Raw genomic sequence first — 132,606 nt, 5'->3', positions numbered from 1 at the left:
GCTGGTGACCCTCTTAAACAGGCAAGTTCTGGGTCCCAGTTTCTTGCCTTGGGATTCTGCACAGGGGAGAAGGGCTTGGGGGTTTCTCTTCCTGACAGTCCTTATCCTGCACTTACCCAACCGTCTTTCAGTCCACAGCCCGGGCAGCAGAGGGAGAAATGCTGTTTGCTGTGCACGGAGTCAGCAAGCAATTGGAAGACATGGCAGGTGCATGAGAGAGCCTGAAGGCCAGGCGGGACAGGGAGAGAGCACACTCTGGATGAAGGAGCAGGGTCACCCAGGGTCACCCGGGAAGGAGTGGGGCTCAGGGGAAAGGCCCATGGAAGACACGGGTCCGCGCTGAGCCAACAGGAAAGGGGCAGAGGAGGAAGTGCTGCCCCCGGAGCACAGGCCTGGAGGTGGGAACAGTCCGCCTTGAGGGAGCGCCCCCCTGAGGAGGAAGGCAGTCTAGAGGACAGCCCATTCTCCTTTGGGCACAGGCAAAAACCCAGAGCTGGAAGTAGAGGTGCTCAGAGAGAGTCTCCAATCCAGTGTTCACCCCATTATACATGTTAGGTAAACGGAGGCCTGCAGAGGGAAAGGGACTTGCCCCTGCCACACAGCTAGTTTAGAGTAGGGCCAGACCCCCTGGCTTCCAAACCAAGGCCCCTGTCCTCTGGCCTGCAGAAGCACAGCCTCTCCCGATGCACCAGCTCTGTCCCCGTCTTGCTCCGCCTTCCAAGGTGAAGAGGAGATGGCTGGAGGTTGAGACAACAAAGTGTCCCCACCTCGGGGGGAGGCACAGACACCGCCCCCAACCCCACCCCAAGGAAGTAAGAGTGTCAGCCTAAGACAGATCTCCGTGGCAAGAGGCCAGGAAACCTGAGGGACACAGTGGCAGACACAGTGTTGTCACAGCTCAGGGGGCCCAGCAGGTGGCTGTCATTTGTGGAGTACCAGCTGCTCTGCTATGCGCTCAATGTGTTTCCCTGAAATACACACAGAGGGTCCCTTTCTTATAACCTCTGGTATGAACAGTGACCAGCGGGGCCCTGACCACCTCAGGAGAGGACAGAGGGAACTCCACCCCCACTCAGGGAGACCTACCACCGTCCATCCCCCGGTTAGGAAGCCAGGCGCCAGAGCCACCCCAGTCCCCTCTCTCACGAGCCATGTCGATCAGCTCTGAGCCCTGTGGTGTCTGCTCCAAAGGACTCACTCCCCCACCCAAACTTCCTTCTGTCTCACATGCACTCCCTGCCACACCCAGGTCCCAGTGCCCCTTCCCTGGACACGGCTATAAGCTGGTCCTAACAGATCCCCGCCCTCTTCTCGGCCCCTGGAGCCTTCTCTCCAAACACGCTCAGAGAAGGTTATCTGAAACACACCTCAGAACGTGGAGCTGCCTCCACTGTAGAACTTGCAAAGCTTCTGTCGCTCTTGGGATAAAGACCAGACTTCCTAATTCGGCCTGCGAGGCTCCGCACAGGGTAGTTCTGCCAACCCTCCTGCCTCCACGTTCCTCTAGCCAGCTCCCAGAATGCCTGTTCCTTTGCCTCAGGGCCTTTGCACAGGCTGTTCCCTCACTCTGAAAGCTCTATTCCCCCAGTCAACCCCTGCTCATTTTGGGGACATCCTTCCAGTCATCACTTCCTTTAGCCTGTCCTGTCCCACCAAGTAGGTCACACACCCCCACTGGTGCCCATCTCCATCTCCTTCACAGCGCTGCTCACCGCTGAGTTTCACCTGACTCTCTGTGGCTCACAGCTTAATATCTGCCTCCCCCACTAAACTCTGAGGTCCACAGGGAACAGGGACCTTTGGACTTTTCTCCTTGCTGTATCCCCACTGCCTGTCCTGTGTTTCGCACCTAGTGGGCCCTCAGTCAATATTAGCTTAATTAATAATCAAAGGAAAGGGAGTTGGAGAAGGAACAGCTCACGGGAAATCTGGCGAGTTGTTTCCCAGAATCATCACTCTAGGGGAAAACTTGGGACGCACACACGTTCTGACGCCACCATTAACACGAAGGTCAGCAGGCCATGGGGCTGGGCAGGGATGGGGAGAAGAGGTGCCTTTGTGTCCCCCAAGCCTCGACACGATACTAAAAAAGCAAAAGCAGTCACCTTAACTGCCACTCATTGGCCAGACACTTTATCTATTTACCTCAGTTCTCACAGAAACCTCTCAAGCTGGTCTCCGTACCCCCACTCTCAGGCTCTGTCAGGGCAGGCGACTTGTCCGGTCCTCACAGCCAGGTACCATCAGAGCCATGCTGACCCCATGTCAGATGCTAACCCACAAGTTTCTGGGGGCGCCATGGTGCCTGCGTGAGACCCTTCCACCCTCACCACCGGGAAGTTACCTACTTCGTTGTGTCTTTCCTTGTTATTTTTTAAAAGCTTTTTTTTCCTCCAAAACTATAACACATACAAAAAAGTACTTGTTTTACAAAGGGGTAAACTGAGGCCCAGAGAGCAGAGGTGACCCCCAAGGCCACACAGTGAGATTGCTCAGGGGCAGGATCCTGGCTCCTGGTCCAATGATCTTGGAGCGCCATCTGTCTCGGTTGCTCCTGTGCAAGGACCACAGGCCCCTGGGCCACTCGGCCCTGGTCCCGCCTCAGCCCAGTGAAGGAGGGTTCACATCTCTTCCCCTGCTACCTGAGAGCCACAGTCCCGAGAAGTTGTAGGCCAGTAGTTCTCAAATCAGCGTCCATCAGACCAGCAGAACAAGCATCACTTGTGCGTTTGTTAACTTTGTAAATTCTCAGGCCCCAGGCCGACACAGTCAGAAACTCAGAGGCTGGGACCCCTCGATCTGTGTTTTAAATCCTCCAAGGGATTCTGATACATCTTCACATTGAAGAATCATTGTTCTGAGCAAAGCCTCAAAAATAGGGGCCGAATTAGGACTGAGAACAGACTCACTGAGGACCAGTGACCCGCTCCGAAACAAAGGCTGCCACGCACACCTCCCGCCCGGTCTCCTAAGCCTGGGCTGAAGCTGCATCTGAACTGCTGAGTCTGGGCAGAGCTCCAGGAGCATCAGAAGGAGCAGAGACGATGCCTTGTGGTCCTCCTCCACGTCACCCTCCCCCTCCCCCGCCCCCAGCACTCCCGCTGCACATTTTTTGGCAAGCATCTAATGGCCGTATCCAGGAGACCCACACGGGGTAAGTTAACCACAGTGACTCGTCATGCATTACAGAACAGCTGATACCCCTGAGACCGGCCGAACCGTGACATCAGTCAGAAACAATGCTGTTTGTGCCCTGCGTGTGGGCGTGGCAGGGTTGCGGTGACTGCGCGTTGAAGGGCTCGGAGAGCGGAGGCCCCCTGGCCCTCAGAAGGAGGGCTGCCAGAAAGGCCGGCTGTCCTTCGGGAACTCTGTTTCTGCCATTTCCTCTTCTGAAACTGTACGATTGCAACATCGGCATCCTTCCAGCCAAAGTCCAGCGCAGCCCCTGACGTTGGCCCTTTGGGGTTCAGTAGAGGTGGGCAGAAAGCAGAGACCGCTGCCATCTCCCGGAGCCCCCTGGGCATGGTGAAGGACTCAGAGAGGTTTGTCAGGGACCCACTTCTCACAGGCCTTCCTCCTCATCCTGGAGTCCTCTTGGGGGCCGTGGGTTCTTCCTGAGGAGGAAGAGGGGCCTGGCCTCCATTCTTTCCCCTCCTCTAGGTCAGTTGAGTGACATGTGACAAAAAATAAATAAGCATGGCTTAATGTATTAACCCACATCATATGGAATACTGAAGCAGGCCTGTTCCGGCCCGGTTACCGGGACAGCCCAACAGAGCTGCCCAGCACCCCAGGCCCTTTCTGTGTCCACGCTGCCATGTTTGGTGGTCAGTCTGGTCCTCAGGCATGTCCCCTCTTAGTCACAGAATGGCTGCATTAACTCCAGGCAACACATGTTCACCAGATGCGACTGTGACCAGAGGCGATGGGAGAGGGAGTTCTTTCTCGTCCTCTCGTTTTGGAAGTCTTATGCCAATTTTCAGACACACACAAAGAAGACAGAACAGCATGAAGACCCCCGACTCACCCGACCAGCTTCAATCACTGTCAGCACATGGCCGGTCTCGTTCCCTTCACTGCCCTCCCCCCGCCCAGCTATAGCCTGTTATTTTAAAGCATGTCACAGGCATCATTTCTCATTTACTAGATGATCGATAAAGACTGTCTTCTGTAAAACGGCACAATGTCAACAACAAACACTCTAATTCTTTGTCATAGCTAACAAAATGAACCATGATCTGTAAAATCATATTTAACCATTGCTCAAATTTCCCTGTCACAAAAAGGTTTGTTTCATGTAGTTTGTTTGTTTGTTTAATTCTCACTGGAAGATATGTTTTAGATTTATTTTATTTTTTAAAATATTTTATTTATTTATCTTTAGAGAGGAAGGGAAGGAGAGAAGGAGAGAAATATCAATGTATGGTCGCCTCTCATGAGTCCCCTGCTGGGAACTGGCCTGCAACCTAGTCATCTGCCCTGACTGGGAATCGAACCGCAATCCTGTGGTTCGCGGGCCCGTGCTCAATCCACTGAGCTACACCAGCCAGGGCCCTGTTTTAAATTGATTTTAGAGAGAGGGAGCAACATCAATCGTTTGCTTCCCACACATGCCCTGACTAGGGCTTGAACCCACAGCCCAGACCAGGAATCGGATCCAAAACCTTTTGGTCTATGGGATGATGCTCCACCAACTTGAGCCACCCAGCCAGGGCTGTTGAGTTTTGTTTCAGGGCTTAGTTTGTTCAAATCAGAGTCCAAACAAAATCTACACACTGCATTTGGCTGGCGTGTCTCCGAAGAATCTCCATCTAAAGCCCGGGCAGGCAAACTACGCCCGAGGCCAAGTCCAGCCCACAGCCGCTCCGTCTATGCACCCAGCCACCTCCTGTTTACGTGATCTTTGCTTCATGTTGGGCTACACGGGCAGAATGGAGTCGTTTCTACATACAGAGCCAGTAGGGCCACAAAGTCTAAAGTCTTTATTATTTGGTTTGTACAGAAAAGTTTTGCTGGCCCCAGATATAAACAGTTTCCACCCCTTTTTTTTTCCTCTTCTCCATTTTCTTGGTTGAGAAACCAGGACATTTGTCCTATAGAATTCTGCATTTTCTTGTTCCTCTTTTGAAGAACCAGGTGGAGGTTTTCACCTGGGTTCTTCCGAGGCCCAGCCCGTGAAACGGTTTGCCTTCAAGCGTGAGTGTCCAGAATCGCCCTCGGCCCCTCAGCCTGTCCGAGACAAGGGCAGAGGCCCTCCCCGGAAGCACGTGGCCCCTCATAAGAGGTTGAACCAAATCTCGTTTCTACCACAAGGAGGCAGGGGAGTGAATGTCACTAGGGGAAACCAAGGATGATCCAACCTTCCAAATGAATCAACTCAGCGAAATGCTGGAAGCAGTCACATGTCCCTCTGCTGGTATGACCAGTCAGACGCCCCTCACACCCGGGACACAGATTCTCCCTGCTCTGTCTTCCAACTACAGGTCAACACCCAGCAAAGCCTTGGCACACCCCCTCTCCCAGCCCTGCGCTGGACACTGGGGGTCCAGAGGTGATGGTTCTGAGCTCACCTTCTAGTGAGGGTCCCAGATAAGGGGTTGGGCATCCCAGGGTGGGGGTGACCTGCGGGGATGGGCGTGGGTGCTTTCACAAGCCCCAGCTTCAAAGACTCTTAGGAACTTGTCATCTGTGTGTCCTCCAAAAGAGAGTGGTCCCCCCACCAGCAGCCGTGGAGAAGGCCGAGAACATCTGCTGAGCACCAGCTATGGACCCGGCCCTGCGGGGAGCCACATACAGAGCCCAGCCAGCGTCGGCCCTCCAGCTCTGCTCTCCGTTTACAAACTTGGAACTAAATTCAGATGACCTGAAGCGATGCCTGCTTGTGATCCAAGGGGTGAAGACGATGGTCGGTATGACGTCTGGTATTTGCCCAGCAAGAAAAAAAATATCTCAGCTGGGAAGTTAGGAGGCCAGGGTTCCTGTCAAAACTCTGCTGCCACCTGGCTTGGTAGCTCTGGGCAGTCCCTTCCTCACTCTGTGCGGTGAGTGGGCGGATGATGTCACCTCTGCGGTGCCTCCGGGCCGACTCTCCATGACTCAGCCTGTTTTCTCAGCCTGGCTGTCTTTCCCCACGCCTCCACCTGGCAAGCGATCACCCTTCCTTCACATCCTTTTTCAGCGGTTACCTTCTCCATGAAGCACAGAACTACCCCCATTCTCCCACCAGCCCGTCATTCAAGGACTCCCTCTTTTGCCCCACACCCACAGCTTGGAAGAAAGTCTGCAGGACCACCTGTCGAGCACGCAGCCCGGAACATGGCAGATGCTTTGAAAATGTTTGCTGAACCAATGAAAACAGGCATGAGTTAGTCATTTGTGTCTCTTCCGTCTGATGCAGTTAGGAGATCTCTATTATGGTCTGGAGAAAGACGCGTGCTTCTTTTTGAAACACTTCTTATGAATATCCTACGGGCAGGGGCCGTTCTTTGCTCAGGCTTTGTCTCACCGGGGTCTGGCACCCAGTAGGCGCTCAATGAAAGCGAGTTGCATTGAACTACATTGAGGCCCCCTCCCTGCAGCCCTCCACACTGGGTGAACAGCTTTCCCCGGGGCACTAAATGATGCCTCTGAGACTAAACCCATCACCGTGAAGGCCATAGATTTGGGATTTGATTGATCGGGATAGACCACATCTATGTACCAGTGCAGGGGCTGCAGGCCAGGCTCTAGGCCACAGGGCGGTGCCTACAAAAAAAGCCCCACGGGTTCCAAGAGCATGCCAAAGAGGACCACCACCTCCATGGTTCGTGGACCTAGTCTTTGAGAGCACCACCCCTAGCAACATAGTAACGGTAACCATGACATGTGTGCGGAGCAACGTGTGGGAACTGCAGGCTGCGGTCAAGGGCTGGTCTTGGTCAGCAGAGCTTTCAGCCAGGGGGTCTTCTGGACATTCTGAGTGTGACCTGCCAGGGACAACTTCTTCTTCCCTGAGGACCTAAGGTCAGCCTAAAATTGATTTTATTGTCTTTATTCATGCAACCCTTACAGGTTAGGTATTGTCCCCATTTACAGAAGAGCCTTCGACTGAGGTCCGAAGAAGTTAAGTCACCAGCCCGAGGTCACAGGGGCAGAGTCTCTTCAGGCCCCAACATCCATGTTCTCCGTGCTTCTGCCAGGCCTGCAGGCGCATCGGCTCTCACCAGGCTGTTAGCTTGGAGTGGTTCCTCATCAGGCACGGCTCCCCGGAGCACCCAGACCTGGGCTCACAGCCAGCTCTCCTGAGGACACCACTGAGGAAGCCCCGTGCCCTGTGCTCTGGGTAGATCTGGCCAGGGGGAGAAAGGATACAAGGGGAGAAAGGATATCGGCCTGCAGGGATAGGCAGGTCTTGGGAACTGAACGAGGCTGGATACACATCACCTCACCCAACAGCTGGCGGCTACGCCCGCCGGGTCACCACCAGTCACCCATCTGCCACAGGCCTCAGGGCCCTAGAGCCGCCCCACATTTAAGCTCCACAGGCCTCCAAGATGTACTTTTTGGCAAGGCCTCCAGGTCAGTTAGCCAAGTCAGTGCTAGGAAGTCGGGAGGTTTGTGGCGTGGGAACAGCATCAGAAATCTCTCCCAGGGCCCCTGACTCAGTCACCGGATGGCTACTCAGGGCCTGTGGAGCTGAGCCTTGGGCAGAGGTGTACAGGGAACCGCAGGAATGCAAGGTCACCAAGAGAGCAAAGCACACGGAGAATTAAAGTACAGTGTAAAGTCCTAGATCCGGACTGAACTAAAAAAGGACTCTAGATTGCACGTTGTGAGCTGCAAGACCAGGGTTCCTGCACTGCGTGCTTCCCCAAATCCACTCCAGCTGGCCAAGGAGGCGTCTCTCCCTCGGAAGTGACTGACCTCCACCAAGTGTTCAAAATAGGCCCATGTCCCTCCCTCTGCAGCTCCAAGGCGCCAAGAGATGAGCCCTGTGAGGCAGCCACACCCAATGGCCGGCCTGCCTGCCTGAGGTGTGGGCACCGGGGGAGGCAGGAAGGCAGAGCCCTCCATCAGTCCGGGGTCCTGGCTTACGGAACACGCACTCCTGTTGAAGTGCAAATGCTAGAAAGCCAAACACAGAAGAGACTGGTGTGCAGGGCCACGTGGGTGGAGGAGCCATCTGAAGAAATGTCAGTGGCTGGGGTCCACCCTGAGCTTTGGGGTTCAAGCAGCCCTCTGGCAGCCTGGGCTTAGACTGGCTCCACCCAGAGCTGCCTCTCAGCTCTGGGGACTCCTCAGCCCTTCCCCCTCTTGGCAACAGGAACGACAACCAGAGTGACAAAAAGCAGTGTGGTTCCCTCCTTTCTCCAGCCCCACAGCATCGCTAACAGGAAGGAGAATGAGGGACCCTTGCTCCCCAGCCCTCCCGCACTGCTTGGGTGGGAGCATTCGTTACCCACCCCTGGGGTTTCTTACATCCCCACCATGGCCCCCATCGGGTTCTTTTTCCTTCACCTTCCAGAAAGTCGTAACGCCATCAGCACTCGTCCTTGTCACAAAACTGTAAATTGCTTTGAAGGGTCTGCAATGTCACCTTACTTGGAGACTAATCCAGTCTCGTGGCAGAAGACGCGAAGCTTCTGGGTTAGAGACCGAGAACAGCACTGCTCCTGGCACAGCAGGAAGCGGGCCTTCCATGGGGCCAGCTTTGAGGCCGGCCGGGCAGCTGCTGTGCCCACGGTGGGTTTGTGTCTCAGCCGAGGGGCCCTGAGTTTAGGAAATTCCAGTCTTGTAAGGGGGTTGCTAGCAAACCACCTGCTTATTGCCCTGGGGGGGAACAGCAAACAAATCTACCCCCTGCCCTGGAGAGAGACAAAGGTCCTTTATCTTCCAGGGCCAGTTTGCTATGCAAAATCCTCAAACCCATAGTTCAGAAGAAAAGCTGTAAAGAGACATATAGAAAGTGTCTTTCAGTAGATGCCATGGGAGCTGAGGGGGAGAGGCCACCTGTCTTCATAAGGGTGAGCAGGGAGCCGCATCCTTTTCTTCCTCTGGTTGAGCCCTGATTTGCTCAGGCTTGCATCAAGCAGCTGGAAGCAGAAGGCCAGAGGGTGCAGATGAGCACTGGCTGGGAAGCCAGGCCCCTCGGTTCCAGGAGAGGGAGGGAGGCCAGGAAGGATTGGGCACTTCTGGAACCACAAGTGTCAGTCGTTACTCTGACTGCCCCCAGTATTACTGCTCTAGATGAGGAGTACAGAATACTCAGACATCCGTGTCTGGAGACTTTGGTGGATTCTGCGCTCTGGAGAAGGGAAGTTGAGAAGTAATCTAATGATAATGTGGGTGGCTATAAAAGCCCTTTGTAAACCATACAAAGCTGTGCGGGTGAGAAGGGTGATGCTGACCGTGATTAAATGGCCACAAATATGCTCCTATAAAAAGGGCCTGGAAGCAGAGCTTGTAAATAGAGCTGCTGCAAAGTAAGGACATGGTGACCATCTGCTGGGCTCAGCTTTCTAAGCTCCTCCCACCAGAGTGAGAACAGGGTGAAGGTGACCGTAATGCCAGCAGCCACCTGTCAAAGGTCCCTACTAGGTCCTCTCACATTCACAATGAGCCTCTGTGATGTGCTCAGCGCATGGGTATTAATTCTCCTGCTTGTAGATGTGGAAACAGAAGCAGAGGCCCTGGCTTGTGGTCTCAGAGCCAAAACTGGAACCCATTCAGCAGAGCTCCCGAGGTCCCAGAGATGTAGGGGCCACAGTGGGGCCAGAGCCAGGTAGATCTGCAGCATCTATAGGGCCTCTGTCCTCCCTCTCACAGGTCAGATTAAGCATTAGTTAGGTACATGACTAGGGTGACCAACTCACTCTGGTTTGCCCAGGACGTTCCCAGTTTCAGCATTAAAACTCCTGGGCAAACTGGGAGGGTTGGTCATGCACCATGACCAAGACCCACTGCTGGCAGAATGGGACCTATTTCCTTCCGGAGGGCCCCAGAGGGCCCTCGGCCGAGCCAGCCTCAGCTCCTACTCTTTACCCCACACTAGCCCCACTGTTGCCAGAGGACCTGCATGGTGGCTGAGTCCACAGTGGTATGTGGAGAGGCGGAGCGGAGAGAAGGAGGGGAGATGCCACTGAGACCTGTCTCGTGCGCTCCCTGTTCAGGCTTGGCACCACACCTGCGCTGCACCTCTGCACCTCTGTGGCCACACACACTCCTCCCCAACACCCGCCTCCACCCCTGCCCACCCACCACAGTCCCCAGATACAGCCAAGCTCCGAGTGAGAGCACAGGGGCTGGTTCGTACATGGCTAGCAGCTGGCAGCGGAGGGCATGGATGTGACCAGCCTCCTGGCCTGGGGCTCCTTCCCAATGGGCACCCAGCTTCCTTCAGCCCGACAGCACCTACATCCTCTGCCACAACACCCTGCAACAGGGTGCCCTCCGCGCCTGCCCCTGTGCTCACTGACTGGCTCTCTCCGGGCTCGAGCTGCCAGCATTATCCCATCCTTCATCCTTCTTCATAAAACAGCCACCATTCTGATCTCGGCCCCCTCAGATTAGTTTTCCCTGTTTTGAACTTCATGTGCAGACTCATACAGTTTGTATTTTCTTGTGTCTGCTTTTCTTCACACAAGATTTTACATGTGAGACCCACCCATAATGTTTCATGTATTGGCTGTGTAGAATTCCGTTGCATGAATATAGCACCATTTATTCACTCATCTATTGTTAGTGGACAGTTGGGTTATACTCAGCGGGGAGAACAGGCAGGGTTTTCTTGGCCAGGATTCATGACTCTAGGGCTCCCCCTTCTGTTGTACTGAAAAATATCTTTCAAGCACGGCATAGGGAAGTTGAGAACTGCTTCTCCAGTTTCCCTCCCCAACATTTAGCTCAATCTTCTCTTGGCTCCTCACTATCTCATTCAGTTCAGATTCTACTCTCAGCCATTTCTCCCTTGGGGCTTGGTTCTAGTAGGGATATTTGGCTGATAAGTTGTAACATTTCATGGGGAAATTTTATGTGCTATTTCATGTGCTATTAATTTATACCACAATTGTAAAGCACTTCCCAAGGTGCCTGGTGACTTAAATATGGAATGGAATGCTTCTAGTAATTATGATTATTAATACCTATCTATCTGTACTCTGTATCCTAGTCCTACCCATAAACACAAGCTATTTCCTCGATGTGGGTCCCTCGTTCTTGCCTCCACATCTTTGCTCCTGCTGTTCTTCTCCCTGAAAACCTCTGCACAGTCTCTACCACCGACCAATCCTTCCAGAACATCCTACTCTGGCGACACCAGTGGGCTAGCCAAACCGGAACCCACCACCCTGGACTGCTGTAACCCCTCATTCCTAAGCCATACATCCCAAACCTCCTTTAAGATTGTATGCCAGAAAACTAACTTTTATTTAGATCTTTTACTCTGTGTCACATGCCTCATATACATTACCTCATTTAATCTCCACGTCAGTTCTGTGAGTTACAGAAGTATTTGGGTAGATACATTTATTAGCCTTATTCTATAGATGAAAACCCTGAGGCTTAAAGAGATTGTGAGCTGTGCCCTGGCTGGTGTAGCTCAGTGGATTGAGCTCAGGCCTGCAAACCAAACAACTGTAGTTCAATTCCCAGTCAGGGCACATGCCTGGGTTGCTGGCCTATTCCAAGCAGGGGACGCAAGAGAGGCAACTATACATTGATATTTCTCTCCCTCTCTACCCTTTCCCTCTAAAAATAAATAAATCAATCTTTTTTTTAAAAAAAGAGAGAGATTGTGATCTGTGAAAGAGCCAGGGTTTGGACCAGGTGGCCTGGCTTTAAAGACCATGAGCTTAGCCACGCTGCTAAAACATCTCTGGATTGCAGTCTCTTTAAGGGTAGAATCCTGTCTCATGTGTTTTTGTAACTCTCTCTGGAATCATCAATACCTGGTAGCGCCTGGCGCCCAACAGGTGTTCAGTGAAGGCCTCCTTGGTGAGCGACACCGTGGATGGGTGTGCACAGTGCACTGTGCCAGGCACACGCCTGGGGCGGTGTAGTGTCGGGACAAATTTCTCTACGTGGAAGGAAATGGTCAAGGTCTCAGACACTGCTCAGTTTCCTCCAGAGAGTCATCAACCAGACTCTTACTCAGACTTCTTTTTCTTTCCATTCAGGTTTGGGCTCAGTGAGACTTTGACGTTTTCTCAAGTCTGTGGCCACTACTAACCCATCACAAAAATGCCCAGATATTACCATGCATGGCCCTCGGGACGTTTGCAAAACGTACACCAACGTTTAAACTCTATAATCTGAGGCCATGACTCTCACAGAGAAATTTCACACCTACAATTCTTTAGAAATATCAGGGAATTGGGAGCTCACTGATGAGTCAGAGATACAATTTTTCCTGATGTTGGAGTTTCACTTGGATGCAGATTCACGAGGCAGCTATAGGTGAGCTGGGCTCCTGAGGAAATGCTGGCCCGGAGCCAGGAAACCCGGGACTGCCCCCTGCTCTACCACTCGTCGTTAGCCATGTAATTTTGGGGAAGTACTTCTTGCCAGGTCTCCTCTTTTTTTCATTAAAAAATAATTTTTTAACATATTCTGTTTTGTCACAACATTGTTAGGCATAGATGAAATCATGTATGTGAGGGTCTTTGTAAACAGTAATGTCTATACTATAAAATACCAAGAGGGTGAACCCTGGGAGTTCGTTGGGAATGCTGGGCTCACACTTTTCAGCCACCATGAGGGGACCATTGAAACGGATGAGTGAACCAAGAAGGCAGCTGGTGAAAGTGAAGAACAGAGCAGAGAAAGAAGAGGAGAGGAAAGGCCACGAAGCTGGGAAGAGAAATACAGGACAGGGGAGCGTGAGGAGCCCGACGTCCTTCCGGTTCCTGTAAGTACCAGAATTCCGGTAGATTCCCACAGTAAGTTATCCTGATAGCAACCCTCATTATTTAAAAAAATGAATATTGATTGATCACTTATTTTAGACAGAGTAAGAAAGAAACATCGATTTTGTTGGTCCACTTACTTATGCATCCATTGGTTGATTCTTTTTTTTACAATGTGATTGGTTCTTATTTATTTATTTATAATCGATTTTAGAGAGAGAGAAATGATTTGCTGTTCCATTTATTTATGCACTCATTGGTCGTTTCCTGTAGGTGCCCTGAACAGGGATTAAACCTGCATCCTTGGCGTATAAAGATGATGCTCTAACCAACAGAGTTACCTGGCCAGGGCAACCCTCAATATTTTAGATGATAAAAAAAGTGAGAGATTCTGCTGCTACTACTAATTTCCATGATATACACATTAGCAACCTGGCTTGTTAATCAATAGAGATTCCTGGCAGGGCTGTCAAACTCATTTTCATCAGGGGCGCCATCAGCCTCGTGGTTGCCTTCAAAGGGCCGAATGTATTTTAGGACTGTATAAATGTAACTACTCCTTAACCAGGGGCAAGGAGCTCGGTGCTGCTGCCAGGTAGAAACAAGGTGGAAGCCGGATTAGGCCTGCGGGCCTTGTGTTTGCCGCCTGTGCCGTAGGGGGTGAAGCTCACCTCAAGCATATTTCAATATCCTCTTAACACTAATTCAGTTGGGTGAATCTCATACACAAATATTGTCAGGATGGATTCGTGACCAGCACAAATCTGCTCACCACCATCATCACCACAGACTTAGATCTCTTTGATAGAGTGGACCATTTTCCTTCCTCTGACTGTGTGTGAATTAACTGGTGATTGCTGTTCTTATGAAGTTTTGTCTGTCTTTTGAAGTTTTGGAATAGAATAGAGTTTTGTATGTCTTTTGAAGTTTTTGGAATAAAATAGAAAGAAAGAATTGGACAGACTAGTCTGGTATGTGGTAGGCAATGAATAAATATTTATTTTAACATTTATAATAAATATAAATAGTTATAAATATTGAATGAAACATTTGATTAAATATTTATTGAATAATATTTGTGAGATCAAATATTATAGAATAATTACCCTTAAAATCTCCCCTATAGCAAAATACCTAGAAAGCCTACATTAACTATAATAGCGTGTATCAGGAAGCATAGATAAAATTGAAAATAAGCATGAAATATCTCAAGGAGCCAAAAACCAAAGAAGTAAGAAGTAGAGGGAAAAGCAGGCCAGCCAGCCTTGGATGCCCTGAGGGCCGGGGCCCCTAGAGCCCGAGTTCATAACCACAGCAGTAAAAGGCAGTGATGTCTCAGGGTTGAGGGTGAGGTAGAGGAACTGAGGCTGAGCTCATCCCTAAAATACATCCTCAGAGCGCTAATAATATCAATGAAAGGGCAGACCAGAAAAGGACCTGTTTATTGGGAAAGGGAGACAAGAAAGACACTCGTTTGTCTCAGTCCCAGATCCGAATGGCAGGACGGAGTATCCCCTAAAACATCACAACCACAGAGCTGCCTTCCCTGCATCTGAGGTTCAGAGACACACCACTTATATGGGTCAGAATGCGCCAGGCCGGAATATAAACATGAATAGATGGTTGGGTGAAACTGGGCAGTGCCTCACAAAAGCAAATGCACGCCCACTTTGGAGGAATATTCTCGACCCAGGCTTCACGGTATTTCCACATACAAAGCGCCACGAGCCTGGGCTCACAACTTAAACTTAAAAGGGGAGTGTGCACAGATATAACACACCAAGGGGGGAACTCAGCTGATACAACAAGGTAAAGAATTAGATGCACCAAAGCCTTCAGATACTGGCTAGATGGAAAACTATAAATGAGTCTGTTTAAATATTTTTAATTTTTCAATGAATAGAAAACATAATTGTGAAATTTGAAACACAATGAAACAGAGAGTATATAAGTAAAAAGCAACTCATTAAAAGTGAAAATTAACAAAAATCAGGAAGACCACACACTCCGTAGGTAAGACTAGGGGGAAGTAGGCCCATTCATGGACTCATGGTAACAGTGAAAACTCATGCCAGCCCCAAAGATGGTACTCGTTTATAGTGTGTATGTATGCCTACATGCCACATGTGTGTAATGTGTGTATGTATGTATATATGTAATTTATAACAAAAGCGAAGATGCATAAAGTTCTGACTCAACAAAAGAGTTAATGGCAACACTGTTTGTGAGAGCAAAAGACAATAAATAACTCACATGTCCATCAGTAAGGGGCTGGACAAATTATATTCTCCCATATATTGAAATATTAGGCAACCAAGTTGAAAAAAAAAGAGTGAGGAAACTCCCTATTTGCTGATATGGAAAGATCTTCAAACTATATTATTTAATAACAAAGTCAAAATATAAAGCAAGGTGTATAATATGCTTCCTTTTGCGTGAATGAAGGAGGAAACAAACCAACATGTGTGCTACTATGTGCTTATATTCGTGCAAAAAAAACCTTCTGAGAGGACCCAAAGAACCCAAAACAGAAAGAGAAAAACAGGGGCAACTGTGGAGGTAAGTTGGACGGGGCAAATGGGGCAAGGGGCAGGAGCAAGATTATTCACTACATTCCTCTTTATATTGTTCTGATTTTTGTATCTTGGTAAATATATTACCTAAATGAAAAACTCAGTGAGCGGATCAAACAGCAGACTACAAACAGCAAAAGCAAGAATCAGCGCATTACAACAAAGAACTGGAGAAAATAACAGGAACACAGCACAGAGAGACACAAAGTAGAAAATACTCCTAACTGGCCTTCCAAGAGGCAAAAATAGAGAGAACGAGGGAGACAGAATTGACGACAGGGTAGGAAGGGCCAGGATGTTTTCCAGAATGAGGAAAGATGTGAATACTCAGATCCGGGAAGAACAGATCCCAGGCAGGATGAATTAAAAGCAATTCACACCTCTGGAGACATCTGGAGACCCCCAGGGGTGTCCCAAGTCTCATGTCGAAAGTCATTGCACTGAGCGAAGAGGACCAGCACAGTGGCCCAGACATTTTAGGGAACCCAGAAATGCCGACACTCTAACTCCAGCCCGACCCTACCTCTCAAGTAAACTTTTCTTCCTCTGGTTTTTATAAGTGTGCAAATCATTTTTCCTAGCTGTATCTTAAAATAAGTATTTACTATAAGTTATGACATAAAGTTACATAATTATAAAGTTTTAGGACAAACCATAGCCAAAAATTCATCACTGCAGCAGAGCCAGGTCACAAAATCTGGGAACAGTCTCTGGGAAAACAGCCCTGGGAGTTCAAGGAGGCAGCTCCTTGGGAATGGAGGAAACCACCACGACTGTGTGGATGATTGACAGCTTCGGGGGGAGGGGCCTCACCTTCAACCCGCACTGTGGAGGTTAACAAGCGCTGCATGGCTGGGGAATTACTGCTCCATGGGACAATTGACACTGAAATACTTCACTTAGGTCATTTCGTTTCAGTTGTGGTCGAATCTATCATAGTTTTTACCAAATACGTAAATAAAAAGTGAAAAAGGCAGATCATATTTAGATACATAGTTTGCAGTAAATTTTCAGGAAATCAGAAATGAAAAGACTGTAATAACAGTTCCTCTTCTCAAAAGAAGACACATCCTCTATAAAGGAACGGCAATCACACAACAGCAATAAAGGAAGCTAGAACCAGCAAGCGAACTTCAAAGTCATTTTAAGAGGTGCCAACAGCAACAGCTTCAGAGTGCCAATCAGCTAAAATCATGATTCAGAAACAAAGGTGAAATAAAGACGTTTCAGGCAAACAGAAACTGAGAGTGTACGCTGCTACCAGAGACACCCATGGAAATTATGGGTCTCTAATGTGTGTGCTTTAAGAAAAAAAGAAAATTATTCCTGAAAGAAACTCAGAAGTGAAAGAATAATGAGCAAAAAAATTGGAAAACCTGTGGCTAAATATAAACAAATATTGACTGATTTAAGTAATAGCACCAATGACTAATTTTGTAGAGGAAAAGTAAGCTAGAGCTAAAATACTGGACGAGAGTAACCCTAAAATGAGAAAGGTGACATCAGTTAATGGCATTCAAAGTGTCCCTGGAAAGGAGGACAGTAGTAAACAACTTTCAACCTTGCTAAGAAGGAATGTTGGCATCTTTATGGGTACTCACTAAAGAACCAGGAAGACGTTAAAATCTAAACCACTAGAGAGAAAAAAATGTATTTTTTAAAAGTTCAGTAAATCTAAAAGAAGAACAGAGTAGGGAAAATACAGAAAAAGCAAGAAAATGGAAAAAAAAACACATGCTAGTAGAAATAAGCTCTAATAGTTCAGTAATCACAATAAATGTGAATGGATTTAATACCCAAGTTATTATAATAACACCGACAACACACCACAGCGAGTGTCAAAGGAAGACAGGCGATCTCGGGGGAGTGCTCATCAGAAGAACATCGGTACACTTAAAAATTAAGACGGCAAATTTTATGCTGTGTGTATTTTACCACAGTTAAAAACAATAACAAAAAAGAGAAAGGATAGCTCTATTAACATGAGACAAAAATTGCATTATTTGGGGTTAAAAGGGTTAGTACATGAAGAGTTTAATTCACCAGGGAGACAAAACCATGTTGAACTTGTTTAATAAAACAGCCTCAAAACATCAAGCAAAAGTTGACAGAACTCTAGCTGTAGGAAAAAATTTATAGCTCTTGAACAATCTATTCTCACAATGAGAGACTTTAATGTGATTCTCTCAGTAATTAATCTACCAGAAGACCATGGATTTTGCTTTTAATCCTCCCCCAAGGGGATGTATGTTGATTGTAGAGAGAGAGGAAGGGAGAGAGACAGGCAGACAGACATGGATGAGAGAGACACTGATTGGTGGCCTCCGGCACCTGCCCAAAACCGAGAACTTTCGGTGTACCTGATGATGTCCCCATCCACTGAGCCGCCCCGCCCCGCCCTGGGGCAAAAGACCATAGATTTGTGCATAGAACCCTGCACCCAAAATTTACCAAATTATAAAACAAAAAATATGTTAAATTATAGAATACAATTATTCTTCTCTGGTATACAGGAGCATTTACAAAACTGAACATTTAGTAGACCGTAGAGAAAATGTCAACATACATCAAAGAATGGTTATCACACAGATGAGTTCTGACCGCAGTGTGCCCATGTTCGAAATTAATAGCTGACAGTATTTAAAGTTCCATTTTCTTAAAATGTAAAAAGCATACTTAAAAAAATAATTCAGAAGCCAAAGAAGAGTCATAAGGAAATTCAGAAGATATTAAGAAACAGCAGTAATGAAAATACTTCATACCAAAAATTTATAGATGCAGTTAAAAAGATTCTTAGAGAACTGTAGTCCTAAATGCTTACATTAAAAAAAGAAGAAAGATCGATCCAGCAGCTTCACTTCTGGGTATTTGGACCAAAGAAAATGAAACCACGAACTTGAAAAAACATGTGCACCCCCACGTTAATTGCAATATTATTTATAATAACCACAATATGAAAACAACGTAAGTGTCCCTCAGAGGATGAACAGAGAGAATGTGACATACATATGTGTTACATGTACACACAGACCCCTATACATACACACACACACAATGGAGGGTTATTCAGCCATTAAGAAAAAGAAAATCTTGCCATTTATGAAAACACAAGAGGACCCTGAAGACACTGTGTTATGTGAAATAAGTCAAAGACAAGCGCTTACATGTGGACTCTCACAAAGAAAGCAGACAAGGCCGTGATGTAAAAAGCAAACTGGTGGCTGCCAGAGGCAGGGGTCGGGGGGGCCAGTGAAATGGGGGAAGGGGGTCAGATGGTACAAACTTCCAGCTATAAAAATAATAAAGCGTAAGAATGCAGTGTGCGGCGTGGTCTCCACAGTTAATTATATTATATTGTATAGTCGAAAGTTCTAAGTAGATCTTAAAAGCTCCTAACAAGAAAAACATTTTGTGGCTATGTGTGGTGACGGATGTTAACTAGACTTATGGTGGTCACTTGATAATATAAACAAATATCGAATTATGATGTTGTACACACGCCAATGTTCTATGTCAGTCACGCCACAATCTCAAAGAAAACAAAATTAACGAGCTAAAGATGCAACTCAAGAAGTTAGAAAAAGAACAACTGAGGGAGCTGAAAGGATATAGGAAAAAGGAGAAAATAAAAAGCTAAGAATGAAATTAAGAAAATAGAAAACATGAGAACTGCGTGTGGTTCCAGGCGGGCACTAGACTTACAGGGCCTCACTTTGTACGTCATATAGATGTCTAACCACTAAGTGTACACCTGAAACTAATCAATATTGAATGTCAACCGTAACAGAAATTTTTTAAATAAAAAATACGTAAATAAAATGGAAAATAACGATGTAATAGGATCAATAAAGCCAAGAGCATGTTTTCTTTTTATAAATTTTTTCATGTGGTTCATAGCTTTTTTTTAAATTTATTTATCTTTAGAGGAGAAGGGAAGGAGAGAGGGAGAGAAACATCAACGTGTGGTTGCCTTTTGTGTGTCCCCTACTGGGAACCGGCCTGCAACCCAGGCATGTGTCCTGACTGGGAATCGAACTGCGATTGTCTGGTTCACAGGCCCGCGCTCAATCCACTGAGCTGCACCAGCCAGGGCCAAGAGCATGTTCTTTAAGAAAACCAACAAAATATACAAAAATCTTTAGTAAGATTGGTTGAGACAAAAGAGAAAAAATAATAATTTTAAATACCTGTAATTAAAACTGAGACAGCACTACTGACTCACGAAGATTTTTTTTAAGAGAGCAACTGTGGTAAATAACATCATACCACATGTGTGAAATTTCAGACAAGCTAAAAGAGTTCCTAGAAAAATGTAATTTGTCAAAAACTGATACCAGAAAAAAACCCAGAAAGCTGAATAGAGTTATAACTACTGAAGACATGAACTCAGCAGTTAAAAATCTACTCAGCTACAAAAACTGAGTCTCAAACTTCTAAAAACTCTGCCGCAAAATGGAAAAAGGAAAAAAAAACTCTTCTGCTGGACTGAAGGTCAAAGCTTGAGCATAACCCTGGGTAAGTCACCTGGAGGGTGAGGAGGAAGCAGCCAGAGGGAATGAAGAGGGACTGCAGGGTTCGGACCCCCAGACACGCACAGTGATCACACTGCGAACGCTGGTTTTGTGGAAGGGCCTTTCTGATGACAGTTCATGTCGTTATTTCTGAAATAGATACGGAGCGTGTGAGTAGCCGCGGTCCCAATCAGTGTCTCCCTGTGCATTCCATGCAGGTGTCCACGGACCTTTTCCGTGAAGAGTAAATATTTTGTAACCTTAAGAGTGAGTGTGTGTGTGTGTGTGTGTGTGTGTGTGTGTGTGTGAGTGTAAAATATTCAAATGAAAAATAATTAGGTTAGACTCCTTTCAAGACACAAAAATAAACTTCAAGTGGCCCATGGACCTAAATGTAGGAACTAAAACTATAAGACTCTGAAGAAATTACAGAAGTAAATCTTCGTGACCTTGGGTTAAATAAGAACTTCTTGGATATGACATTAAAAGTAAAAGCAACAGAAGAAAAAATAGATTAACTGGATTTTATCAAAATTAAAAACCTTTGTGCTTCAAAGGATCCCATCAAGAGAGTGAAAAGAACTCACAGAATAGGAGAAAATATTTGTAACTATATATCTGATAGGGGTCTAGAACGTAAAACATACAAAGAACTATTATAAATGAACAAATAAAAGACAACCCAATTCCCAATGGGCAAAGGACTTGAACAGACATTTCTCCAAAGAATACATACCAACGACTAGCCAACAATAGGACAGATGCTCCACATCAGTAGCCACTGGGGAAGTTCAAATCAAAGCCACAGCGAAATACAACTTCACACACACAAGAATGTCAATAATCAGAACGTCAGGTGGTATCAAGGTCGTGGGGGAAGCGTAACCTCGCACACTGCTGGTAGGGGTGTAAAGTGGCCGGCCACGCGGTACAGCAGTCCCTTAAAAAGTGACCATCTGACCCAGCAGTTCCGCTCCCTGCATCTGCCTATGAGAAATGAAAACCTGTGTCCACACAAAACTGTACACAATCTTCATGGCAACATCGCTCTTAATAGCCAGAAAGTGAAAACAGCTAGAACATCCGCACGCTGATAAATGGATAAACAGAGAGGTACATTCATACAATTGCTTGTCAACGAGTCATGAAAAGGAATAAAGTACTGACAGATGCTGTAACCGGATAAACCTTAAAAATATTATGTTATGTCGAATAAGCCAGACACAAAAATCCACATCTTACGTACTCCAGTGAGCACACGGTGTCCGGAGTAGGGACCCGCAGAGAGAAAGCGGGTCAGCGTGCGGAGATGAGGCGGGACGCCAGTGAGCACAGGGTTTCCTCGGTGAGAGGCGGGTGTGATCTAAACCGGGCTGCGGTGCTGGGTGCGCGGTTCTGTGCATACAGGAAAAACCACCGAGCGTACAGTACTTGTGAGTTACAGCTCAGTGAAGTTGTTAATAAGCCATATAGATGGGATCTGGCCATTGAAACTGCCCTCTCCGAGGAAAAGCTGTGCTGGGAGCGCCGTTCAGTGCCCGGCCTCCGCACTGCGGTGCGGCGGAGAGCCAGGCTGTCCCTCGGTGCCACGCCTGCCCTCCAACGGGCCGCCCACCAGCGTGTGGGCATAAGCTGCTCCACACACATGCAAAACCTGCTGAACACACTCCCCAGCATTTAGAATCTGAGGATTCTTAGAAACCCTAAGGTCCTCCCTTTGATTTCATAGATGAGGAAACTGCCTTGGAAGAGGTTAGAACTCTAACACCAAGTTCCCTGGAACCTGTTCCCTCCGCCTCACCTCTCTCTTTTTACAGATATTTTGCAGAGTCTCCACGCGCCTCAGACTGGTCTTCCGAGCAATCAGAACGGCACTTCTCACAGCGCTGGGATCTGAGTCAGGCCCTGGGTGGAAACTAGAAGGGGGTCAGGAGGCCGCAGTTTCTGGGAGAGGGCGGGGGACCCTGGGGTGGGGGAGATGGGTCAGGGCCGAGGAGGCAGTGCAAGTCCCTCTTCCCGTAAGAGCAGGGAACACAAGGGGGACGTGAACTCAAGGTGTGAACCACCTCAGGGCGTCACATATTGTCTGGGGTCTGTGGCTATTGTTCCCATCACTGGCACAGTTGGAAGGTGAAGCTGTGACAACAGTTCCCCACTTTACCAGCTGTCTCCACCTCAGAGCAGTGTGATTTTGCCCCCCAGAGGTTGTCCTGTGAGTCAGTCAACCCTCGGAAACGTCGTTACCCACCATGACCTCAATGAAGACAACCCGGCAGGGTCCCGTAGATGTCCACCCACTCACCCTGCGGCCGAAACCGCAGGCCGAGGCTGGGGAGTGGGCTGGGACCAGTGTGGCCACGGGTTCTGCTCACAAGATAGGGCCAGGAGACCCTGTGCTGGGGTTGGTGTTTGGGGCTCAGAACCTTGGCGGGGCGGGGGTGTAGGCATGGGCAGGAAGTGGGCAAGGAGGCCTGAACAATGTTTATTCCCCAGACACGTACACGCTGCTCAGGAAGGAGGGAATGGTCGCATGTGGCAACGCCGGCTGCGGGCTGCGCTCTGTTCTGAGCACTTCACACGTAGTGACCCCTTAATCTTCACGGCCTGTGGGGTTTACACGATTGTTATTCTTATTCTGAGCTGAGGGAACTGAGGCGCTGGAGGCTAACGTCTTGCCGGCCACACGGCCAGTACACAGCCAAGCTGGCCCAAACCTGGCCCGGGGCTGAGCCCGCGCTCCAAGTTTCTTCCCTGTACTGCCTCTTAGGACTCACCCCCACCAGGCTGCAGGTCAGAGGCAGGGAACCCACCCCTGCCGGCCTGTCAGTCAACACCAGAGTTGTACACGGGAGTCTGCAGGCCCCTGTGTTCACTCCACGCGCGGCCTCACTGTTTGCCCCAGACTCCTGCGTCCCAGGCTGCTCTACATGGAGAACAAGCCTCTGGCCTTCACAGTTCCCTTCCTGAGGGCTGTCAGCAGGGCCGGATGAGAAGGCGAGGACAGGGTGGGTGCTGGTGGGAGGGCGGAGAGTGAGAGGGACCTGTGACCACAGCTGGGGGCAGGGCAGGAAGTGGAGGTGATAGGAACAGTGGCCTGGTGATGAGCAGTGCGGTGAGCCTGCCTGGGGGGCTGACGCCGCCACTTCAGGAGCCTCCCGTGCAGAGAGGCAGTGTCTGTGTGGAGCGGCTCAACACCGGACCCCAGGTACGGGGGAAGCAGAGGGCCAGGGAGGCTGGGGGTCCCGGGGAGGGGACAGAGGGGCCTGGAAGCAGGCTGCTCCGCAGGAGGAAGAGCCCCGTGGAGCAGGAAGTGCTGTCACACAGGAGACTTGGGTCCAGACGGCGCTCGGGCGCTCGTCACTGTACTCACTGGGTGGCCTCATGCTGACTCTGGGCCTCAGTTTGCTCATATATAAAATTAGGAAGTTAGGATATAGAGCTCTAAGACCCCTTAAACTCTTGACAGTTCTAAGAAAGCTGGAAATAGGCTTCCTGGGAGATAAAAGGATGAGGGCTAAGATGGGAACTGAGTTCCTCAGCTTGAGGGTAGGAATGGTGCTGGCCTCCTGAACGGGATAATCCGAGGGCCTTTGAAAGACTCCCTTTATAGCCCACTTTCTGCCCTGGGACTGCCACGCTAGTCACCAGTCAAGTCACTCTTTTGGGTGCAGCACAGAAGGCCAGCTAGAACACGGGAAGTTCCTGCCTCCCTGCAGTGCCCGCATCTCAGAGAAGCTGCTGGCCTGGGCGGGCAGGTGCCAGAGGGGGACGGCCTCCCAGGAGCTCAGTGTGCACAGAGGTAGAGAGAGGAGATTCCAGATCATAAGCAGGCCCAGGTGAGATTCCAGGGCCACTTCAAAATGAGAGAGAACCTTCTAACTAATCGTTGTGCGAGAGTGAGTACAAGACAGCTGGTAGCCACGCCGCAGTTCCACAGAGCGAGGCAGGGGAGGCCAGCGAGGAGACGTGCCCATCAGGAGGCCTGGAGAGCAAACCTAAAGGCCCCTCCCCACACGGGATCTAAGGGCATAGCCGATGGACAGCTTTTATTCTAGACTTTAGTCTGATGATCTTCCGCGAGGCTCAGGGAGGGGCCCCAAAGGGGAAATGGGAGAACAACAGTGATGCGCAACCTCATTTCTTTTCCATTTACGTTAACGACTTAGTGGGAAGCAGAGGGAATGAAGGAGGTAGAATGTGGAAAGCATGGCTTGTTCTGGGGCCCGGAATGGCACTTCCTCAGAATCCAGTCTTCTCCAGAGTCCCCAGGTCCATTCCAAAATCTGCCACAGCTGCTCTCTCTTCCCCTCCTGTGCACACAGAGCCCCTCCCCGCCAGCAGCCACCGTGGAGACAGAGCCATCAATCCGGATTCCCAATAAGCCTTAAATAGTAAAATCCCAGCAAGGGGCTCCTTCTAGCTATGTGACCTCCTCTCTAGGCCCGTTTGTACACTGTGGGAGGCGACCGGGTTTGCAAAGGCCACTCCAGCTCTGGCATTCAGTGACTTAAGAGCTACCTCGTTCCTTCCCCATTGTATGTGCCCTGATCTCCCGCAGTGGCAAGGAAGGGTCAGCCACTCTGCATGCCTCTGCGCCCCCAGCTTCCTGGAGCCCAAACTCCTGCTGTCTCCACAGCTCCATGGCCACCAGTGTGTTCCCCTTGGGCATCCTGCTCCTGCTGCTGCCCACGCCTGCCCCTGCCCCCTGCTATACTGCCGCACGTTCCGAGTGCCAGCGTAATAGGCAGTTCGTGCCTGGCTCGTGGCTGGCAGGGGAGGGTGTGGATGTGACCAGCCTCCGCCGCTCAGGCTCCTTCCTGGTGGACACACAGCACTTCCTACGGCCCGATGGCACCTGCACTCTCTGCCGCAACAGCCTGCAACAGAACGCCCTCCAGCGCCTGCCCCTGGCGCTCACTCACTGGCGCACCTACAGCTCGGCCTGCCGGCGCCATGTGGCCAAGGCCCAGACCAGCTCCATAGAGGATGTGGCCAGGGATGCGGCTGCCAGCATCCGCAATGACTGGCGAGCAGGACTGGAAGTGAATCCCAACCCCGGCTCCAGTGCTCGTGTAGCAGTGGCCGGCTCACATTCCAAGGAGGCCAATTTTGCAGCCCAGAAAAGCCAACAGGACAAGTACAGCTTCAGCACCGACTCAGTGGAGTGTCGCCTCTACAGGTCAGTGCATGGGGATGGTGGCAGAGGGGGCTCGAAAAAGTTGTGGGAAATTCTGGGTGGCCTGGGAGCCCTGGAATGGCAGAGTGGGGACTCGAGGCTGCTTCCGGGAGGAAACCACAGCCCAGGTTCTCACACACCAGGGGCCCAGTGCCCGGTGGCCCGGGTCGGGAAGAGCCCAGGGAGCAAACAGGTGGGGAGGGGGCAAGGCTGTGCTGAGAGCCCCAGCGTGGTGTCTTCGGGCCCACTGAGCACCGACCCCTCTTTCCTGGGCACTGCCAGCCTTCAGTGGGCAGGAGACCTGGCTGGACCCCTCCCATCGCCGGGCCTCCTTCCATCCAGTCACGCCTACTGGCCGAGCTCTGTGCTGGCAACTGGGACGACAGTGTTGAGCAAGAGCAGTCACGGCGCAGCCCTCGAGGGCCGAGGCCCCGCGCCTGAGAAATGCATGGTCTCCAAAGGCAGCCCCGAGTCGCCCGCCCTGACTTCTCACACTGGGAGGCCACGGGTCCCCCACAGTGAGACATGGGACCTCCTGTCTGCCTGGCCAGGGACATCAGGAGCCCAGGCCTACGGGGCCCATCGAGGGGACAAACAAAGGCCACCAGACTGGGTCCAAAGCTAAAGGGTTACCATCAGTGCAGTGCCATTGCTTTTATCATTAGAAAACAAAAAGGAAAGACAAATCTTTATTTATTTTGAAAGGGAAAAGCAAAAATGGCTCAACAAAGTAGCTAGGTCACTGAAGTGCTATAGACAGAGGGGGTTTCCTGGGTCCAGGTCCTAGTTCTGCCACTTACAGGTGACCTTGGCAACCTTGAGGGACTCAAGCGCAGTGGCAGAGACTCCCCGCTGCTGGGCCCACCTGACGTTTGTCTCTCCCCTCCCCGCAGTTCTCACCTGGTGCACGCTCCACCGCTCCACCCTGATTTCAAGAGGGCCCTCAGGGACCTGCCGCCACACTTCAGTGACTCCACCCAGCCCGACTACCTCAGACTCATCTCCAACTACGGCACCCACTTCATCCGCTCCATGGATCTGGGTGGCAGGATCTCTGCCATCACCGCCCTGCACACCTGCGAGCTGGCCCTGGACGGGCTCACAGCTGACGAGGTGGGGGACTGCCTGTCCGTTGAGGCCGAGGTCAGCATAGGCGGCCGTGCCAGCTCCTCGGCGGAGTTCAAGGACTGTGAGGAGAAGAAGAAGCAGAGCAAGATGACAACCTCCTTCCACCAGTCCTACCGGGAGCGCAGGCTGGAGGTTAAAGGCGGCCACCACACCTCCATGCCCGACCTACTGTTTGGGAACCACGTTGGGCCCGAGCAGTTCACAGCCTGGGTGACCTCACTGCAGGACAACCCCGGCCTGGTGGACTTCACCCTGGAGCCCCTGCACGTGCTCCTGGGGAAACAGGACCCACGGCGGGAGGCGCTGCGGCAGGCCATCAGCCAGTACGTGACACACAGGGCCCGCTGGCGGGACTGCAGCCGGCCCTGCCCCCCGGGGCAGCAGAAGAGCCACCATGACCCCTGCCAGTGCGTGTGCCATGGCTCCGAGGTCACCAGCCAGGGCTGCTGTCCCCGGCACAGGGGCCTGGCCCAGCTAGAGGTTAAGAACTTCCAGGCAACAGGTCTGTGGGGAGACACATTTACTGCCACGGACGCCTACGTGAAGGTTTTCTTTGGAGGCCAGGAGCTGCGGACGGGCACTGTGTGGAACAATAACAACCCCCAGTGGACGACACGGCTGGACTTCGGGGACGTGCTCCTGGCCACAGGGGGGCCCCTGAGGGTGCAGGTCTGGGACGCGGACAATGGCTGGGACGATGATCTTCTGGGCACCTGCGACCAGACCCCACGGGCTGGCTCTCAGAAGGTGGAGTGCAGCCTGAGTCACGGCCGGCTGAAGTTCTTCTACGATGCCAGATGCCTGCCTCACCTGACGGGGGGAACCTGCCTAGATTACGCTCCCCACCCACTTCTGGGGGAGTCTCCCGGAAACCGGAGTGGAGCTGTATGGTGACAACAGGGGTCCTTGAGGGGGCCTGTGTGCCTGGACTGGAGGGGCCCTCACCCAGGGAGCCAGGGCCCCTCTTCCTACCCCCACTAGACAGATGGAACACGGAGGCCGTTTCTCTTCAGTGAGGCAGCTGAATTCACAGGCCAGCCCTGGGTCTCCCTGTCCAAATGGCCTTTGCTCTCCACTGTCCTCGAGCCCAGGAAAGGAGCAGGGGCTGGGCCACGCGGGCTTGGGTCAGGTGCTGCGCAGAGGCCAGGAGGCCGTCCCCTCCAGGCTGCTTGGTGTCACTGAAGAGCTTCCTCGCAGTTCTTTATAACACGGTGAGCCGCTCCTCCTGGTAGACCTAACCCCTCCATCCCAGCGGCCCTGTTCGCCGTCGTCTTGCCCACCTCCTTCGCCTCTCAGGCGACCCAAGGGCTATTGTGACCTGTCCCATTGTGCACACAACCTGCCAGAGTACCAATAAACCTGACATGATGACAACTATGGTGGTGGTGGTTGTGGCAGGGGACGGCGTGGGGACCCGACACAGCCCCGGAGATAACTTCTGCTCTAGCAACCCCATACAGCGGACAGGGTCCCCGCTCCAGCGGCACTTTTGTTGAAAATGTGGGGACCCAAAATATTTTACTTTCCCTGTAGCTCTCCAATTTGAGAAACAGCAGCATAGACTTGGTGATAAATGGCAATGGACGTTCGGCTCCCTGCTGGGAGACAATAGGGGGCGGTGAGGACTGTGGTGAACTGCAGGGCACGTGTGGCATCTAGGGTGCTGTCTTTTACAGGCCATAACGTATCTGGGGCAGTTTGGAAACTCTGACTTGCACAGAGCCCATTTGACAGGCTGAACGAAGAAGGTGGTGTCAGAGGTTTTCCTGGCCTTGGTGTGCAGTAAACGCCAGAGTCTCGGGGTCCGGTATCAAGTGAGCGGGTCTTCATTTCCTGTGCCTGGGACACAGGCCTCAGAACAGGGCGGTGGATTCTGCACAACCTCCTAGACGTGCTGGTTTGGGGCCGTGCGCGGCTGAGGTCAGAGGGGCTCAGGGCGGCAGCGCAGCCCTGCCGCCTCCCTTTGAAACTACCTATAAATTGAGCCCCTTGAGGTTTATGTGGACCCTTCAGGTCCAAAGTCCCAAAGTGACACCGGCCCTGAGCCCTGCAGTGGAGTAGGAGGGACGGACGAGCTCTGAAAGCCAGTTTAAAACCATCACTCTTAAGGTGTTTCTGCTCACAGCCACACACACACACACACACAAGGGCAGAAGAGAACTCGTGAAAATTCATGCCAGCTGCAGCCACAACTGGAAATAAACATGGGTGGGAACTGTCACCGCGCTCTCTCCTGCCATCGTGGGGACAGCAGGGGCGGGGCAGACCTGGCTCAGGGACGTTCCCATGGGGTCAGTGACCCCACCAGGTCCCTCTGCTCCCTGAGCCTTGGTTTCCCCAAAAGGACAGTCTTTGTTTTACTCTCTTCTCAGGGCACCAGGGGCTTTGCTAGAAGGCCGGTGCTATAAAAGGGTCCTGAGAGGTCGTCTGGCCAACTGCTGTGGTTACAGAGTCAGCGGCAGAGCCAGGCCCCCTCAAATCCTGGGCTCCACCCCAAGTGCAGCTTTGGAAAGGACCAGAGGACGCAGAAAGGCCGGCTCTTGGGGGAACCGGTGAGAAATGACCAAGGACAAGGAAGGGCCAGCTCCTGTTGAGGGGCCACCTGGAGCCCTCAGCCCTGACATCTTTGCTTCCACCTCACACTGAGATACCTTGTCACACCTGAGGCGCCTCATTTGCTGGGAAATTCCCACTTTACCAGATCCCTCCCATTTACCCTCCGGGTCTTGTCTGTGCCCTGCTCTGGCCCCGGGGCTGCCCTGTCTGACTCTGTCACTGGGCAAGATATGGGGGAACTGAGGGGGAAGATGTCAGGCACATACTCCCCTCAGTGTCCCTCAGCGAGGTGGCCTTGTGTCCCTCTTCCTTTCCAGGGGTCTCTGGCTCTTTCTCACTGGATTCCAGCCACTGCCCCTCCCCCCATGCTTCAGACCTCGGGTGGGAACGGCTCCACAGCTGTGAATCCCGAGTCCCCCCGCACTGTCCCGCGTGCCTCACCACGACCCCTAAACCTTTGTAAATAGACCCTTTATGAGCAACGCCCCCACATTATTATCATTTGACTATCCCACGGGCCTCTGCCGCAGTCCGGATGTGCCCCCTCAGTGGCGTCCCAGGTGGCGCCATCGGGAGGAGAGTACGTGGAATCCCTGCCCTTACAAAGGAGGCCCCAGCGAGACCCTCTCCCCTTCGCACCATGTGAGGGTGCAGCAAGAAGGCACCGTCTGCGAACAGGGCGTGGGCCCGCTGAGTCTGCTGGCACCCCGGTCCTGGTCTTCCAGCCTCCAGAACTGAGAGAAATAAATGTCTGTTGTGGAAAAGCCACCTAGTCTGTGGGACTTTGTTACAGCAGCTCGAACGGATGGAGACAGCTTCCCATAGGGACCCTGCTGATACCATCTAGGAGTCCTGGTGGGACCAGAGCACGCACCCCTCCCACCCAGGAGCTGAGAATGCCTGGTTCTTGCTCCCCCAACCTCTCCTGTAATGGCTGGGTCTGCTGGTTAGAGGCACCTGCCCAGGTGTGGGTCTCTTCAAAGGAGCCAGGATCGGAGTGCAGCCATTTGCGTGGGAGGCAGTCCCAGGAAGCCCCAGTAGGGGGAGGGGGAGGAGCCAGAGAAGGGCAGGGCCCTAAAATGTGCATCAGCAGGCAAGCCTCTGCTGCGGGCAACCAGAGCCAGTGAGGGACTCGGACCTCAGAGTCACCGCAGCTGGGGATGGAGGGAACTGGGCACCCACACCCCACACCCCACCTCCCTCCCGTCACTGGTTTCTCTTCTACTCATTTCATCCAGCCTGGGTTCTAGTGCTGGCAACTACAAACCCTGGTTGGTGACACCGTCCCATCCTCTTCCGCCTCCCTGCTGCAACACCCCATCCCCTTTTCCAACCACACCCCACCCACCCCTGAGGCCCTTGTTTGTAGAATCATCGATCGACCATCCCCGGAACCTCCCTCTGCCTCCCTCCCTAGGACATGAAGTGGCATCCTAGGGGGGGACCATTCCTGGTTCCACCATTCAGCTGAGGACCTGCTGTGAGCTGGCCCGGGGGCCAGTGAACAAGCCGCACAGAGCATCTGTGCTCGTGGGGCCAGATGGGACACAGATGTGGGCACAATGAGAGATACAAGGAGCAGGGGGACATTCAGGGTAGGGGCTTGGCTGGCTTGCTCTTTTCTCATTTCTCATTCCTACACACACACACACACACACACACACACACACACACACACGGCCCTAGTGATCTCTTCTAAGACAGGGAGTGGCACTGGCGGCAGCCAGTTTGTGTTTTTAGTGGTTGCCACAGCACCTTCATCTCCCTTCACACATGCTCCACAGTCCTGGGCTGTGGCCCCTGGCTGTGCCGGGGCCTGTGCTGGTGTCTCAGACGCATGTAAGCAGAGGGGAGTGTGCGGGAGGAGCAGCAATGCACGGATGAGGGAGCGCTTCGGGGAGGTGCCTCTGAGGGGCTTTGAGTCCGCGAGCGCTCTTCACTCCCCACATCTGTCACCAAGACCAGCCTGCTCTGCACCCTGACATCGTCCCCTTCTGCCCATAACCACAGCTCCCCCAGCCCGGGCTACTACCATCCATTGCTTGGCTAAGCCTTGCTGTTGCCTCCTCACTGACATCCAGGCTCCTGTCTGCCCCTCCCTGCCCCTCCACCTCATAACCACAGCTGCGCCAACACCCTGCCCCCGTCCCTGTCCCCGGGGGCCCCACGCTGAGCCAGCCCCTGCATCTCTGCCCGAAGGCCCACACCGCAGCCCACTCTGCCTGCCCCATCAGAAGGCCACAGTGCCGGGGAAGTGTCCATGCCCCACCCAGCCCAGAGCAGTCTTCAGTGGCCAATAGAGGTGCTCTATAAATACCCTGGGGCCCTTCCCTTGCGGGCAGCAACCCTGAAGGAAATTCTGTGCTGCCTCCCAGAGCTCTCCGGCTGAGGTGGCTCAGAGGTGGCTCTTGACCACATACACTCTCTTGGCCAAGAGACACGCTCCCTCCCCGTCTCAACTCCCCACTCTCCTGCTAGTATTTTCTGAAATCACCTTCCACGTAAACTAGCTGCCCACAAACCCCTGTCTCAAGGTCTGCCTCTGGGAAAACCAGCAGAAACACCCTCAGCACATCAGTGCCTCGCTGAAAGCCCTTCACCGGTTCCTTGCGGCTTCTGGGATGAAAGCTCAGACCCCGTAATGCAACACACATGCGGACCCCACTCTCAGCTCTGCCCCTCACCGAGCCCCGCCTCACTGAGTTATCGCCGGCTCCCCTGGGGCTGCGCTCTCTCCAGCCCCTCACACAGGCTGCCTCCCCTGTCTGAAGTCCTCCTCATCCTTCAGGATTCAGCTTCAAACGTGGCTTCCTCCGAGAAGCCTCTCTGACGGCCAGGCCTTGGCCATGGCCCCCACTACTCTGTCCCTATGGTTCCCATTATTTCCCAAGGGCCAAAGGCCATTTCCATCTTATTCATAGTTAATTAGTCCAGCACCTGGCATGAGTCTGATGCTTGTAAAATATTGGATGGATGATTAGATAGGTGAATGAATGAATGAATGAATGAAAGAAATCCACCGAGGAGCCTTCCAGCCTCTGAGAGCGCCCTCGTTGCCCCCGGAGGCAGCCGTTCTACACGTGGAAGAGCATGAGCCATCCCGTTTCACCGCCTCCTCCTGCCACCCAGCCCTGGTCATGGCTCAGGGATTCCGTGGGTCTCGGTCTCGGGCCCCACCTCGGACTGGGCTGGGCGGAAGAACCAGGGGGCTGATTCCAGTCCAGATGGCCACCGCCCCTCACTGCTCTGGCGCAGAAGCCACAGGGAGGACACACTGCCGGGGTAGAGGTGGATGTTGGCCAGGCCAGCCCCCTCCTCTCCATTGGTGACCACAGAAACGAGAACCTCTCATGGAGGTGACGGATGCCTCTGGACTATCACCCACGAAGGCCTCTCGCTTCTCAATGGACCCCATCACCCACTGAGACAGCCCCAGCTTGGGCAGTGCTTTCTCTGGGCAGAGCTAGTGCCGTGCTCACTTGGCCTAGGAAGGTTGTGACCCCAGAAGGCCCAGGCCGACCACCTTAACCTGCCCATGGGATTCCTCTCCCCTCCCCTCCTCTGCTGCCTGCTGAGGCCCTTTGCAGCCAAGACTTGCACAGCCCAGGTGGCCACACACACCGGCAGGGGCAGGCTGAGCTCCTGCCTGGCTTTCTGCTGTCTGGGATGTGGGGGAGGGGCAGGTCTGGCACAGCTGAGCCCAGGGGTGCAGGGTGTTTAGGGTTACTGCACAGAAAGAGATCAACCCCTCATACTCAGGACTCGAAAGAGCAACCAAAGACCAAAACCCCACCCACAAATGGAATGATTCTACCCATACATTCACCGCAAACTAGCCATAGAGAACTACCATGTGACCCTCAACTTTGACCTGAGACTAAGCCCCAACCTCAATCAAGTCTCTTAGAATATTGCAATCACATAAAACTCCGCCTATCGACCCAAGAGTGCCCCACCGTAACACAAGGGGCTAGAGCCCTGGCTGGTGTGGCTCAGTGGATTGGGTGCTGGCCTGTGAACCAAAGGGTCACCAGTTCGATTCCTAGTCAGGGCACATGCCTGGGTTGCAGGCCAGGTCCTCAGTAGGGGCGCATGAGAGGCAACCACACATTGATGTTTCTCTCCCACTCTTTCTCTTTCCCTTCCCCTCTCTCTAAAAATAAATAAATAAAATCTTTTAAAAAATAGAACAAGAGGCTAGAACAATGATTTCTGCACCGCTGTCCAGCTCAGAGGGGCTCGCCCCTGATTCTATACACATCTCGTGCCTGACCCTCAGCAGAGGTGACCGAATGAACCCAACAGCCCAATCACCCCACAGTTGCTTGGCAGGTACACCCAGGAGCAAACACCCAGGAGCAAACACCGCGTTCGTGATGCTTGAATGAGCCCTGCCCCGTCTGCCTTTCTCCTCTCGGGGGCCTGGACACACAGCCCCGGCCGGCCAGACCAGCACAGCTGTCGTAGAGTCAGAATTTGTTTACCTCGAGGCTCCCAGTGCTCCGCTGGGCCCACAGTTAATCTCCACGACAGCTGCTTCCTGGCTGCCTCTTAAAAAGGCAGTGGCATCAGTGTGCAGGCAGGACACCGGCCCTCCCCCTGGGAAACCCGCATTCCGTGACACTCAGCGGCCACGCAGGGCAGCTGCCTCCAGGGAGACACCAAGGTCTCCTGTCCCTCTTTGTTCCCAGGAAGCTTCACCCTCAGGACTGGGAGCTCAGCCCACTGACCTCCACCCCAGGGAAGTGGTCACTAGGGAAGGACATCGTCACCACCGGGCCTCTCCCTCTCCAGAGTCATGCGGGACTTCACGCGGCTGCATTCTGTGGAGCACTTTCCACATGGGGGTAATGGAGAGAGGCCTCGCTCCCTTGCCTTGCCTCTCCACTTCCATTACTCTCCTCCCACTAACAGCACAAGTGAAATCCAAGGACTAACCCCCTGCGTGCTTCCAACAGCGTTCTGAGTTCTGCACACGCCTCAGTGCATTTAACCTTCCCGCCGGCCCGGTGAGTGGAGGCGCTCACGCCCTCTGCAGAAAATGGGATGTCGCCTTTGTTCTGAACCTTCTCCGCCAGCCCTGCAGTCTGACTCCTGAATGTCCAGAGTGTGCTGGGTGCTGCCGCTCCTCCGGAGTCCTCCCAACGCCGTGCCTTCAGGGGGCCGACGGGGACGGCGTCAGGGGATGCTCTCAGGAGCTGCGATCTGCCCGTGCTGCCACGCCACTCGATTTTTCAAATGCGGTAAAATATGCATAGCATAATATTTTCTGTCGTCACCACCTGTGGAGTGTGCAGCTCATTAACTATGTTCACAGTGTTGCGGAAGTGCCACCCCTGTCTCCACCCGACACCTTTTCATCGTCTCCAGAAAAACCTCTGCACCCATGAAACAGTACCCGCTGCCCCAGCCTCTGGCCAGCTCTATTCTGATTCCCATACTTATGAATTTGCCTATTATAGGCGCCTCCTATGTGTGGGGTCAGACAGTACAGGGCGCGGCAAAAGTAGGATTCGAGTTAGTTGCTCGTGTGGAAAATAATACAAGAATAAGCTGGGTACTCACAGCTTTAAACCTGTATTTGTCTTCTGGGGCTGACTTCTCTCACTTAGCGTCGTGTTCTCGAGTCCCCCCCCCCACCCCGTGCTGTGGCAGGAGGTGGGCTTCATCCCTCCCAGGGGTGCGTGAGGCTCCATCGTGTGCAGATCATTCTGCTCATCCACTCATCCACTGATGGACACTTGGCTGTTTTCCCCTTGGGGCTATTGTAAATAACGTTGCTATGAATATTGGGGTACAAGGGGCTGAGCCCCTGCTCTCACTCCTTTTAGACGGCTGCCTAGCAGTGGGCCTGCTGGGTCATATGGCAGGTCCTTCCCTCCTGTCAAGTCAGGACTTGAACATGAATCCAGCTCAGCTCTCCAGCACCAGGGAGACCATCCTCACAGTCATGGCTGACCATGGTGACTCCAAGCCCTCCAGGCGCCAAAGATCGGCCCTGCCCACCATTCTGCCCATCTAGGGACTCCCCCCTAGAGCAGTGGTCACTGGCCAGTGGGGGTTAGGAGCAGGAAGGAAGCCCAATGAGCAGGCACCTGTTACTGGGCCTTGGCGTCCTCTGGCCTGGTAGACTCTCTCTCATTCTGTCTTATCCATCACTGTCTCCACCGACCCTAGCACGGGCCAGGCCTGGCAAGTGCTCAGTAAACATTGTTGAATGCATGAACGAATGAACGTTAACCTGTATTCACCTCCCCCGCCCCCTTCCCCCACACAGAGGCCCATGAGCTCACTGCGGGTAGGAGCCATGGCCTGTTTATCTCGGTCTTCTCACCAAGCAGTCTGAAAGGGGAAAGCACAAACAAGACACCGTTCATTGGACCAAAGTGATTGACGTGACTAAGAACGAGAACAGATTGTTCAACCTGGGGTGGGTGGGAGTTGGGGGGCATAATGGGACTAGGGAGGGAGAGGGAGGGGATGGCTGGGCTGGAGGGAAGGCTCCCGGCTTCACTTTCCTCACCTCCCCCTTGTCCAGGAGCAGCCCCCCACTACCCTGCTCCCACCTAGAAGGGCCAACTGCACCCCAACTGTTCCCCCTTCTACCCTGAAACAATCTGAGCACCACAGCGTGGGGCACCCGTGTGTCCGGAGGAAGGGACTTCCGATCAGAGGCAGCCAGGTGCCCCTGCCCTCAGGCACGTGTGCAAAAGGGGCACCAACTGGTAAAATGTCAGAGTGGGAGTGAGACTGCAGCGTTTCCGGTTTGTTTTTACCTTCACCCTTTCTCGAGTGCCTGCTAAGGGATATGCCCTCCATAAATGTGCAACGTTCCATTTAATTGTCCTAAGAGCCCAGTTTACAGATGAGGAACCTGAAGCAAGGAAGGCTGGATCACTTACCCAAAGTCTCCCAGGTGCCTAGTGCTGGGAAAGGTGAGATCCGAACCAGGTGTTCTGCTGCCAGTGGCCCCACGTGTGTGTCCTGCTGCTGCTCCCAGTCCGCACTCCGCCCTGTTCTGTCTTCCCTTGGCCTCCACCTGAGGTGGTGCCCAGGTGTCCTAGGTCACTTCTCTCCTCCCAGCCAAGGCAGAGGGCTCTCACTGGGGCCCTCCCTTTTCCCTGGCTCCCCACTCCGTCCACTCTCGTCCATCTTGCACCGTAGGTTCTTAGCCGATAGAGCGTCCCCATCTGTTCTCCTCAGCATTTGGAAATGCCTCCCACAAGTTGCAGGTAGCCCTCCAGGGGCTAGAATGAGGGGCACACTGGGTTCCCCTCCCTGGGGCACTGGCTGAGCCACCCTCCAGCTCCCATGCCCACCCTCTGGACCAGCAGAGGATGGGGAAGGCTGGATCGGGCAGTCCAGGGAGCTTCCAGGAAAAGTAGGGGCATGCATTCATGGAGCAGCAGCCTATATCAGGCACCGGGCTGGGCACGCTGACCCTCCTCCGTCACTAACACTCTCAGCTGGCAGGTGATGACCCCACGGGCAGGACAGGACTGGTGCTTTCTCAAGGTCATGCAGACTGGCCCCACTCCCTTCTTTTCCCAAGGGCCCACCCTCTCCCAGGAGGCCCACTGCGGAGGGAGCAGCCAGATGCTGGAGGCAGCTCAGGGGAGGGCCCCTCCGCACCCCCTCAACAGCAAGCTGGGCAGGGGAGGAACGAAAGGGCTGTGTTTCAGCTACAGCCACAGTCTAAACATGAGCATCTGTTTATGGTCTCAGAAGCAAAACAAAAACATGGTTTTTTTGTTTTGCTTTGTTTTGTTTTGTTTTGCTCATGCCCCATGAGCCAGTTCATGGGGCAATGAGATGGCAGGGGATTCTCTGGCTGCATTAAGAAACCAAGCTGCTTTCAGGTCCTTTGCAAACCATTTAAACCGTGCAAATGTGCTTGTTAAGCAAACCCTGCAAATTAGCTTGTAAACCGTAAGTAATCCCTCAGGGCGCTTATCGGCTGCTTTCAGCAGGTGCTGCAGGGACCCCGGCCGGGTTGTGCAGTAGCCTATTCTTGACTATCATCCGTAGTGTATATGAAAATAATTCTAGGGCTTTCCTTGAAAAGGTTCAGTGATTTAGATGTTCTGGTCATTTCTTCCCTAATCATGTCCTCAGTTATCTCCAAAAAGCATTTGTTTGTTTATTGTCTTTGTTGCATCAACAAAACTGGACAAAAGAGCCCTTATTGGTATGCTCTGGAGTACACAGTATTTCCAAGGCTACCCAGACCAGATGTGTGTGGTGGGCTACGCCCTTACTTGCTAAGTGACCCTGACCTTGAATAAGCGGTTTCCCCTCTGAGCCCCCAGTTCCTCCTGTGTTGCCCAGACACACCCGCAGCGGAGTCAGGGGTTCAGGTCGGCGGCGCCCTGTGTGGGAGAGGATCAGTGTGGGAACGTCTACCAACAGGTCGGCTCAGCGGCGCCGAGGGGGCCCTGCTCCTGGGCGGACACCCCTCCTGCCTCAGACCCACAGTCAGCTGGGGAATCCTGCTCGTGCTCGAGAGGGCGTCCGGGTCCAGGGAGCACCATAAACTCCACTTTAAGGGGAAGCTGAGCCCTGACCGGTACATTTCAGTAGGTCGGGTGCCGTCCTGCAGAGCGAAAGGTCACCGGTTCGGTTCCTGGTCAGGGAGCACCCCTGGGACTGAAGTTTCTCCTTCACATCGATGCTTCTCTCCCCCTCTCGTCCCCCCTTTTCTCTCTCTAAAAATGAATAAATAAAATCTTTTTTTAAAAAAAGAAGAAGAAACTGAGGCTGAGACAGTGGCAGCAATCTGTCAGGCACATATTAGATGCTCGATAGTACCTGTCCACCCGATAAACACTGGTGGAGACTGTGCTGCGTGTGGAGTGGAGGGACAGAAGGACACCCCCACCCACGGCCTGCTGCCCGGGCTTCTGCTCTCACCTCCCCACCAAGGTCCCGCCGGGGCCGACCTTCCTCCTCAGCAAACCTTTCCTGGAAAATGTCTGTATGAAGCCACGATCCTGCCTGTCCTCGGCCAAGGAGAGAGGGGGCCCAGCCAGTGTGCCGCCGGGGGGTCCGAGACAGGAGGGACAAGGGCCTGTCCGAATGCACCGGCCTGGTGCAGAAGGGGGGGTCGGAGGGACCCAGGCAACCGGGGAGTGGGGTCATCTCACGTGGCCACAGCCCCCACCACCCAATGCTTTCATGACCCCATGGCCACGCTCTAGGGGGGCTTCCACAGCAGCCCCCACCCACCACACACCCAGGGCTTTTCTTCCAGTGGGGGAGGAGGCAGCAGGTTGCTTTGACCACTCAGAACCTACATTCTTCGGATTCTGTCCCAAAGCCCTTGGGAGAAAATTGTCCCAATGGACAAAGACACCGCCTCCCCTCACGAAACACCTGAGTTCATCCCCACCTCCAAACCCAGGAAACCACTTCGGCACCTGCCCAGGCGAAAACACCACCCAGAGGTCCGACAAAACCACACCCGCCAGGCCGCAGGCGCCCGTGGGGCGGACGCTGAGGCTTCCGAGACACGAGCTCCAAGCCGCTGCTCCCCCAGGCTCAGCAAAGACCGTCGACGTCGGGGCTCCCCCGACACTGTCGTGGGCGGCAAAGTGAGCAAAACAAGGCCAAGTGTGGCCACTTCGCCTGATTCCAAGGCCTGTCATTCCCCACCTCGGTCCTCCATTCGGAGGGGTTAAAGTGTCTTTTCATGAGACGATGCTGTTGCGGGGATGGTGGATTTCTTTTTAAGGGCTCACTTTGGAAAAATCTGCATCCTGGTATGCTTTTTAAAAATTCTGTCTCTCTCTACAATCAAAAAGTTAGGGAGCCACTGGAGAGAGCACCAAAGGGAGACCCCCCACCCACTCTTGGGGGTCAGTCAGGGTTTTGTATATGCTTTCAGGGCCTCATGTAAACTCTGGATCTTCTCCCAAGGAAAGTGTATAAACGCAGTTTCACAAGCAACTCCAAGCCTCTGACGCCATGGACCCTCGGGGAGGAAGGAAAAGGAAGTCTCTGTCAGCACGTTTCTGAGAGGCACCCACAAACCCAGGAAGGAGGTTTGCCTGGGTGTCCAGGCTCTGGATGAGTGAGCGGTACCGATCCAGAGGCCCAGGTGGGTGTGGAGAGGAAGGGAAAGAGCGCTGAGCAGGGAGTCAGCGTGCTGGCTCTGCCCTTGGCTTCCTGCATGACCTTGGCCCTTGAGATTCCTCACTTATTTAGGGAGACCAGCTGAGGTAAAGTGTAAGCTCCTGTCAGGGGTCGTATTCTAGTAGTGACTGAATTTCCAGCAGTGAATGCCACCTTCAGTAGTGAAATCTAAGAAAATACAGGCCCTGGCTGGTGCAGCTCAGTGGATTGAGTGCGGGCCTTGGAACCAGAGGATCGAGGTTCGATTCCCAGTCAGGGCACACACCTGGGTTGCAGGACAGTTCCAAGCAGGGGACGCACGAGAGGCAACCACACATTGATATTTCTCTCCCTCTCTCCTTCCCTTCCCCTCTAAAGATAAACAAATAAAATCTTTAAAAATAAATAAATATTCAGAAGAATAGTACGTATGACTTTACATTAATGGGTTTGAAAATCTTGACAGAAGTTTTTCTGCCCAAGTGTTGTTCAGAAAAAGTGTTGACATTATACCAAAATTGGCCTCAGAAAAAGTAAAAATCCAGAAATGACTAATATAATTTAGAAGAAACTAGAAAGTTTGTGCAAAATTCATCCCTAAAAGATACCAGCCCAGTTTTAAGAGTTCAGTGAAACCTTCAAGGAACAGATAATCCATAAGATGTATGAACTGTTCCAAAAGGTTGAAAGAGACAGAAAATTACCTAACACATTTATAAGGCTCTCACAACTTACACAACAGCATAAAAAGGATAATACAAGAAAAAGAAAAGCACATAAACACAGATGCAAACATCCTTAAAAGAACATTAGAAATTCAAATTGAGAACAAAACATCATGGCCAAGTAACATTTACTTAGATGTACAAGGGCCAGTTAACACTGAAGATCTATTCACATGCCTGTCAATATCGACATGTTTTTTAAAAATCTGACTATCTCGCCCTGGATGGTGTAGGTCAGTGGATTGAGCTCGGGCCTGCAAACCAGAGGATCGAGGTTTGATTCCCAGTCAGGGCACATGCCTGGGTTGCAGGCCAGTTCCCCACAGGGGACCCACGAGAGGCAACCATACACTGATATTTTCTCCCTCTCTCCTTCCCTTTCCTTCTAAAGGTAAATAAAATCTTTTTTAAAAAAGAAATGTTTCTTTAAAAAAAATCTGAGTATCTTAATAGGTACTGAGAAAACATTATTAAAACTTAAAATCCATTCAAGACTTTTTAAAATGAGCGAGCCATGAATAAAAAGAAATTTTTCAACATGATAAAGTGTCTCTATTTGGAACCTAGATCAGGAATTACATTTTGTGGTGAAATATTAGAAATATTCCCAACAAGTTCAGAAAGGAGTAAAGATATCACTCTTCCAAACATTGTACAGGAGGATCTCATTGCACAAGACGAGAAAAAGAAAACATGAAAGAAATGAAGCAGTTATTATTTTCAGATAATATAATCATCTCTCTACAAAATCCAAAAAAATTTAAAAACTCTTACAGATATTACATGAGTTCAGAAATGTGGCCAAATTCAAGCTAAAATAAACCCTATTTTTTCTATAGCAGCAATAATCAATTAAAAACTAATAGAAAAATTCATAATTATAAAAAAACATTAAAAACCACCAATAAACTTAATGAGAAATGGGTAGGATTTGTAAGAAAGCCTTAATATCTTTTACTGAAAGACAGAAGCAACTTATTCCTTAACAAGAAGACCCAGTTCTGCATGAGTCCATTCTCTCTGTGAGCCAATAAGTTAAATGTAATCCCAATAAAAAACACCAATGCAATTTTAAAATAAGACTTGACATGTTGACTATAAAATGAACTGGGAGAGTTCTGGCCAAGATGGAGGCAAAGGTGGAAACACTTCAGTTCCTCACACAATCAAAAGGGGGAAAACAACCAATCTGAAATCAGCAAACAAACAGAAGTGTCAGAATATCAAACTGCATAGAACTCCAACAACCAAGGAATTAAAGAAAAAAGTCAACCAGAACAACCAGACCGGTAAGAACCCGAAGGGCTGGCGGAAAGGGAAACTGAGACTCGGGCTGACTGTGGACTGCGGCGGCTGCCGTGGTGGGAGAAACTCCCAGTCTCACAGAGTCCATTGGAATGTGCACTGGAGATGAGCAGACCAGGGGCACTGTTCTCTCTCTAGCCCCTCCCCCACAGCGCAGCAAGGAGGGGTGCCCTGCCCTGGTGAATACCTAAGTCCCGGCCCCCTTACAACTTATCAGGTGTGCCAAGACAAAGAAATACGGCCCAAATGAAAGAACACAGCAAAACCTCAGAAAGACAACTAAGCAATGAGGAGATTGCCAACCTAGCTGATAGAGAATTTAAAGCCCTGGTAGTCAAAATGCTCACAGAACTGATTGAGCTTGGTCAAAAAATGAAAAAACAAATAAAAATACCCAAAATGAAATACAGCAAAATATTCAGGGAACCAACAGTGACAGGAAGGACACCAGGGCTCAAAGAAATGGTTTGGAACAAAAGGAAGAAATAAACATCCAGCCAGAACAGAATAAATAAGAATTCAAAATAGTAAAGAGAGACTTAGGAGTCTCTGGGACAACCTGAAACATTCTGATATCCAAATTATAGGGTGCCAGAAAGAGAAGAACAAGAGCAAGAAATTGAGAACTTATTTGAACAAATAATGAAGGAAAACCTCCCCAATCTGGCAAAGGAAATAGACTTCCAGGCAGCCCAGGAAGCTTAGAAAGTCCCAAAGAAGTTAGGCCCAAAGAGGAACACTCTAAGGCACATCACAATTACATTGCCCAAGGCTAAAGACAGGAGAGAGTCTTAAAAGCAACAAGCGGAAAGGAGAGAGTTACCTACAAGGAGTGCCCATAAGGCTGCCAGCTGATTTCTCAAAAGAAACCTTGCAGGCAAGAAGGAGCTGGAAAGAAGTATTCCAAGTCATGAAAGGCAAGGACCTACATCCAAGGTCATTCTATCCAGAAAAGCTTTCATTCAGAATGGAAGGGCAGATAAAGTACTTCCCAGATAAGGTCAAGTACAGGAGTTCATCATCACCAAGCGCTTATTATATGAAATGTTAAAGGGACTTATCTAAGAAAAAGAAGATAAAAAATATGAGCAGTAAAATAACAACAAACTAACAACTATCAATAAATGAACCTAAAAGAAAAGAAAAACTTAAGCAAACAGCTAGAACAGGAACAGAATCAGAGAAATGGGCATCACCCTGAACATCACAGAGGGAGTTCAGTGGGGAGGGGGAAGGGAGGACTAGGGAGGAAAAGGTACAGAGAAGAAGAAGCATAATTAGTAGGCATAAAATAGATGGGGAAAGATAAAAGAATGGTATAGAAAACAGAGGACTCAAAGAACTTATATGCACAACCCGTGGACATGAACTAAGGCCGGGGGAATGCTGGAGGACTCGGAGGTGCAGGGCAGAGAGGGGATAAAGGGAAAAAATTGGGAAAACTGTAATGGCATAATCAATAAAATATACTTAAAAATAATAGTAGAATTCACTTGGAAATAAAAGTAGGAAATGAAAGAAGGAAGGAAGGAAATAAGAGAGAACTTGGAAAAACAAAGAAATCAATGCAAGAGAATAAAGAACACAGACATAGACTAAGATGCCTGTGCACTGAGGAAAAGCACCACCCAACTCATGTACAGAGAGAAACAGCTTTCTAATGAAAAGTTCTTGAGGGCTAGGGGTGCCTGGCTATAGGCGTGAAGTAATGCAGACACTCAAAGTCCACATCTATCAGCTCAGTTTCATTGGCCTCCACGCGTTGGTTTCATTCTGATTGGTCTTCTCATGGCTGTGTGACATTTATAACCATCGCAGCCTCTCCCTTTAAGTGCAACAAGAGTAGTTAAGACTTCCGGTCACTCGGGCAAGGGCTCAGGGGAAGCCCTGTTGGCTTAATCGGCCAGCTGAGTCGAGTGTTCTCCCCGTTCTTCCTGATGATGGAAAGTCAGATACAGTTACTGGAAGATGAATGGATGCCAGGGGCAACAACAACCACGCGTCTGCTCTGTGGATCCACGTATACGTGGGGATCTAATGTATGATGAAGGCTGTAGTTCAAGGAGTTCAATCAGTAATGTGGGGCTGCCCTGGCTGGTGTGGCTCAGTGGACTGAGCCCCAGCCTATGAACCAAAGTGTCGCTGGTTTGATTCCCAGGCAGGGTACATGTCTGGGTTGCGGGCCAGGCCCCCAGTAGGGGCATGTGAGAAGCAACCACACATTGATGTTTCCCTCCCTCCCTCCCTCCTTTCCCCTCTCTAAAAGTAAATAAATAAAATCTTTAAAAAATAATGTGGGGCCAACTAGATACCCATTTGGAAAAAATTATATTCTTTACTGCATGTCATTCACAAAATTATGTTCCCAGGTGAATTAAAGCACTAAACATAAGAGACAACACGCTACACGTACTCAAAGAAAACACAGGAGATAGTGATGGAAGCCTTGGGTAGGGAAGGTCTGCTTACGCAAGACATAAGTGACAAGATGCATAAATTTGACCACATCATAATTTATAACTTCTCTATGACAAAGTACACTCTAAAAAAAAAGTTACAAGACAAACTGGGAGAAAGAATTGGATGTACATCTACCAATATCTATAAATGAAACAAATCATATTAAAAATGTATGCCTGTTAATTTAAAATGTCAACCCGATAGAAAAATAAGCAAATACATAAGAGAAAACCCAACTGGCCAATAAAAATATGAAAAGATGTTCTATCTCATTAGTAATTTGGAAAGTCACACTAAGATAGAAATACAAGATGATTTTTTTTTCTGTATCAGGTTGGCAAAAATTAGAAAGACTGGTGACCCCAAATGTTGGGGTGAGAATGGGGAGATGGGGATTTTCATAAACTGCTGGTGTTTCATTCCGCCCAGAATGTGGCCTCATCTAGTTCAAAGAAAGAACGAAGATTACTCTCGGACATTGTAGACACTGTCACAGAGGGTGTGTCAACGAGCGAGGTGGGCGGATGGTAGGAAAGAATAAGCTAAGAGGAAGAGCAGAACGAACCTTAAAAGGCCCGCGTCACAGATCACCTCCCGGGGTGACTCAGGAAACAAGCGTTTCTTGTGGGTGTTGGGGGAAACCTCTTGAAAGAACACAGGGTCTGAGCAACGTCGAGTCCGAGAACCACAAGACCTTGAGGGAGGGTTTTCAGAGTCATCATGCCTTCCCCACACCGCCGCCCCGGTCCGCCCAGCTAGGGCGCTCCTCCGGAAGGGCCGCCATTGCTCTCCCCCACCACGGGAAACGTCACGGAGCATCCTGGCACCCAGCGCTGCCTCCAAGGCCCCCTGCACTGAGCAACAACGTGGAATCGGACATCGCTGGGCCTCCGTAGCCCCACCTGTAAATGAGGATCATAATACTTACCTTGTGGTATTGCTGGAATTTTGAATGGGATGATGACTCTAAATATATTGTCTGACGAAGTAAGCACTCTAATAAAGAACATAATGAAATAAGCAAAAGCTATTGATTTGCAGCAGAGGGCGCAGGGGACTGGAGAGGACAGGTTCTGAGGGACCACGTGTGTCCGATGCTCTCTCGAAGCTAACAATTATGCAACCTATGGGAGAAACCAAGTGTTACAGGCTGGACAAGTCAAAAGACAAACACCCCAAAGAAAAAGGGCAAAAGACACAGACGATCTATAAGAGAAAAATTAAAATGGCCAATAAACATGGAAAAGAGTTCAGCCTCCCTATTAACTTAAAAGAAATATAAAATGTAAAAAGTATGAGACTCTACCGAAACCACAAAACTCGCAAGACCTTTTTCAGAAATGTAAGAAGCAGGGCTGGCAGGAGCTGAAACAGCAACGTGTCAGCAACTGCTGTTTGAGACGGCAAAACAGGACATTTCAGGAGGACAGACAAAGGGCATCTCCAAAACCTTTCCAAGACACCCCCTTATTTAGGAAATAATCAGGTCTGCACTGACATACTTGGATTTGGGGGTACCAACCCAACTCACCACAACCCCCTCGGTCCTCTCTTCCCCACCCTTCCACCCACAGGGAAGGTTGAGCAACAATTTTCTGCCCCTCTGGTCACAGCCCACAGGATCAGCGGCCTTGAACTTGAGGTGGAGGACAGGGCAAGAGGGAGAAAGACAACTGTGTGGACAGAACTATAACATACGAAGTTGCAAACCAGGGTGGTCGTTTTCCCCAAGCAGTGACAGAGAAGGTTGACCTTGAAAGGACAGAAAGGACACAGCCCCTGCCCAGAGAGGCCAAAGCAAGAGTGAAGGCGTGTGGCTCAGGTGCTCAGCGCAGCAGACAGCAAGAGGAAATTAGATGTGGCGGAGATTTGCTTGGGGAACTTTCTGTGAAGGCAGACAGGTCCTTCGACCCATGATGCAGGTCTGATACCCGTGAAAGGAAGAAAGAGTCGGCAGCTCTTGGGAACTCCGGGCAGACCGACAGGAGCTGCTGCAGGGAGGAGCGCAGGGATGGGCAGAAACTGCTGAGCTTGGTCCTGCCTGGGAAGCAAGGACTGAGGGCAGACAGGGCTGGAGGGGAGCGCGGCCTTGCTTACGTTAGATCCGAAGGTCAACCACTCTTCGTGGAAGGCTCCCCTAGGATGGGAGTGGGCAGGGTGGGTGGGAAGCAGAGCGGTGCCCACTCACTGATGCTGCAGAGGGCTTCCAGGCCAGTTCCCAGTTCTGGTGGTCCCCAGGCCCTACTGCAACCCCACCAGGTCTGTCCTAAGAGCTCCTCTCACTGAACAAGCCCTTTCCTTCCTTAAGGTGGCTGGGCTGTGTTCAGTGATATGCAGCCCAAGCTCCAGCCATTACCTACACCAAGATTTGTGTTTGACGATGTAGTTTGAGGTCTCCCTTATAAATGTTCACATTACAAATAGTCCTCATGTAAGACTGCATATCTTGACAGCGGTTCAGGTCACACAGGTATATGCATTTGTTAAGATCTGTGCATTTGGGGGCATGTAGGTAGTAAGTGGGCGGCCAGTCCTGAGCAAGGGCTTGGAAAGAGACCTTGAAAAGTTGGTTGAAACTAGTTATGTGCTTGCTGGGTGCCAGGTGCTGTTTCAATTTGACACATATTCACTCGTGTGTCAGAGGCTTCAGATGCCATTGACTAGAGGAGGCACTGAAACACAGGCCAGTCCTGTCCGCGGCAGGCCGGTGCCTTCCACAGGCTGGAGCAGGCCCGGGGAGCCTGGGGGGCACATCTGCAAACACGGCACCTACTCGGTGTACCTCTGCGCACAGCCCCTCCTCCCAGGCAGAGAAGTGAGAACCAGCACACACACGGTCACCCTGTACACACGCCTGTATCTCATGCTCAGGAACCACACGGAGCCTCCCAGGAAATAAGGCTTCCTGCTTGAGCTAGGAAATGACCCCAGGAGGCCTCCCCTCCCAGCCTGGAGAGATGCCAACCATACTTCAGTGGGGGCCCTGCGTTCCATCCCGTCCACCTGCAACTGACCTCAGAACTACCTCCCATAGGGCCTTGCTTCCCAAATCCTGGAAGAGTTTGAGAAGCCAGGTTCAGTGTTGTCTCTGTCTCACTCTTCCCACTGCTTCTTTACATACTGGTCTCTCAACATAAGCATGTTCAAGCATGGAGGGCCCAAAGAGGATGAGCTGAGCCTGGGGAGGGGGGCGGAAATGAAGGCTGCGGTCCACCCTCCTTCACGGCCCCTGAAATTCCACTTTGTTTCACTTCCCTAGATATAGCAGTCTTTCACACTTTAGTGCAAATTAGCCTGGTATAATGCTTTCTTCAAAGAGGGGTTTAGCGGGACAGCCCTTAGCATTCTGAGTGAAATGGTAAGGCACAACTAGAAAAGTGAAAGAAGAGGGATGTCTGGTAAACCCTGCCTTTTCTGAGAGTAGGGAGCACTAAAGGTAGATACTCTCGATTCACCCTGCCCACTGATGGAGCAGGGACCCCAGCTTGCATTGGTTCTATAACGCTTGCTCCACACTAAAGACAAACTAGCAGCCCAGCGCACTTCACATTTAGCTGTTTTTAATGCTCAAAAGCTCTGTACAAAAAAATCACAAATGAATCCTCACAACACCCCTGTGAGGTAGGTAGGAAGTATTATTCTCCCATTTTGCAGATGGGGATACTGAGGCAGAGCAGTGACCGGCCAGTGATCCCAGCACAGGAAAGTCAGGGCCAACCACAAGGACGCAAAGACCCCCTCCCAGTTCAGCCCTGATCTCTGACCCCTCACCCAGACCCTGTCTGCAAAGAAAGTAAAAATTTTTAATACATGCAAAATAATTAAAAAATACATCTGGAAAGATAGTGAACAGACATACAGTAGTTCTGCAAAAAGATATCAGCCAAGATGGTCAAATATTTTCCAATACTAGGTAGATATGAACAACTTCAGCCTCTTGTCCCCTTTTCAAATGTCATGACTAGGGACACAACCACTGTTCTTCTCCATAAGTTCAGGGGCTGAACCAAAGAGGCCCCCTGGCCCCAACAAGCCAGGCCAGGTGGACGGCCTCCCCACCATTCAGCCCCTGGTGTTCAGCAGATCCCGGCCCCCAGAGCAAGAGCAGCAAGGCTCTACCCAACACCGCCTGCCCCTCCTGCCTCTTCTGAGAGGCTTTCCCACCGCACAGACACAGCAGATCCTGGAGGTCTGGAGGTCAGCGTGCTGGCCCCTTCCGCTCCTACTGGGGGCAGCTCAGTGGGCCTCGGTGAGAATGGACTGGTATCTGGGTGACCCCCAGGCTGCCACTGGCCTACTCTCACACACCCCACCACTCACTCAGGTGCGGCATCCCTGAGAGCTTCTGCTGCAGCAGGTGGGGGCAAAGGGCCATCTTGGGCTGCGGGGACGGGGCGGAGGGATGGAGGGACCCGAGGCTGCGTGCCTTTGCTTCCTCAGCACCTCCCACCCGGGCTCCCAGGCAAATGGAGCTGGCTTCTTTCACAGGGTTCATCCACCTTCCAGACGCTCTTTCTTCCTCTGAGAAGGGCTCCCTGATGTTTCCAGCTCCTTGGGAAACTTCACAAGCTCCTTGGGAAACTCTGGGGTCCTGCCAGCCCCATGGGAGGGAAGAGGGGAAAGAAAGGAGAGGCAGAGGCCTCTGCTGGACCCACCAAGCCATGTGGCTGTGCTTCTGGGAGTCTCCAGGTTGGAGACGGGGCACAAGAGGCAAGAACACTAGGTAAAGCTGCCTTTAAAGGAACAAAGCCACCCAGGGTGCTGTCCACCCCCAGGGAGCAGAGGCCCCCAGTGCAGTGCTCAGGCAGCTAAAGGGGAGAAGCCGAGAGGGAGAGCAGGGAATGAATGCGAGAGAAGGAACCCAGCACTGGCGCGCTGCTCCGCCCTGGGGCTGTCGGTCCTCCGAGAGGGGAGAAGGAGGAGGGTGGCTGTGGAGTGGCAAGCAGCTTTGTTCAGCAACCTGAGGAGCGAACTCCTCGGAGGGCCGGTGCCAGCCCGTCTGCAGGACATACCCACCAGGCTCTCCTGAAGGCTGCTCTCACGCCTGTCACTTGCAAGGTATGACTATGTGCTTACTGTCCTATAAAAAGCTTTTTCAAAACAAGGGTCCCAACCCAGCCTCTCTGGGAAGCTGGGGAACTGTTAAGTCAGGGCCACTTCAGTGAAGAGCACCTCAGACACCCCAAGCCTTCGTGTGGCTCTGCTGGAGGGGATGGGGCTAGGGACACAGTCTACGGGAAGTCCCCAGCAGCGACAGGTGCAAGGCTGTGGTTCTGCTCCTGCCACCGGCAGCGCAGCCTTGAGAAGGGCTGGTCCTCCATGCTCTCGAGCTCGGGGAAGCCCAGCTGATTGAGGATCTCATAGACTCCAGCCTTCGACGCCACCTGGAAAGGACAGAGATGGGGCTGCATCCCGAGGACGGTGCCATTCGGGGTCACCCCGCCCCACGCCACGCCTTCCTTCCCTTGCTGGGCTCAGAAGTGCACAGCTGAGCCTGGGGCCCAGGGCCGCCTCCTACCAGCTCAGCGAACAGTTTGCGTTTTGACCACTACGAACTGCTCTGAGCATAATTTCCTCAAAACAGGGACAACAGCCTCTACCTGGCGGATGGTCGTGCAGGGCTGCGTCAGCCCCAGAAGCACTCCGCAGGTGAGAGCCCTGCCGAAGACCCGCTGGCTCTGAGCCCGTGTGGCCCAGTCCCCCACAGGGACAGCTATGAGCACAGACTCTGGGCCTGACAGCCAGGCCACGGGGAGGGAGGGAGGGCAGGGGGTGGTGGTGGTGGCATGAACTTGGGAGCCAGCAGGTGCCCCTGGCTGTGCGTTCTGGCTGTGAGCCTCCGTGCAGGCAGGCTACCTGGGCTGCCCTGGACACCCTCCACGCAGCTCTGTTGCCCATGGCCCGGGCCCTGACACCAGGCCCAAGCCGTCCGGCAAGCAGCCCCCTTCCCACCCCGCCATCCTGGGGGTGCGGAAGGGCAGGGCCCACCAGAACAAAGGCCCCCAAGCAGCCCTCACTCCTTCTTGCCACTCACACCCAGGAGCCTAGCCGGGGGCTGTAACCCCACACTCCTAAGTGGGCCCCACTCCCCTCCTCCCTTGACCCCCACACTCACCACCCAGGTTCGGCCGGTGAGAGGTTCAGCTCCTTCCCAGCCCTCAGTCACCCTGATTCCACTCTCCAAGCAAAACCCGAGTGGAAGTGTCCTAGGTCCCCCACCCCACCTCCACCCAGGGGCCCCCAGGAAGCTGAGCCACAGCCTCCTCAAGAGCAGGGCCCCAACTTGGCCTTGGTGTGACCCACCCCCGTCAGGCGTCCTAACTCAACACTCACCCACCCCAAGGCCTCGCACAAAGCTTTTCCTTCAGCAAGACAGCCCGGCAGCCACTGTCCCTGGCACGGTGCACCGCGGTGGCCGCCCTGCCTCCGTCCTCACAGCTCTGGCCCCACCCGCACCCCTGCCTAGGCCCCTGTCCTCCCTCACCCACTCTCTGGGGCCCCAGCTTCCTGCCCTCCCACCTGCCTGCCCCACGGGAGCTAATGCAGCTTGACCCACATTAGAATCACCAGCACAGGTGGCACAGTCAGGAGGGGCCAGCATCCTGGCGGAGGGGTAATTACAGGACACTTTGCCAGGGACAGAAGGAGGCCACCTGCTGACCTAGAGGGAACGAAGCGCCAGCTCTGCCGCTCGAACCGGCTGAGACAGAGGCAGAACCGGGAGGAGGGTGGTGTCCCTGGCCGACGTCGCGGGCTCTGCCCACCAGCTGGCTCTAATGCTGGTCGTGAGCAAGGTACTTGACCTCTCCGCGCTGGTCCCCTCCTCCTCTGGAGAACGGGAGTGTCCAGCCTCCGTGCAGGCAGAGCTGCCTAGCGCAGTGTCCAGCAGGGGGAGCCCTGTGTCGCACGGACGCCACCACAGCCCTCCGAGGTGGTGCGGACGGTATCGACATTGCGTCCATTCTAACACTGCGGGCAGCGGGACAGTTACCTAACTCGTATGAGGTCGTACGGAAGGTGGAGGGGGACTGGGCCACCATGCCGTCTCGCCCCTCGCATAGCAGGCGAGGGCTGAACACACGGCGGGACGTGAAGAGGCCAGCGATGTTGGCCCCGGGGACACACAGAGCGGGGGCCCAGCCTGACACACCGCCCTGTCCTGTTCCCCACGTGCCTCGTCTCCGTCCTCCTCATTCATTCGTTCGTTCACTCACTCATTCGCTCACCGAGCTTCTGCTGCCTGCCAGGCGCAGACGCTGTGCTGGGGACCCGAAGCCAACAGGACAAAATCCCAGCCAGACAGAAGAGTGACAGGTGGGCCTGCTTCCCGCCCAGCGGGGCCCATCCAGGCAGCCTGGGCCCCCCGCCTCTCACCTCCCGCATCCAGGTGCTGAAAGGCCTCTGCCAGGCGCCCGCCTTCTCCAGGTGCAGGTAAGCGTTGAAGAGCACCAGGTACACGTAGCGCTCCAGGTACTGCAGGCTCCGCAGCCGCAGCCTCCGGGCCTCCTGCTCCGCCTTGGCGGCCTTCACCTGCAGGATGGCGCAGGGCGGGCATCAGCACAGGGGTTCATCCCCACCCAACACACATGGACACATCGCACACATACATCGCACACGAACCACGCATACTCACACCCCACACACTTACAACATACACCCCACACATAGCTATCACGCCCACTCACACCGTACACACTCAGACACACGCTCACCCCCTCACACTCATCCTCGACTGCCCTCAGCACCGGGGTGGGGGGGGGGACGGGAGGAAGGGACTCAGACGGCAAGGCCAAGGGCGTCCAAAGTCCACTTCCTACCGGGACGCATGGACACGCCGCCTGGCCTCCCTCAATCCCTACTTCCTCTTTGGGAAAGGCGACCCCGCCCTGTTCTGAGGGGTGAGCAGACGAGGGCAGGCTGCCCTGGGAGAGCCCCGTTCAGGCACCCTCCGTCCTGCCTGAGGCGTGGGCAGGCCCTCCCAGAGGCAGGCCCCGGGGGCCCGAGACCGATGCCCAGCTCTGACCACTAGGAAGGACCCTTTCCGCCAGCTCCTGTCAGCCCCGAGTGGGGACATCTCCTCTCCAACCCCCAGCCCTCTCCAGACTGGAGGGAAGACTCTTGGCTCCTCTCTCCCCCCGAGCCCTTAGGCCTCCCTCAGGGAGGGGCGGGTGGGTGTGAGTTCTCTGATCAGTGGCCTGGGAAGGGGCCAGGCCAGCAGTCAGCACGGCTCCGCACTCGGGGATCTGCCTGGGTGACGCAGTGTGGACCCTGCCCTCACCCAGCCTGGGCTCCGAGGCCTCCAGCCGCTCACAAGAGCGAGTTCATCCCGGCCTGGGAAGAGGGAGAGACTGACTCAGCCTCAGTCCCACAAACCAGGAGCCACCGTGGGCCTGCTCTGGGGGCCTGTGGCCCCCCACCTCCCACTTCTGCCTCCAGTAATTCAGCCCCCGGGGCCTCTGCCGTCTTTGCTCCCAGGCTGTGTGAGTGGACAGTGATTACACGCCCAGCTCACCCCACCATCCATAAGGAGCTCTGCAGCCGTGGGGATGGGGCAAGGGTGGAAAGTGAACAAGGAGACAGGAGCCAGGTTCTGGGCCTGCTTCTGCCGTTTACACTCTCAGCCCCCACGGCCATTTCTGGAGGTGGGGCCGCTCAGGACAGTGAGGTGTGAGGAAGCACCTGGGAACCAGGAAGAGCTGCACAGGTCCATTCATTTGGGGGACAGGACGGAGGGCTGGGACACACGCACAGGCCCTGCCCACAGAGATGCTGGGTGGGGGCGGGGAGGTGGGGGCAGTTGAAGACAGACAGGAAGCACCCAGAGGGGTCAGACCCTGAGATCGATTCGAAGAAGGCAAGTAGCTGGACTGGGGAGGGCACCGGAGAGGAGGCGATGTTTACGGTGGGTTAGGAGGAGGGGCCGAAAAGTGCCCTGAGAAGGGCAGAAAAGGGGCTAAAGAGAGAGGTGCGTCCGGGCAGACAGAGGGGGAGGAGCGTAGGGCAGCAGTGCAGGGTGACGACGAGGCGGCGCCCAGAGGCCCGGCCAGGGCCAGGCCCCTCAGACCAAGGGGCCAGGGACGGCTCCTGGTGGATCGGCCCTGGGGAATGGCCGCCTGGTTGCTGCTGGGGGTGTGGAGTGGGGTCAGGAAGACCGCCCATGGGTTTTAACGATCAACCAATTTTTGTTCAGAATTAGGCAGTGGACCAAGAAACAAGGTTTTCCCTAAATACAAACTGTGGCCAGTGCCATGCAGCTCTGGTAGCTTGACGAGGGGTTCGCCACCCTGCACCGCGAGGGGATCCGCCATCCATGCCTAATGCTGCTCCCTCGCTCCAGCCACAGGCCCAGAGCCCGTCCAGGACTCTTTTCTTAGAAAGAAGGAAGGAAATCAGCAGTGTCCTTCCAGACAAAAGCCTCAAAAGCCAACTGCTTCCGATGGGCCTGCTCAGAAGAAACGTCCAGAGGGCGTGCAAAGCCCGCAGCTCTGGGCCTGGTGCCCGGCACAGCCGCGCCAGCCCTGCACTCTCTCGGGGCCCCACCCCCGCCCCCGGACACCAGCAGGGATGGGCCTGAGCCACACTGAGGGTGGAGAGGCCAAGAGGTGCCTTCTGAGCCCTACTGGCAAGGTAGGGTGGAATTATCTCTAAATGCAGACCACTGGGTGAGGGTGACGCCTGCCACTCCCCAGAAGGTTCTGAGGGCACATCCTGCCCCACCCAAGTCTGTGACTGAGGAATGACCCATCTTCCTATCCAGGCCCTTGTTTCCTTAACATTACCCGTCACGGCGCAGTCTGGGGAGGAGGACGGGCAGCCACCTCCTGCTGACAAAAATAGCGCAGCTGTTTTTAAATGGCCTGGCAGGCCAGGCAGTCATTAGCTGCGGTGCCGTGGGCAAGGCCTTCTGTCCTCCGGGACTGAGCCCTAAAATAGAAAGGGCACGAAAAAGGTGGCCAGGGCGCTGGGCACTTCAGGCCTCTCAAGCCTGCAGTCGGCCCGGCACCAACTCTGCCCGGGTGCCGGCAGGGGCTCTGCTGACGCTCTGCTTCCTGCTGGTACGGAGGAGGGGCCGGCAAGCCTCTGCAGGCGTGACCAGGGCCCGCCGCACACCGAGTGCTGGGGGAGCATGTTCCACCCAGATCTGACGCTTAGACTCTACTCCCTGGGCAATAACTCCATGCAGGAGGAGCAACACCCCGCGGCGCAGGTGAGAACCTGCAAGGTTAGGTAACCACCCAGGGGCACAGAGCTCCAAGCCGGGACACAAACTCCAATGGCCAAGCTCTCCGATCACCCTCTCCCTTCTTCACAGTCGAGCTCAGCCACTCCCTGCCTTCCCATCACCGTGGCACTCTTACCCCCCCCCCCTCCTGCGGCCTGGAATGCCCTCCCACCTCCCACGCTGATCCAGGCCCAGGACAAGCCCCTCTCCTGACGCCGGTGGTGTGAGCTCCGGCCCCACAGAGCTTGCTTCTTGGCTTCCTCTGCTCCCCAAGGCACGACCAGCCTCTACCACGTGAACCAGGGGACAAGCACCAGATCATAAACCGGCCCATCTCTCTGTCCCCCCCGCCGCCCTGAGAGCTGGGCAGGGCCCGCACACAGCAAGTGCCCGGTTGGTTGCCAAGCACTGACCGCAGGGCGCCTCCCACCCGTCTCATGCTTCCACTGTCACCTAGAATCCAGGTCCCAGACAGGACACTGGGGACTCCCACCTGTGCACCTGGGACTCCAGACCTGGACGTGCAACGGCCCACGCAGCGCTTCTCAGAGGCACCGGCTGTGTCCCAGACGGACCTGCCGAGCTCTCCCCACAGCGGCCCACCCACGGTTGGCCCATCCCAGTAGCAGTTCTGTCCTTCCCGAGGCTCGGGTCCAAACCTGGCACCCCTCCTTGACTTCGCCCTCCCTCAGCCCTGCACCCAACCAGTCAGGGAATGTGGTCCACTCTACTCCAAACGCTCCCGGAAGCCGCCCACCTCGCACAGCCCTGGTTCGGGCCACCTCACCGCCGTGATGGTGCCCGACTAGCCCCCACTCCCACTGCCTACCATCAACACTGCACCATGGCGGCTCTGCTAGAACATCCAGTCAGCCCCTCTGCTCGACGCCCTGCACCGGCCCCCAGCAGCCCTCCGTGTGGAAGCCGAAGTCCCTGTGACCCCACACAAGGCCCTGTTCAGTCTGTCCTTCCTGCCCCGTCACCTCTGACCTCCTGTCCTGTCCGTCCCTGCTCCTCAAACAAACCACACAGCTCCAACCTCAGGGCCTTTGCACTGACCACATTCTCTGCCTGGATTTCAGCACGGCTGCCTCCCTCCCCTCCTTCAGGTTTGTTTGCAAATACTGCCTTCTCATCGAGCCCCACCCTGCCCCAGACCCTGTGTAAAACACCCCACCAGTTTGCTTGTATATTGTTTCCTGTGCGTCTGCCTGCCTCACTGGACTGCGGGTTCCGGGCGCCGTCACGTCCTGTCACGAGGCCTCTCTGGCCCCCACACAGCGCCTGGCGTTCAGGAGGTGCTTGATAAATGTTTGTCAGGTCCATAAATGACCACTGCCGGCAGTTTCACTCAGCCCTGCCTCAGACTGCCTGGGACGACCCAGAGCCACCCGTTTGTGTCCCAGAAAGGGAGACTGCAGTGACAGAGGGGAGCTGGCCTGCCGGGTCGAGTGCAGAGGCGGGAGCAGCACAGGCTCCAGGAAACAGCCCCAGAGGAGAAACGAGGAGAGGCTCAGGGCCTGTGTTAACCAAGCCAGGCAGCACCCCACTCCTGGAGAGTCCGGCCGCCCTCGCCCCAGCCCCCTGAACAGAACAGCATGGCCCGGTGACCACTGCAGCCCTCAAAGATGTCTCTAAGGGAGGGATCCCAGCTCAGACCCCATCCTTCTTCTCAAGGTTCAAGGCCACCCCTCTCCTGGGCAGACGCTGGCCCCCCAGCAGTCAGCAACAGCTGCTTCCCGGGGCTGTCCCCTCAGGCTTGTGCGGCCATGGGGCCTGGAGTACGATAAAGCCCTCAGCCCATTGGCAGGCAACTAGATTTTCAAAGATGTCATGTTTTGTTCAGCGCTTTCAAAGTGCAAAGGGGCAAAACCTGGGACAGTACACTTCTCTGCACGCCGTTCATTCAACAAATGTTCTGCACGCACCCCAGGCCAGGCTCTGGGATTCAGCACCTATAAGACGCGGTCACAGCCCTCAGGAGCCCGCCGTCCCTGCACACAGCCCAGTGAGTCAGCCTGGTGTCCCAGCCCCCCTACCACTCCCCAACCCTGCACCCTACATACCCAGGATGGTGCTCGCCACCATCCTTCAAGGCAGATGGGGCAGCGGCAGTGACCCCGGGCAGCAGATGGAAAAGCAGAGGCCCAGACAGACCAGCGCGACTGGCCGGAGGCTGCAGGGGGAGCTGCTGGCAAAGCCGGGCCAGCACTGGGGTTTCCCGTCCCTGACCCAGGGCTCTCTCAGTTGCTGGAAAAGAGCACCCTCTCTTGGAAGACCGATAATGTGGACAAAGAACCAAAGGATATAAAGGAGGTCAGGGTCAGGGTTCCTATCCATCCTTCCACCCACCCACCCAGGCAGACCCGTGTGGTGCCCACCCTGCCTGCACCAGGTGAGGCCGGGAGGCGGGGATCTGAGAAGAACCCTTGCATGGCAGGACCTAGACGAGTAGCAGAAAGCGGCACCTCTGGTGACCCCACAATGCTGACAGTGACGGCAACGAGTACAGAGGCTGGGCCAGTCAGTCGGGGGTGTGCTGGGGGGAGGCTCAGGCTGAGACTGAAGCCCTTCCCAAGCCTCTGAGAATCCTCAGCCCAACGCCCCTCAGGAACCAATGTAAAGCCTACAGTGTGTGCGGGGGGCCTGCTGTTGAAACACCGGGAAAGCCCCTGAGTGGAGGGTCCCGGCTTGGCCACACAGTGAGAAGGGAGGAGAAGCTAAAGAGGCCTCAGCTCCTGAGAACGAGCGCCCTCTCACACACACATGCACACGCGCACACACACACATGTGCCCCAGCTCCATCCTGGGAGCCCCTGACCGACCCACTGGTTCTATTTCCAGCCGGGTGTGAAAGAGCCTTGGGAAGCAGCCCCTTCCTTTTGTCACACTGCATGTGACAGCTCGCGGCATTCCAGAGCTGCCCTAACTGCACGGCCGGCGCCCCGAGACACGTCACCGGCTGGGATGAGGTCTCCGGGGAGCACTGTGGTTGACAGAGGGAGCCTGCACCTGGGGCGCCGGGCCAGGGCTGTCTCGCGGCCTGTTTGTCTTAAGATAATCGCCTTAGTCCCTGGGAACTGAGCTGGATCTAACTTCTTGGCAGCCCTGCATGGACCCAGGGCAGCGCACGCGGCAGGCCCTTCTGTGCGGCCTGGGAGTGCACGGGGCCACCGGGGACTGTCTGGCCAAAAACGGAGCTTCCCCTGACGAGGCCCTGCCCGTTCCGTTACAGGGGCCTTGACACAGACCGGGCCGCACCTGGGCGTCGTCAGGGGCCCCAGAGGCTGCACGGCCAGCGAGACAGCGCAGTGGTCTCGGCCCACTTGCTTCCAGGGAAGAAGGCAGAGCGGCTCCAGACTCAACACCACCGAGGGCCGCTCGGACCTGATGTGGCCTGTGGGCCCTTCCCGGTCCCGATCCAAACGCAGGAAGACCGTGCGACCAGTGAGAACTCGCAGATGCTGACGGACGCTGGCAGCGGGTCGAGGGCGGCGTGGTCAGGGGAGCGGCTCTGGGCTGGGAGTGAGAATCTTTGCTCCTGACACCTCCTCCGCCATCAGCTCACACGGGACCTGGGAAACCTGATCTCCCACTCCTCTGTCAAGGGAGGGGTCGTGTGCGCTCTAAACCCTTTAGCACTAAAATCTCTGGGTCTCTGGGGGGTTTTGAAGCTCAGAGAAAGGCCTTGGGACACCATGGCCCTCCAATGACCTTAGGAGCACCCCCGTGTGTTGGGCACCCATGAGCGCCCGCCCAGCCCTGCGCTTCCCGTTGTCCCTCGTGTCCTTCCCACACGAACCCTGCCAGGAAGGCAGCATTAGTCCAGCCCGGCCGGTGGGGACCCAGCGGTCAGAGGAGGTGGAGGCAACCCTGTAGGAACCCAGCTCCCTCCGACGCCCACACCCATGTTCCTTCTGCCCGTCAGCCTGGAACAATCTAAATGGTTTCCCTCCCATCTACACAGGGACTGATGCTGGGCCCTGTCAACCGTAATCAAGTCACTTACACGGCACACACACCCTCACATGCACATACACGCCAAGCTGCCAGATGCCCCTTCTAATCTGGACGCAGCCGGGACAGCTGAGCTTCCCTGACCTCAGGCAGGACATGGGCTCTGGGTCCAGCCAGGCAGCGGGGACATTCCACCTTCCTGATTAAAGGAGATGGCGGCCGAGCACCAACGGTTGTGATTCCCGAACCCAGGTCCACAGCCAGTGTCCGGGTCCACGGGAATCTCAAGACGCAATCTTTTCGAGGACTGTCCTCTAGTCGGAGCTCACACCTACTCTACTTTTCTGGGACTGAAATATCTCTTCTTTTATGAAACGCCAACCACATTAGATAGTAGGTGGATTTTTAAAGTTTTTGCTTCTTTTTTGCCTTCCTTCCTTTCTTTAAAATGAACACATTTAACAACATTACACATTGCAACCCTAGAACAGTCCTTCCCTTTTGGAAACCAGTCTGTGAAATCCCCTGGGATTCAGGTCTCTTTCAGTTCTTCGCTGTGTAATAGCACCTCCAGGGGCCCATGATTGGATGACCTCTAAGATTAGCACCCTTATAGGGAGAGATACCAGAGACCGCCCCTGTCCCCCCTGCCCACCCACCCTCACACTCGAGGACAGGCCATGGGAGGGCACAGTGAGAAGGCAGCTGTCTGCAAGCCACAGTGAGCCCTTGCTAGACACTGAATCAGTCAGAACCTTGATCCTGGACTCTTCAGCCTCCAGAAATGTGGGAAAGCAAATTTCTGTTGTTGAAGCCACGCAGTCTAAGCCCAAAATGACTAATATACTTGTGATAACCTCTCATCCTCCCCATGCTTCTGTCTCCCCATCTGTAAAAGCAAGAGGGTACCATTGAGAGGCCAATATCACCCTAATACCAACTGAAGACATTATTTAAGAAAAACACCACAGAAAAATATCTCATATGAGTCTGATGCAAAAAATCTTCAACAACCAAATGTAGAAATATATAAAGATCACCTGCCATCACCAAGTAGGCTTTAGTCCAGGAATGCTAGGTTAGTTTCAAATCCCAAAGTCAATTACCACAATAAACTATACCAACAAAACAAAGGGCAAGAACCAGTCATCTCAACAGACATAGGAAAAGCATTTAAAAATATTTAACATCTAATTATGAAAACAACTACTCAAACTAGGAATGGACGGGAACTTCCCCCGCCACGGCGGACACCCGAAGGCTCCCCCGAAGGTCAGGCATGGGAGGGAGACATCTGATCTTCCCGCTGCTACTCAGCACTGCAGTGAGAGATCTTGCCACAGCACTTAGACAAAAAAATTAAATAAAAGGCACCCAGACTGGAGAGGAAGTAATAAAACTGTCTCTGTTTGTAGGTGACATGATTGTGTATATAGAAAAGTCTAAGGAATTCGCTAAAACAAACAAGTTTTAGGACTAACAAACAAGTTTAGCAAGGTCGCAAGATAGAAGGTCAGTACACAAACAGCGGATGTATTTCTTTACCATAACCACAAACATGCTAAAAGGTGAAATGAGAAAGTCGATTCTATTTCTAGTAGTATATGTGTAGTAAAATGGGAATAAAGTTAACAAAAGAAGCACAAAACTTACACTCTGGGAACGGTAATATCAAACATCCCGTAAGAAATTAAAAAAGACCTACATAAATGGAAAACACCTCATGTTCCAGAATCAGAAAGGTGAGGGTTGCTAGGATGGCAGTTCTCCCCAAACTGACTGACATGTTCGAGGCACCCCTGATCAAAATCTGAGCTGGCCGCCCTGCCCAGACTGACCAGGGCAGCATCTGACCAGGAGCCTGCTAGAGGTCCATCCCTCCAGGATCAAAGTCTCGAGGGCAGGGCCCAGCGACAGGCATTTTAATGAGCTTCCAGGAGTCCCTGATGCTGACTCAGGTAGGGGCCCTGCTTAGAGGATATGGTGTTCTCAACCTTGACTGCACGTTGGCATCGCCGAGGGAATTTCTTTTTAAAGATCCATGCTCTGGCCCCGCAGCAGACCAAGTAAATCAGACTCTAGGGATGGAGCTCAGGCACGAGTATTTTTAAAGCTCCCAGGTGAACTGATTATGCAGCCAGGATGAGAAGGACTGCATTAGAAGGGTTCTCAGGTCCCTCTGTTTTTCAGCCTCCTGTGAGTTTGGCCCAAATTCAGCTCACTGGGGCCACCTGGTGGTCACACTGAGAAATAACTACATTTTGCTTTGGCACCACCACCCTGCGGAAGCCACTACCACCACCATTGGCTCTTCACTGGCTCCGGTTCCTCCTTCCTCATTACAACACCCCACCACCCCAAAGACAGCAAGGGCATCCACTGCTGAACACAGCCCTGACCACACCACCCTTCCCTCCACAAGGCCAACAGAGTTAGAGACAATGTACACATCCAACCTCATCTGTGACAGGGTCCGACACAACTGTGTTGGGAGGCACCAGCACCTTCACTGCCTCTAAACTTACTCTGCACCCTTGAAGTGCCTTCCCCAGCTCTCATTATATTGGGATTGTTAAAGGTCAACTCTGTGAAATGGCTCCTCTCTCTCCTTAGTGCTTCTGCTCCACCCTCTGGGGGCAGCAGAGCTCAGAGAGAGGAGGGCCTAGCAGCTGTGGGGGTGGGGGTGGGGGGGCACCTAGAATGCCTAAAGGTACTTAGTAACTAACAGGGCCCTGGCTGGTATAACTCAGTGGATTGAGCACGGGCCTGTAAAGCAAAGGGTCTCTGGTTCGATTCCCAGTCAGAGCACATGCCTGGGTTGCAGGCCAGGTCCCCATTAGGGGACACATGAGAGGCAACCACTCATTGATGTTTCTCTCCCACTCTTTCTCCTTCCCTTCCCCTCTCTCTAAAAATAAATAAATAAAATATTTTTTATAAAAGAACTAGCAGGGCTGGAAAGGAGATGGGGCGGGTGTCTGACAGAGTGTGGCCAGTGCAGCTCGGGGGACCTCGGACGCCCTGAAGCAGGGCTGAAGATCCCTTTCAACCACCGCAGCGTCCAGCTGCAGAGGGAACTGGAAGCTTCAGTTCTCCGCCCTCTCAGTCTCCTCTGAAAGCCAGAGGAGCTGGGGCTCTTAGCTCATGGCTGCCACCTGGTGGCAGCCTGCCATACCTCAGCAATGACCCAAAAGAAATAGAAGTACAACCTAGCTGGGGCCTTGGGGAAAAGTTAGTCTATCTTCCAAAGTTCAGCAAAGTCCATTTTCCGAAACTCCTTAACCACCATTCCCACCCCACATTTGGCAGCTCTTCCAACTGACCTCTGATCTTGAGCAGAGCCTGACCCCAGGCACCCTGCCTCCAGCCAAGCAACCCCAGTCACAGTCTGGGCCATGACCCCTGGGCAAAGGTTGGCCTGGATCAGCCATTTCACCAAGGTGTGCGGGGTGCAAGCTGAGCAGGGCCACTGGCAGACGCCGTCCTCGGAACTGCTGGGCAGCAGCAGACAACACAGGGTGGCCGCACCATGGGGACACCCACTCACTTCAGGCACAGTCTTCGTGAAATTCGCAACCCCCCACAGCTGCCCCATCCCGCTCCAGGGTCCGCCTCTGCCCCGGCCGCCCTCCACGTCTCCTGGGCCAGCGAAGAACAGAATCCGGCAGGTCAGCACGCCCCCACACACAGCCCAGAGGCCACAAGGCCCAATGCCCAGCGCTGCCCGGCAGGTTACATGACTGGGCCGGAGGCCATGTGTGACAAAGTGCTGGGGGCCGGGGCCGACAGGGGGACACAGTTTTTCTACATAGGCCTAAAATCTGAGTTTTCCAATGAAATCTGGACTTTTATAGGAATCTCCAATACCGGAGCAGTATCGGCCATTAACTGCTATCCTGCCGGCTACCAAACAGCCCTCTCCAGGACTGTGGAGGGCCCGTCCACCACTGACTCCCGCCAGGCCCCCAGTCCTCATGCCAGGAGCCGGAGGGCTGGCGCCTGGCAGCCCAGGGAACCAGGACACCCTGGACGGGCCCCGGGGCCACGACGGCTGCGGGGACCTCTGAGCTGCGCCCCTACACGCTCCCCACCGGATGCTCCGGAGTCAGGCTGCGGGCATTGGGTCCGGGCACGATTCCCTTCAGGGGTCGCCTCCACTTCCAGAAGGTGAAGGAGTGACCGAGAGCCCAGGAGGTCCCAAGGGAGCCCTGGCCACCCCGCACCCACAGCGGCCACACCCTGGGCTGCGCACTCGGCTAAGGGGGGGCTCACCTGGCGGTAGGTGCAGATGATGATTTCCCGCAGGTGGTAGTGCATGGGCGTCATGGTCTCACTGACCGTGTCCAGCGCCGCGTCCACCTCCTTCTTCACACGGTGCCCGTCGGGCAGCAGCTGCACCACCTTCATCACCACCTGGGGCCAGAGGAGGGGGCTGAGCAGAGAGAAAACCAAAGTGGGCAGGTGGGGCCTCCCGCCCCGACCACAGGCTCTCCCCGCGCCAGGGGCCACCCTGGCCTCGAGGCCCAGGCCCTGACCACGGAGCCCCGCCTGCCCCCAGTTCTCAGCGGGACTGGGGACAAGGGGGTTCCTGGTGTCTCTGAGGCCAGGGCTCCCAAGGCGCTTGCTGCTCTAAGCAGTAGAGCCCTTGCTTCAAACAAAACCATATCCAGACTCTAACTCACAAAAGGGGCTTTACCTTGTGACGTGCCGGTGGGTGGGGCGGGGCACAGGATGAGCCTACACTGGGGCCCAGCTGGCTCTGCTTTCGCCCCACCGCAGCCACCAGGCCCTGCGGGGACACCTGGCTATGGGGAACGCTGCGTGGACACCCCTCATCTGATGTAACCCCCCCCGTTACTCGTAGGAAGGCCGATCTGTAGGGCACGCTCTTCCCCCAGTCGTCCCTCCCAGCCACTCCCCTGTGGATCCCCCCCCATAAATCTGTCAGCCGGTACTGTCCATCCCCCACCCCCTCTCATCCCTCGGTGGCAGCCCCGCCTCCTCCCTGAGCCAAAAAGGGCTTATGAGACCAGAAATGGGAGCCTGTCCCACCTGTGGACTCCTCAGCTTCAATCTGTCCATGGCTTCCTCCCTCTCGGCATAAAACGAGATTCCCCAGGCCCGCAAGGCCCCTGGCCTGCCTGCCTCCCACCTCACCTGTCCCAGCGCCAGCCTCTCAAAAAGGACAGGCCCAGGGCTGGCAGGTCCAGGGGTGCAGTTACCGCCAGGACTGGGAGGGGAGGACCCACTGCCTGGGAGGACTCTGCTCGCCTGGCCCGGCTGCAGGGAGAGGCTGCCATCCAGCCCCTACCTGGTCCCGGGCTGCGGGTCGTCAACACACGGTTGAGGAGTGCACAGCACGGACAGGCCCTCCGGGGCGCAGGTCGGGAGTGGGTCCCACACGGAGCTCCCCCGGCAGAAACTCTGCATGGACTCCTAGCCTCGCTCCCCATGAATTCTCCACCTCCTTGGCTGTCACCACCACCAGACAGAAAGCCAAGGTCATCCTGGGTGCTTCTTTGCCTCCTGAAGAGAACTAGTTTCTCCTGCTTGTCTCAAAGCCCCTCCTCAGTCAGGCCATGCTCCTCCCTCCTCTCCACTGCCTCCTCCACGCAACCGGCCCCTCAGGATGGGTCTGATCATGACTTCTCTGCCTCTCTGCTAGCCTCAAGGGCAAGGTCAAACACATAATGGGGCCCTCCAGCGTCCTCACAATCAAGGTTCCCCCCACTTCAGCCCCAGTTCCTTTCGTTCTTGCTAATCACAGCCTTATACAGCTCCTGGCCCTTCTAGACTCCCTCTTTTGCACATTTGATCTCCTACCCACACTAATCCTCTCACCCAGCAAACTCGATCAACTTTCTAAAACACACTCTAATGTAACCTCCTCCATGAAGTCCTCCTGGGCTCCCCCTGCTGCACCCTCAGCCCTCAGAACCAGTGTTTATCCCAGCCCTCTTCACATTCTATTAGAATCACCCCACCGGACTGCGGACAAACTAATTGCAAAGGAAACTGGTCTAGACAGGAGACTGTCTTGGGATGGGTGAGGACGGGGTAGAAGGGCATCTCAAGGTCAAATGATGTAATTTTGGAACACAGGCCGTGAGGTCCACTACATGGCTTGTACCCCGGCCCCATCCTCTCTCATCTGGCTCTAGGGTGACAAGCCTAGCTCCCTGAGCCTCGGTTTTCTCAGCTGTCAACTGGGAGTAGCCAGGGCACCTACCGTAATTCTTGGGGGCTGTGGAGGGTGAAGAAGCGAGTGCCCACAGAGCCCCTAGCAAACTGCCCGGGGTGAGCAAAGAGACTTAAGTATTACGTCTGAGGGATGTATGAAGACTAAGGATTCGACTTGAAAATAAGCCCTGCCCGTATGGTCAAATGCTTTTTCTTATCCTCACCCAAGGATATATTTATTAATTTTAGAGAGATAGAAAGGCGGGGAGAGAGAGAAACATCGATGTGAGAGAGAAGCATCCACTGACTGGCTGCTTCTTATGGGCCCCCCGACCGGGGATCCAACCCGCAACTTTTTGGTGTGTGGACGACACTCCAGCCAGCTGAGCCACCTGGCCAGGGCTGGGCAAACGATTTCTGACAAGGATGCAAGACCACTCAAGGGGAAAGGACATTCATTTCAATAAACAGTGCTGAGAAAACTGGATGTCACATGCAAAAGAATGAACTTGAACCCTTACTTTCACCATATACAAAAATTAACTCAAAATGGCTCAAAGACCTAAGTGTAAGAGCTAAAACTATAAATTCTTAGCTAAAACTATAAATTCTTAGAAGAAAACACAGAGGAAAACCTTCACGACACTGCATTTGACAATAACTTCTCAGATATGACACATAAGGATAGGCAAAAAAAAAGTGGACAAATTGAACATTAAAATTTAAAGCTTTTGCAAAAAAAAAGAACACCATCAACAGTGTAGAAAGGCAACCAGCGCTCATCTGCCAGGGCCCCAGAGCCAAGCTGCCCCGGGCCTTGCTCTGCCCATCCATGAAATGGGAGCAGAGAGGCACCAGTGTGATGAGGTGGGGGAGGCGACGGCATTAAGAGCGCTGAACACCACCCCAAGCCCTGCCAGCAACACTCACCCTGTCCCCTCCCCCAGGGACCCTACGGGACATGCTCACCTCAAACTCCCCCTTGGTGAACTTGGCGTCAGGCACACTCACGAGTTCCTCCTCGACCACGTCGGGGAAGCCCTGAGGGAGGACAGGAGCTGGGACGAGGGAACTCCTACCCCACCTGCACCTCTGCCTCATGCCAGGAGCCCCTTCCCCGGGGTCTGCCGGGCACCACCTCCACCCCCACACCCTCCTGGCAGAGCCAGTGTCCCTCGGGACCAAGTGCCCCCAACCAGGGCAGGCCGCCCCCCACACGAGGGGCCTCCCTCCCTTACTTGGATGTGCCAGAAGACGAGCACAGCCACCACCATGGCGGTTGTGGTCCGGCCCTGGCCGCTGAGGCAGCTGAACACGAAGCCGGTACCCGGGTCCTTGGCCAGGGCCGTCCGCAGGACCTCCAGCAGCCGGTCGAAATCCTGAGCGGGGAGACAAGTCCGTCCCGAGGTGGTTCATCCCCCAAAGGGAGTGCTCACCCCATGCCCGGCTCTGTCAGGCTCACAGTCTGCACACACACACTCGACTCGCTGCAGTGCACAAGAGACCAGGCACGTGAAACCAGCCCCTGGTACTGCACAATCTCCGCCCCAGGACAGGGCCGGACACTTGAACTGATACACGCACGGCCCTGGGGGTCCTGGCGCCCACCGTCTGCCAGGCAGGACATGCACGTGTGCACACACTCCGATGTGCTGTGCCCCCAGGCCTTGCACGGACCCTCTGCTCTACTGCCCACCTAAGGTGGACCCAACTGAAGCCTTGGCCTAAGGGCAGAGTCTAGACTCAACGGCTCACTGCAGTGCATGGCCACCAGGGGGCAACAAACCACAGACAGTCAGAGCTCAGAGCACAGAGCACAGGGTGACGGGAATTCCAAGCCCATCACCATCTGTCGTAGGGAGCCTGTCACAGGCCCTGCGTGCACTGCACCGACCTTCACAAACGCCATACCAAATGACTGCTGTGTCACACGGGCACACAGACCCTCACACGACACACTCCAGGCACACACCACAGATGCATGCGCTCCAACACCCTGTGCCACACGCAGCATCCCACACACCTTCCCCCAAGCCCCGCACACTCCTCACGGCACAGCTTTCTGAAAGACACCGTGCACACCTGTGCCCGACAAAGACGAGATATCCAACACAGATGCCACTAAAGTGCACGCCCCATATGAACACTCCCGACAGCACCCACGCCACTGCAGACAGTCCCCAACAGACACACACACCAGAGAGCAGGAACACACCCCGACACACCTACAACATGTAATGGACATGCGTGCACACACGCAGGCAAATACCGAGCTTGAAAGGGACGCAAATAAACCCGCCTGGGCCAAACATAAAACCTCACGGACCGAGGGCCTCCCAGCCCTCAGCAGAGCCGTGCCCACAGCCAAGGCCCAGGCCGGACGGGAGGCTGCTCTCCCTCCCCAGAGGCTTTGCCTCCCTGGCCCCTCACCTCCTCTCGGGGCGCACAGAAGTCTGGCACGGGGATGCGGTGGTAGGTGAGGCCGGGGCAGGCCCCGCAGTGCTGGCTGAAGACCTCCCGCGTGGTGAGGCACGTCTGGAACCTGTGGGGCCGTGGGCCCTCTGCGCCGGGGGGAGGCACACTCAGGTGGGCCTTCAGCTGGGTCTCCAGGTCCTAGGGGAAGGTGGGCGGAGGGCACACCGGCCACTGAAGCAGCCCTCGAAGACCAGAGCCCGCCACGGCCAGGACCAGCCCTGGCTCCCGGACCCATGCCTGCCCCTTCCTGAGCCTCACAGGTCATAAACTAGACCCAGCGCCGGGCAGGGGGCCGTGGCAGGTGTCCCGAGTCATCCACCCCTCACACTGCTCCTCCTGGGGGCCTCAGTTTACCCATCTGTACACCAGGAGCACAGGACCTCCTAAAGACCCCCCAGGCCAAGTCCCCAGGCCCTCGAGGGTGTGCAGGGGTGTGCAGAAGGCAGAGAGCCTCACCTCCAGTCGGTCAGCGGTCACGGGAGGCGCAGGACCCCGCAGGCTGTGGGTGCGCCCGTCACACTCCAGCACAGCCTCCTCCCTCAGGTTGACCCAAACGACCTGCTGCAGCTTCCTCTTGGCGTCAGTCAGGTAGGCCAGGACGCTCCCCAGGGCCTGGCGGGACAGCAGGAGGTCAGCAGAGCACTCAACCCTCCCTTCCCTCTGCCCCTCAAGGGGGCCCCTGACTGCTGGGGTGGTCACCTTGGCACTCGGCTGGGCCGTGCCATAGATGGGCATCCGGGACACCCGCCGGAAGTTGGCCACGTCCATCTCTCTGATGGTGCTGAGTGCGTCCAGGGAAATGAGATCGTCCGCGCCCTATGGGGAGAGCAGCAGCCCCTGAGAGGTCAGGACCAGCCCCAGAGGGCAGCGAAAGGGCAACCGGCAGGTTGCACTCAGATCTCCATCACAGCCCCGGTGAGGGGACGGCCAATGGTGCCCACTCTCAGGTAAGAAAGCTGAGGCTCCAAGATGAGAAGCCAGCAGCAAAGACTCCAGAACCAGGCTCCTGACTCCCTGCCCAGAGCACTTCGCTGTGAGACTTGGGAGAGGGGACTAGACCAGTGGTCAAAGCTGCACCCGCTTCTTCGCCCTGAAAGTGACCCCATTATTGCTCACAAGAAGATTCCACCAGCCCACAGGCTGTCTCCCCTCTGCCCCTGTGAGGCACTGCCTAAGTGACCCCACAGGAGTTAAGGGCCGGCCCCCACACGTCGGGCTCCCCAGACAGCCAGCCACACTCACCAGGCAGCCCTTGGCGATGAGGTCCGCGGGGGCCGTGGGCCCCACTGAGCCCAGGGTCACAGGCAGGCGGTACAGCTCAGGGTGGGTACAGAGCCAGCGGCTGAAACTGAGGGCAAAGGCCAGCGGGTACTGCAGCCCGAGGCAGAGAGAGACGGGAGCTCAGGGGCGCAGGACCACCCTGCTCTCTCCCTGCCTGCCTCGGGTGGGGGAGCCCCAGGAGGCATCCATGATGGCCCAGGGCGGGGATGAGAGGGTGGGGAGCAAGGATGAGGATGTCCAAAGCAAGATCTTTCAGGGTCCCGACATCCTAGCTAAGGGTACAGAGATGGGGCAGGGGCCAGAGGAGAGAGGTGGGACCTCCCTTTGCCTGACCTACTCAGGGACCCCCACCCACCCCACATCTGGGTCTCTCCTTCCTCTGAAACCAACACAGGTGTCCCACTCTGCTCCCCAGTTCCACAGGGGTCCTTGTTGACCCCATGCCTGTCACTGTGGTGGGGAGGCTGGAGGGGCCCCAGGGGAAGGGGCATGAGTCCACTCACCCCCAGGCCCCACCTGCTCATGCAGATAGTAGTTAAAGAGGATCAGGTAGAAGTATCGCTCCAGGCTCCGCAGCGCCCTCTGCCGGACGCTGTGCTGGCTGCTGCTTCCCTGAGAGGAGCGGGCCGGGAGGTAAAGACAGGGCGGTTCTGGCCACACAGTCCCCACCCACCCCAGGAAGGGCAGAAGTTAAGCCTCAGAAATCCCTAGAAGACCATCTACCTCTCCCTTCTTAACACAGTTCTGCCCATTTGCAGCTGGTAACCCATGGCATAGCAACCGCTATGGTGATTTCAGCAGGCTCTACAGTTCTCGGTGCAGGGCCGGCCTTGCCCACCGTCACTTCAGAGAAATGACGTGGCCTGCTCAAAGTCACACAGCAGGGTCCCCAAACACGTGTCCCAACCCCAGCCCAGCTCCTCTGGCTGAGGGTTTTTCAGGGAGGGTATTGGATTGGTCCCCAGCGTCCCGCTCTCAGCCTTCAGATTTCGGGGTCCTGCTGGGTCAGTGAACCCTGTGCAGGACAAGAGAGGTGGGTGCAGGCCCCCCAAAAAGGTCATGTCCTTTGATGAAGTTTAATTCCATCTCTGGGAATCTAGGCCAGAGGTTGGTAAACTTTCATTTCTATAAAAGGTCAAACAGTGAGTCCTCTAGGTGTGCGGGCCACACAGCGTCTGTTTCAACTCCGCCACTGCAGCGTGAGACAGCCCGGGATGGCGCGTGATAAACAGGCAACACCACGTCCCGATAGAGCTGGCTGACCCACAGAAGTAGGGTGTGGCTGGGCCAGGCCCTAATCTAGACCGGGAGAAAAATTCCTAAATTCATGAAAGCCTCATTTTCACAAAGCCGCCTGACGCAGAAGTGTTCACGCTGAGATGGAACTGCAAGTGACAACTGTCCGACAAGAGGGGCCTGGGAGTGAGCCATGGCAGGTGCCAGGAGCGTCGGGCCCCCTCCGGGTGCTCTGTGGATCCCATCTGGCCTTCTCTCCACAACAACCCCTCGGGGTCGCTGTCATCGGTGGCCCCGGCCGCAGGTGGGGACACCGGGGGCACAGAGCAGCTCCCCAGGCCACCCACACCCACCGCCTGCCTGTGGCAGGGCCAGGGCCGGAACCTGGGCCGTCGCGCTCTGAACCCGTCAGGCCAACGGTGGCTGAACCAGGCCGTGACCTTACATCATGGGGAAAATCCTCTGTGACGACAGCCAGGTATGGACGGGGGGGAAAAAACAAACTAAGTAAGCAGGACGCACACAAGCTGGGGCGGCCGACACAAGAACATCCCAGACAGGAAAAGGGAAGGAGGCTGGTCCAAAACGCCCGCGGCAGCTACGCTAGGATTAGGGGGAACTGCTTCCTTCTCCTACTTCTCATTTCCCACCATATAATACTGGCTTTAAAAGATGGTTTTAAAGTGTTAAAAAATAAAAAGGCTCCGCAGGCTTTACATCCTTTCCACAGACTGTTTGCAAACACCGCCGAGCCCACCTCCTCCCAGGGCGTGGGGACGGCCCACTGAGTCAGCCCAGAGCCCGACAGGCTCCCGGAGGTGGCGGGCTGGCCCGAACCCATCCTTCCCGAAGGAACGCCACGGCAGGCACGGGGGCACTGTGAGCGGTCTGGGAAGTATCTGGATCCGGAGGCCCCCAGCACCCCACCGCCTTCCTCCATCCTGTTTACCCTGCAGCCAGGCGGCCTGGTCAGGGAAAGTAAACTTCCCCTCTTCCTCGGCCGTCTTGCCTGCACCCGCAGCTCCCCAACCTCCCCTTCCTCTGAAAGCCGCTCTTCTAACGGGAGGAGAAGCCACCAGGAAAGTCGGTCTGAAAGAGGCCAGGCAACAGGCCTAAAGAAACAAGGCTACAGGCTCCTGCAAAGCAGGTGCTCTCGGGGCCTCACCTGGGCTGGGCTCCCGGGCCGGACACGCGCCAGCTTCCTCTGGTTTTCCAAGACCACCTCCTTGAGGTCGTGCAACTCGGCACAGGCAGTGATGGCTCTGTCCACCTGGTGTTAGGGACCAGGGACACGGGGGCAGGGAGCAGCAGAGCCAAGGGAAGGTGGTGGGAGATGGAAGGGAAGGGGGTGAAGAGAATGACTGGCTGAGAATGAGAAAAGGGCTTGTCGGGAGGCAGGGACGCCACCCCAAGGGGAGGGGACACCCAGCGCCTTGCCCAGCCGCCGGCTCACCTCCTCCACCATCCTCCTCCCCTGGGGCACCACGTGGAGAAAGCTCTGGACCACCTGGAGCTGCTCCATGGGCAGCGGCTTGGTCTTCGCAGGGACCGCCCTGGCAAGGAAGGGGGCGGGAGCATAATCAGCGCTCTGGGTGGCCCTGCTCTTGACATTCTCCCACTTATCCGGACACTGACAGGCACCCGACTACAGGCTCCAGGTCTGCCTTTCAAATCAGGCGGGGGAGCAAGGGGCACTTTTCCCCAGAAAGGTCAAGTGACTTTCTCCAGGTCACCCTGCAAGTCTATGGTAAACCGGAAACGAGCCCCCAGATGCCCTATTTCCAGCTCTGGCTCTGAGCACCCGCCATGTCCCTGGCACACTGGGGCAGTCCCCCGGGGCGCTGGGCCCACAGCACTCACTCTGGCCCGGAGGCAGTCCCGCTGTGGTGAAAGAGGACAAGGGTGCCCAGGACCATGCCCAGGTTGGTCCTGCCCACACCTGTCTGGCAGCTGAAGAGGAGAGCAGGGGGTGACCCGTGGGCGTCTCGAAGTGGCAGCAGGCTGGGGGTCTCCTGGGGAAGGACCACGAGTATCAGGTGGCAATGTAACCCAGAAACCCCTCAGCTGAGGAGCCAGTGAGGTGGGGGGTCAGGACACAGGCCCGCCCCTGGCCCGCAGTCTGCAGCAAAATGGGGCCAGACCGGCAGCTCAGCCTCTTTTGCCAAACCCCACAGCCCGATCTGCTCCACCTGCCCCAGGGAGCCCAGGCCCAGCCCCTCCCCAGGCCCCGGGGAGACCAAGGCACTGGCTCTGGAAGTAAGAACTACTCAGAGGGGACCAGGCCACATCTAACGCCCCTGTGAGATTCGGCTTAAATGAGATGACCTCCTGAAGGGGCTGAGCGAGCGCCACCACCAGGACTCAGGAAGTAACAGCAGACGAGTCCAGAGGCCAAAATTTTAGTCCCAGGAAAGAAATGAGGCACTGGAGGTCTGGAGAGGTCAGATGTGCCCGAGGTCACACAGCAGGTCAGCAGCCCAGGCCCCCGGAGTCCGGCTCTCCAGACGGCCAGCGAGGGGCTGTCACCCGGGCGTGTAGACACACCCCACACGCACACACACAACCCCTCACACACAGGCGCACATCCCCAACACACCCCACACGACACAGAACGAGGACTCTTTCTGAGGAAACCCAGAGACCAAGCCCACCCTGAGCATCTCCACGGAGTCAGGGCCTGCACACAGACCCACCCTCCAGGCCCTTGCTCCCCTCCCCCCGCCACTTACCCGGATGATACTGACAAAGGCATCAAACTGGGTTTCCAGGGGCGCCCCCTGCTCTGGCAGGGGCAGGCGGTGGTACCTGCCCGGTGAGGGGGAGCAGCCCATCAGCCAGGCCACGTACCCGGCCTGGGCACCCTCCACCCCTGGGCCCCACCTGCAGCTGGGGAGACCGAGGCCACAGCTGGAGAGCAGGCCCAGAGACCACCACGCCCCGCCCCCCGGGGTGCTGCACGGGACGGGCCCTCGGTACCTGTAGGTGGGCTGCAGGAACAGGGGCCGCTTGTACACCCCCTCAGTCACGTGCACATCGTCCTCGCCCCGGACGGCCACAGCGTGGGGCTCCCCCTGCAGGTCCTCGGTGTTGTGGTACACGTGGTACGTGTTCCCGCTCAGCTGGGCGAAGTCGTGGATCTGCACGGAGGTGTGGGGGCCAGAGGGCCATGGCGGGCGATCAGGTCCCTCCTGGCCTTCCCGGCTGAGTGACAGGCCACACGGAGGCGAGGGACAAGTTGCTTTTCCCCCAGGGGGAACTACATGGCCAGGGGTGCTGTCTGTGACCTAGGTGTCCTAAAGGCGGCCACCTGTGCCCTGGGGTCGGGTTGGAAGGCTCCGCCCAGGAGCAGGGCAGCAGGAGGCAGCTAAGCCGCCAGACTGAAGGATGGGGCGAGACTCCGTCAGCTGGGAGCCAGAGAGGAGGCCAGGAAGGGAGGTGGGGAGACGACCGGGGGCCAGCACAGCCTCGGTTCCTGTCCGTGGAAGTCCCGGGGGGCACTGTGACCCCACTATTTACACACCTTTGTGGTGTGCCAACAGCCTCAGAGACCTTGACAAACTGTGTACAGGGGAAGCACAGAGGAACCTCAGAAACCAGCGAGGCCACGAGGGCCGTGACTCCCCCGGGCCTCGCAGCTCACGGGGACTGGACTTCACTCCTAGACTCTTAGCCTAGTGTCCTTGTCACCCACCAGACCTCCTTGCACACAGGGCGCTGCGTGTGGAGGACAGAGGCAGCGTGGGAAAGGGGCAGAGGCAAGCAGAGCTGGGCACAGGCAGCCAGCCCCTCCTCTGGCTGCCCGTGAGCTGGCCCCGTCACCAGCCACTGGCCCACACAGGGCAGGAAGGTGGGTGCGCAGGGGCCAGTGAGAGCAAAGCTGAGCTGCGGGCGGGGGCCTCAACTCAGCCGCCCCAGGCCCACCAGGGAGGAGGCCCCCCACCCACCCCAGGGGCCCTCACCTCTTTTCGGATGGCCAGCTCTAAGCTCTCCGCCTGGACCCCGGGCCCGAGGCCCTGCAGGTTCTCGTGAAGGCTCTGCTTGTCTCGAGGCGTGTACGACACGAAGTCCTCACCGGCTCGCAGAAACAGCACGGGCTCCTCCCGCACGCAGAAGACGGCGCACTCCTGCCGGGGCCCGGGGAGGGAGGGCAGCGTCACCACCACCCGGCGTGGACGCCCAACCGCTGCCCCCGCCGGGCTCTTAAGCTCACTGTTCCCTCTCCTCAAGGGTCATCACCACCCCGTCCCTGAGACCCCGATCCGGCCCCAGAATCAAAGCGCAGACCAAACGCCACCTGCTCCGGACACCCTCCCGCAGGGCCAACGGTCCTTCATCTGAACTTGACGATCCCCACTCCGTAGCAACACTGTCCGCGAGCACATCTTTGCTCTGCTAATGGATTACAGGTTCCTCGCAGGGGAACCATCTCCTGCGTATTTTCATGTCTCTGCTACCCCTAGCAGAGCCCCGGATAAATCAAGCACTTGGCAACACTCATTAGAAATGAAAGCCCATGACCACAACGCGATCAGTCTTCACTGTGCATCGCACAGAAAGGGGGAGACGTGCGGGCAGGCCCCGCCCGGGAGGAACCGGCAGTCACACCCCACTCTGGTCACTCAGAGACTCTCCTTCTCAACCCCAGGCCAGTGTCTGATTTGTCTGCCTCGGGGAGCCCATGGTGAGCCTGCAATCACAGTGGGCCCTCGGCCTCCGTCCTGCAGACAGAACCCACCTCGACGGCGGGCAGGGGAGAAGGGGCAGTAAAAGCCGGCACTCAGAATGCAGATGTCCGAGTTTGGGTCCTGGGACACCACTCACGAGCTATGTTGCATACCCTCTCTGGATCTCGGTTTCCTCCCCCGTAAAAAGGAGGAAACTGCCCCCCCTTACACGGCTGAGGTCAGCCTGAACGCGTCAGCTATGATCATCCCCCAGTGGCTCTCTCGTTATGGTACCTCTTCTCGTCCTCACTTCCTGTGCGGTTCCTGGAGTGGGGCATATGAGGGACTTCTAACCTCGACACTGCCGTGTCCACACAGGAGAATGCAATAACATTGGCCCAGAATTTCTAATCATGCTGACCACAAAGACCACCGTGGTATTCAAGGCCTGGCAGGGCCGAGGTCACCAGCCACGCTCCCGATCATGTGGCCAAGGACCCTCCGAAGGCTGTGAAGTTGCCTCTTCCAAGGGCCCCCTTCCCCACATCTGAGGCTAGCCCCAGCCTGAGAAGTGGCTGTGCTTACCTTGTGTCCGTCCTTCTGGAGTTTCTGAAGGGCCTGCCTGAACCCCGAGAGGCTGGGCTGTCCCATGCCAAATACGGCCAGCCCGCCTCGCACTTGCCGGAAGTTGGGGGCCCCACAGCTCCGCAGAGTACCCAGCAGGTCCGTCTTCTCAGCAACATCCCGCACCAAGAAGTAGCGTCCCTGGCAGTGGGAGAGCCACGGGGGCCACTGAGATGACTCAGGGACATCTTCCACAGGCAGTGCTGTCCCAGGCCCCAGGAGATGGGGACCAGGGAACTAGGGTAGGGGGGACATGGTCCTCAACTGGTCTGCAGGCTCACAGAAACAGACAAAACCCGTGACCATCCATGATCCCAGGAAGGGGAGCACAGAGTGAGAGGAGAGAAAGACGGCCCCTTCTGCATGGGAACCCGGGAATGCTCCACGGAGGTGTTGGCGTCTGAGCCAGGCCTTGACGAAGGGGAGTGGGGAGAGGGCAGGAAACCAAAGCTGGCTCTGGGTGGGCCTGCCGCTGGCTGCGGGGAAGGGTGTGGAGAAGGGCCAGGGCACGGGGGGGGTCACCGCTGGGGCAGCAGGAGTCAACCAGGGGAGTCTGTACCAGCCCCCTCCTAGGGTCCTGCAGTTTGGAGGACGGGTGGGTCTCTCCCCTCCCCAACTGGGGTGAGGATGCCATGACTATAGAGAAAAGAGGGAAATGGTACTAGGGGACCAGGGGCGAGTAGGGAGCACCAGAAGAATTCACTCCTGGGCCCAAAGGAGCCCTGTGGTCGTCCCATCTACCTCCCTGAGCACCCACACTGCTGACAGGGAAGTGGGACCACCTCTTCTAGGTGCCAGAAACTCTCAGCTCCTTTCAGTAAGTACAGTTTGTCATCATCATTCACTGTCATTCGTTCACTGGCTGTTCACTGAGAACTCACAACACACCCATGCACAGTCCTGAGGGACGTGGCTATAGCGAACAAGAGAGAGAAAAATCATGTGTCCTTGTGGACTTTACTTTCTAGGGGGTACTCAAGGCCACACACACACACACACACACACACCCAAGCCAGAGAAGTTCTGAAACTTCGAAAGAGAAGGGGAGGGAGGCCCCCAGCCTGGGGAAGCAGTATGGGACCTGGGAGCCTTCCGTCCTCATTTACATTCTCCCTGGGGCTCTGAGAGATGGGGTATCAGCATGCTGGGGTCAGGCAGGGGAAGGATGGAGAGAAGACAGGGGCTCCCCTGGGCAGGAGGAATGGGCCCCAGAAAACCAGGAGGTGAGAGGAAGTGGGATTGGGACCAGAGCGGGGGATGAGGCAGTGAACACAGAGAAGGGGGTTGGGGGAAAGAAGAAGAGATTAGGGAGGAAACCTGTAAGAAGGGAGGGCAGGAAGAGCGAAGAGAGGCAGGAAGGGGGAGGGAAGGGCGGGGCCCAACCTCACCTGCACCAGGTAGTGCTCAGGGGTGGCGTCCGAGAGCCGGCCCAGCGTGTAATGGGCCTTGGGCAACTCATCATGGATCTGGAACTCCTCCTTGCAGTTGTACCTGCCAGGGCAGACAAGACGGAGACCAAGTCAGGCAACCTCCATGGCCAGGGTCCACTCCGTCCTCACCAGACCTCACAGCAGGCCCACCCCACCCCCACCCAAGCGGTCGAACCCCTTTGTAGCAGAGACAGCCCATTATACCACAATATCCACTCTCCCCCTGGTCAAAAACAGAACCCTAAAATCGGAACTGGGCCATCCATACGAAGACTACATTCCCCAGCCTTCCTTGTAACTAGTGTGGTCATGTGATTAAATGTTGGCCAATGGATGTGAGGAGCAGTGATTTGTACAACTTCTGGGCCATTCTCTCAAAGGGAAGGTGTGGATCTTCCACTTTGCTCTCCTCTTCCTAGACCAGCATCTGGAAGTGATGGTAGGGCGCCCCTGTTGATGACAGCAGAGCAGCAAGCGAGGAGAAGCCTGGCTTATCCCAGAGCCCCACGCATCTCCAGGACTTCCACCTGAGAGCCGCTCCCGTCTCAAAGAAGGCCTTCTGTTCCGGAGCTACTTTGGTCCTGGACGGTCCCCTCTGTCAAACTGTAACTGGGAACAACCTCCACGCCGACCATCCCACAGCACAGTGAGGTGGTTCAGGACACAGGCTTTGGGGCTGTGCGCCCTGAGCATTAATCCGCCTCCGCTGCTTCATGACTCCACGACTTTGAAGTTACTCCCTCTCTGTAGCTCCACTTCCGTGACCCCCACCTCCTCCGGCTACTCTGAGAAATCAACACATTCCTGAATGACACTGCTGAGCCCAGTGCCTCGGGTACAGCCAGCACTTACTGATAAAATTGTTATTACTAGTGGTGGTTCTACCTCCACAGAGGGCCACTTCAAAAATCCCCAAGGTACAAAGCCAGGTTTCCACAGACACCACAGGAGGTCTGTGCCCTTGAGTCACAAAAAGCATCTGTGCTGATCGCAATGATGAGGAAAACACAGCCTCCCAAGGTGGGGGTAGGGAGCACCGGGAGAGGAGTCCAGCAACGCGGGTTCCTGCTGCCAGTTCTGCCCCTCGCTCACCACAGTGCCTGTGGGAGGCAACTCTCTCTGCCTCTTGAACTGCGTGCCTAAGTCAGTTTTCACATCTGATCTGAAAGGTATACTGGATCAGGAGTTGGCAAACCTTTTATGTCAGGACCGGAAGGCAAGTATTTTACGTTCTGTGGGCCCTGCAAAGCCGCTGTGGCACTGCTCGCCGCTGTGGCTGAAGTGCTAAGCACCCGCAGGTCACACGCAAATGCGTGACTAGGCAGGGTTCCCGTGAAACTTTATCATAAAAACATGCTGGGCTAGACTTGGCCTGTAAGCCACGTTAGGAGTTCGCCAACCCTGCGTTACGTGGTCTCCAAGGCCCCTCCCACCTGAAACGCCTACAGCCCGGGGGATGCCGTGCGTGTGGCCGGCTCCAGGATCACGCACAGCCCCATACGGTGGGTATTTACGGCAGGCTGGCACCGGCTGAGCCACACCCCTGGGTTAAACACTGTGACCATCACCTCCACATGTCCCGATAAGGACACCGAGGTCCAGGAAGGAACAGGACTGCCCCAGGTCATGGAGCAAGACCTGGACGTGCGTCTCCAACACGCCCCTCAAGGCCCGGACAGACCGGTGTTGGCGTCCCTAGGACAGAGACTGTGTGTCCAGGGCTTTTCATGGAACATCTCTGTCCTCTCCTCACCTCGAACCCCATGATGTACCATGGTAATGACTTTCCTGTCAGGCCCCAAAGCCAGCAGGCCGAATTTACCATTTCCACCCTCAGGTTTCCTTACACGGAAGGCCCATCTGCTAGGTCCCTGCCAAACTTCCATGTGTGGAATACATTTGATGCTTAGCTCGCCGTGTCCTACTTCCTGCGTCCTGGAGGGGCCCAGAGGCGGGGGAGCGCAGTGGGCAGATTCAGGGTCAGACAAGGCTCTCTGCCTCCCCAAGAGACGGATCTGGTGCCCCATCCATCTTCCCGGCCTCGGGGCTCCCCAGCACCCACCCCTTCATTGTGCCCCGAGGGGCAGACAGGGTTTCAGGGCCCCTTCCTGCCCCACTTCCTCTGGACACCCAAGTCTCTCTCAAAATGTGGTATCAGAGCAAACCCGCGGTCTGCTGCAGGAATGTCCCTGAAGAACCTAACTAGGACTGTCGGCCAACAGCTTCCAGCTTCTCCAGCCCACGGCCCTTCAATGGCCTGGTGTTCACCTCAGTTTCCAACCATAATTGTGGGCTGTGGGGGGAAAAAGTCTAAATTTTATGCATCTAAGTATATGCATATCCTTTGAAAACATTCAGCCAAAAATCATTTTCTCAAGAGCATCCCCCCAGCCTGTCCTCCCTCTATGCTCCCTGGCCCGGCGGGCACAGCAGCTCACGTAAGCTGGAGACCTACCACGGGGTCTCTGCCACCTGCTTGTCTCGTGGCTCCGGGTGGACTGCCTACCTCTCGGGCCTCCGTGTCTTCATCTAGGTGTTAAGTCCGACAGGCCACCACCCGCCAGGCCGCCTCCACGGCCGTGCCTCCCAGGGATGCCGTCAGCTCCCCTGCCACTCACGTGATCACGACGGGGGCCACCTTGTTGGGGATGACAGACTTGGCCTTGCTGCTGTGCAGGCCCGCGGTCTGGAAGGGGTGGGCGCCGAGTGTGTGCCGCCCATCCACGGTGCCGCAGCTCTGCAGGCCCTCGGGGGGCGTGCTGGCAGAGACCGTCTGCTGGGCCGTGCTGGCCGTCGTGCCCATCGTCAGCCGGCGATCTCAGAGCCGAGGCCTGTGGGGGGAGAGGGTGCACAGTCAAGGGGTGGGCAGAAGAAGCCGGGCGGGAAGAGACCTCGCCCACCCCTCACCTCCACCCCCATGCAGGTGAACGTCTGCGGCCCAGAGAGCGGGGGACTGCCCACCGCAAGGACACAGAGGGCCTCCCGGGTGCCCAGCCCACTGCCGGTGCTGCGGGTACTACGGACGTAGAGAGACATAAAGACGGAGACGTGACCCATTAGAGTTTGCACTCCTCTGGGGAAAATAAGAGGGAAGGGTTAACCTGCCACACCAGGTGTAGACTGAGGGCTCTCGGTGCCTGGATCAGGCCACATGGATGCCAGGCTGTAGGGAGGGCTGACCAGGGTGCAGACATGGGAGACAGAACTCGCTTAGAGCCCAGCGGTGGCCAGTCCCCCACACTAACAGTCCAGAGTCAGAAAGAGGAGGGGCCCACCTGCCCTGCCCCCCCATCCCCACGGGCACCCTGACCTGGGCCGACCCTGCAGAAGCACAGGGTCAACAGAGTCCTCAGAACACGATGACCCTCCTCGCCGCCTCCGGCTGGGCACCAGCTGCTCCGACCACCCCCACGCCCTGCCACGCCCCAGCCCCCCCAAAACCTGCAGCAGCACCTCAAGAAGTGGACGCTGGACCAGGTGTGCAGCAGCTCTGTCTGAAGGCCGGGCTCCTGTGCCCGCTCTTCCCCAGGCCCTGAGTCAGGGGCTGCCCAGGCCTCCCCACGGCCCTGCACTGAGGCCCCTGCCCCAGAGACACCCAGACAGAATGACTAGCCTCGGGCTGTCCCTCCCGGAACCCTCCCGAACCGCCACCCGACTTGCCCCTCTCCGGCGTGGGAAGGGCTCCCTGCCCAGCCCTGTCGTCTGTGAAAAGTCCCAGAAGCTGCCTGACAGCTGTGTTAACACGCACACCTGTGTTTACAAGAGCCCATTGTGACTCCACACCCGGTCCAATTTCTGTCTTTTGGGGGCGGGGGGGAGGCAAACGTGGAGGGAATGAGTCTCTGTTCCCAAACCGAAAGGCACGCGGCTCAGAGTGCAGAGCTCCCCAGTGAACCCCGAGGGCCTACAGCCGAGCCCGAAACCTCGCTCCAGCCCTCTCCACTCTGCCCGCGTGGCAGGCTCCCGGCAGAGGTCACCCAACTTTCTCAGACCCCTCTCGGCAGTCGGGGCCCCGCAGGCATGGGTGGGAACAGCCTCTTCCAAGAACACAGGTGGCTGTCCTAAAGAAGGCATGACAAACAAAGGCAACTGCTGGCAACGGTGGCCAGGCCAAGGCCGAGCCCTGCTCCCATAGGTCTGGGCTTGGCGTGACACCTCCGTCCCTCCTCCCCTGGCCGCCCCCAGAGCTCCAGATGCAGACACCTGCTCTCCCACCGGCTCCACAGGCCCCGGCAGTGCCCACAAGGGCAGCCAGGAGACAAGACAGATGTGCACAGCTGCAGTCGCAAGGGTGGGAGAAGAACCGTGTGCTCTGAAAGTTGACCTGCCTCCAACATGCCTACAGGAGGGTTGAAACCCTGGGATCCCCAGGCTTCACACTGGGCAGCTCTCTCCCTGAAACCTCACTCAGCGGGCCGGAGTGTGTCCCCAGCACAGGGCCTTCATCCCGCTGGCCACAGGCCGTGGGGCCTTGGGTGACCTCCTTCTGCTCCCTGGGCCTCAGTGAGGGACAGCACAGTCCGAAAGGCCCTTTCAGTTCCAGACAGATCTGGCTCTTCAGACAGGCAGTCCCAGGGGTCACACGACTGCCATCCACCACCGGGACAGTGGTCAGCAAGGGTGGGAGTGTTGGGATCTCTAGCACTCCAGCCTCTGACAGGGGGAGTGGGAAGGGTGGATTTGGATGTGACCAGGCTAAGGGGTCTCAGGAGACTGGATGGTATGTGAACAATTCTGCCTTTACTTCCCTACCTTCTAACTAAAAGCAAGCATTTCCTTCAATCACAGTGAAGGCAGCCCAACCACATGACAGATTTCGGGGCGTGGTCACGCCAGAATCCGCAGACATTTCACATCACTCCTCAGCTGTGCAGGCATCTGGAAGGTGGCTTGCCCTCATCACTCCTTTCAAACCACGGTAATGATCAGACCTAGGCCCCGCCCACAGATGGGGCGGCGGGGGAGAGGGAAGGTACAAAACTGGCAATGTGGTCTGGCCACTTCACCCCCACAGACCTTGACCTTCTCCAGCCTATCGGCGCCTTTTCTTTCCTAATCCAGTCACTGATGGGATTATACTGAGAACAGCATCAGTCTGCCTGACTCCCCAAAAGCAAGACAGTGTCTGACTTGTCCATACGTGACCCCAGATTCGGAACAGCACCTGGGGCCCAGCAGATGCTCAGGGAATGTGAGAGGGACAGATGGCCAACTGCAGGGCACCTGTGGCTTTCAGGACTCACAGGGGCAAGTGAGTGCCCTGACCGACGAGCAGGTCTCAGCCCTCCACAAGGCAGGGTGGGGGAGCTGCTCCCGCCCCACACCTCTCTCACCTGGCCTGCCTTCCTTCCTAGCCCTCCCACATTCTACCCACTCTTGGAGGTTAGAGCCCAGCTCCTCCAGGAAGCCCTCCCTGATTACACACCCACCCTCACTTTCCAGCTCCCAGAGCCCACCGTCAGCATCACAAAAGGGGACATTCCTTCCACTGCATGACGTTCCTGGCAGGGGCCATCCTATGTCCTTCCTGGCTGTCAGCATCCTGGCTCAGAGGAGAGCTGGATGCAGAATTGCTGATGGCACAAACTGCCTCCTCCAGTGTGACTCTGCACCACGCCTGGCTCCGTGCTGATGGGACCAAGGACGGCACTCAACAAGCAGCAGGCACAAAGGACAGGAAGGATGTTTAGACATTGTGGTACTTATTCCTGATGGGGGCTGAGTGTGCTATTTTTCCTTTTTGCTTATTCATCACTTCTAAATTTCCTACCATGCACATAATTACTTTGGGAATGTTAAAAGGAACTGTTGTTATTTGTAATAGTTTCGAAGTTGGACGAAGGTCAGAGTTCCTCACCCCCGGCAGCCCCCACCCCACAGCCCGAAGCCTGTGGGCTCCCCCGACTCTGTGCTTTTGTCCCCAGTGCCCTCTGTCCCCTGTCGCTCATGTCCCCATGATAAGCACGCCATTCGTACCGCCCAGTGGAGTCTCTGTCTTCGTGGCTTGTCTGTCGTTGCTACTGACAATGACCCTCCAGGGGCAGGAGCCTGGTTAAGGGCACCCACTGCACAGAAGAGGAAATGGCAGCTGACCGGCGACGGGAGCTGCCCCAGCCTACGCGGCTCGGTGGCGGCAGAGCCCTGGGTTCCGCCGTGTGGTCCGTTTCATCGCTGGTTTGGGGGGCCACCCAGACCTGTCCCTTCACGACCTCTGCCCCTCAGCCTCATTCTCTTTAACACAAGGATGAGAGCAATTTGAAAAATAAAGCCATCCGAGGTCTGGGATCACAGGAGATCTTCACCCACTAAATTATGTGTTTCTGGAACGTTTTACTTTTTTCTACTAAAATAAGTCTAAGAGTCAAAAACGAAAGGTGGAGGACTGCTTGGAAATGCTGCCCCGTGTTCTGCGGGGGGCTGCCAGGAGGGGGCGGCCTCGAGTACAGGGCCTCAGCCTGCACATGATGGGGAACCTCTGGAGGGCTCAGTTCTGCCAGGGACGTGTCACAGTCGTCACACACTGAAATGACACCTCAAGGTGGGCCCGGAGCCAGGCATGGACAAGGGTGGGCAGAGTGACTGGCCGGCCAACTGAGGAGCCACGGCAATTAGGGGCCAGCACAGGCCAGCAGCAGAGATGGAGGCAGGGTGGGGGGTCAGAGGCATGGGCCTCTGAGCTGGAAGAAGCTGCAGGAGAGGCCAGCCCTGCCCTTGGTCGGAGGGAGTGAGACTCCCTCTCAGCCCCCTCACAGGCGGAGGAGGGCAGAGAGGGGCTCCCGCCCACCCTGAGGCCAGCAAAGGCCTTGGCACTTGGCACACGTGGGCCTGGAGGCTCTTGGACTTTGGGACCCTCAGGAAGAAAAAGGGCCCTTTCAAGCACCTAGGAGGCCGCCTCCAGGCCTGGGAAGCCCCCCACCTCTGGAGCCGCCCATGTGGGTCAGCTCTGCCTGACAGCCTGTCTGTATGGCATCTTACACTGGGGAGCGGCAGGGGCTGTGATGAACACTTTGAGGGCAAGTGGGAAAATCTGAACGTGAACTGCATGTTGGATAAGGAACAAGTTAACTTCCTCGGGTGTGACGATGCTGCGGGCAAGCGGAGGACATTCTTGCCCTTCGGAGGCAAAGGCCGTGTTTAGAGGAGACGCATCCTGACGCCTGCTGCAGTGGTGCGTGGTTGGGAGTGGGGCAGAAACACAAAGGGAGGGAATTCAGCCAGTGGTGAGGATGAGCCTGCGTGCACGGTAGTCTTCTTCCAACCTTTTTGTGGGCTTGAAATTTTTCAAAATGAAAAGCAGGGTCCAAAACTATTTCCTAAATAATTCTTTTGAAAAAGCTTAAGCTGTCGAACAAGAAGCCAGTTCCCTGCACAACCCCCTCCCCCCGCCCCCACCCGTGTGGGCGGAGAACGAGTCCCATCTGGAGGCGGAGTCTGTAATCCACAGGCTGAAACGGGCCACATGGGCCAGTGGCCTGGGCCTTGCAGCTTCGTCACTTTCTACCCTAACTAGCCACCAGCACTTAAAAATCAAGGGGTGTCCCTCCCGCAGGGGCCCCTGCAATCCTCCGGGCCCTCCGCTGGTCTCTGGAGGTCTGACGGGGGTGGCTCTCACCCTCGTCCGGGCGTCCTGTCCTTTCCTGTCACAGCACCTGCAGCTCCTCTGGCCACTCTCCTGTGAGTGACCTTGTCCGCTCCCTCAACCTCGGCAGCCCAGACACAGGCCACATGCTCTGAGCCCCTGAGAAGAGGCTGTCCCACCTCCCTTCTGACCACTGCCCCCAGGCTGATTCCTAGCCCTTGAAAGCCTTTCTGTCCCCCTTGCTGGCCGGGTCATGTGGCCTTCTGGTTCCAAGGCAGGACGCTGACCTCCCAGCTGGGCAACCGCCCTGGGTGAGGCTCTGCAGTCTCTGAAGGGCTGGCCCATCTGCTCTGCCTGGGAACATCCTTAGGTTCTGTCAAAATGCCCACAATGCCTTCACCCCGCCCCCTCCCCACTGTGCGTATTAAACAAACCAGATGGGGGCAGCTGGCTGAGTCCATGGCTGCCCAGAGTCGAGAATACACTCCCCATGTCCCTTGCAGCCGCCTGGGGCCTTGTGGCAAATTCTGGCCAATGGCACATACGTGGCATGTCCCACGGCAAGTTCCAGAACCCTCCCTACCCCTTCCCTCCCTTCCTCCACCCTGCTTCCTGGAGCACAGATGTGATGGCTGGAGTTCCAGAGCCATCTGGAACCACGAGCTTGCGAAGCCACGCCCCGGGAATGGTGAAGATCGAGTTCCCTGAGGAATCCACGGACCACAAAGCTCTGGCTCAGAGAGGACCTTGAAATAAATTTCCATCATGTGTAAACCACTGTCGTTTGGCTTTTATTGCTTGCAGCCAAATCTGATCCTGACTAATGCACTCCATTATTTTTAGATTTCTCCCTAAGGTCACCCGCCACGAGGCAGCAGGCCAGGACTGACCCCTCTTCCTCTCCTGCGGGACACTGTCACGCTCCCCCACGTGGTGAAAGTCCAGCTGCGCGCGGTGGGCTGGCGGCTCCGTGCCCAGGCAGAGCAACGCCAGGGTCCCGGGAGCCTATCCACGTGGGAGCTTCGGGGGGCTCACAGAGTACAGCAGGCTTCTTCCCCAGCCACCAGGGCCCACGGGAGACACACGCAGGTTAGCACAGGAGCGCCACGAGCGCCACTGATTGCTAGATGGCGTAGTGGCGCCGCAGCTCTCCCCACGTCAGCTGCAGAGGTTTGGGAAGTTCCGAGCAGCTGCGCTAATTTGCTCCACGCTACAGACGGACACTGGCCTCCACTGCTCCAAAGAGGCAGACAGAGAGCAGTCCCTCCATCTGGAGTCTATCCGTCCGTGTCCCTCTCGGGGCCTTTCCTAGTGCAAGGGAGTTCCCTGGGAAACGGAAAGGTGTCACCTGGATGGGAGGGCTTCTTCCAGCGAGGAGCAGGAGGAGGGGAGTGTAAACAGCCCCAGCAAAGGTGCCAGCCAACCCCGGAAGGGCAGCCACTATGTTCCTGAAAAAGCCTGAAGCTCCTGCCCATCACCCAGTTCCAGGCAGCCTGGATGGGGGAGGACCCTGGGGAGAACCTAGGCACACTCGGCTCCAAGAAGCTGGGCATTTGGTTATTTCTGGGCCAGGAGAAACCTAGAGTTTCCCGAGACCCCATCCAGAGTCCCCCTGGCTCTGCTGACACTCTCCGGGCTGCTTCCAGGGACTGTGCCCCGAAGGACCAGTGGGAACTTCTGCTTGAACCCCACTTCCCACCTCAGCAACATCACAGGGGCCTGAAGCATCAGGGCACCAAATTCTGGGGTCTATTCCCATCCCTTTCCACCCCTACTGCCTCCAGTCTAGACCCCCTTCCCTAACACTCAAGACCCCCTTCACGAAAGTTCAATGTGTAAAGCAGCCAGAAGCAGAGCTGCTGTGCTGCCTGCCGGCTCAGGAAGGGGCTGCAGAGTGTCCCGCCCCGAAACCCACCCGGAAGCCTCCCTTAGGGAGGCACTGCTCCATCCACTGGAGAGACGCTGGCCAGAGATGTCCCAGGCGCTCCCTGCTTGGACGTCTCGGGACACACCCAGCCCTTCCCTGCCTCTGCCTGCCCTGGTCCTACAACCAGGAGGGATGCCACTGCCGTCCTCACCCTCTCACCCCATCCTGTAGAAATGCCCCCCACCCCCAAGCCTTCCAGCACATCCTATACCCCACACAACCCTGGCCTTGAGTCTGTGGCCTGGTGTTTCGTAAGCACATGCCTAGTTGATGACATTCTCTGAATGTCTGCCTTTCTACATAAGGCAGAAATTGTGTCATACACTTTGTGGTATCGGGCTACCATGATAGTTAGTAGGTTCCGAATGTCGTTTTGCGAATGAATTTCACATTCACTGTCTCATTCCAGCTCCAGGAGAGCCCTACGAGAAAGGCAGCACAGGCTGTTGTGCCATTTAGCAGATGGAAACAACTGAGGCTCAGAGAGTTCCCTATGTGATGCAACAACAGAGCCGGGCCTCTGGTGCGGCCGCCTGGGCTCTTTCTGCTGCGTCGCCTGGCCACCACGCTCCCATTGCCCCTGGAACCACCCTCACCCTCCCACAAGACACTGGGAAGCTTCCAACGGGGACCCCATAGAGGGGAGAGAACAAGCTGGACCCTCCCAGGACCGCAGCCTCTCACACACCCCTGGCAGCCAGATGCCCAGGGTGGGTAACAATGGAGCTAAAAATAGGGCAGAAGGCTGAGTGACCAGCTGCAGGAAACATCTGCCTCAGCTGCAGAACAAACGCGGAGGAAGTCGCCGAGCTGCAGGGCTCCCTCCTCCGAGGCCAGGGGACAGCTGGGGGATGAGGTGTTGCTAAAACTCTCCGGTCTCAGGACACGGGGCTCAGACCAGCCCACCACCTGCCCTGGGCCTTGCCCCCAACTCCCCACTCTCTCTCTCTCTTTGTCTCACATGCATGCAGTGGAGTCTACACCACGCCCCCCAAGGCACCAACATGTATCTTAGAATCACAAGCACCTTTGAGACCCCAGTCTGTTCCTCCCACTTTACAGAAGAGAAAACTGAGGTCCAGACCAGGTCAGAGACAGTGGGCAGCAGGGCCAGACCAGGGGTCTCCTACCCCTCTCCCTGCACCACGCTGCGTAGCTACTTCACCGAGCAGGTCCCCACAGGGCCACGGAAGACCCCGACCAGGAAGAGCTCTCCTGCTCCACGGCGTGAAGCACACCAAGCAGAGGAGACAGATTTCATAAAAGACTCCAGTTAGACTCAAAGAGGAGCCACACGGCGACCCATGACTCTCAGGCCCAGCCCCCCTCTCCAGCACATCACCCCCCAGCTCCCACCTTTGGTCTCTGAACTCCAGCCAAAGTGAACTTCGTTACCGTCCCTGGAACAGACGGCATCTCAACAGGCCTTTGCAAATAATAACAGTAAGAAAAATAGTAATAAAGCAGAGGTGTATCTTACCAGGCCGGGGAGCTGGGGGTAGGGTGCCCTACAGTCTATGTAAGGCAGAAACTGTGTCCTTGGAAATCCTTTAGCCCCTGACGGAGAAGGCTGGGCCAGCTCTCTGTTGGTCCCTCCTCATCAGTGTCCTCCAGGGACAGAACAGATGCCTCTGCTTCTTCTGCTTCTTCAGCGGAGCAGCAGATCAAGTTTGGGGGACATCGCAGCCTCAGGCGCATTTGTTCCACATCTTCCTGCCCTGCCCCTCAGCTCCCTCCGATCTCTGCACCAGGACACTCTCCTTAACCTGCCCCAAGCCACCTCCCCGCAGGATGTCGCCCCCATGAGGCCCAGCAGGCAGGGGCTGGGGCTGGCCTTCCCCGGCACCCTGGTGCTTGGCACAAACTAGCCACTTGCATGAACAAAACTGGAAGATTTTTAAAGAACAACAAAAAGGTCAACTCTACGGGTATCCGTGTTTGGAGCATAAATGAGATAGTCCAGGCAGGGCCGCAGTCCGGGGCCCAGCACACGGCAGGCACTCCATAAACGAGGCCCGTTCTCCACTGCTTTATAGAAAGTGGAGCGGATGCTGACCCCGGGCCCCCACACAGTAGAGGTTAATGAGGAAGGGATGTGGAGGCCAGGGGCTACGGAGGCCCCTTCTGGGCCAGGAAGGAGGGAGGGTGATTCTGAGGGGTCCCCTGTTGAGTCACACTCTCCCTACGCCCCAGGGCGGAGGGGCAAGAAAACTGGGGCACCGAAAAAGTCCCCCGAGCTCTTCACTTACTCCCGACAGCCAAACACATTCACCTTGAATAGGATTTGAAATCACAAATGACGAATGTTTAACCCAAATGGCTCACTGCTCCACTCCCCAGGTTGTCCCTGGCAGGTGTTAGAGGCAGAGGACAACAATGGCAGCAGGCAAACCATCGCAGGCCCAGAGAGGGGGGCCCAGGCCCCGCGCTACATCCGCTCATCATTGCCGGCCCACAGTTCCAACAGCGGGCCCCGCAGAGCCCGAGGGCCCGGTACCTTCAAGGTCTGTGGGGCCAATGCTGTTCTCGGGACCGGGATGAGAGTCACTGCCCTGCTCTCTCACTGTGGGAGCGTGGAACCCGCTGGAGGCTCAGCGGGAGGTGCAGCACGGACCCTGGGCTGGGCTGCTCATCCCTCACGGTGACGAAATATGCCAGTGTCATTTAAGAGTGCCCTTTGAGGAAGCAATACAGCTGATTAATTTCACCAACTGTTAGCCCTTGTACCTTGTATATGTCTGTTTAACGCTCTGTGCGGTGACCTGGGAAGTGCCCTTGGGCTGGCTACCGGGGCACCACAGGTGTGGGCACCATGGGTGTCTGAGCAAAGGCCCCGGGAGCCCCCAGGCTGTGGCTGAGCCACTCTGCTTCAAAGAACAGCCAACAGACAAAAGGTGGCTGGTTACTCAGAATAGGGGATCTGGCAGACATTTTCTCAAAAATGAACAGAGCGAGCCTGCGTCTTCATGGAAAACCAGGGACAGCATTTGTTGCCAATGATAAAGTCTGAGCTTTCAAGGGAAAAATCAGAATTTTAGAAAAGTGGCATTAGCCACTGTGAGTTGGATGAGTCCCCAACACACAAAGAATTCGAGACATGGGTGATGCTAACATGCAGAGGGGGGCAAAATTAGGTTTAGGGCCGTGAGTATGTGAAACAGAGTTTATTCTTCTAGTATTACTTATTAATAAGAACAACTGGAAACCTATTTTTGCCCCATCCTGCATGTAATTTTTGGACGTGACGAAATGAAATGTGTCCACATTTGGAAGATCTGTATAACCCAGTGAACCGATATTTTCCCAACAACCAACATTCGATGTTACAAAATCACGCCTGAGTCAAAGATCCATTCACAATGTAAGACAGTACAATGGATTTTACTGTAACAAAACATGCAAAGTTCATCAATATGTTTTCATATTCTATATTTCAAGTAAACTTAAAAAATATCACCTGTCATGCCTGGCCAGGTAGCTCAGTTGGTTAGAGTATCATCCTGTCCTGACGTGCCAAGGTTGCAGGTTCGATCCCCAGTCAGGGCACATGCAAGTATCAGCCAATGAAGAAGTGGAACAAACTGATGTTACTGTCTCCCTTCCTCTGTATCTTTAAAATCAGTTTAAAAAAAAAAGCTAAGAAGTACAGTTAAAAATCATTATCACCTGCCAAATTTTTATATAGTATCAAAGAAAAGCACTTATAGGCTAGTGAAATACTTTTTCTTTTTCAACCATTTAGGTCTGAAGCTGAATTTTCTTCACACACTTTTAATCAAAACAGCATATCACAACAGAGTGAAAGCAGGACCACATATCAGAACCTGACTTCTGTTAAACAAGACATTAAAGAGATTTGCAAAACTGCAAAACAATGCCACTCTTCCCACTATATTTTGTGTTTTGGAAAACACAGTTATTCTTCAGGAAAAAAATGTATTTATATTAACATAATGAGTTTCCTATTGCATAAATATGTGTTTTAAAATATACTCAGTTTTAATTTCTAAAATTGTGAATACTCATATATATATAACCCACATAAACAAAAGCTCTTTGGGGCCTCTAAAATTTAGGAATGTAAAGGAAGGAGTCCCAAGACTAAAGGTTTGCACATACCTGTAACTTAACCCCCCGGTAGCCTTCGAGTCTGTACACCAGCATTATTCCCACTTTGCAGGCGCAGACACTGAGGCAGAGAGTGTCCGAGTAACGCCCAAAGGTGCACGGGTGGCTGGGAGCCTCCCAGGGCACGCTCGTAACCCGCAGCCTATCTGTCCCATTAGCACAAAGGCACACCAGAAAGATGAATGATGACATGCCATGAAGAAGACACAGAAGTGAAAGAGGAGAACGTAAGTAAATGCCGGCATAATCTTGGGGTGGTAAAGAAATTTGTATGCAAAATGCCAAAGACAAACAGTTAAATATCGCTAGGTCAGACTACACAAAAAAACCACAAAACACAGAAAAACCACAGTTAAAAGTCAAATGGCAAACTGGGTAAAAATATATTCGACATATTTTTATTGATCATATTCAATATAGTCTTTTGCTTAAAAAATGACAAGTACATCTTGAGAACCAAAAAAACAGTAAAGAAAAAATCCAAATGGCCAATAAACACGAGAAAAAGGTCCACCCTCATTTGCAATTTAAACACTGGAAATGAGGAGACGCTGTGGCACAGGCACCGCAGGACAAGGGTCCCCCCCCACACACACACGACGGACGAGCCGGCCGGCCCCCTCCCAGGCACCGCTGCAGTGCCAGCCAGCTCAGCCACCGGGAGGCCATTCTGGCAGTATCTTTCTTTTTTTATTTTACTTAAAAAAATTTTTAATTGTTGTTCAAGTAGTTTTCTGCCTTTTTCTCCCATAGTAGTTTTCAACCCCTTAAAACCATACAGCCCTCTGACACCGCAATTCTTCTATCCACTGATTTCAAAGGAAATAGTCAAAGATATGGCCAGAAAGGTGTTGGGTGCAGCTCCATTTATATTAAGCAAAGACTGGAAACGCCCTTCATACCCACAGTGGTGGAAGTGAGTGGCTCGTGGATGTCATCGTGTGGTCATTAAAACGCACGGAATGCCAGATGACCGTCGCTAACAGAACACAGAGGGAAGGAAGTCAACATAAAAGAGTACTGCGAGTCCACCGGCTAAAACTCAGAAAGAGGCCAAACTAGTCCGTGGTGGTAGAAGGCAGACAAGCAGTCCCCTCTGGAGCAGGGAGGGCTGCTGACAGGGCGCAGGAGCGGGGCTTCCGGGCCAGCTCTGCCCCTGGCCTGGCAGCGGCTGCTCACTGCGTCCGGTCATCAGGCCGCTCGCCTGGGACGTGAGTGCTCTTCTGTGCGTGCCGAACTTTCTTTCGGAGAGTTCCGAAAGAAAGAAGGAGCAGTGTATCTGCTGACACAGAAATATATGTACTGTATGCATTTTTTTAAAAGACACCAAATGGTCCTGACTGCTGTGGCTCAGTGGGCTGGGTGTCATCCCACAACCAAAAGGTCACCAGTTCAATTCCCCATCAGGGCACGTGCCTGGGTCCCCAGCTAGGGGCGTGCAAGAGGCAATGTTTCTCTCCAACATCAATGTTTCTGTCCCTCACTTTCTCCCTCCCTTTCCCCTCTCTAAAAATAAGTAAATAAAATGTTTTTTAAAAAAATAAAAGATACCAAACAGTTTTTCAAAGTTTTGCCCCATTAGGGAGTGAGGACTCTTGAAAACAAGCGCACACACACAGGGGAAATGTCTGGAAGACTAGATCTCAAAACGGTCATGGAACAGTAGTTATCGCTGGGAAGTGGGATCACAGATTTTTTAAATATATTTTATTGATTATGCCATTACAGCTGTTCTATCTCCCCCCTTCACTCCCCTCCACCCTGCACACCCCTCCCCCAGAATTCCCCCCTTTAGTTTATGAACACGTGTCTCAAGTTCTTTAGATTCTACATTTCCTATACTATTCTTGCCCTGCCCCCTATCTATTTTCTATCTACTGTCTATGCTACTTATTTTCTGTACCTTCTCCCCTCTTCTCCTTCTCCCACTCCCCTGTTGCTAACCCTCCATGTGATCTCCATTTCTATGGTTCACTCCTGATTTAGCTGTCCACTTAGTTTGCTTTTGTTTTAGGTGTGGCTGTTAATAACTGTGAGTTTGCTGTCCTTTCACTGTTCATATTTTTATCTTCTTTTTCTTAGATAAGTCACAGGTAAGATTTCTAATCTTCCTGCATTCCTTCATTTTCTCTGAGTTTCCTAAAATGAACCTACACTATTTATAGAAAAAAATAATGAAAATCCTCCACAACATGGCCTCTGATACCAGTCAGGCTCCGTATGCCCCTCACAGCCCCAAAGCGCCCCTGACCCCACAGGGAAAGGTCGGAAGCCGGAGGATGTTCCTGGGCTGCGGCTGATGGAAAGCTAACACCCTCCCGCGGTGTTAGAAACCAGCGCACTGGGGTCAGAAAGACCCGGGTAGACCCCAGCATTATCCCCCGTCGGAGGCCCCGGCTGGCTCCTGAGCCGCTCTGGGCCTCAGTTTCCCCACAGTGGGGCGAAGGTTCACCAAGGTCCCACCGTCCGGGGCTGAGAGTGCTGAGGAAAAGTGCCGGCACACAGGCCCCCAGGTCCCAGGGAGGAAATGGCGGCCCAGGGAGGCTGAGCGGCGTCCTCACACCACCAGCCTGAGACTCCAGGAAATGCCCATCGAGTTCCCACAACTGCAGTGTGACCTGGACCTGCCTCCTGGTCCTGACCTCAGGAAGTGCCTGGCCCTCCCTGGGCTTCGGTGCCCCCGGAGCAAAGAGCTGGCTAGACGTTGAACTTGTCCTCTGGTGGCCTCCCTCAAACCCCACACCCATCATTCCCATGAAACCCCCATGTGGCAGGCTGTGGCAGGAAAGGTGGATGGTTCATCCAGAAAGGAAGTGACCTCAGAGGATGAATGACAGGCCAACATTCCATCAGGAGCCCCACCTGCTGGTGACCTCTGGGGTCATGGGAGCCAGGAGTGGGTAGGCATACAGAGGCCAAGGCGGAAACAGGATTTACTGAGGAAGGCCAGGCACATGGAGACCCCCAGGCAGGGAAGTGACTTCACTGCACACTCTGTCCTCCTCGCTTCCGCCCCTGGCATGGGAGGGAGTTAACCCTGAGAGGGCCACGCTTCCCCAGCCCTGGCTAACCAACCACACGGGCCAGGGCAAGAGAATCCAGGCTCTCTCCTCTCCCCACTCCTATTACTCCCAATCCACGAAGAGAAGACTGACGCCCAGAGAGTGGACAGTGGGGCAGGGACTCCGTGACTGTTCCCACTACACAAAGGTGCACAGTGAGGGAGATGTAAACTTAGGAAAGGCCTCCTGGAAGAGGAGCCCAATTAGCTGGGCCTTTAAGGATGAGCAACATTTGACGGACAAGAAAGGCATTCTGGCAAAAAGTAGCAGAGCACAGCTCTGGTGTGGCTCAGGGGACTGAGCGCCGGCCTGCAAACCTGCAGGGCACATGCCAGGGTTGCGGGACAGGTTCCCAGATGGGGGAGCACATGAGAGGCAAAAATTTCTCTCCCTGTCTTTCTCCCTCCCTTCCCCTCCAAAAGTAAATAAATAAATTTTTTAAAAATCACAACCTATCTGGCCCCAGTGCCCAGGCTTATCCCAGCCCATCAGGCAAACAAAACCTAGTGGTTTCTGGCCAGGGACCAGCTCCCCCTTCAAACCTCCAGGGGCACAGGGAAGAGCAGGAAGAAAACACCAGGGCACAGGAAGGGAAGAAAAACATTTGCTTCCTGTTTATCTATCCTCTTGATCCCAAAGCTCCTAGGAGCTAGCTGTTTGTTCAGGGAGAGTTCTGCCAACGGTGACATCCTGCCATGGGCTGGCCTGGACCACGCAGCCCCTACCAGCCTTGCATCAGGGGGCCCTGAGGCCCACATGCGCCCAGACCCCAGCCTGAACCGGGGAGCCTGCTTCATAAAAGGAGCTTTCAACTGAAGCCGGGGCCCAGGAAGGAGGCCCGAGCCCGGGAGGTGGGGCCGCTGCCACAGCTGCCTCCTCAGTGCCAGGTGGTGCCAATCAGCTGCACCCTGAGCTCCGATCAGCCGAAGAGGCGACAAGAAGGATTCTGAGGATTCAAGGAAACGACTCTGGGCCTGGCCGGGGCACAGTGCTGGGGCTGGGGACACAGAGCATGCGCTGCAAGTCAGGCAGACCCAGCACCCGGTCCTGGCTGACTCATGCCTCGCTGGGAGACCTTGGCCAGTTACTGAAATTCTCTGGGCCCAGCTTCCTTCTCTGGATAATGGGGACAATACCGGAACTTATAGGGATGTGATGAGGGTTACGGGAGACAGCATGGGGGAAGGCTGGCACCTGGTAAACGCAAATCAGTATCGTGTGCCTCCACTCCCACCATCTAGCAGACCCCCTCACTCAATCCTGAGGATTAGAGGGGCTTTAAAATGCGCTCAGAAGAACCATGACAGCCTTGAAAATGAACCAAACCGACACGCGCCACAGCACGGATGGACCTTGAGGACGTTATGCCAAGTGTTCAAACGAGCCAGACACAAAAGGACAAATGCTGTGTGCTTCCTCCTATACGCGGTGCCTGCAGGGGTTGACTTCAGAGACACACAGTGAAGGGCGGCTGCCGGGCGGGGGCGGGGAGCCAGGGCTTGATGGGCACTGCGTTCCAGGCGCGGAGGATGAAAAAGTTCCGACGGCAGTGATGGCCGCACAGCCATGTGAACGTAGTTGACGCCACTGAACGGTGTACTTAAAAGTAGTTAAAGGGGTCAAGTTTATGGCCTGTATATTTACCTCAATAAAAAAAATCAAGGGCAAGTTCAAAAAAAAGGGTTTTTATTTGCCCACGTTTGTTTCTGCCCCCGCCCTTGGGCAGTGCAGGGTCCAGCGGTAAGGCAGGCGGGCTGCAGGCCCCGCCGCCCAGAGGGTCGGTCGCTACCACCGGAGAACCAGGTGGTGGGAGCTGAGGAGGGAGGTGCTGCTTCAGGGGCCTGCGGGCGCTGCGAGAGCAGGCAGTGGCGGCCCTGAGGCAGGCGCGCCACAGCCCCAGCCGCAGCCCCTACCAGGCTTCTTCCATTACAAGGCGATCTGAGCGAGTGGTTCCAGGCTCCTGCACAGACCAGGAGCACCGTGAGTGTGAGAGGGGCAGGCCCCACTCACCCTGCACAGCGTCTCAGGCCGAAGATGCCGGTACAGCCGCCACAGGCCAATCCCGACCCCGCCCCCCCCCCCCCCGGCCAGCCCGGGAGTCAACACCCAACAAACTACAAGGCCTCCTCCTCGCTCCCAGCGTCCGCCACCACAGAAAGCAAAGTGCGGTCTGCCCACCCTCTCCAGGGCCAGGGATGGGGAAGGAGAGGGCACTCCCAGTGCAAGGAGACATAGAAAAACTGCCATCCAGAGAGACCCCCACCGGACCACCCTCCCCACAGGCTGGGGCGAGAAGCAGCAGGCCGAAGCTTGGGGTGGGAGGTGGGTAACACTGGAGGTGAGCGGGCCTGAGGAATGGCCTTTCGTGGAAGACGGTGCGGGCACTGGAGGCTGAGCTCAGGCGAGCTTCACTGCCCCGCTGTGGCCGGGCAGGGAGACAGCAGGTGGCGCTCCAGTAAGCTGTGCTTGCGCCCAGGCTGGAGACCCGGGTTGGGGACCCCTGGCTGAGATGACACCAGGAGTGACGATGTGCCCTCGGGCAAGTCACTTCCCTTTCTGGATCGGCTGAAGCCTCCTTAGTCTCCTTCCTGGTAAAACCAGGAAGCAAGCGCCCAGCAAGCACCCCTAGGTGTGCATCCTAGGGAAGTCAGTGTGGGAGTGCACCCAAGGGCGGAGGAACACGCTCAGCGGCCTTTTCATAATCGCCACAACTGGAAACAAGGCCAAAGCCCACCCACGGGGGCAGAAACTCGCTGTGGCGCCCCCTCCCAATGAACACTAGGCAGCAGCGAAGAGGCGCAAACTGCCGAGGCCAACGGTACCACAGGTGGATCCTACGGATGTGTCGGGAGAAAGGAGCCAGAAACACCAGGTTACAACCGCCCACACTGGGTGGCTCCCTTTACATAAACCCCAAGGAAAAGCAGGCCTCACCCCGGGAAGTCGCTCAACAGCATGAGAGTGTGGGCAGGCGGGGCAGCTGCCTGGGCCCCAGGGGACATTCCAGGCCGCTGGCAACGTCCAGTATTTTTATCTGGGCAGGGGTCACACAGGTGACTCATCTGCAACAATTCCTCAGACTACATCCTGATTTCCTGTCTGTAAATTCTATTTCCATTTACAAACAGCTGGTAACTCCTACTCCGCCTTTCTCCGGGGATGCAGTGAGGTGATACAGACGGGCTGCCTGCAGAAAAGCCGCAGAAGGGCTGCGAGTCAGAAGGACCAGGGTGCAAATCCTGATGCTCTGCTGACGGGACACGTTTTTTTTTCCGTTTTGATTTTTGGTTGTTGTTGACCAGATTTTTTTATAACAAAAGTCATTTGTTCTTACTGTCCCAAGTCAAAGATGAATAACGAAAAACTTCATGTGCTTCCCATCCCCCTCCAAGCCCACCTCTTAAGCTCCCTCCTACAGGCTTTTTTCCCCCGTTAACAGGACACCACAAACGCCACTCCCAGCGGATGCGCATGGCAGATGCGCACAGGTCCAGCCGGTCTGTTGAATGGAGGCATCAACCCAGTACCCATCATGCCAACCAGACAGGCACAGTCCCAGCCCTTCATGAAATACATTCCAACAAGAGAAAGAAAAGAGGGGTGGGGGTGGGGGGGAATCAACAAGAAATACAGCAGAGACAGGCCCTGGCTGCGTCTCAGTTGGTTAGAGCATGGTCCCAGTACACCAAGGTTGCAGGTTCAATCCCTGGTCGGAGCACGTATGAGAATCAACCAATGAATGACAACGCAGTGATGTTTCTCTCCCCCTCTCTCTCCAATTAATCAATAAAAATTATTTTTAATTTTAAAATACATAGGAAAAAAGAAGACAAAACACAATGAGACATATTCTCTACACTGTGAAATGGACTACAAGGGGCTGAGACGCTGAGGTTAAAAAACACAGAAGGTAGTTGAAAAGGACACGTTAGAGACGATGGTCCGAGAAGGCCTACGCCGACGTCCACGCGCAGGAAGGTTGCGGCCGCGTGCAAATGCGTGCCAGGCACGGAACACCGCGGGCAAGAGCCCTGAGGTGGGAAAGGTCTCGGAACCCAACGAGACAGTGTGGTCTCCACTGCGCCCACCCCCCAGAATCCTGGGCTTTATATCCTGACAGTTCTACTTCTTTAGGACAAGCTACCAACATGTGGGCTGCTTAGATAAAAAGGCATGTACTTTTTAAAAACTACAGAAGATACTGCTATATTACTTTTCCAAAAGGTTGTAGCATTTCACACAGAAACCAGAATTGCTCATGAGGGCCAGGTTCCTCATATCCCCATGGGTTCGAGTAGTTATCAAATGTTCTCATCTTGTGCATATGAAATCTCTCCATGTCCCTGTCTGCAGAGTGGGGTAAACGACAGTCCCTCCTCCTCAGGGGGCTGTGAGGTTTAGATGATTAATAAAGCCTCAACCCTGCTGCGCCCGCGCCTACCACAGAGTGAATGCGCAACAAGCAGGAGCAGGCTGCTGCCATCAGTTCTGTGCGTGAGCCGGGAGGTAACTGCCAATCCCATCACTGCCAGGCTAACTAGGGAACTCCCCAAGGGGGCCTCTGAAGGCTCGGACTCACGGGTTTGGCATGGCTGTCCCTGGACACAGGGACAACAGGGAGAAGGAGGTGGAAACTGGCTCAGCATAAGAGAAGTGCTCTTGGCAGAAGAGAAGGCTGGCAGCCAAGAGATTACGTTCAGGTCAACTTTTGGGGACTCGGTTTCCTCATCTATGAAATGGGCTAATTCATTCCCTCTTCAAGCAGCCAATCTGGGGCAAACATGTCTGAGGTACCTACTGTGTGCGAGACCTTATTCTAGGAGCTGACAATACAGAACAAAAATTCCTGCCTCATACATGCCCGCTGGAGAAGCAGAAATAAACTATATAAATCAGTCAAACACAGAGTCTATCGGAAGGTTATTCAGAATAAGAAGAGGGGTGTGGAGATGAGGTATGAAATGTTAGACAGGGTCCCCACAGGAAGCTTCACATTTGAGCAGAGACCTGAAGGAAGTGACATGGCGAGCATGTGGCTCCCTGGAGGAAAAGCATCCCCGTTGAGCAGACAGCCTGTGCAAAGGCCCTGAGGTAGGGTCTTCCCTGTGAGTGCAAAGAGACATGAGGTGGCCGTTTGGGGTGGAACAAGGAGAGTGAGGTGGCCGGCACTAGATGGGGGTGCCCTTGAGGCCACAGGGGTGGCACTGTGAGGTAATGGGGAGCCACCGGGGGCCCTGATCTGACTTTTGCACTCTAACAAGGTCACCCTAGGCAGCTGTGTTAGAAGAGTCTGTATGCAAACAGGGAAGAAGCCCACAAAGCTGCCAGGAGTCTACGGCACTCACGCAAGTGATGCGGAGGCCTGGGCCAGCAGTGCGGGGAAGAGAAGGAAGGGCTCACCCAGGATCCATCTACTCTGAAGGTGAAGCCAACAGGATGTGCTGGCATGTCATTTCTGAGGACTGGGAGACACGGAGGAACCATGGATGACTTAGGCGTTGAGCCTGAGCGACTAGAGAGATGGAGCTGCCACTACCTGAGACAGGGCAGACTGAGGGGCAGTGTGCACCGAGGCCTGGACAGACAGAGGGCCACCGCCTCGCCCTGGCTGCGACCTCGGAAGGTGGCGGCAGGCCCCAGAGACCTGCAACAACGAGGCCGGTGCGGGTCGTTGTGGAAGACAACGCACAACACAGGAAGGGAGAAGTGGGTCCAGAGGGCAGGTCGGCGTGGTACATTTGACCCACCAGAAGCCCTGACAGCCACAGGACCCAGTCAAGGCTGCTGCTCACGGGCCTGTGTCATAGGCAGGGAACTGAGGGGACTGAGTTCCACAGTGAGCACCTCTCACTTAGAAGCCAGGAAGGGCCAGAATGAGCTAAGGGGGTGGGCAGGGAAGGCAGCCAACCAGCCCACTTGGTTCCTACAGCTCCCACCCCAAACAAGGGCGGTGGGGCTGGGGCCCAGCGCCCCCAGCACCGAGGAAGTTTGCAGGGTCCTGAGAGGTGATACAGGGCTCTGGGTTTTCCAGAGCCAAGAACATGACTCAGCCCAGACTCCATGGATGTGTGCTTTGGTACCTGTAAGGTCTTTTAAAAAAATTCCACACACCATAAAATTCACCCTTTTACGGTATCAGGGGGTGGAGGTTGGAGGTAGAGGGGTCAAGCAAAAAAGAAGAACTCATGGACCCGGATAACAGCCTAGTGGTTGTTGGGGGGCACGGATGGAGGTGCAAGAGGGTATCAGGTGGATAAAAGGGAAAAGCACAATTAAGAAAATAATAAAGTACACAATTCAGTGACATCTAGTACATTCGCAGGGCTGTGCGACCACCACTTCTACTTCCAGAAGAGCAACTTCCAAAAAGTTAAACATAAAACTACTGTATGACCCAGCAATTCCACTTCCAGGTACGTATGCAAGAGATTACAAACAGGTTTCCAAACAAATACTTGTATGAGGGGGGACCCAAAACACCAGAATTTATTTATAAAAAATAGTGCATTCATTCTTACACATTTCAACTTCAGTCACCTTCCACGCACTCTCCATCTACACCTATCAAGACGTTTTTCCACTGCTCAAAGCAGTTTTTGAACTTGGCAATTTGGATGCCTTTTAGTGCTTCTGCCATTTTTTGTTTCACCTCTTCTACATCAGCAAAACGTTCCCCTTGGAGGACTTTTTTCATCTGGGGAAACAAAAAAAAAAAACTCGCTCAGGGTGAGATCAGGTGAATACGGAAGGTGGGCATGGGGACTGTGCTGTTTTGGGTCAAAAACTGCTGAACACTCAGTCCGTGCTGTGGGCAGGTGCGCTCACAAACCACACAGCATGAAACAGGCAAACATGTTGAAAGTCTTCAAAAAAAAATTCACTGAAGCCAAACAGAGCCTCTCAGAACAATGCCAGCTGCTACACTGATACAGATGGTTCCTGGAACACTCACCTAGTGGGGGAGCCTGTGCTACAAGAAGCCTGCCCTCCAGAAGGTAATTCTGGTATTTTGGGGGGTCTCCCCTCGTACACCCATGTTCACAGCAGCACCATTCACAACAGCCAAGAGTAGAAACAATCCAAATGTCCACCACTGATAAATGGATAAAATTTGGCCTGTGCATACAATGGATCATTATTCAGGACTCAGCTATAAAAAGTAACAAAGCACAGCTCGCTACTTGCTACAATGTAGATGAACCATGGAAACACTATTCCAGCTGAAAGACAGACACAAAAAGTCACACATTGTGTAATTTTATTTATATGAAATATCCAGGCCAGATAAATCCATAGAGACCACAGTACAGAGTAGTGGTTACCAGGAGCTAGGAATGGGGGTGTGGCTGGGAGGATCTGGAGTGGCGCTTAACAGATGATACAAGGTTTCCTTTTGAGGGAATAAAAATGTTTGGATGTTCAACATCACTAATCAAGGAAATGCAAATCAAAACTACAAAATGATATCACCTCCTGCCTGTCGTGGCTATCATTTAAAAAAAAAAGGGAAAGTGTTGGCAAGGACATAAAGAGAGCGGAACCCTTACACACTGTTGGCAAGATGGAAAATGGTGCAGCCACCATGAAAAATAGCACGAAGGTTCCTCAAGAAACTTAAAATAGAACTACCATGTGATCCAGCAATCCCACGCCTGGGTATTTATCCACTTTGAAATCAGAAACTCAGAGAGATACTAGTCCACCCACGTTCCCTGCAGCACCATTCACAATGGGCAAGCAGTGGACACTATATATATATTCACACACACACACCTATATATATAAATATATCCCGGCAAAAATAACACCCCTTTTTATTACAAAATCATAAGCATGTAATTCTATAACATAACCATATCATACTCAAGCACACCATATGATATTTTAGGTGAAATGTTCATATTAAATCCTTAAATTATTACACCCATAGTATGACCATACCGACCACGCTCAAGCAGGCGTTACTTCTGCTGGACCAGGTATATATATATGCAAAAGTAGGTGTACAGTTGCGTTTACACGTATCATCCATATGCCACACCTCCTTTACCCACAGATGCACACCCAATGGAGTATTATTCAGTCTTATGCAAGGAGATTCTGCAATATGCTACAACATGGATGAACCTTGAGGACGTTATGCTAAGACAGCAATTTTCAACCTTTTTCACCTCATGGCACACATAAACCTGTTACTAAAATCTGTGGTGCACCAAAAATATATTTTTTTCTGATCTGACAAAACAATTGGTGTAATTTTGATCCATTCACAGAGGATGGCTACTGTGTTGGCTGTTGTCATTCTTTTATTTGATAAAAGCTAAGGAAAAAGAGGTCAGTGCCCCTGACTAAACAATCAGGTACTGCATGTTTTAAACGTTCTTGCAGCTCACCAGTCTGCCTCGGAACACCGTTTGGAATTTGCTGCAGTAAGTGAAATAAGCCAGTCACGGAAAGACAAATACTGCAAGATGCCATTTATGTTAGAAGTCTAAAGTAGTCAAATTCATATGGACACAAAGGACGGAGAGATGGCTGCCGGGGGCGGGGCGGGGGGCGGGGCAGAAACCCGGGTTGTTGCTAATCAGAGGGAATGAAGTGTCAGTCAAAGAGGCCTGGGTTCTGGAGTCGCGCTGGGCAGCGCTGTCCCTGTGGGCAACAGCCACGTGCTGTGCACTTTAAAAGTATGTGAGGAAGGTAGGTCTCAGGGTTGGTGTTCTTACCACAACAATTTTTTTTAATGTTTTGGAATTAGCTAGAGGTGATGGCTGGCTGCCCAATATTTTGAGTGTAATGATTACCACTGAATCACACACTTTAAATGAGTTCATTTTTACGCTGTGTGAATTTCACCTCGACTTAAAGGAAAAAGGAAGGAGAGCAAAGCCTGGGCCGTCTGCACCCTACGCCGCCGCGCGGGTTGGGGCCGGAGTCCCGAGTTTGCCACCCAGTTCCCTCTCCGTGCAGGCCAGATGACACCATCGTGCACCGCACAAAGGTCGCGGTTCAAGTGGAAGAGGGGGCGGGGCAGAGACCTGAGCCACCCAGAGCCCGGACAGCCTGGATGCACCCAGTTCAAAGGCCCAGCCTCTTAGCAGTCGGGACCGTGTTCACGTCAGGACCACGCCTGTGAACTGGGCAAAGCCCATCTCTGTGTGTGCCACAGTCCTGATTCCCACAAGAAGTGGGTCTACAATCCACTACACAGAGTATCAATAATGCCACTGTTCCGCCCCGTCTTTCATCCTACAAGCCAGCTTTCCAGGTGCCAAGTGATGCCCTATTGAAACAGACATTTGGGGGTTACTTACCGCAGTTTGTGCTCCAATGAGAAATATCAGGATTTCCCCGAACTAGCCAACTAGCCCAGTATTATCAATGTCACTCTGCACAGCAGGCTCACGTGACAGGAACAGGGAAAGAGGGGCCCTACTGTCAACACAACACTGGCAGTGTCATTGCCATTCACATCCTTCCAATAAATTAACATTACTCCCTGCCTGGTGTAGCTCAGTGGATTGAGCACACGCCTGCAAACCAAAGGATTGTGGTTCGATTCCCAGTCAGGGCACATGCCTGGATTGCAGGCCAGTTCCCAGCAGGGGACGCACAAGAGGCAACCATGCATTGATATTTCTCTCCCTCTCTCCTTCCCTTCCCCTCTAAAGATAAATAAATAATAATAATAAAAGAAGTTCTTTAAAAAATTAACATTACTCATTTGAGTAATGGGTTGTCTCTCTGGTTTTATCAATAGTTCATGTTTATTTTATAGTTACATAAAAACAGTGTAAATCTAAGGCCCTGTATGTAGTTTATATTGGTACACATTGAAGTTATATTCCAGTAAGAAAACTTAAATAAGGCTTGGGAGACGGAGAGTAGAGAGTGGGCTGGGAGTGGGGAGTGACCACTGAGGGGACAGGTCGTCTTTACGGGTCGATGACAGTGCCATAAAATGAGACTGCGTGACAGACGCACACTCTAAACCTCCCAACAGCTGCTGAACTTCCGCTTTCCATGAGTGAAGGGTACGGCATGTGATTCTATCCCAATAAATCCAGTGTCAGAAGGGGGGTCGACATATTACTCAGGTTTGGCAGCACTAATTTGGAGAAGCCACAGAAAACACTCCCACCTATTGACAGCTTCTCTCCCGGGCCCACCCGTCTCTTCCTCCCCTCACACCATCCCCGGGGGCTTGGAGAAGGGGGCCACGGGGAAGCCCCAAGTCATCAGCAAGGCCATCCTGGGCGAGCAGGGGGCCACCCTGGAACTCCTGGAACTCACTCCGTACAACCGTAGTAAGACATGCCTTTGAATTACTAAACTAAGAAAATCTTAACAGGATGAAAATCACCAATGTCATGTACGTGCACAGGAATTGTGAGCCATTCACACACAAATGACAGTGTCAAGGAAAGGAGTGTGAGCACAGATTCAGAGTCTCCATGACCCAACTGGCTGGGGTCAGGGTCGGGCCAGAGGCATGCAAATCTGAGCACAGGAAGCCCTTTCCTCAGGGAGCTGGTGACAACCCCCTGCACACACAGCAGGCGCAGCCTGCCACTCAGGACGGGCCCACCGGCAGCTTCCTAGCTCTGCCTCCACCAGGGCGCCACTGCAGCAAGAAGGGAGGCTTTAAGGGTCTGCCCATCGTCGACCCAACCGGCCGCCCTCTCCCTGGGCCTGTCCCTTCCAGAGACACCTCTCGGATAGGAAGAGGAAGCCCCTGCTGCCGGCTGCGGGGCGGAGGCAGTGGTGGAGTGTATGTGCGCCCAGACACCAACCTGTCTGCCCTCACAACAGAACGACCCCCTCCACTCCCCTGCCTCCCTCCTCCAGAAACCTGTTCTGAGCTGGCCACCTCCAAGAAGGCTTCGTCCTGTCTCCCAGAAGACTCCCTGGGCCCCAGCTCAGAGCCAGGGGGAGATGGACACCCCACGCCCCAGCCCTCAGCTCAGGGGGATGCTTCCCAGGAAATGAGCTCAGAACTCCAGTGGCAGTGCTGGGGACGGATGGCTAAGGGAAAAAGTGGGCCCCAGAGCCATGGACCGAGTGTGGTCCCATTGATATGCCCAAACTAAAAACTGCGCAAGTCACACAGAGGCACATTTGAAAAGACTTCGAGCTACTCGGAAAGTGCTGACGGTGGAAGCTCCCAGCGAAGAGAGGAGGAAAGGGGGCTTCTTCCATCTACTCTCAGTGAAGCTGCGACTTGAATCTTCCGAAAGGTAACTGCTTTATGTGATTTTTAATTAAAAACGTTTTCAAAAGCGGGATGGGCGCAGGCCAGCGGGGCTCACTCGGCTGGGTGTTATCCCGCAAAGCGAAAGGTCACCGGCTGGATTCCCGGCCGGGGCACGTGCCTGGGTTACGGGTCTGGTCTCTGAGCAGGATGCAAACAAGACACGACCCGTCGATGTTTCCCTCTCACTCGGGTATTTCCCTCCCTCTCTTTCTACTTCTCTCAAAAAACAAACGAATTCTTTTTTCTAAAGCATGGTGGGTGTCCAAGGGCTGGGAACCGGGCCAGGCGCTCCCCGCACACACGGGAGCACCACACAGCAGTGAGGAGGACCGCACAGTGCACGCGCCACAAGGTGTCACGTTGCGCAAAGAAGCCGCACATAAAATACTGACTGTGGGACCGTCTAGGCGAAGCCTAGAACAGGCAAAACCACAGTGATGGGGAGAAGGGAAGTGGGCCGGGCACCGGGGTGGGAGCGGTGCCTGACCCCACAAACCCTGAGGACCTTCTGGCCACGGACGCGTTGTCAGGCTTGGCTGGGTGGTGGCTACACGTCCGCCACACGCACCAACACTCATCCACTCTATTCTCACAACGGGTGGACTTTATGGTACACAAACCTCAACAAACAAATGCACAGTCGGGCTGGGGAGGGGGTGGGGCGTGACTGCTCAGTGGGTGCGGGCCTTCCCTCGCGGTAAGGAAGTGTGTTAGAAATTGGGAGGCCGTTGTCACGCGGCCTTGTCAATGTGCTCACTGCCGCTGAATTGTACACTTGAAAATGGCTAATTTTATGTCAAGCAAAAGTCATCTCGATTTTTTAAAATGTTAAAGGCAGACAAGGAAAAATGATGACACCTGTTTCACAGATGAGAAAGTGCACTCAAAGGAAGCAGTCACTGCCGGCCCAGGCCCACCTGCCTGCACCTCAGCCTGGTCCAGAGCTCAGCAGGGGAGGGACCTGCCCTGCACCTCCCCCATGGGCTCTGCGGGCCGGGCCCAGGCCTCAGACAGGGCCCTTGTCTCTGGGGCATTTGGAAACCAGAGCTTCCCAGCAGGTCTTGGAGTGAGCCAGCAGAGGGGCGCCTGAGGGGGACTCCCAAAGGTCATGAGCTCCATCCACAGACCGCTGCGGGGGAGGCAGGGAGTGAACCCCCACCAAGAAGGTGGTCAAACTAAGGCTAAAGCATCACCAGTCAAGGGTGCATGAGGGGGGCCCCCATCAGATCGAGGCTGGGTGAGCTCTTCTAGGCCCTGCCAACAGGGCCGTGGGGCTCTCCCAGAGCGCTGCTCCCGGACAGTTAAGAGGTCGGCACCAACCTCAGGGGCCCAGGAGGAAGGGCTCAGTAAGAACCCTTATTGAAGGAGCCTTTGACAGGGCAGCGGTCAAAGGGGATGTATTCACCAGCCACTTTGTGACCAGCAGGAGAGGGGTTAACTCTTTCATGGGGTCTACAATTCCAGGAAGAGGAAAAGGGCAGGAGAAATTCCCTCTGTGCTTTCTAAACAAAATTTTCAAAACACACCAGTACTCCTGTCCTCCACCCTGGGGTGGCGGGAGAGGCCGCACACCTGCAGACAGGCAGGCTCGGGGCTCAGCGGGCTGCAGAGGCGGGCACTGTCCAAGGTCACCTGAGGGCGCTCATCTCTCCTCCCCTCCCCAAACTGACCCAGCTTTCTGGGCTTCCATGGGCCAGGGCAGGGAAACCCAGGGGTGGATCCGAAGCCCTCCCGGTACCACACCCTCCCCCTCCCGGAATTTCCAAAGCCCTATCTCCCTGGGAGCCTGCGGGGTCATCAGGGGCACACCCAGTTCTCAGATTCTCCCCACTGCCTGCCGTGGTCACGTAGGTAACCCCAGATGACCCATGTCTTTCTCGTAGAGTTCCCCAACCTGAACAGGGGTACGCCCTCAGAGCTAAAGCCAGCCCACATATCAGTTACTGGAAATATATAAAATAATTTCTGAAGCCCAGAAATTCCACTATTAGACATTCACTCCTTAGGAAAGCCCAAGGAGTTTTCAAAGGCTTCAATTCATTGAAAAAAGGGAGAGGAGAATTTATTAACCCATGGGTATTTTGAATAGAGCAAAAATAGGCATGTTGATCTTGGAGTAAGATCTGGGGCCCCAGCTCAAAAATGAGGGGCCCTCGGGAGGGCTAACAGCATTTGTAAGCAGGCAGGGGATTTCTGAAGAATCGGGGAACAGAAATTGTGAGTCCTAAAAGGGAAGTGGGGGGAATTCTGGTGGGCCTCCAGCCTGCGTCCTAACTGGGAGACTCAGAGCCCAGAGTGGCAGGGACAGAAGATCCCAACGTGCAGGGTCTTTCCTAATAGGCCGGGAGTGCTGAGGGTGGACCCCTCCCCAGGCCCATGGACCTGTCCCTGTCCCCCATGTTGCCAAGCTGTGCGACACCTCTGCACGGGCTGCTCTTTCTGCTTGGGGAGCCTTCCCTCACTCACACTTGCAAACTCTTAGCCATCCTCCAAGGCCACCTGAAGCAACACCCTGCCCCCAGACAAGCCGTTCCCGCCCTCTACCTCCACTCACAGCCAGCACAGACCCTGGGAAGGTACCAGTGGGGGATGGTATAAAGTACATACCTGCCTCTCTCACCTGGCAGGGCTCCAGTGTCACTCGCCTCTGGTCCCCTGCACCTCTTACTGAACCCCAGGCCAGGAACCCAAATCAAAAGGCATTCTGGTCACTAGGCACTGTGCGAGCACCCTGGTCTCTGGCTTCACAGGGCTCGCTCTCCCTCAGCTGAGAGAACGGAGATAACAGAGGCCCCTAAAGTTTACTGAGCATTTACTCAGCCACACTCTAACGAGTGCTCTCCACACACTACCTCCTTTCATCCTTGAGACATTCTTGTAAGAGAATTACTGTCATTAGCCTCATTACATAAGGGAATCAGGCCCAGAGAGGGTAAGTGAGTTGCCCAGGGGCACACAGCTAGTGAAAGAGCAGAAATTTGGCCCCTAGTGGGGTGGCTCCAGATCCATCGTGGAGGCAGGAAGATGATCAGGGGGCAGTTGTCAGGACAAGCTCTGAGTGGAAGAAGAAACTTCTCTTTCCTGGGGTCCCAGCCGAAGACCTAGGAAGCGCAGCCAGGGCCTCCTTCCCCCCAGAGCCAGCCTCCTCCTCCCAGGCCCGTCCCCATTCCGAGTGCCAGTTTCAGGAAACATAAAAGGCCCATCTGCAAGCTCCCTGGCCCCGGACCAGGGAGGTGCACGGCTGCCCACTGGGAGACAGAGCCATGACTTGGGGCTATTCTTAGCAAACCACTGGCTCCCCTCCCAGAGGCCCACAAGGCAGCAGGCCCAAGCCTCCAGATGCCCTGCCTGCCATTTCCTGACCCTGTGTGGCGGTCCCACAGAACTGAGAAGCGGCCGGTGGGCCAGGGTGAGGACAAAGCCCTCCAGCTTCCAAACAAGAGTTGCCTGCGTGCCCAGCTTCCCCAGGGCCAGGCACCTGGCTGCTGGAGCAGCTCCAGAGGGTCCTGGCCACAGGCTCACGATCAAAGCCCATTGACCAAAGCCCATCGACGGAGCACTCAGTCTGTGGCAGGGCCAGACCACACATTTTCCATGGGTTTTCCAGCATTTAACCCTCACAACACCCCCAAGGGACAGGGGTTAATGGCCCCACTTTTTAAATGAGGAGTTTCATTTTAAGTGGGTGAGGTAAGGCATTAAGTAACTTCTCCAGGGTCACACAGTGAGTTAATGTCAAGCTGCATCTAGACTCTGGCTCCCAGTCTCCAGGGCCAGCAGAAGAGAGAAGCAACTGTAGCCAAAGGCAGGGGGCCCCTTCGGGGGGGCCCAAGTTCAGGTTTACAGAGAAGGCAGTCCACACCAGAGAACAATGGCTTCATCAAAGACCCCACAGCAAGGCCACTCTCTCTGTCCCAGGGATGGGTCCTTCCCTGCCAGACAGCCTCAGGCTTGGGCTCAGAAGGAGAGTCCCCCGCCAGATGGCCCCCCTACCCAGGACACACAGCCCCACTTCAGGAAACTTCTAGAGACTCAGGGAAGATGAGACTCAAAGGTCCAGGGAGCCCCTGCTCGTGGCTTGCAGCCAGCCCTGCTCCCAGGGAGTGAGGGGGTCAAATGACTCTCAGGGCAACACAGAGACTACTGAGCCCTTGGGGGTCTTCAAATCCCAGAGCAGGGTCTACAAAAGAAGCCGCACCTCGGACCACCTGCACTATCCCCCAAACCGGGCCACTCCCAGGCACTGCCGCCACTCGGCATCACCAGGTGACTAAGCAACACACAGCTTAGACCACGCCTCGGCGCCCGCCTCGAGAGTGTCCTGGCCCCCTGGCCAGGTGGCTCAGCAGGTGCGTGTGTCTGTGTCCCCAGGGAGCCTGCAGCCAAGTCCGTGTCTGCCACTTCCACATGGCTCCAGGTTTTGTGCCCTCGAATGTCGGCTCCCGTCCACAACAGGAGCTCATGTGTCTGCTCACTTACACGTCGGCCTCTCCTGTGGGAGGTGCATGTCCCCATGAAGGTGTAGACCTGTCTACACAGTGTCTGTGACCAAGTGCGGACCCTGTCCCCGTGTTCACAGTGTCCGCCCCTACGAATGCCTCTCCCACCTCTGCTGTCTTTCCGTCTGTCTCCATACGGTGTCTCTGCCTCTGCCCAGCATTACGAACCTGAGTGAGCGCGCCTCTCTGTGCACATGGCATTCCCCACCTGTACCGGGCGGCCCCGTGTGTGCCACCTGTTTGCAAGTGGACGGGTGTGTTGACCCAAGTGCTCACCGAGCTGCCCACAGGCTGCGGGGTGAACTCAGCAACTCCTATTCCCAGGGCAGCGTCCAAGGCTACGGGTTCGAGCACACCGCCACCTCCGTGAAGTGTTCTAGAAAAGCAGAAATCTGCCAGGGATGTTGGGGGAGGGACAGAGCCCAGACACAAGAGAAACCTCAGACATGAGGTCAGCGCTGCCCCAGGTGCCGCCCACCTCAAGCCCGCCCTGCCAGGCCCACCCGCCTCCAATGCTCCCACTCCGCCACCAATGGCCAGAGGATGGGAGCGTGCCTGTCTGCATTCACAGGAAACTGTCTGGTTCGGGGCCTCCTCCAGCCTCCCAACCTCATCCCCAGCCACCAGCAATAGAGGTTCTTCAGAAAGGAAGTGAGGACTTCCTCCCTGCTGGCCTCTGAACCCCCAATAAGGCTGGATCTAGACCCCAAACCTCAGAGGCCCCAAGGCAGCTGGGAGACTCCAGTGCTCAGCCTGACCCCAGAAACCAAATGGGTTTCTTCGGAAATCTACCAGCAGGAAAACACAAGTGGAGCGGAGCTGGGGGCACATACATGAAGAATTTCCTGAGCCCTCCTGCTGCTCCCTGTCCCTGGGGGTGGGGCAAGGTCCTCGTTACTAGCAGCATAATTAGAAAGCAGGGGTATGGAGCTGGAACATCTTAGGCATGGTTGCATGACTGCATGAAAACTGGACCCCAGCCCCACCTCTGCACCGCTCCCCCCCCACCCCGCGCCTGCAACACAGCTTGTGTCGTTCATTTAGCAACTAATCATGTGCAGCCTCTTGGCATTTCCACTATTATTACTAGACCAGAACTGGTACAGAAACCCAAAATCAGCAAACTTTGTGTGTCTATGTCCTGTCGTACCCATGGAGCTGGGCCACCAGAGGACAGAGCCCTTCAACTCCTGCCACTACTGCCACCCTCCCAGGCAGAGCCCAGTGCCCAGCATTTGCGTGGCACCTGGTCACTGGTTCTGGTTGCTCTGCACAAAAGCCAAGGAGTTAATAGTTAGTAGTTGGGCCTTTGGTTGGGAGAGTAAAGAATCCCAGAAGCCTGATGAAACCAGGAAGCCTCCTCCCATGTCTGACTCTGCATGAGAGAGGAGCACATTCCAGCCATCCCCGCCACTGTGCGTGGGACGCAGCAGGTCTCCCACAAGCAAAACTCTGCTTTCTGACAGACCACTGCCTCTTCAGGAAAAACCTCTTTAGAGGTAAAGGAGGCTCTCCTGGGAGACCCAGGCCTACGTGGGCCAGAATCAAAGCTTGTGCCCGCCGGTACCTCCGGGCTCTTCCATTCCCATAGGCCTCAAGCCCCCTAAATATGAGCGCAGGGGACCCCAAGTGTGGATCGTGGAACAGCTTCGCTTCCCCTAGGAAGCCCGGCTAAAGGGCCACCCGCAGCCCTGGCCATGAAGAGTGGAGGTGTTGCCAGCCACATCTGCCGAGATTAAGGAAAACCTCGGGAGAGGGGGTAGCCCAGAGCGAGACAAACAAGACGTCCCAATATCTGCTCAATGTTTAGCACGTGATGTCCCGCTTCTCTCCCAGGCACCAACCCCGTGCGATTTCGGGTGGGGGCCCCGGAACCTCTCCTCTACCGGGATCCCAGGGAGGCGTTAGCTCCGGGGGTGGGGAGCGGGTAGCCAGAGCAGCCGGGAGGAGTGGGGAAGCAGAAGACTCCCGGACCTGCCCTACCCTCGCCAGCACCGGTACCTGCCAGCCTGCGGTAGGCACTCTGCGCCGGGACTGCGGGCGCCGAATCAGGCAGCGGCGGGGCGAGCCCGGCGCGGGCTCCGGCTCGCTCCTCCCAACTTCCCCAGCCCATCCGTGGGCAGAGGTGACTCAGGAGGCGGGCAGGCCGAGCGCTGGGAGGCGAGGTCACCAGATCGAGAAGCCCGCGTTCGGCGACGGTGGGAGCTGTGCGGCTCAACCCAGCGCGCTTCTGTGGTCCCGGCGCCCTGCGCCCCCAGCGACGAGGGGCGGGCCTGGCTGGGCCGCCAATCACCGCTCCCGCCAACGCCCGACCAGCCGAGCCCCGGCCCCAGCCGACGAGGGGGCGGGGGGCTCGGATTTAAAGACACACTCACCCAAGCCGCGTCCGGTTAGGCGTCCAAAGCCGCGGCTCCGGGGCCAGGAGGGAAGGTCTAGCCCCACCTTCCCCAGCCCCGCTTCCTCCTTTCGTCCGCCCACCCAGCTTCGGGAGGAAAAGTTTGGGGCGGGGGAGACTGCCTGGGAAGCCAGTTCCTCTTCCCTTGTCATCAATTTGGTTCGTTCTGGAAGATACCCAAACCCTACATGCAGCCTTCCTGGCTGGAGGAAGAAGCAAACGCTGCCGGCGCCACACCCCCTCCCAGACACCAGCTCCCCGGGAGATCAGCGAACCTGGGCCTCCGTTGCCTCTCTCTGCCTTTTAACGCCAAGCGGGCCGTACTGTGCTGTGCAACCTGATCTGGGCGATTGCCTTCTCTGGGCCTCGGCCTCCCCAAGTGTCAATGAGGGAGCCCTTAAACAGCAGACTGTCCGCTCAATAGTGGGTTTCTCACAAGCCCTGAGCACCCAGGGAAACGCGCCCCTTTGCCTCCGGAGTCGAAGAGGGACAAGACACTTTGGAAGGGAAGGGGGTCCCTGTGTCTGTACCCCTCGGCTACCATCGGTGACACGCACAATACCAGCTGCTTAAGGGAGCCTGCCGCCGCCTCCCGCCCCTGCGCAGCAGCCCAGCCAGGCCTACCCAACGCCCAGAAGCCCAAGCTCGCCCTTGGCTTGCACGCCCCTGTGGGCATCCATGAGCGCTCCCTCTCTACCGCGGCTTCCTTTCCGGGAGATGGGCTTTGTTGTGGCTGGTGAGTCACTTCCTCTTTCTGCTCCACATTCGCGAGGGAAATCCTCATTCCCCACCTGTCACCACCTGCTTCCCCCTCAATCAGGGCTGGAGCGGGAGTGAATGGATCCCAGATCTCCCTCAATGAAGGCAGTTCAGGCCTGACCTCTGTCCGAAGTCAAGCCAGAAAGCGCTGTGCTGGGAGAGGGACACTGAGGTCCCGAAAGCCCCTGGGAGTCCTCGGAATAAACAGGCAAGATAAATGGCTGTCATTTGTGGTGCTTACCAACCCTCTGGCACCTGGGTCTCAAGTGCTTCCCCTGGACGATTTTGTAAGTACTTTTAGTGTCCCCGTTTTGGTGGATGAGGAAACTCAGGGGGTGAGAAACTTGTCCTCGCCTCCAGGTTTATCCTGCTCGACCCAAAGTGCCAGGAGGAGAAGAGCAGAGAAAGTCCAGAGAAGCAGATCTGACGTTCAGAACCAGCCTGTCAGCCCGACTCTGGCTCATGATTTACTGGCTGCGTGGCCTGGGAAAAGTGACACAAGCTCTTTAATCCCCAAGTTTCTCATCCAAAAGATGGCCTGTTCCCCTTCAAAGAGGTGTTGAGGAGCCAGGAAGTAAAGGCATGTGACACCCTGGCATGGCTTGTGCCACATCGTGGGCCCCATCCTTGGACACCATTCCCTTGCTCCTCCCTCCACCACCCCATAACCCACCCCTGCAACCCAGACTCTCCAGCGATGGCCAGCCACCCTGAGGATGCTACATTCCAGACCAGTCCTGCGTTGCAGCCAGGACTACGGGAGGGTGTGCATAGTACTAGCATGCGCGTGCACACACACACACACACACACACACACACACACACTACTCCCCTTCCCTCACTCTCCGGCAGATGCTGGAGTACATGGCTGGCTATCTCTCTAGATGGAGCTCCTGGAAGACAAAGTTCCACCTCTGGTCCCCTGTGCAGTGCCTACCACATCATTGTCCATTCATTTGTGTCCACCTCACAACTGGCATTTTGGCTGAATTAAGCAGAAAAGCCCAGGGCAGAGATGTCCCCAGGAGACTCAACAATCACAGCTCTACTGGCTCCAACAGACAACTTGGAGTTCAGCTTGTAGACCCCAGAATCAGAGGGCTGGGCCACGGTGGGAACCTGGAAAGCCAAGCAATCTACTCTGTGCCCGTGTGCAGAACCAGACCCCAGCAGCGGTTCAGCGGCTCTTCATTAGCTTGTCCTCCCTCCCTCCTAACCCTCCACCTTGTTTTCAGTAAAACTCTTCTTTGGAATCTGAAAGAAAGAAGTAGAGGGCTGGTGTCTTGGAAACGTCTCCGGGACAAGCCCACAGACAGACTGCATCCAGACAACAGTGTGCAGCTCATCAGCCCATCCCCCGCCCCTGAAGCTCTGCCAAGTCCTGCTCAGAGCAGCGAGCCCTGTGTCGCTGGCTGCCTGCTGGCCAAGAGGCCAGGGCTGCCCCCGACAACAAGAAAGACTTCAGGGCGAGATTTGCCCCACTGTGAGCGTGGGGAGGGGAGGAAGCTGAATCCTGAGGGAGAGAAGAAAGAAGGGACACAGGGCAGCCCTGGGCAGCCCTAGGTATACCCAAGAGAAGGCTCTCTCCCCAGCCCCAGGGAGAGAGAGGAATAAGCTGGGCCAACTGTATCTGCCCAAATCATCACAGAAGCTCCCAAAAAGGCTCAGAAGCTCAGGGCAAACATCCAAAAGTCCCTGAGAAATGACTGATGGTCCCAAAACAGGACCGCCACCCACTCAGCCAGCACCCTACCAGCTCAACCACCGCCCCACATTCCACACGCACAAGCACCTGAGATACCATCCTATTGTCTAAAGAATGCCAGAGCCCCATGGACAAATGTAGGCTTGTGTATGCACACATACGTGTTTGTGTTGCTCATGTGGGAACTCACACGTGCAAAGATGTGCATAAGGGAGTACATGTTTGTGCAAGCGTCCAATAGGCATCCGTGTGGACATACGAAGGAGCACGCGTGGGTACGGATGTGCAGCACACACAGACCAACCCGCTGCAGCCCGAACCCAGGCTGCCGGGGCGCAGAACAGAGCATAACCCCGTTTCCCACACTTCCGGAAGGACTGCTTGTAGCCGCCCACAGCCCCCTCCGCCCAAGTAAGCAAGGTGCTGGTGCTCTTGGGGAAGAACTCCCAAATTTAGTTCCTGCACAGAAAAATAAGCTGTGGGAACCCACTATTCCTTTGTGGCGATGCTCAAGCCCAGAATTATTTCTGGACAGGCACAAACGCCTCACTGGAAGGCAGAGGAGCTGGGTTCGAACCCGGAAGGTGAGACTTGACAAAGATGAGAAGCAAGCCCGCCGCTCTTTCCTCCTCCTCGTTCCCCACCAAGCCTGCCCTCCGGCTGGGGCACTGGGCTGGAGGGATGCCCGTGGCCACGTCCCTGCCAAGAACCGGAGCTCAGGTAGGCCCTCCGGGGTGGGTGCCGTGGAGCCCGCAGCCCTCCCCCGAGGCAGATGGTCTCCAAGCCCCAGGCTTGTGTGCCTACTGCCCAAGTCCCAACCCAGACCCTTCTCAGTCTTCCCTGGCTGCCCGGGTCCTGCTGCGACTGTCCACCCTGCCGGTCCCACTGCCCAGTCTCCGGGATCCAGGCCCCTTCCATTCGCGGTCCAGGGCTTACAGACGCTGGCCTCGGACAGGCTGAACCTGCCCCGGACCTCACCTCCGCAACTTTACCACCGTGTAACCCCCTCCCCTAAAAGTCATCTAGTTTCTCCAGGTCTCATTTTTCTCATTTGTAAAATTATATGAAGAGCGGTTCTGCCTCCCGGGAATGTCTGGAGGATTAAAGGGTGCCTGGCACTCTGCCAGAGCTCACGGACGCAGCAGCCCTGGTTATTGTTACTATCGTTGCCACCTGAGTTCACACACGGACCTGCCAGGGCAGAGGGGTTCTTTGAAGCTGAGTTCAGGGTTTCACCTCCTCCGGGCAGTCTTCCTGGCTCACAAGATCTCTGTCTACTCTTGGGCTCCTTCTGCATCACCTCTGTGCAGCGGTCTTGGACCTGAGCACCTCTGCATGGTACAGAATGTATGTTCCATAGTTGACATCACAATTAAATGCAGGATTATTCATTCAATTGGTCGTACCTTCCAGGACCACAGATGCAATCTCCCACATCTCAGATTCACACACTAGGTTCAAATTTTTTTTACCACGATTCAAAGTAAACAATACATTTTACATGGGCTCACCAGCTGCACAGAGAAATGAATATGTGTGTGGTTCATACACACATACACACACACACACACAAATGTTTAGCTTTACTGTGTGTGATGTATTCTCACACTTTCTAACCTGTCCTATCCTATTTATTTTTATTTTTGATGATTGCATTGCGCAAAACTCATTTTGCCTGTGACCTGCAGTTTGAAAATGCTGTGCAGAATGATGAGGTCCCCGAGGGCAGGGGGCACTCCCCTCCCATCCCTGGTGCCACTCGATACCTGACTCAAGAGTGCCCAGGAGAGGTGGGAGAGGCATGATTCTGTCTCCAGAACATCCCTCAAGTACTGCAGGGAGAGCGCGCCAGCAAAAGAAGAGAAAACAGGGAGAAGGAGTCCTGGTTCATTCATTCAACAAATACTTCATTCAGTCAGTCAACAAACATCAACAGAGTCCCTTCTGTATTTCAAACCCTGTTCTGGGCCCCAAGCAATACACGAGGCAGACAAGGTCCTGCTTTCATGGGGCTGACATTTTAGTGGGGTGGGGTGCGGGATATAATAAACAAATAATAAACAGAAGCAAGACCATTTCTGAGTGACTCCTGCTATGAAGAACATAACACAACAGAAAGGTGTAGAGCAGTGTACCAGTGGGGCTGCTTGTCACCACAAATGACAGAGGTGTCTGAGCCTCGGCTAACTCAGGGCAACCATGGCATTGACACCAGCAGGTGCTTATGAGATTACATGCAGCAATGAATTTAAAGCACCACCCTTTACTGCCATCGTTAACAGATAAACAATTATGATTGAAGATAGGCCATGATAAGTCCCACACAGCAGGAGATGGCACTGGGGTCCAGCAGAGGGTGAGGGGACAGTGCGGACTCCAGCACAAGCTCAGGATCCGGACAGGCATTGACTGATCCCTGTGCCCGGGTTCCTGGCACGTCCTCCCACTTTTGCCCCAGCTCCCTACTCCCAGTCCACCCACAGTTCAGCCCAGCCTGGTTTGAGGTGCCTGCTCTTTAAAAGCTAGGACACTGAAGAGTTAGCGTCCTGCTAGTGGGTGTCCCAGACCACCCGGGGCAAGTGCCCCCACGCCCAGCAGCCTTCACCACCCGCCCCAGCTGGCGCCTTGGCAGACTCCTGCCGAGGAGATCATGCCTGTCCAGGTACAGGTACTGAATCCCAGCCAGACAGCGAGGGCAGCCCTCCGAAGCCCAGCCCTAAGGAAGTGCCGAGGGCTCTGGGTCAGTCCAGCTGGAGCAGAAAACGCTCAAGGGCGGGACACTGTCCTCTGCTCCAGGCAGGACTGTGGGGGAGAGAACCAGCACCCCTGTTTCAGGGAGAGCCACGTAAGCAGCCGAGCTCCACGGGGCATATTTTAAGCACCTACTATGTGCCCTGCCCTAGGTGCTCGCAGACCTGTGAGAGAGACAGACTAAGCTAAGAGCTTCGGGCCGATGTGTTTCTTGGTGGGGAGGTGAGACCAGGGCACTAGAAGGGAGGCAGGGGAGGGGGACTCAGCTCGACCTCCCAGGTCAGCTCAGAGTGAACATGGATGTCCTGCAGGGGCACCGCCAGCTCTAGCACCGTTCAGTGACTTGTTCCAGCCTTGGCATCGGGCAGACATGAGTTTTCATTCATTTCTGCCGCTTACAAGCTGCGTGACCTCAGGCAAGCCTCTGAGCCTCTGTTTCCACACCTATGAAATGGGAATAGCCCTACCTACCGTGACAGAATTTTGAGAGAAAGTGAACGAATACATTTAAACTCTTAACAAACAGCTGTTGGACAGAATGCTCAGCACACAGTGGTAGCTGTGGCTCCATCATCACTAGAAGACCCCCCTGGGGCTCTGTCCCACTGCCCTCCCCTCCCCCGCCCCAGGCCAGCGCTTGCGGTGCTCGGAGAACAGGCAGGGAATCCCCTGCCCCCACTGCTGTCAGAAAGGGGCTCCCACTGGCCTCCTGCTGGGTCTCCCTGAACAATCCCAGGCTCTGGACGCCGGACAGAACGGGGCATGGGGAGGGAGGGGTTGAGAGGGGTTCTGCCAAACCCTGCGGCAGGGAGACCATCCATCCCCGAACAAACAGGCTGTCGTCCCTCTCCCTCCCACCCTCCCTCCTTTGAATGATCTAGACGCGTTGCCCCGTGGTCTCCAAGCAACACCACTCGGGCTCCCAAGGATGTCTCACTCTCACAGAGCCTTTCACGACGATGCTGCAGGGGACGTGGGGGCGGGGCAGGGGGCTACAGAGGCCTGACTCGGCTGCCCCCCAGGGGCCTTCCTGTGGCAACCTCCTGGTCCCCAGGAACAGAGCTCCTGGGTGGACCCTCCACCAGACCCGGGCAGGGGGCGGTGCTTGATTACCAGAAACCTCCCAGGAGAGGCTGAGGCCCCAGATTTACAGAGAAAGTCCCAGACTCATGAAGCTTGGAACACCTAGCAGCCAAGTGCCTTGGAAAGATCACTGGCCCGGGCTCAGCCTCCTGAGTTCTAGTCTGGATGTCAACATTCACTGCCCAGCCAAGTCACCCACCCTCTCTGGACCTCAGAGAACCTTGGTGCCAAAAGATAGCTGTGGAGAGGGGTGGGAAAGGGACACTCTGGCGCTCGCTCTTCAACAGTATCGAATGACAGTGTCCGTGCAAACGACAAATGCACAGACTACTGGCCTCAGCGATTCCATTTCTAGGAACTTAGCCTATCACGTGCTTGCACAGGCAGGAACTGGCTACAGCCCCAGGTTAGTCACAGTTTTCAATGGAGAAAGATTGGTTCCACAGTGTGATTTACCAGATATATTTGGTCTCCATCACAGTTCCTGGCTCAGGGCTCCCAAACCCCTAGGAACTTCCTACGGGGTGAGAGTGAAGGTGGTGTCTCTTGTGATGTTAATGAAGTGCCTGTGGCGTGGGGGCGGGCAGCTGATAGGAACCATCCCAGAGGTCAGAGGATTGGAACTTTCAGCCCCACCCCCTGATTTCCAGGGAGCGGGGAGGGACTGAAGGTTGAATCTGTAGCCAATGATTGACTTGGTCAATCATGATGGGTAATGAAGCTTCCATAAAACACCCCCCAAAAAAGGACAGCATTTCATTTCAGAGCCTCCATGGTGAGGAACCAGAAAATTTCCACAAGCCGCGGGCTCCAAGCTCCAGGATGACAGAAGCTCCTTCCTTCTGGGTCTCACCCTCTGTCTCTCTTCACGAGGTGGCTGTTGATTACTATGTAAATCAGTGATCGAGAGGAAGCGGGTTTTCCTGATTTCTGTGAGCAGTGCTAGCAGATTAATCGAACCTGAGCGGGCAGGGTGATCATGGGAGCCTCTGATTCGTAGCCGGGCAGTCAGAAGCACAGGTAACAATCTGGGCTGGCAACTGGCATCTGACGTGGAGGGACTGAGCCCTTTCCCTGTGGACTGTGACTCTGTCTCTGGGCAGAGAGCAGCATCTCAAACGGAGCTGATTCTGAGACGCCATCCTGGCACCGAGGGTCCCAGCAAGTCTACACACACACACACACACCCCAGAAATGGGGCCAGGAGCCTGTGCTATTTTTCTTTTCAGTTACACTTTGTTTTCAGTATTATGTTGTATTGGTTTCAGGTGGACAGCATAGCAGTTAGACAGTCGCATGCACTTCACAGAGCGGTCCCACCGGCACCGCCCACAGTCACGGCCATGCCATGGACCGCACTCCCCACGCTGCGCTTTCTAACGGCCCCCTTACATCTCAGTCCCACCTTCGCTTCCATCCGGGCCCCAGACGCTCCCTCTGGCCGCCACCAGTCCCCTCTCTGTGTCGTGTCTGTTTCAATTTTGCTGGTTGGTTCGCTTTGTTCTTTAAATTCCACATAAAAGTGAAATCATATGGTAGTTTTTTCCTCTGGCTGACTTAGTTCCCTGAGCTTAATATGCTCTCGGTAAGATTTCATTCTTCTTTATGACGAAGGGACACTCACTGTGCACAGGCCCTGCAGCTTCTCCATCCACGGGCCTCTCCTGATGGACCTCGGGTTGCTCCCATTTCCAGGCTGCTGTAAATAACGCCCAGACGAACACAGGGTGCATGTGTCCTTTTGAATGAGCATTTCGGGTTTCTTCCGAAAAATACACAGCAGCGGAATCGCTGGGTCATAAGTCAGATCCACGTTCGGTTTTCTGAGGAGCCCCGTGCTGCTTCCCAGAGGGGCAGCCCGGCCGGCATCCCCACCCGTGACGCACACAGACGGGAGCCGCTGAAAGGTCTGCCGGCGGGAGACGAGCAGCCAGACAGGTGAGGGCACACCCGGAAACCAGAAACGCCATGTGGCTGTTTACAACGTGAGGCGGACATTTGGGGGCTGACGGCAAGGGATCTGCGGAGCTGGGCAGGGACAAGGACAGTCAGGGCAGTGTCCCCCAAGGGTCCCCAGGGGGACTCACGTGGACTCCAGCCAGGGAAGCCGGCCCAGTGACTCCCACCCACCGAGGGGCGCACCTCAAGAGACGTGAGGGAGCACGGAGACACAGCGTCCCGGGTATAAAGTCGCAAACGGAGCTGGATTAGCCATGTACGCACAGAGAAAAATGCCACCGGTTTTAAAAATGAGGGGATGTACCTTCTGTAAAAGTATTTATCAAACACTCTACCATGGCGTCTACAAGAAAAAAAATGAGATGAAGGGAAAATAAAGCAACGAGAAAACATGAACGAAAGGCCTCACATATGTTGATGATGATGATGACGATGATGACGTGCTATGGATTAAGGAAAATTACTCACTCAGCTCTGCAGCTGAGGAAAGAAGGAGGGAGGGAGAGAAAGAACCAGGAGAGGAGATGGCGGACAGAGTATCTAACACGCCAGCACTTTAGAGGCTGTATAAGCAGTCTGTATATTTTACACACACACACACACACACACACACACACACACACCGAATGTCTCTGAACAGCGGGAAGAAACCAGGAACTTCAGTTGCCTCTGAGGAGCTGGGTGGGGTAGGGCTCCGGCTGAAGGGAAACATTTCACTGTACACCTTCCCATGCATTCGAATTTTGCTCCACGTGGATATGCTATTTTTTAATAATTAAAAAATCGATCTCACAGGCTGTATACACATGGCCAATCTCTAGAAGGCCATGGAAGGCACCGGGAAGAGGGCCAGCGGGAGGGAAGCTGGCTTGCCTTCCACTCAGGAATCTGCTGTACAGCTGGGTTTTTACCCTGCGCATCTATGACCTAGTCTAATAATTCATTTTTCATTTTTATTTTGAACATTATATATATGCACAAAGGTAGAGAAGGGTATGGTTGGTTTTATACAGCCACCATCCAGATGAGGCCATTATCAAGGTTCTGCCACGCATGCTTTATGTCCATTATCTTTTTTTTCTGGTTTTCTTGCTGGAGCGTTTCAAAGCAGCCCCCAGACCTCACACCAGTTCACTCCTACCCACAACGGACTGTGATAGACAGAATAAAGGCAGTTTACAGAAACAAAGGGAGGCCAGTCAGTGAACCCCACCAGGCCTGGTGGGACACCCTGCACAACACCCTCAAGGCAGTCTGCCCGGGGGTGGGCGGCTGCCTCGGGGGCAGTGCCTCAGCACCAGCATCCCCGCCTCGACTCCCTCGTTCTCTCCCCAGAGCTGCTGTACCCAGTCTGTCCTCAGGCGCCTCTAGCCCACTCCACCCCCACCTTCGCCAGAGCCCAGGGGTTCCTGATGATCTATAGGATAAAATGCTCTTTGCAAGTTGAAACTCACAGCTGTAACTCTTCTACTTAGACAGGAAAAGGTTCTGGAAGTGTTATTTACAATCACCAAGATATGGAAGCAACCCAAGTGCCCATCAGTAAATGAATGAATAAAACAACTATGGGACATTTATGCAATGGAATACTACTCAGCCATAAAAAAAGAAGGAAAATGTACCCTTTGCAACAGTATGGATAGACCTGGAGAACCTTATGCTAAGTGAAATATGCCAGTCAGAGAAAGACAAGTACCATACAATTCCACTCACATGTGGAACCTAATGAACAAACTGAACTAACCAGCAAATCAGAGACAGACTCATAGATGGAGAACAGATGACGGCTGGGTCGGGGAAGTTAGGGGCTGGAGGGATTGAGCAAAAAGTCAGAAGGGTTCATGGACATGGGCAACGGTGTGGGAATTTCAGGGGGAGAGTTGTGTAAGGGGACTAAACGATAATAGAAAAATGTAATAAATATACTTAAACAAACACTCAAGGGGTGGTAGTCCCTTCCTCTGCTTGACTGCTCCCAGAGATGAGGAGCTCACTACCTGATCCATCTCTGTCTTTGTCCTAATGGGCCGGAGCTAGGCTTCCCACCCTTAGGCACCATCTCACCATGTGCTGTCTTAGAAGCACCCCGCAGTGGGCAGAACCAGAGAAAGAGCCCAGCCCATTAGAGTCCATTCCTGTCCAAAGTACACTCAGAAGCACAATGGCGCACTGTGCACATTCACATAAACTAGAGGCCACTGAGGCTCTGCTGGTTTGGAAATCCCCCTGAGACACCGCCGCCCCCAACCGGGCACCTGAGACAGGCATTCTATGTCATGGCGGTCAGAGGTACGCCCTGGGCCAAGGCTGGGCCTGCCCACGTGTGCATTGGAATCACCAGCAGGAAGGGCCCAGCTGCAGATCCCCAGGCTCCTCTCCAGCTCTGTTAGGCCAGAAGCTCCAGGGCTGGAACCTGGGGAAGACCTCTGGGTGGCTCTAAAGTGGCTGTCAAGGGTCCGGTGTTCGGGAACCACTGGGTCAAGTGACTCTGCAGTGAGCCAACTCAGCTCAGCCACCTGCCCCTGTACCAAGACTCTGGCCCCCTCCCACCCACAGCCCAGAGGGCGATGCTCCCACCTGAGGATGTCAGGGAACCGGGTGGCGCCACTTCCTGTCGAGAGTACACTGGCCACGTGCACATTCGGCCCTCAAGTTCAGTGTGCTTTCTGAGGCCAGAAGCAGTGGACTCGGAGGTGGCAGCTTGCCCCTCCCCTCCACAGTCTTCCTCCTCCAAGGAAGAAGAGACACTGAGTGTTTATTCTGCCGAGGTCCACGCGTATTAACTCGCTGAAGCCTCAACCCCACCCAGGAGGCAGGAGGCAGCTTGTCTTCCTTCAGCAGATGAGGCTCAGGGAGATGGACCAGCCGGCCCCAGGGCACACAGCTGGCAGGAGGCAGAGCTGGGAGTCACAGCAGGCACCCTGACATCGAAGCCCACCTTTCTTGCCCTGGCCAGATAGCTCAGTTGGTTAGAGCGTTGTCCCATTATGCCAAGGTTGTGGATTTGAACTCTGGTCAGGGCACATACAGGAAGCAACCAAAGAATGCATAAATAAGGGGAACAGCAAATCAATGGTTCTCTCTCTCAAATCAAATCAATAATAAATAAATAAATAATTTAAGAGCCCACTTTTCTCACCCCGACCAATGTGGCTCAGTTGGTTGGACATTGTCCTGGTCTTGGCACACACCTGGGCTGCAGGGCTGGTCCCTGGTTAGGGTGTGTGAGAGGGGCAGCCGAACAATGTCTCCCTCTCTTTCTCCCTCCCTCCCTGCTCTCTCTAAAAATAAACAAATAATTGTTTTTAAAGCTCACCTTTCTCCACCCTCAACACTTGGCTGCACCCCACCTGTGCCAGCAACCAAAGACCTGATGCCCCCACTGCTCCCCCAGAATGAGGGCGGTGAGGCTGTGCTCCGAACACCCAAGTGCCCATTGGAGCATGTGGCACGTCACACCACGTGTGGGTTCCGATGCTCTGGGAAGCAGACTCCAAGGCAAAGCTGGCAGTGCCGGAGGCTTACTGGCGAAGTGCCTGTGAGAGGCAGGGGCAGGGCTGAGTGGGGAGGGCCTCATACAGTGTTGCAGGTCTGACGCCTGTGAAGCGGGGGGGGGGGGGGGGGGAGCCAGGGGCTTGGAAGGACGAGCCCTAGACCCGGTGTGGCCTTGAGAACGTCTTAGCCTGGCTGATGGGACACCAGAGCAAAGACTGCTGTTAAAGGACTCCTGCATTTGGCAGGTGGGGCCTGGCTCTAGGACCCCCACTGGGCTCAGCCACTGGCCAGGATCCGCCCAGGGAGAAGGTGAATGCAGCAGTGGATCCTGACGGTGAGGCAGCGGGGACAGTCGGCTAACTGCACCCTGCAGCAAGTTGTCTGGACGGGAGCTCGGAGCCACAGCCCTCAAGGCTGCCCTCACCCCCCCCCACACACGCCGTAACCGACCGGCAGGATTCCTTGGTTTGCGGATCCCTCTGTCCCTAAGCAATGAGCTCTGGACGCCAGAGCTGTGCACATTGTTCATGTCTGTGCTCCAGGCCAGGGCATAAACTAGGAGCTTAATAAATGCTTGTGTGACTGGCCAGGCCAACCCTCCAACCACAGCAGGGTAGCAGCTTCCACTTTAAGAGGCAGTTTGGGGCAGAGAAACAGGGAAGAAATGCAAGTCCTGAGTACCTACTACATGTCGAGCTTGAAGCCAGGGTCTGTGAAGTGCTTTTTGGAGTACAAAGGTCTTTCTCGAAATTGCCATGTGAGAAGCAGACGCCCCTCCATCTCCCCCCAAGCACTGAGACTCAGAGAGGATGTCGTCGCTCACCCAGGAGGGCTGTCCTGACGCCACCCCTGCTGTGCTCTGTCCACTACTGAAGGCAGGGGCTTCTTTTGGAGTAAAGGCAGGGAAGGGAGCCCCACACCTGACCCTGAGAAAGGAAGCGCCCTTAAAAACCTTGCCTGGTGCCCCGGCCCCACCTTCCTCCTGGGAAGACAGTCAGGCAGCCTCTCTAACCATCTGGGAGCCAAGGGCTCAGGCTTGACAAGGGCCGTGAGCAGACCGGTTGGGTGGACAGAGCTTCCGCCCAGGCTTCCGGAGCCCAGCCCCTAATCTAGGCCCTGCCTTGGTAAGTCTGCACGGGGCAGGTTGGCGGACCTCTCTGGGCCCTGGGCCTCCGTCTCGCCATCTGTAAAATGGATGAGTAATTTCTGCCTTGCACGTAAACACAAGGTGCGCCTCCTAGACCCCACCTGGTGGGTAGGTAGACAAAGTGCCCATTTGGTGGCAGGCAACGAACTTCAGACAACTTGGGGACACTACCAGAGAGTCCCATGGTTCTCCTTCCACGGGACATCGGGGCTGAAGGGCTCTTGGTAAGGATTTAATCAACAACACCCCTCACCCAGGACCTCCTCACAGTACCCCCAAAGTACCCTTGTCCTACATATGGGGTACTTTATTTTATTTTTATTTATTGATTTGAGAGAGAGAGAGAGAGGAAGGGGGGAGAGAGGTAGGTACAGGGAGAGAGAGACGGATTTGTGTTGCACTTATTTGCACATTCATTGGTTGATTCTTGTAACTGCCCAGACCGGGAAGCGAGCCCACAATCCTGGTGTAACAGGGTGATGTGCTAACCCGCCGAGGTACCCGATCAGGGCTACGGGGTGTTTTCTTAGTGCTGGGTACTGTGTTAGGCTGCATATCCACAGTCTCATTCCTCACTTCTGAAAGCGTATTTCATCACTGTCATCACATGAATGAAGAAACTGAGGCACAGACACGGTGGAGAACTTGCCCCACGCCCCTCGGTCCTCTCTGAGTCGGGAGCTCTCCTGTTCAGCCACGAAGCTGCTGCCTGACTTGAATCCTCCAGGGACGGGTAGCTGACTCCCTGGGAGACTTCCCGGCAGAACGGCCCTGGGTGTTGGGACGCCCTTACTCCTCACGTGAGCCCGACGACCACACAGGACCACGAGGGCACAGGGGTGCGTCTCCTCCTTCCAAACGCTGGAGGGCCGCCACCTCACACCCCGCCCCAGGCCACTCCTCCAACTCCATGTCCCCAGGGCTTTCAAAGGCCTGTGGGAACCTCCAGGACCAAAAGAGGCCAAAACTGTCATTCTGCCACCAGACACCCTGGGGGGTTCTTTCCCAAGGGGGTCAAAGAACAGAATGAAGTCCTTCTTTCTCTCATCACTCAGCACCCCACTGCCCCCCAGGAAGCTGGGCTCTGGGCTCTGAATTCACACCTAGCTGCCATGTGACATTTAGAAAGCTGTGGACAAGTCTCCGGGGCCCCCCACTCACCTCCCAGCCTGCCACCCCCCACTCCAACTCTCTGAAGGGGGTGCACGGAGCTGCTGCTGGAGGAGGCAGGGAGGCGGTGAAATGCCCACTGTTTTGTAGGGAGAGGGGGTAGAGGGGAGGCTGGGGGTGGGGGTGGCAGGAAGGAAATAAACTGCCCCCCCGGGGGGATCAGGAAAGCCCGGCAGGGTCCTGGAGGTGAGCAGGCTGAGTCTGCAGCTCCGGGCCCTGTTTCTGCTGTAAATCCCTGCCTATTCCCACCAGCGTGTTCCACGTTTGCTCACTTCCTCTCGTAGCTTCCCCCAGGGCACTCAGGGAGGGCTGCCCGCACGCACTGTCCCTCCCCAGGCCACCACTCCAAACGCCTCTGCTAGTTGGCGTTGCCTGAGTGCGGAGTCCCAGCTGGGAGAGAGGAAGCGGCTCTGGAAGCGGAAGGTGTGACGACTGCCCGACAGCGTGGAAGTGTTCAAAGGCTGTACACTTAAAAGGAGTTAAAGTGGTCAGGTTTATGTTACCTATATTTTATCACGAGTTTAAAAAAAGAAGACAATCTGTAGACGGGAGAAAATAAGTACCCCCCACCACCATATGCACACAGAAAGCCCCCCCTAAGAAGCCCAAGTGGCCAAGGTCCAGCTCGGCATAGTAGCAAGGCCATTTTGTGGGACACAGAGACCCCACAGTCCCGTGGGCTGCTCCCAGAGTCCCAAAACCGCCTCTTCCTTCCAGCCTTCTCTGGCAGCTGCCCTGGAGCAAGAGGTACCCTCAGGCCAACAGAGGCCGGAAGACCCCCCAGTTCAACCCCAGCTGAGAGGGTCAGAGCTAGACGGTACCCAAGGCACAGAGAGGCGACGTCTGCCCACAGGTCACACAGCCAGTTCACCATGAAGCTGGGGCTCAGGCCGTGAGCTGACCTGACCCTGCAGAAGAGAAACTGCCCTCAGAAGAGAAACACAGGCCAGTTCAGGGCTGGCAGGGGCTCAAAACAACTGCTTCTCCCAGCTGCACGCCGTCCTGCCCAGGGACCCCCAAGTGTCTCCTGTCCCCACAGGTTCTGCACTTTGCAGCCCTGGCACAAGGAGCCCCCACCCGTCCCCGGGGGGCGGCAGGTCATGAAGGGGTCGGGCTTTAGAGTCAGACAGACTTGCCTGAGTCCTGACCCCACCTCTTAGACTAGGCCCCTTGTGTGTAAAATGGCCATATCAATACCTAATTTGTGGGGTTCTCTTGAGGATTACGGCAAATGACATAACACACATAAATAGCCTGAAATGCTGCAGGTCCCCCAAATATTCTTCCTCTGCTCTTCCCTCTGCCTAGTGCAATGTGCCCCCCTGAGTCACCGATGGCCCGGGTGACCAGAGGGAAAGTCCGTTCCCTTCTCTGGGCCTGTTTCCCCACCTGCAAAATGAAAGGGTCGAACTGGCTCACCCTCCACCAGCACGTAAGTGTACACACGCTTCACGAGGCAGCGCCCAGGCCGTGGACAAGGCTGTTCTTGGCTGCATGGTTCAGAGCAGCCAACGACTTGGAAACAACTCGAATGAATGTCCGCCAACAGGAGAACGAGCAAAGACGCTGTGGTGTGGTCTTGTAACGGAACACATCCCAGAGACCAAAATGAGGGCGCTACCACCAGACGCAGCGTCGTGGATAAACATCACAGACTTGATAAGTGGAAAAAGCCAGGTACAGGTCAGCACACAGGATAGGCTTCCATCACTTAGTTGAAGGCCTAGGACAGGCCACGCCAACCGGTGGCGGTCAAGGTCAGAAGAGTGGTCACCTCTGGGTGAGGGGCCACATTGCCTGGGAGGGACCCGAGGGCGCCTTCTGGGGTGCTGGGGGTGTGCTCTGCCTTGATCTGGGTACGGGTTGCCTCTGTGAAAATCCGTCAGGTTGTGACTTTAAGGCGAGTGCCCTTCACTGCCCTACCTTCATCCCCTTCACCCGCTGAGTCGCAGCCTAACCTCTTTCCGCCCCTCCAGCTGGCCTGCCGGGGTCCCTCCTTGGGATCCTTGCACTTGCTGGTCCCTCTCCCCAGAGTGCTCTTCCTCCACACCTTCCTTCCTTTCAGGCCTGTGCTCACACGTCACCTTCTCGGAAAGGCCTTCCCGGCTGCCCCCACCGGCGGCGGCAGCTACTCATTTTCTCGCTGGGATATCACCTGGTTATAATACTCAGTGCGCCACCGTCACAATCCGATATTGAACTTGTTCTGTTTGCTTGTCTGTTACTGTCTTTCTCCCCCTCTGGGATGTCGGCTCGTGAGAGCAGGAGCACGCCCGTCAGGGCTGGAATCTGGGCCCTGCCTGCAGCGGTGGTCTCACAACTTTACTCCCGTGAAGGTGATGAGAGGGAACTGATTTTTTAAAATTCTCAACTGAGGGTATGTTTATTGATCTTAGAGAGAGAGGAAGAGAAAGAGCCAGAGAAAAACATTGATCAGTTGCCTCCTATATGCACCCTAACTGGGGATCAAACCCACGACCCAGGTACGTGCCCTGACAAGAGATCAAACCTGCAGCCTTTTAGTGTACAGGACAATGCTCCAACCAACGGAGCCACTGGGCCAGGATGGGAACCCACTCTTTATGTATTCGTTCACCCCATAAACAGCAAGAGAGGCCTACTGTGTGCTGAGTACAACCTTAAGGGGTTCACCGTGGGACAAGGAGAAAGGTTCACGTCAGATTTTTCCAGTAGTGTGAGGAATGAGCAGAAGGTGCACGCGCCCAGGGCCAGGGAAACAGCCAGAAGCCAGTGGCTGGGCCGGCCTCCGGGTTCCCAGGGCAGGGACACTACCTGGGGCCCCGGGCGTGGCCATGACTTCCGTGCCGGCTGAGTGTCTGGGCAGCAGAAGGCCCTGGGCCTTGGCGGGAGCCACGCCCTTCTAAAAAGCCCGGGGGCTCAGCCGAGACCAGCCACCCTCCCTGCCTGCAGGCTCGGTCACCTGCTGCCATGGAAACCTGTCCTGCCAAGCCGGTGGCACTGAGCACAGAAGACACAGTGCCAGGAAGGTGACAGGGCGCCTGTCAGACTCCTGTTCTGGGAAGAGAGGCACCTGGGCCTGCCTAAGCAGCAGCTGGGAGTTACATGTTGTTCCCGCACTTGTTGCTCTGTGTGTGAGTATGTGCGTGTGCATGTGCGTGTGCGTGTGCCACGCTCAAGCGTCTGGCAGAGGGCGTCTCTCCCACATCTGGGACCGAGGGTTCCAGCAGAGCGTAAAGAGACGCTCGACAATAAAAGCTGCCATTCGCCGACCACTTACTACACACCAGGTACCTTTCTAGATACTGTCCGTGTGTTTCCTCACTCCAGTCTCAAGACTGCCGTGTGAGGCAGGCGCTGCTCCCACTTTTACGGAGGAGGAAAATGAGGGGCTGTTGGTTCGGTAACTTGTCCAAAGTCTCACAACTAGGAAGCAGTACAGCCAGGATTAGAACCCAGGCAATCGGGCTCCAAAGCCTTCACATTAGCCGCCAGAACAATAACCTCTCCACAGAATGAAGTCATTTTGTTTCCCCGTTACTTATTCAGTGTTCCGAGCTCTGAATGGGCACCAGGGAAAAATAAATAGGTGAGATTCTGTCTCTGGTTTCAAGTTGCCACTAGCCCCACAGTGGACACTGGTAAAGATAACCACGATGCAGAGCCACGAGTTCCAACAAGCCAAGAGGAGTGTGAGGGGTTCTGTGGGACAGGGAGGCAGAGAGGGCAGCCTGGCTCCGCACCTGCCCTTCGGATCTCCAGCTGGGGCCCTGGGATAGGGGTGGGAGTCGCCCTGGGAGCAGAGGTCTAAGTGAAGTTCTGACCTGGGGCGCCACCTGCTGGACAGATGTGGGAGGACAGCCTCAGCAGCTGGCCTCTCCTCTTCCCCACCGCTGGTATTTCCTGGGTTGCCCCCTTACTCTTTGCTAAGTAAAGGCAGGGATGCAGAACAGCACAGACAGTAAACCCGACAGCCTTTATGGAAGTATAAAGGAGGAAGATATGAATCAATAGCCTCACAAGGAAAGACAAACTACAGCTGATGATAAGTGCCCTGAAGGGGAAATACAGGTGTTCTGAAGGTGTGTAAAAGCTTTGGACAGAGTAGTGGGGGAACACCTCTCCAAGGAGATCATATCATAATGAAGAATTAAAGCTCAACAGGGTTTTGCCAGGCAGAGTGGGAGGAAGGGCATTCCAGGGAGAGGGGACAGCAAGGACAAAGGCCATGAGGTGAGAACAAGCTCACGAAATTTCAGGAACAGAAAGAAGGCTGCTGTACTTAGGCAGCAGTGAGACACCAGGGCAGGGCTGCGGGGGGCTTGTACTCATCCCAAAGGCAATGGGAGGCTCTGGAAGCTTCTACTGGGGGAAGTGCTGCAGGCCCACCCAGGACAGCAGCTCCAGTGGGCGTGGATGGAAGGGGAGGAAGCAGGGCGGAGGCTGGGAGACCAGCAGGGAGACCATTGTGGTTGTCCAGGTGAGAGACAGGATGGCTGGGGAGAGAGAAGATGGAGAACAGAGGATGCATTTTAGAGAACAGTTTTGGAAGCAGAATCCACAGGCGAGGACTGGATTAGACATTGGGGTGTTGAGGGGAAGAGGAAATCAGACGTCAGGTTAAGTAACTGGGTAGAGGGAGGGGCGAGAGTGAAGAGGGAGCACTGAGCAAGGGACATAAACCGCTGGGCTGGGTCTGGGGTTGGGCAGGGAGATGCCCAGGGGGCCGTTGATTAGGGGCCCCAGGCTCAGAAGAATGGTCTGGGGGCATTTTAAAGCCTCAGGTGGCAAGACCCTCCAGGAGAAGTGCACAGTGGGAGGGGAGGCCAGCCCTCAGAGCAGGGTGGGGGCTGGACAGGGGGGAGGAGGCTACGAGAACAGAGGACTGAGCAGCAGTGGCAGGAGGTGGAAGGAAAGCTTGGTGGCTCAAAAGTCAAGGGCTAGGGAAGCGTTTCAACTGTGTCAAAAACTGCCTCGAGGTCAGTTAGGGCCAGAACACATTTGGCAACACGGAGTGTCCCACAGCCCAAGCTGCGGGAGGGCCCTTGGCAGTGAAGAGTGACTGGGCGTCAGGGAGAGTGAAGAGGCGCCATGACGGTGAGAAGATGCTGCAGTTGGACTGCGTGGACTGCGTGGACTAGCGTGGACTGCGCGCACACCAGGCGCAGTGGTTTGCCTTGACAGGCGAGGGGAGGTGGGGCAGGATCGGAAAACAGGGCAGGACAGCAGGACCCAGCAGCTTTCCGGAGCCTTTTGTCTGCCCCTTCCAACATTTACCCTGGTTCCTGTGGTCACCCCTGTAATAACCAGCCATTCCTCCGATGAGGGAAACTGAACCCCAGAGAGGAGCTGAGATCACACGGGAAGTCTGCCCAAGCCGTGTCCTGCCACAGCAGGCAAAGGGCTGGGCGTTGGGGGTGCCAGGCTGTTTGGAGTTTCGGGAAGCCGAGGATCTTGCTGAGGTCATGTGGGACCCTTGACCTGGCCTGGATGCCCTCTTCCTTCCCTGCCAGGCCCGCACAGCCGGGCCCCCCAAAACTCCCTACCTCCGCCCACCCTGGGCAGAGTGGTAGAGGACAGCAGACAGACCAGGTCCTCAGTTATGGGGCCTGAGCCTCACACCGTTGCGGGATGGGGCTTTTAAAGGAAAGACCCCAAAAATGCAAATACAAATTACGGCAGGGGGCCCCTTGGAAGTGTCTGAAACTTATGTTTCATTAGCCTCAAGGTAACTCCAGCTGTGGTTGCCGTGACCTCTAACGAACGACATCACCTCTCAGTACCCACTCTGCAGAGTCACAAGTACTGTGTGCAATAACTGTGCACAGTGTGTGTGACCAGTCTGTCCCCGGGTCAGGGCTGACAAACTGTGGCCATGGTTATGCAGACTGGGCTTCCCTGCCGCGGGCGGGGTGAAGGGAAAAGAACCTTTGCTCTACCTGAGCCCAGGGCCCTGGGTATACCAAGCACCGTTGAGGACGAAAAGGCTGCAGTGGTGTGTGTGACCCACCCCTGCACCGGCCTGGCACCAAGTGGGGGCTTTGCGGATGGCCTTGAACTATAACTCCACCCTCCAGCCCGCACAGTTTACAATTTACACAGTTTGCAGACACCACCCCTCCCCACCACCAGCCAGAGAATGGGGCTATTGGACAGAGGCCGAGAGTGGAGACGGGGCGGGTAGGAGGGGCAAGTCCAGCTGAACCTAGAACCCTGAGACAATCGGCTCAGGCGGGGGCTCACCCTTCGTTGCGCGGAGGATCCAGTCCGGGACCCAGTGGCTGGACAGGAGGGCCCGAGAGCTGCCCAGCGGGCACCAAGTGGTGGGCTCGGCAAAGACGTCGGGCACCACCCAAAGGGCTCTCCTGGTGGGGCCTGGGACGAGCAACCCCGCGGCCCTGCGGACTCGCGACACTTCCCCGGCCTGCCAGTCCCGGAGACACTCACCGCCGCCCCCGCCCCCTCGCGGCTCCAGCTCCGTGCGCCGCCCTTCTGCTCCGCTGGCTGGCAGAGTCGCTGGGTCGCGGTCCGCGCTTTCCCACGGGGGCGGGCGCCTGGGCCTCAGCCAGGGCCCCGCGGAGCAGCCAGGCCAGCTCATGTCCCAGCAGACTTCCTCCTGCCCTTCCCCAAACCTCCCGCCCGGGGTCCAGTCCCCATGGTGCTATCGCAGTGCGGGCGCGGCAGGTGGGACTGGGTATCGTCCCACACACGTCCGGTTAAGACCCTTCTTCACAAACGCCAAAGCAGAGCCGAGGCAGGCTCGCACGCCGAAGGCCACGACCTGGACTTCAAGTCCAGTGCTCCTTTCCTCTGCCTCCGCCACCTGCAGGTGACAACTGCCAACCCTCCCCAGAAAAGCAAGCTCTGTGGTAACAGACATACGTACGCTTTCAGCCTCACTGGTTAGCGCCTGGCCACTGAGTGCAGGGGGCCAGCGGAGGCTTCTGTTCAGAGTTGAAGTCTAGCTCAGAGTTTTAGAGGAGGGTGATGGGGGCGTGACGTATGGGCCCTACGGAAGAGGCAGACTGGGGATGACTGGGCTGGCTTCCTGCCCCCTCCCCCTGCCATGCACACACGAACCGCAGGCCTAACTGGTACCCTCAACCCTCCCCCTCTGTCCCTGAATGGGGATGGGGGCAGTGTCCTTGGCCGGGGTCCCTAACAGGACTCCCTCTCTCAATCTGTTGCCAGTCCCTCTAGCCCTGCTCAGTGTGGCTGGCCCTGAGGCCGGTACAAGCAGAAAAAGGGTCCTGTGATCTTAGAACCTACCAGTGGCAAAGAAACTGGCTTCTAAGGGGTGCAGTTCACAGGGAGGATGGAAAAGGGGAGCTGTGGGAGGGGTGGGAGTGGGGAGCCCAAGGGTGCCAGGAGCCAGAAGGAGGCTGGGAACGGAGTTGGGCTGGGACCTCCCCTGGGAGGGAAGTTAGTGTGGCCCAGACTGGGGCTGCGGGCACAGAGCCTCCTGCAGACCTCGCAACCCTGGTCCTCTGGCTCCGAAACAGCAAAGGGGGTGTCAGAGGGGTGTCAGCTGTCAAGGGGGTGACTAGGTGGGAGAATGATTGGTGTACGGGGGATGGACATGAGACACACAGGATGAGGTGGGGGAGGGGCTTGTGATTTTATGTCATTTCCAATCATGAAAACTTCATCTCCGAATTGGACTACCCAGTCCCTGTTCCCTGAAGATGTGAGCGAACAGGCACGGTGCTACCTCCTGAGCCTGCTGCCCTTGCACCAGGGTGAAGCGAACACCGAAACACCCTGGGGTCTTCTTAGCTGTTTGTTCTCTCCTGATTATGGGGTGAAAACAAGGGCTGGAGTCAAAACAGACCTGGGCTCCAAATCCAGCTCAGCTGCTTAGCACCAGCTTGACCCTGGCAAGCACTTATGAAATTCAAACCTCAGTTTTCTCATCAGTGAAATGGGAACAATACACGTATAAAATACCCTGTAAAAGGAGCTCCTCAGAGTTGTGTGTGAGGCACGGGTCCAAAGCACTCAGCATTATACCTGGTGTAAAATTTGTAAAAGCTGGTTTCCAACATGTCTGTCCATCTGTGACATGGTCACACATTTGGCTTGGCGCGTCCCTCACCCCTAGTTCCCCCACGTCTGAGGATCTGTTAGCAGTCATAACAAACCGCTCTGAGGGGGGGAGTTGGGTGAAAATGTGTCCCATTGGATCATCTGCTCCCTGCAGACTCCTCCTGCCCCACCGGGTCT

At 55.0% G+C, this 132,606-nt stretch overlaps 2 protein-coding genes across 8 annotated transcripts; one reads left to right on the top strand and one right to left on the bottom strand.

Moving 5' to 3' along the window:
- Positions 1-23,065: 23,065 nt before the first annotated feature.
- PRF1 (perforin 1) lies at positions 23,066-29,367 on the top strand. 3 transcript variants are annotated; one of them, XM_037130664.2, is made up of 3 exons: positions 23,066-23,170; positions 24,602-25,144; positions 26,035-29,367. In XM_037130664.2, exons 2-3 carry the CDS (start codon positions 24,606-24,608, stop codon positions 27,161-27,163), a joined length of 1,668 nt encoding a protein of 555 aa, XP_036986559.2. In that variant the 5' UTR covers positions 23,066-23,170; positions 24,602-24,605; the 3' UTR covers positions 27,164-29,367. The 3 variants fall into 3 exon arrangements, with proteins under 3 accessions (XP_036986559.2, XP_036986560.2, XP_036986558.2); XM_037130665.2 differs by having other exon boundaries at positions 24,568-25,144; XM_037130663.2 differs by having other exon boundaries at positions 24,524-25,144.
- A 17,607-nt stretch (positions 29,368-46,974) lies between these two features.
- Positions 46,975-131,358, bottom strand: PALD1 (phosphatase domain containing paladin 1). 5 transcript variants are annotated; one of them, XM_037130638.2, is made up of 20 exons: positions 131,270-131,358; positions 78,113-78,325; positions 75,453-75,555; positions 74,026-74,205; positions 72,736-72,900; positions 71,753-71,913; positions 71,506-71,581; positions 70,637-70,788; positions 70,230-70,329; positions 69,942-70,046; positions 68,057-68,152; positions 67,502-67,630; positions 66,959-67,075; positions 66,716-66,871; positions 66,215-66,397; positions 65,023-65,163; positions 64,754-64,825; positions 61,877-62,017; positions 50,800-50,955; positions 46,975-48,809 (listed from the first exon to the last, which is right to left on the bottom strand). In XM_037130638.2, the coding sequence occupies exons 2-20, from the start codon at positions 78,295-78,297 to the stop codon at positions 48,657-48,659; spliced, it is 2,571 nt and encodes an 856-aa protein (XP_036986533.2). In that variant the 5' UTR covers positions 78,298-78,325; positions 131,270-131,358; the 3' UTR covers positions 46,975-48,656. The 5 variants fall into 5 exon arrangements, with proteins under 5 accessions (XP_036986533.2, XP_036986534.2, XP_036986532.2 ...); XM_037130639.2 differs by lacking the exon at positions 131,270-131,358 and adding an exon at positions 130,831-130,915; XM_037130637.2 differs by lacking the exon at positions 131,270-131,358 and adding an exon at positions 130,627-130,796.
- Between the last annotated feature and the right edge of the window lie 1,248 nt (positions 131,359-132,606).

Source organism: Artibeus jamaicensis, unplaced genomic scaffold (assembly GCF_021234435.1).
Source record: "Artibeus jamaicensis isolate MK-2021 breed Jamaican fruit bat unplaced genomic scaffold, CSHL_Jam_final contig_332, whole genome shotgun sequence".
NCBI lineage: Eukaryota > Metazoa > Chordata > Mammalia > Chiroptera > Phyllostomidae > Artibeus > Artibeus jamaicensis.
The sequence above is the reverse complement of the archived record's forward strand: the minus strand, read 5'-3'. Positions and strand labels throughout refer to the sequence as shown.

Excerpts from the sequence above, each read along its gene's own strand:
- PRF1 (XM_037130664.2), top strand. The coding sequence starts at position 24,606 with ATGGCCACCAGTGTGTTCCCCTTGGGCATCCTGCTCCTGCTGCTGCCC. Across the intron at positions 25,145-26,034 it reads GTGGAGTGTCGCCTCTACAG|TTCTCACCTGGTGCACGCTC; the intron begins GTCAGTGCATGG and ends CCCTCCCCGCAG.
- PALD1 (XM_037130638.2), bottom strand. The coding sequence starts at position 78,297 with ATGGGCACGACGGCCAGCACGGCCCAGCAGACGGTCTCTGCCAGCACG. Across the intron at positions 72,901-74,025 it reads TCCAGAAGGACGGACACAAG|GAGTGCGCCGTCTTCTGCGT; the intron begins GTAAGCACAGCC and ends GGGCCCCGGCAG. Across the intron at positions 70,047-70,229 it reads GGAGGAGGATGGTGGAGGAG|GTGGACAGAGCCATCACTGC; the intron begins GTGAGCCGGCGG and ends CCCTAACACCAG.